At 38.9% G+C, this 143,584-nt stretch overlaps 4 protein-coding genes and 1 pseudogene across 4 annotated transcripts; 3 read left to right on the top strand and 2 right to left on the bottom strand.

Moving 5' to 3' along the window:
• The first annotated feature begins 70,319 nt into the window (after positions 1–70,319).
• Positions 70,320–90,505, top strand: fscn2b (fascin actin-bundling protein 2b, retinal). Its single transcript, XM_052103345.1, has 5 exons — positions 70,320–71,438; positions 80,634–80,790; positions 81,127–81,248; positions 87,753–87,920; positions 89,312–90,505. Exons 1-5 carry the CDS (start codon positions 70,619–70,621, stop codon positions 89,515–89,517), a joined length of 1,473 nt encoding a protein of 490 aa, XP_051959305.1. The 5' UTR covers positions 70,320–70,618; the 3' UTR covers positions 89,518–90,505.
• A 2,202-nt stretch (positions 90,506–92,707) lies between these two features.
• birc5a (baculoviral IAP repeat containing 5a) lies at positions 92,708–96,993 on the top strand. The gene is made up of 4 exons (XM_052103403.1): positions 92,708–92,893; positions 93,003–93,112; positions 93,274–93,391; positions 96,662–96,993. The coding sequence occupies exons 1-4, from the start codon at positions 92,786–92,788 to the stop codon at positions 96,752–96,754; spliced, it is 429 nt and encodes a 142-aa protein (XP_051959363.1). The 5' UTR covers positions 92,708–92,785; the 3' UTR covers positions 96,755–96,993.
• Positions 96,994–97,490: 497 nt separating this feature from the next.
• tmem235b (transmembrane protein 235b) lies at positions 97,491–106,775 on the top strand. Its single transcript, XM_052103578.1, has 4 exons — positions 97,491–97,662; positions 99,799–99,858; positions 100,079–100,216; positions 106,321–106,775. The coding sequence occupies exons 1-4, from the start codon at positions 97,491–97,493 to the stop codon at positions 106,554–106,556; spliced, it is 606 nt and encodes a 201-aa protein (XP_051959538.1). The 3' UTR covers positions 106,557–106,775.
• Positions 106,776–116,267: 9,492 nt separating this feature from the next.
• Positions 116,268–125,137, bottom strand: tha1 (threonine aldolase 1). The gene is given in 11 exon segments (XM_052102674.1): positions 116,268–116,368; positions 116,371–116,446; positions 116,448–116,605; positions 117,293–117,485; positions 119,424–119,476; positions 119,479–119,556; positions 120,951–121,137; positions 121,335–121,374; positions 121,376–121,421; positions 121,742–121,825; positions 125,047–125,137. Coding segments are annotated over 11 exon segments (1,107 nt in total).
• Positions 125,138–134,732: 9,595 nt separating this feature from the next.
• On the bottom strand, positions 134,733–138,755 carry LOC127626699 (uncharacterized protein K02A2.6-like; annotated as a pseudogene).
• Positions 138,756–143,584: the final 4,829 nt, after the last annotated feature.

Below are 143,584 nucleotides of genomic sequence, written 5' to 3'. Positions count from 1 at the left end.
GAATCAGCTCTTTTGTTCCATACAATGCAAGTGAATGGGTGCCAAAATATTTAAGCTCCAAAAATCATATAGGGCAGCATAAAAGTAATCCAGTGGATAAATCAATGTTGTCAGAAGCAATTTGATGAACAAATTCATATTTTTGTAAATTTGTACTATAAATTCTCCTCCCTGCTCAGTCAATCTCCACTTTAACTTTCACGTTCACATTCTTTTCCTTTTGTTTTTGGTGATTCACATTCTTCATGCATACACCCCCTTCTGGGTACTGTGGGTTTCTCACACACACCTATTACTTCTGAAGGTATAAATTTAAACACAGGAGTCATATGGATTACTTTTATGCTACCTTTACCTGCTTTTTTGAGCATCAAAAGTTTGGCACCATTCACTTGCATTCTATGGACCTACAGAGCTAAACTATTCTTCTTAAAATCTTAATTTCTGTTTTTCAGAAAAAAAGTAATTAATTCACATCTGGGAAAGTAAATGATGAGGGAATGTTCATGTTTGGGTGAACTATTCCTTTAAGTGAGTCATGTGTAAGGACTTTAAAAGGGATAGTTCACCTAAAAATGTAAATTACATTTTTCTTTTTTTTTTTTACATAAATCTCCACGTTCACTTTCAGAATGTGTAAAGTAAAAAGGACTTAAATATTTATCTATTTATCAACCACTCTTATCATATCGCTTCTAAAGACATAGAATTTATAGTTTACTTTAATGCTGCCTTTATGTGATTTTTGGAGCTGACCACCATTCACTTGCACTGTATGGACCTACAGGGCTGAAATATTCTTCAGCTGTTTATTCTGCTTGTTAAACCCAATACCCTATTGAGAAGAAAGAGATGAGGAGATAGAAGTAGATAGAGAAATAGAGGACATGGAGAAATAAAGTCTGCACACAGTGGTATATTACAGGTTATTTGACAGGATATAATGCAGGTAATATAACTGTTTAAATCCTACAGAATGGACATGGATGAAATCTAACCAAATCTGTCAATAACATGACCAGATCATATTTCAACCAAAAATACTACTAAAGAAATAGGAAATCATGTTTTTCATATAGAAGATTAATAGTACAGGATAACATGTCTTCATACAAACATAAATGACAGTAGGACAGTGTATGAAAATTCAGTAGGACAGTGTATGAAAGCTGTTTATATAGTTTGTTCCATTGACTGTCTCTTAATCTTTATTTCCTAGTCAATGTTTACCTGTTGGGTCTAAAAGATACAGGTCCTTCTCAAAAAATTAGCATATTGTGATAAAGGTCATTATTTTCCATAATGTAATGATAAAAATTAAACTTTCATATATTTTAGATTCATTGCACACCAACTGAAATATTTCAGGTCTTTTATTGTTTTAATACTGATGATTTTGGCATACAGCTCATGAAAACCCAAAATTCCTATCTCAAAAAATTAGCATATTTCATCCGACCAATAAAAGAAGTGTTTTTAATACCAAAAAAAAGTCAACCTTCAAATAATTATGTTCAGTTATGCACTCAATACTTGGTCGGGAATCCTTTTGCAGAAATGACTGCTTCAATGCAGCGTGGCATGGAGGCAATCAGCCTGTGGCACTGCTGAGGTGTTATGGAGGCCCAGGATGCTTCGATAGCGGCCTTAAGCTCATCCAGAGTGTTGGGTCTTGCATCTCTCAACTTTCTCTTCACAATATCCCACAGATTCTCTATGGGGTTCAGGTCAGGAGAGTTGGCAGGCCAATTGAGCACAGTAATACCATGGTCAGTAAACCATTTACCAGTGGTTTTGGCACTGTGAGCAGGTGCCAGGTCGTGCTGAAAAATGAAATCTTCATCTCTATAAAGCTTTTCAGCAGATGGAAGCATGAAGTGCTCCAAAATCTCCTGATAGCTAGCTGCATTGACCCTGCCCTTGATAAAACACAGTGGACCAACACCAGCAGATGACATGGCACCCCAGACCATCACTGACTGTGGGTACTTGACACTGGACTTCAGGCATTTTGGCATTTCCTTCTCCCCAGTCTTCCTCCAGACTCTGGCACCTTGATTTCCGAATGACATGCAAAATTTGCTTTCATCCGAAAAAAGTACTTTGGACCACTGAGCAACAGTCCAGTGCTGCATTTGGACTGTTGGAAGCAGTCTTCCTCTCTCTCCATCTCTATGTATGTCTCGCTCTCACACACAGGCATGGGAGCCTTCAGCAGTATGACACTGCATGATGGATGAGATCTTGGACCTTCAAACCACCCCACCATAGGAGGGGTCCTTGAGCGCTCTTCTTCTCACCAACAGCATCTCCCATCTACACATCTCACATGTGTATGACATTCTTTTTTCTGCTGAACACAAACAGAGATTTGTTTTAATATCTCAGCCCATGTCATTTCAAAGCAAGGGAATTTTGACCAGAACTTTGAAGCTCCAAAAAGCATATAAAGGCAGCACAAAAGTAATCCATAAGACTCCAGTGGTTAAATGTATATCTTCAGAAGTGATGTGATAAGTATGTGTGAGAAACAGATCAATATTTAAGTCCTTTTTACCATAAATCTCCACTTTAACTTTCAAAATGTGAAATTATGTGAAAGTGGAGATTCATAGTAAAAAAGGACTTAAATATTGATCTGTTTCTCCACTTATTATATCGCTTCTGAAGATATGGATTTAACCACTAGATTCTTATGGATTACTTTTGTGCTGCCTTTATATGCTTTTTGGAACTTCAAAGTTCTGGTCACCACTTGCATTTTAAAGACCAAAAGAGGATGGCATGAGGGTGAGTAAATGATCCAAATTTTTTTTTTTTTTTTTTTTGGTGTACTAACCCTTTAAACAGATTAGTGTGGACCTAGCCTAAGAAATATGTTGCCACATGGAATTCTAAATTCTATTTTGTATTTTGTATTTTTTTTTTTTTTGCTTCTTATATACAATTTGCATGGATGTATAAGTTGTTAGATATGTATGACAATCACTGATTGGATTAACTCATGTTGCTTATGTCAGATAATACATAAAAAATACATAAAATAACATAACATAAACCAATTATGGGTTATGGGGGGACAAAGAACATACAGGTCCTTCTCAAAAAATTAGCATATTGTGATAAAGGTCATTATTTTCCATAATGTAATGATAAAAATTAAACTTTCATATATTTTAGATTCATTGCACACCAACTGAAATATTTCAGGTCTTTTATTGTTTTAATACTGATGATTTTGGCATACAGCTCATGAAAACCCAAAATTCCTATCTAAAAAAATTAGCATATCATGAAAAGGGTCTCTAAACAAGCTATTAACCTAATCATCTGAATCAACTAATTAACTCTAAACACCTGCAAAAGATTCCTGAGGCTTTTAAAAACTCCCAGCCTGTTTCATTACTCAAAACCGCAATCATGGGTAAGACTGCCGACCTGACTGCTGTCCAGAAGGCCATCACTGACACCCTCAAGCAAGAGGGTAAGACACAGAAAGAAATTTCTGAATAAATAGGCTGTTCTCAGAGTGCTGTATCAAGGCACCTCAGTGGGAAGTCTGTGGGAAGGCAAAAGTGTGGCAAAAAACGCTGCACAACGAGAAGAGGTGACCGGACCCTGAGGAAGATTGTGGAGAAGGACCGATTCCAGACCTTGGGGGACCTGCGGAAGCAGTGGACTGAGTCTGGAGTAGAAACATCCCCGCATTCCCCAGGTCAAGCCACTTTTGAACCAGAAACAGCGGCAGAAGCGCCTGACCTGGGCTACAGAGCATGTAACCCGAGACATTTTCTTTGTTACCATTATATACAAATATTTTTTTTTTTAAAATGTCATTTGAATCCTCGTGTTGTTTCATGACTTTCTTTCTACTGTGGAACTCAAAGAATCTCCTGGCTTCAAACTGACAAAAAAGTACCATAAAAATACCATCAAACTAGTCCACATAGTCTTCTAAAGCAGTGTTTCTCAACTGGTCGGGTTGCAGGTCTATTTGGACTGGGTCGCTGATAGCAGGAAAAGAACTGTAGTTGTACTTGCAACTAGCAGTTGTTGGTAACATTTCTAAATTTGTTTAGGCTACTATTTTGTTCATTTATACTAAAATGAACGGGAGAAATTGGAAATTCCAACAGCAGCTAATGGTCAACTGATGTAGAAAGGAGTCCCGCCTTACAGGTAAAAGAGCCAATCACATTCTAGATACAGACATCGCCTGTCAATCAACTTGAGAATGGGCATGTGCATTAGCTACACAAGCCAGGAAAAATTGCAGAAAAATCGGAGGTAAAGAAGCACAATTGATTATACCATTGTTGTCAGATTGTATAGTTGATTTGCAATATTCTCTTTGATTATTATCTTGACCAACTATTTGGGAGATTTCTGCCTTTCCCCATACAAGTAGATAGGAGCTGCACTGTCATGACTGGAAATAGCTTACCGAGAGTGTTCCAAACATGGCCGACAGTGGACTGACTAGCTAGAAAGACATTGAATAAATGATAACCTAATTTCTCTTTTTGGGTAAACAATCCCTTTAAATATTGTGTCTTATTTCTGAACCAACTGAATGGACCATTCCAGCCCAACTGAGAGCATTGGTTGTGCTAATATCACATGACATTGCCTCAATTTACAGGACATACCTCTAGACTATGGTGACCTCAGTGAATCACTAAAACTGCGTTCATAAACACTAAAATTCACACATGTACAGAGTTTGTTTGAGAGGGAGAGAGAACAATGCTGTGTGCTGTGATTCCTCTTTTTCCTTACTGGATTCTCTCACTCTCTGCTTCAACATACTTTACAGGCATGACAAACAGTGTGTGTAACCCTTGTTCCCTGAAAAAAGCGGAACGAGATGTTGCGCTGCTAAGCGCTACGGGGAACAGCTTTAGCTGTGAGCCGAGCTGAATAATGTGTGGAACACGTCAATGAACATTGACCGGAATTTATAGCCTCGGCTGATGCAATCATTAGATGCACCTGAGGCCAGGCTATAAATGGATACGTCACCAGGTGTCATCAGATACTTCTTTTTGAAGAGCAGTCCTGGGACGTCCCAGTGCGGCAAAGCAGCGCAACATCTCGTTCCGCTTTTTTCAGGGAACAAGGGTTACACATGTAACCCGAGACGTTCCCTTTACAAAAAGCTTCACTACGATGTTGCGCTGCTAAGCTCTACGGGGAATGCAATACCCACGCCGCCGCACTTGGGGCTGTCCGGACCCCTACGGTTGTGCAGTGTACTCACAGAAACGCGAGAGGTCTCAGACATGAGCTTCAGATGTCGACTCAAGGGCATAAGAGCCCGGAGTAGCATAAACGTCTAAACCATTCAATTTTGATGAATGTGTGTGGAGAGGACCAGCCTGCCACATCACAAACTTGTTCAGGCATGAGCTGAGATGTCGACTCAAGGGCATAAGAGCCCAGAGTAGCAAAGCATCTAACCCATAAAGTTCGATGAATGTGTGCGAAGAGAACCCTATCGCACCACAAACTTGTCATAAAAACTGATGAATGTGAGCGGAGAGGACCAGCCTGCCGCATCACAAACTTGTTCAGGCATGAGCTGAGATGTTGACTCAAGGGCATAAGAGCCCGGAGTAGCAAAGCATCTAGCCCATAAAGTTCGATGAATGTGTGCGAAGAGAACCCTATCGCAACACAAACTTGTCATAAAAACTGATGATTGTGAGCGGAGAGGACAAGCCTGCCGCATCACAAACTTGTTCAGGCATGAGCTGAGATGTCGACTCAAGGGCATAAGAGCCCGGAGTAGCAAAGCATCTAACCCATAAAGCTCGATGAATGTGTGCGAAGAGAACCCTATCGCACCACAAACTTATCATAAAAACTGATGAATGTGAGCGGAGAGGACCAGCCTGCCGCATCACAAACTTGTTCAGGTATGAGCTGAGATGTCGACTCAAGGGCATAAGAGCCCGGAGTGCAGAACATCCAAACTAAAAAAGTCCAATGAATGTGTGTGGAGAGGACAACCTGCCTCATCAAAAACTTGTTTAGGCATGGGCTGAGATTTCGACTCAAGGACATAAGAATCCGGAGTAGCAAAGCATCTAGTCCATAAAGTTCAATGAATGTGTGTGAAGAGAACCCTATCGCAACACAAACTTGTCATAAACACTGATGAATGTGAGCGGAGAGGACCAGCCTGCCGCATCACAAACTTGTCCAGACATGAGCTTGAGATGTCGACTCAAGGGCATAAGAGCCCGGAGTGGCAAAACATCCAAACTATAAAAATCTAATGAATGTGTGCGGAGAGGACAACCTGCCGCATCACAAACTTGCTGCAGAGGGAGACCTCTAGTCAAGGTTTTAGAGGAGGAGAGCCCTCTGGTAGAGTGCGCCCTGAAACCTACTGGGGAAGCTTGACCGCGTGTCTCGTAGGCCCGGGCAATAATGAGGATGCATCTTTGAGGGCACACCGCCCACCAAGCCGTGGCAAACCGCAGTGGCCACATAGAACCTGGCAGTGGCGAGGCAAGTGCCCGCTGACAGTTCTTTCTAAAGAAAATCCAGAACTGAAGGAAACTGGCAGTTAGCTGGTTCTGTAATAAGAACTTTAGTAGAAGGAAACGCATGCAGGCAGATTTGCGTTACTACGTTCAGCCCCTCCCGAGGGGGGGGGGCTGGGCGACTCGGGGAGAAGTAGAGGAGACATTGCGCTATCAACAGAGGCGAAGAGGTCCTCTTCTGCCTTGTAAAATCTACCCAGATCAGTTCCAAGTGGAGGGAGCCCTAGCACTTGAAATGGTCTCGATAACCCCAAGAGAAAACCCTGTGAACCCCATTTGGTACTCTTAGGGGCCAGAATGAAAGGTTTCACAATTCGGGCCAAGGATGAGAAGGTCCTCCCTGTTCGGAATCGCCCAAGGTGAGCCGTCGAGGAGAGGAATTAGCTCCGAGAAACATATCCTGTTCGGCCAGCGCAGCGCCATTAATAGGAGGCAAGACCCTTGCTGGTGAACATCGCCAAGACTCCCAGGAGCAGAGAAACTGGGGATAGAAATGCATACAGACCCATTCTGGGTCATGTATGTGTCTTAACGTCCAGACCCAAGGGGGCTGGGTGATTTCAGGGAGAAGTAGAGGAGACATTGCGCTATTCATAGAGGCGAAGAGGTCTTCTTCTGCCCTAAGATCTCACCCAAACTTGTTCCAAGTGGAAAAAGCCTGGCATTTAAAAAGGTCTCGATAACCTCAGGAGAGAGCCCTGTGTCCTTCAGTTGGTACCCTTAGGGGCCAAACATGAAAGATTCCACAATTTGGGGCAGGGATGAAATATTGCCCTGTGCCTGAGATAGAAGATCCTTCCTCTTCGGAATCGCCCAAGGCGAGCCGTCGAGGGAAGAGATTAGCTCCGAGAACCAAGCCCTGTTCGGCCAGCGCGGTGCTATCAGTAAGAGGCAAAAACCCTTGCCGGCGAACTCTGGGCAACTACTACCTTAGGGTGGAGTTCTTAACTCCCCCGTTGGTATTTTCTGTCTGGACTGTAAATCTGCTCCCATATACGGGCATCCAGGGATATAACTGACCTGAGTGACAGGAGCTTGCCCTGGGCCCTAAGGAGAACCCAACGTGTCAGAAATACAGCTGACAAGAACGTGGGTCTCCTTGATGATTTATGTAAGAGGCTACCGCTGTATTGTCCACCCACACCAAGACATGGCAGCCTCAGGAGGAGGTATTTCAGGGCCAGAAATACAGCCATCAACCCGAGACAGTGACTGTGACAACCGAGCTGACGACCCTCCTATCCCCTTAAGCTGGACGACCACTTAAGGCCGCTACCCTGCCCATCAGACCGGGGTCTGAACCACATAGAAAGGGAACGAAGCCTGAGGCGCGTAATCCTATTTAGCCTAGGGGTTTTGGCCCTTGGAAGAAATCCCCTGGCTTTTGGCCACAACAAAAACGGTCTCATGAGCAGAAGGTCCAGAGGGATCACCGTGGACGCGTTCGCCCTGAGACCCGGAAATCGTTGATACTAATAACAGTGCAACCTTGACCTAGCCTGACTTTGCTCAGGGTGATCTGAATGGACTCAATACTAGCGGGAGACAATTGTGCCCGCATTGTGATTGAACTCCATACGATGCCCCGTCTGGACTGTAACCACCCACGGGTAGTTCAAGCTTTAAGATCTAAGCCAGACACCACCCCTCACCCTCCATGGGAAACGGGAAGTATTTAGTGTAATAACCTAACTCTCTCTCTGGAAGGGGAACACATACCATGGCCCCTTTAACCAGGAGATTGAGTTTTTTTTTTGTTTTTACAAAAAAAAGAAATCCGGTTTACGGTAGTGAGAACACGCCGTTGAAACACGGAAAAGCGGCGAGTGAATTAAATCCTGACTCCCTTATAAGACCCACAGAAAATAATATATCCGGCAGAAGTTTCCACGCTGCCAGGATCTCTGAGATGGGTATTATATTTGAACACTTCCTGTTGAGGGGTTGTCGGGTGTTTCGTGTCCTGAATAAAATGCAGGAACAGTGAAAACACGCAATTTTGACGGAAGCCTCTGCAACCCGAAACACCAAGAGGTGGCGGGAATGGAGGGGCTTCGAGGGGGTACCGGGAGGGGTGAAGTGAAGCACGCGCCCCGTCCCGAGGGGAGCTACCCCCTAATCTAGGGTTTTCTCTTACTAGAAATGATAGCCCTGAAGTCTTGCTTCGGGGGCTGGCGAGGGAGGCGAGACTGTCCCCAATCCCTGGGAGGAGGAGCACGACTCGCCACGCTTTGCTTTTGAGCCTCCATTCAGACAGGACTGAGGCAGGTCTGAGGCTTGCTCGTCAAGCGCAGAACCCACACTCAGGTCGTCCGGGAGGTCATTCTGGTACGCCTGTAAAACAGCATGGTGTGCAGAGCAGCACCAGCCTGACCTGCTGCTTGATAAGCCCTTCCCACTAAAGTGGAGGTTGTCCTACAAGGCTTTGAGGGGAGAGAGGGCTTCTTAAGTGACGATGCCGAGCCTGGCGAGAGATAGCCCGCAAGCGTCTCTTTGACCGGCGGCATCACTGAATACCCCCGTGCCTCAGCACCCACGATAGTCGAATATAATGACGTCGAGGGTATGTGAACACGGGAAGAATATATATATATATATATATATATATATATATATATATATTTTTATTTTTTTTTTTTTATTTTTTTTAGGGGTTCTCCATGAGCGAAAAAGCTCTTCATGGAGGTTTATCAAAGAAAGAGAAGGGACCCATGAGGCGTTCCTTTCTTAGACTGGAAGATAAAATCTATCCCCTAATTTGGAGCGTTTGGGGGTCTCTTTTTCGCGTGGCCAGTCCAATCTGGCAACCGCACGAGTAACAACATCGAGCAATTCCTCCGTAGATTTTTTATTACGGACGGAAAGCTCGGAGGCGGGAAGAGAGTCGCGATCCACCTCATGATCCGAAGAAGTGTCGGAACGCGCTTCGAGATCATGTGAAGGACCAGCTGGGTTTGGGGAGAGAGTGAGAGAAAGGGTTCAACCCGTCTCTTGCTCCTCAGCCGAATCCATGCACGAGCCCCACGAATGATCTTTTCGTGAGTGCTGACTCCCGGAAGCAAGCGAGGCGAGCACGACGCACTCTGCCTGTTAAAGCAAATCGCAGTGCTCGCACCCGCCCTGCTGCAACGCAAGAGCAGCGTGCTCTTACCCCCAAACAAACAGCAAAAACTGATGTGTGCCGTCTTCAGCTATAGGGCGAGAAGAGGGGAACACGCACCGTTTGCGGCTTTCAGTCATTCTCTTTTTTTTTTTTTTTTTTTTAGAAATATATATATATAATATTTTCTAAACAGAAGAGAAAAATAGAACAACGTTCACTGCACACTGCCTAACTGATTCTATCTCCTAACAGAGGAAAGAAAGTTTTGACAGGGTGTGTGAAACACACAGAAACAGAATCGCTCTGAAAAAAGAGTTTCTGATGACACCTGGTAACGTATCCATTTATAGCCTGGCCTCAGGTGCATCTAATGATTGCATCAGCCGAGGCTTTAAATTCCGGTCAATGTTCATTGACGTGTTCCACACATTATTCAGCTCGGCTCATAGCTAAAGCTGTTCCCCGTAGCGCTTAGCAGCGCAACATCGTAGTGAAGCTTTTTGTAAAGGGAACATGAGGCACTGAGACAGTAAATTATGGCCACATATATGGCCACCATGCGCCTGTAATCCGAGCATCTAGAATATTTAGGGATTAAGAGGTTGCACACATGCACAGGCATGAAAAAATAAACATATGTTGGACAGTTAAACTAGAAAAAAAATCCCAATCCTTATATCATCTGTCAACACCATTTATAAATGTTGCATTCTGCAACAGTGCCTTTCAATTTCTTTGTGCACTGCTATAGTACTCTATGTGCATATCCACACATCACATTGTCTCACTCCCTAAATCCACTATCCACCTGCCTCTTGTCACTTTTGACATTTACTGAATTTCTGATGGATTAGAGAATCCCCTTAACCTAGAATTACACTGGATTAGACTGTTTTCTGAACAGATATGATGTTTAGATGCTGGAATAGACATATTTTCTAGGGAGTAATATATTTATCTGGATTTCACATTACTGAACATTTTGATATGTGTGTGTGGAGATTCAGTTTTATTTCTTTGCCTTACAAATGAACAGATACTGCTGTAAATAAGTTTTACTGCCAATAGTTTATGTAATAATTTATTTACAGTAACAATCATTGCTGCAGGTCTATTTCATCTGTGTATTCTGTGTACACTGTTGTTGTGTACACAGAATAAAAAGTACTTTTAAGTATGTTCATCCACACTGACGTGCACAGTACGGGGGCTATTTGGATTATGTACAATTAACATTTATACAGGGCCTATACTGCTGCACACAAACCTTGTCACAAACACTTGTCCACAGCCAATGTTGGATAAATTACTCAAAAATAAATCCATTACATATTACACATTTTCCCATCTAAAATGTAATCTTATTACTTTACTGATTACTTAATTGAAAATGTAAACACATTACCAATTATTTTTACACTACTTTCTAATTCAGGTTTCAAATGTATTCTACATAAATAATATTTAGAAGTATGTGTAACCCAAGTAAATGTACTTGTGTAAATAAGATGCATGAAAGTGCTAGACATGTTGATCCAGACCAACCCTGTGGAGGTTGAGGAGGGGTATTACTGGCATGGAATCTGTCCAGCTCACCCCATCCATCCCTCTTATAGCCGGCAGCCCCTCTGGCCCCTCTGGTCCCTGTGCACACAACATATCCATCCACAGCACATTCAGGTCAATGTGCGAAACGATGTGCCAGTGAATATATTGCATGCTGCCCTTGCCCGTCACTATATTTAGTTGATGATTTTCTTGCAATTTCTCTATCTCCTTTTCACTTTCATTAGAACCTGTTATTCTATTTGTGTGATGCTCTTAGCTGTCACAAGTTTTTTTGGTGAGTTTTAAAGGTGAACAGATGATCAGCCATGAAGAGAAGTGAGCAGAGCAGTGGTTCTCAACAAGACCTAGATTTCACTTTTGACAAAGTGGCGCCAAAACACAGATTGTGCAGTTGTAGAAAAGAAGTGTTGGGTAAGTTACTCAAAATAAGTAATCCACAACAAATGAATAATTACTTAAAAAAAAAAAATGTCTTAATCTAAAAAGTAATCATATTACTAATTATTTTACTTTTAAGTTACTTTCTAAATCTCTTGACATTTTTTGGTTTTCCTATTCAAAATGTCTGTATTTCCTCATTCATTATCGCACACCCTTCAGTTGTCACAGAAACACTAACAAACGTACATATGAATGAATATTTGAAAAGTATTACAAATATTACTTTATAGCAAATAATGTACTTAAAAGTACATACTTTGAGTTTGTAATCTGATCACAATAATTTAAAATGTGATGTTACACCACTTTTTTGACTAACAAGTAGCAAATGACTTTGTAACACTGTAGAAAATATATCAAAATGCCCTTAAAAACAAACATGGAAGTTCGATAATAGTACCATTAACTGCATAGGCTCAACACAATGCGAAATTAACATTAATAGGCTTAATATTGGCATATTCCCTGTTGTCTTTTGTTTTTGTGCTTTTATGTTGGAATTCTTGTTTAGTTTCCTGTTTCCTGTGTTAGTTTTTTAGTCTTTGTAGTTTTATTCCTTGATTTATTCTCCCTGATTGTTTCTCATTCCCTGATTATTTCCCCAGGTGTTCCTTGTTTTCCCTTGTGTATTTAAGCCCTTGTTTCCCCTGGTTCCTTGGTCAGTTTTTGCATGTTTTGTCTGTGCTAGGTTCCTGTTCCTGTTCCTGTTCCTGTTCCTGTTCCTGTTCCTGTTCCTGTTCCTGTTCCTGTTCCTGTTCCTGTTCCTGTTCCTGTTATTCTGAGTTAGCGTGTTTATTTTTTTGTTTAATAAAGCTGCGTGTAGATCCTCATTCCTTGCCTGCCTCGTCACAAATAGGAACATTTGCAAATTTGTAAATGCATAAACAGTTGCAGAGTTGTGATTTCCACCCTGATACATGGAACAAACCCAAGATAAATATTGTATTATTGTATTTCACTTGGTCTTATTACTAATTGACAGATACATTTAAGCCAAAATAGAATTTGATTGGACGTGTGGCCAACAACAAAATAAATTACCGGTAAGTGTTTTCAACTCCCTTTTTAAAGTTGATAAACCTATTGATTTGATTATCCTAACTATGCATGATTATTGGGTTAGTTACATTTAACTAGAGGGACTATTGAGAGGGACTACTGAGGGCATCCTGAGCAGCTGCATCACTGCCTGGTTTGGGACTTGCACCGTTTCGGACCGCAAAGCCCTGCAGAGGATAGTGAGGACAGCTGAGAAGATCATCGGGGTCTCTCTATCCTCCATCAAAGACAATTACATAAAATGCTGCATCCGCAAAGCAACCAGCATTGTGGATGACCCCACACACCCCTCACACAAACTCTTCACCCTCCTGCCATCTGGCAAGAGGTACCAAAGCATTCGGGCCCTCATGGCCAGACTGTGTAACAGCTTCTTCCCCCAAGCCATCAGACTCCTCAATACTCAGAGACTGGACTGACACACACACACACACACACACACACACACACACACACATATGTCCTGAGTTGCACTTTAATTATTGTCACTTTATACCTGGCTGCTACCTCAATAACTGCTATGTGCATAGATCTCATAGTATGTTTTGTTTACATTTGGCATTTTTAGAAACTGTCATCTTTTTGCACTACTGTGTACTGGTCGGCGCTGCACTGTCTCTCACTGTGCGTATTGTCCTGTTGATTTTTAGTAATTTATTGTACTGTCCCGTACTTTTTGCACACGTTTGCACGTGCACTTTATATAGGTATGTTATTTAGTCTGTGTAGTCTCATGTGGTTGTGTTTGTCCTATGTTGTTTTATGTAGCACCATGGTCCTGGAGGAACGTTTTCTCGTTTCACTGTGTACTGTACTAACTGTATATGGTTGAACGAAAATAAAAACCACTTGACTTGACTTGATTTAATCAGGTTTGGGGTGTAACGGAATACATGTAACGGGATTACATGTTTAAAATACAAAATGTTTGTAACTGTATTCCACTACAGTTACAGTTTAAATTGTTGATAATCAGAATACAGATACATTCAAAAACTATTTTGATTACTGAAGAGATTCATTTGTATTTTATTGTAATTTGTTTCATTTAATATTTAGTCTATTCAGTTGGAAAACTTTTATCCATATAAATGATGCCATCCGAGGAATATTTGAACATCGGTGAAACTCTTTCTTATAATGTGTTACATTCATACGAGCAGACAGAGGTGCTTTTACACTGTTGACATATGACATCGAAGAAAAATATGTGGTTGAGTACACTTTGGGGGTGTACATTGTCATGCGAACATACAGTAGCTTTATGCTAAGATAAAATGCAATTTCTAGGCTTATAGATGCACATTTTACAATTATAAAAATTTTTTATCTAAAAGAAAGATACATTTAATTTTCATTAGATTTTTAAAATCTAGAAAAATTATTTTTTTGTATAAGTGTATTTTGTCACTGTACGGCAGGTGTTTTATGTCCCTTGTCATTAATTTGTTTATAGGCTAAACAAATGTAAACAATCTGCCAATGCTGAAGTTTCAGATTATGTTACTGACTATGAGTAATCTAACGGAATATGTTACAAATGACATTTTACAGTAAGTATTCTGTAATCTGTAGTGAAATACATTTTAAAAGTAACCCTCCCAACCCTGCATTTAATCGTGTGCCTTTTTTTCTTTCTTTTTTTTTTTTTTTTTTTGGCCCTGCTGTCCACGACCCTTTCAGACTAGTTTTTGGGTCACAGGAACACACCAGTTAAGATCCATTATGAGAGAGAATTTGATCATGTTTTGACCAGTTTCACTGATTGGCATTTTATGAGGGTATATTATTGAATTCACACTCTATAAATCTTGTTTAAGATGTAGCTGGTGAATGTGTCAGTGTGATGCAGACAGTTGTTGCGATCTGCATTTATAAATATGTATGTCACCTACTGTCTCCAAGGCAGAGTTGAACTCTTGGCAAGACCACTTCTCCAAACCCCCCACAAACTTTCTTATTTGTGTTTATGTGCCTCTACAAATCCATGGTGGGTTTTCACCTGCACAATATCCATCAGGAACTTGAGCCTCTGCCCCCTCAAAATGCCATCCTCAGTATCTTTTTCACCATAGCTCTTTACTTATGCCAACATCTCTGATAATAGTTTTTTAAAATAAATATATGCATCCACCTGCTGTAAACATCATTCAAACTGTATCTTTATTGCCACTCTATGTAAGCAGGTGCTTTACCCATACATTTGGAGCCTGGGCAGGCATGTGGGAATCAGGGTGGGTGTCAGGCAGCTGGGGCCCCCTGCAGGGTGCTGTAAATCAGGCGGGCGTCATGCAGACAGGGAGGAGCTGGAGCAGTTGGGCAGCAAGAGCGGAACCATGGCACAGAGCACCCGTTCTCACACATTCAACTCTTTCTGTCAAACCAGAATTTATTTTAGTTTTTAATTTTGTTTTTGTTTTTATTTATATTTTATGCTTTAGTTTGTCCTTTAAATTTAGTTTCTTTTACATACATTTTTACTATAATTGTTAGTTTTATTTCTGTGTGTTTTGTGTCAGTTTAGTTGCTTTTTTCAGTATATTTAGTTATTTAAATTTTTTTTTTTTTTTTGGACTGGCAATCTAGCTTGATAATTGAGATACTGTAAGTATGTTTATTGCCATTAAATGTATTTAAGACATGCATTCACCTAATTTTACAAATGTTTCTGTGTAGTTTCTGAAGTATTAATGCTTAATGAAGTGGTCTGGTAAGGGTTTTAAAATGTAAAAATATTGTAAATCAAAAACTGAAAGTTTAAAATAATTATTTTATATTGAAATGTTTACGTTTGTTTGTTTTGGAGTCTTGAATCATATGAGCCAATTAGTTTAAATGTTTTCAATATTAATTCATCATTGCGTTTTGTTTTTGTTTCCATTAGTGATAACATTAGGCTAAACAACACACATCTCCATCTGTGCACAAGCCAGCTATGCAGAATTACCCATGTCCCTCAGGCAGGAGGTCCGAGGCCCGTTGAGGCAGAAGAAGGTGCTGAGTATAACATCCTGTGAGGGGAGAGGAGGGTGAACGGGCTCTCTCTATGGGAACCAGGGTAGAAGCCAGGGGAGACATGCTAGCAGTATTGCAAAAGCAACTGGGATGTTTAGTTACCAAAAGACCAATGAAGTATATGTCATGGGCTTAAGTCATGCAGAGTGTTTATATTAATGCTCTAAATGCATAAGCTCATTACTCTTAAAGAAATAGTTCACCCAAAATTCTGTACCTCATTTACTCACCACATGTCGCTCTAAACGTTTATGATGTGATGTTCCACATTTTCTGAAGCCATAGGATAGCGTTGTGTGTGGAACAGACCGAACTGTAAGTCATTATTCTCTGAAAATCTTTCCCTTAGCTCTCAAATCCTATTCATGCATACCTGGTCTCTTAGAATCACAATACTATACCTAGATTTTTGATAAATTAGTTTTTCAAGGCTTGTTGTGCATATCGCAGTAGTTTCCAGATGCAATAAACACTAGAGGCACGTCAATAACAGTGACTTTCATTCCCTTTCATACAAATCATCAGTTCATAAACACTTTCTTTTTGCTTTGTTCCTCACACAATACTATCTTAAGGCATCAAAATACTTAACTGTAGCACATGACTTTCTTCATGAAAATGTTGCTTATTATGTGCATTGGTGTTGTTCCATTGTACTTACATTTAAAGTACCTGTATTTAATTACATCTGATGTTACATTTGTAGTAGTACAGCAGAGTGGACATGTGACCCGAAAGTTTATGGTAGCACCAGAAAATGTTGTGGTTGTTTCAGCAATTGAGTTTTTCACCTCATATTTGCTTTTATGACACCATCAGCTAGGTTTAAGGTAAGGAGACAGACTTTGTAGATTTAGAACTCAACAGAGCATAAACCTTAAAAACCTCATCTGTTTTGGAGACATTTAACTACATTGTAGCTCCACACAGTGGACATTTCCCTTCCGAATGTGCAATACATGAAATGAGCAACAAAATGTCAAAATGCAACAGTCAAGTAATTTTCACGAGATCAGGCTGTCGCATATGCATATTCAAACTTGTTGCATCGTGATCAGTTGCGAGGCATGCAAGAAAGGATGACATAAAACCTGGCATGGCATGTCTACACACCAAGTTGGAAAATGCACAAGCGGAAATGTGATTTTAGAGATAATGCGGAGGGTATGATTTCAGTGAAAGCAACTTTAATATCAGTCTCTTACTCAGACAAAGCTATCTTGTGGCTTAAGAAGACATTTCAGAATTTATTGCTTGAGTGGTATGGACAAATTTTATGATACTATTATAGTGCTTTTTTCATCTTGTTCGGAGCTTGACAGCCACAGGTCACTTTATGCTTTTATTTTTAGGAAAAGAGCAGACATGAGGGCTGGTAAATCATGAGTTTTCATTTTTGGCTATTTCTTTAAATAAATTAGGCTATGGAGACTTCATATACAAATCACACAGTCCCCAATGTGCAGTTCAGGGTTTATTTTCTCCGGTCCAGCTCAATCGCTTCATCTTGTTTCATCTCATCTCATCTTTCCATCACTCCACTGATGTGTTCGCTCACTCAAGCAGTAACTGGGGTCGTCAGATGGACCAGCATGGACTGGTTGTATTTTGTCTCTGTTATAATCTGATCGTGACCATGAAACCTCGTTTTGCTTACTCACTGCTTTGCGTTTAGGAGAGGCCTCTATCTGAGTGAGACTCAAATACAAAGCGATAAATCTCTCTCTATTTTTCTTTGTGTTTGTGAGTGTGAAAGGGACACAAAAGCAGTTTCCTACTTGCAGGTGGGAATTTCCTGTGTATGTGAGTACTGTATGATCTGCTGTTGTCTGTGTGTATTTATGTACGTGTGTGCACACGTGAGCAGGTGAATGCAGTGTGAGTAGGCTCTATAATAATGTGTGTGTGTCTTAGAGGCTGCTGTCTTTCTCATCAATCAGAGTCTTTGTCTGATATTCTCTAGTAGTAAACAGGCAATTTATCAGAAAGGTGAAACCTAACACATGTCTTTGCTTGGCTTTCACCATAATAGTGAGTCATTGTACATACAGTGGACACAAAGTGTTTGGACATTTAAGTCACACATAAAAATGAGACATATCCAACAAATCAATTGGTAATCTTTAACAACATTATGCTTAATCCTTTTCTCCGAACTTTTCTAGCCATTTTTGCAATTACATTTAACCAGCTGGTCTCAAGGTTATTTTAGTGATTTTATGAAGTAATATCCCTTAAAGTTCACATGTGTCCAAGCAGATTAACCACATGTGTAGTTAATCATATTAAAGAGTCTTGACAACCTATAGTTTGGGGACAAATGTGAGCTAAATCTGACAAAACCTCCCTTTGGGGACATTTGGAAATGTCTTTAATTTTTCAATATCTTCAATAGAACTTTTTCAAAAATGAATCATATAGTGATTTATTTATTTATTTTAGTAAAAAAAAAAAAATAATCGTTTAGGGCTGAGTTTTTGGTGTACTCGGTTTCTTCAGCCTATGGCAGTTTTATGTTTCAGGGGTTGATTATTAAAACATACATATTTATATTTATATATATATATATATATATAAACACTGACCTTAGACCTTACAGTCTAGCTGATCCCACAAAAGCTCAATGGGTTTAAGATCCATAACACTCTTTTCCAATTATCTGTTGTCCAATGTCTGTGTTTCTTTGCCCACTCTAATCTTTTCTTTTTGTTTTTCTGTTTAAAAAGTGGATTTTTCTTTGCAATTCTTCCCATAAAGCCTGCACCCCAGAGTCTTCTCTTTACTGTTGTAAATTAAACTGCTGTTGAGCAGGTAAAATTCAATGAAGCTGTCAGCTGAGGACATGTGAGACATCTATTTCTCAAACTAGAGACTCTGATGTACTTATCCTCTTGTTTAGTTGTACATCTGGTCTTCCACATCTCTTTCTGTCCTTGTTAGAGCCAGTTGTCCTTTGTCTTTGAAGATAGTAGTGTACACATTTTACGAAATCTTCAGTTTTTTTGGCACTTTCAAGCATTGAGTAGCCTTCATTCCTCAAAGCAATGATTGACTGATTAGTTTCTAGAGAAAGCTGTTTCTTTTTTGCCATTTCTGACTCAATGTTAACCTTAAGACATGCCAGTCTATTGCATACTGTGGCAACACAAAAACAAACACAAAGACAATGTTAAGCTTCATTTAACAAACCAAATATCTTTCAACTGTGTTTCATATAATGGCAAGTGATTTCCTAGAACCAAATTAGCAATTTAACATGATTACTCAAGGATATTGTGTTGGATGCTGGAAATGGGGCCTGTCTAGATTTGATAAAAAATTATGGAAAAAAAAATTAAAATAAATTCAAGTGATGGTGCTGCTTCTTACATCATTAATGTCCTGACTATACTTTGTGATCAGTTGAATACCACGTTTCCTTCAGAAATAGCAAAATCTGTACATTATTCCAAACTTTTGCCCGCTAGTTTATATGAAGGTCACATTAAAACTGACCAAGAAACTTTTTACCAGGCCACCATAATTTATTTCATGGTACTTTTCAAATGCATTTGATATACCATATAGCATATACCTTGACTCAAACCCAGACATTCAATATTAAATTATTAAAATCCGTTATAAATATAAAAATGATTACATATTTAAATCTATGATGATTTAAACAATAGTGAAAAACATAAACGTGTGTGTGTGTGTGTGTGTGTGTGTGTGTGTGTGTGTGTGTGTGTGTGTGTGTGTGTGTGTGTGTGCTTAATTAGCTATAGTTTAGAGACAAATCTGGGGACACATTTTGTGAGCTTAATTGGACAAAACCTTCCATTGAGGACATTTTTGAAAAAATAAATACATAATTATTTTTAAAATTCTAATTATGCAAAAAGTTTTTAAGGGTTAGGTTTAGGGTGTGGGTTAAGGTTAGACTATAGTATGCATTTATATTACTCAGAGCAGGGAAGAGCAAAAGAATCATGTAAGAAAGAAAGGTAGGTTGAGAGAGGAATACAAAACACAACAAGGACATGCCATAGTTACTATTTACCTCCTCACTCTTCCTTTTCATGCTCTTTCACCCTCTCTATGCTATCATTCTTCAGAATCCTAAAATGGAAGAGCAGGACTATATGGAGGGACAGGAAGGGAGGCTGGAACAGGGTTCATTCTCACACTGCTCAAGATTTTCTCACGCCCTCCTACGCTTGTCGGCTGACTGATATCACGTATAAGAAATTCAGACAGCTCCAAATTCTAAAATTGACATTACATCTCTCCTTACATTGCATACAGTATGTGTGCTGTATAAATGTTTGTGTGTGCGCACACATGTGCGTGCCTTATGACAGACGATTTTCATCCCACTTGGTTTGGCTGACAAAGTCCAGACGGAAGCTGATTTTAATGGGAGGAGGCTGCCGCCTCTGTGGAATTTTCATAAATGAATATTTGATCTCACACACACTCCTCATCCATGTAACTGTAACTCTGCATTTTGCCCAGGGGATGGCCAGGATTGCAGCTCCATCAACACACCTTGGCTCTCTGCTCCTCTCCCCTCCCTCTTCCCTGATATGCGAAACTAAAAATAAATTTAGCGTAAACTTAGACTGGAAATCCACTCCCCACAGGAAGCCACAAACAATGTGAATGACATCATGGAGATGAGCATATTTTATATATATATCTAGCTCCTTATTGTTACAGTTACATTAAAGGAATTGTTCATATGAAAATGAAAATTTGCTCATTTCTCTCATGTCATTTGCATGGATTTGTTTCTTGTAACACAAAAGGGAAATGTTTTGAAGAATGGCAATGCTGCTCTTGTCCATACATTGTAAGTGAAAAGGGATAGATGCTTTTTAGTTCAGAAAATGACAGAAAAGCACAATAAAAGTATAATAAAAGTAGCCTGTATGATTTGTGTGATGTGTATTTCAGGCCTTCTAATGCCATGCTAAAGCATTGTGTAAAGTACAGAGCGAAATGTGCTCAGTCAGCTCTTTCCTTGTGTTGTCCACAGAACAAAATCATAAAGGTTTGGAATGATATCAGGGTAAGTAAATGTTGACAGAATTGTAATTTTTTAATATTACAGTGCTACAACCCTGGCCTTCATTTCTCTGTCCTACAGTGGCAGTGTGGAACCGTTTCTGGTTGGCGGGGGAGTAATTATTTAATTGATTTGTTTAGGGGTGTGTTGTATAAAAGTAACCTTATTTTTGTTGTTTCTCTGCTCTCTCTTTGGGGTAGGTTCACCTCTCCAGAGGCATCACAACTCGGCTATACTCACCTGCAGTTACCAGCTCCTTATGATATTTGCCCTTCTGTTTAAAACTCTTAGACATTTTTACTTCATAATGTTCACTTGAATTCATTCACAATAAAATAATATTTTTAATTGCTTTTGTGTCTTACTCCGTTTATGTTGCATTCTTGAATGAGCTGGCCGTAACTACAACAGTTTCAAGTAGATAGCAGCATTGTAGTAAGCCTACAGTACATTTGTTTGTCTGTTGTTTGTGTATTTGTCTTGTCTGTCTTGACATATAATCAATAAATATCCAACTATATTTCTTGGACAACTGAAAATGAATTTGTTTGAGTATAAGAGAAAATCTGTCATCACTGGAGACAAACTGTGTTTGCTTGTACATAAGCTTTTGCCTCTGGCATCGATACTACCAATGCAAAGCTGGTCTGGTAGCTGACCTTTGTAATCACAAACATAGTACACTCTCTTTGAACGCACCTGATGCTCCCTCTGCAGTGCCATGCTGATGCTCTATGGGGGCACAAGCATCTTGCAACCGCAGTATCTCCATAACTGGCTCAGATAGGCTTTCCCAGACATCTGCCTCTCCAAATCAAGAAAAGCCTCTGCTGCCGATGCCCCAGATCACAGCACAATTCCTTTCAGCTTTCGTTGTATGCTAAAAGAGACCTGGAAACCATTCAAAATAAAACTAAAAAAGTACAGTTTCAAAAGACAAACTTTGATGCTGGCTAGTCTGAGAGTTAAAAATGTGTATAGGCCTTATGAACTTTGACTACTGTAGATCTACACTCACTGAGCACTTTATTAGAAACACTAATTATGGTCCTAATAAAGTCCCCAACGTGGTCCTCTGCTGTTGTAGCCCATCCGCCTCGACATGTTGTGCATTCTGAGATGTTATTATACTCACTACAATTGTACAGGTTATCTGAGTTACCGTAGCCTTTCTGTCTGCTTGAACCAATCTGGACATTCATTTTTAAAATGCATAACATTTTCAAATTAATTAATTTGTGCATACAGGTGAAACTCGAAAAATTAGAATATCGTGCAAAAGTTCATTAATTTCAGTAATTCAACTTAAAAGGTGAAACTAATATATTATATAGACTCATTACAAGCAAAGTAAGATATTTCAAGCCTTTATTTGATATAATTTTGATGATTATGGCTTACAGCTTATGAAAACCCCAAATTCAGAATCTCAGAAAATTAGAATATTACATGAAATCAATAAAAAAAGGATTTTAAATACAGAAATGTCGGCCCTCTGAAAAGTATAATCATGCATATGTACTCAGTACTTGGTTTGGGCCCCTTTTGCATTAATTACTGCCTCAATGCGGCGTGGCATGGATGCTATCAGCCTGTGGCACTGCTGAGGTGTTATGGAAGACCAAGATGCTTCAATAGCGGCCTTCAGCTCTTCTGCATTGTTTGGTCTCATGTCTCTCATCTTTCTCTTGGCAATGCCCCATGGATTCTCTATGGGGTTCAGGTCAGGCGAGTTTGCTGGCCAATCAAGCACAGTAATACCATGGTCATTGAACCTGGTTTTGGTACTTTTGGCAGTGTGGGCAGGTGCCAAGTCCTGCTGGAAAATGAAGTCATCATCTCCATAAAGCTTGTCTGCTGAAGGAAGCATGAAGTGCTCTAAAATGTCCCGGTAGACGGCTGCGTTGACTCTGGACTTAATAAAGCACAGTGGACCAACACCAGCCGATGACATGGCTCCCCAAACCAACACAGACTGTGGAAACTTCACACTGGACTTCAAGCATCTTGGATTGTGTGCCTCTCCATACTTCCTCCAGACTCTGGGACCTTGGTTTCCAAATGAGATGCAAAATTTGCTCTCATCAGAAAAGAGGACTTTGGACCACTGAGCAACAGACCAGTTTTTTTTCTTTAGCCCAGGTAAGACGTTTGACATTTGAAGCCCATGTCCAGGACCCGTCTGTGTGTGGTGGCTCTTGATGCAGTAACTCCAGCCTCAGTCCACTCCTTGTGAAGCTCCCCACACATTTGAATGGCCTTTTCCTGACAATCCTCTCCAGGCTACGGTCATCCCTGCTGCTTGTGCACCTTTTTCTTCCACACTTTTCCCTTCCACTTAACTTTCTATTAATGTGCTTTGATACAGTACTTTGAGAACATCCAACTTCTTTTGCAATTACCTTTTGAGGCTTTCCCTCCTTGTGGAGGGTGTCAATGATGGTTTTCTGCACAACTGTCAGGTCAGCAGTCTTCCCCATGATTGTGAATTCAACTGAACCAGACTGAGAGACCATTTAAAGGCTCAGGAACCCTTTGCAGGTGTTTAGCTGATTAGAGTGTGACACTTTGAGCCTACAATACTGAACCTTTTCACAATATTCTAATTTTCTGAGATTCTGAATTTGGGGTTTTCATAAGCTGTAAGCCATAATCATCAAAATTATATCAAATAAAGGCTTGAAATATCTTACTTTGCTTGTAATGAGTCTATATAATATATTAGTTTCACCTTTTAAGTTGAATTACTGAAATTAATGAACTTTTGCACGATATTCGAATTTTTCGAGTTTCACCTGTACAGTGTATGCACATGTGCATGTATTTATCCTGAATGCTTCACAGATTATCTTAAAATATAATCCAGCAAACAAACACGTTCGGTTTGACAAAGCCTGTCTGAATGTTTAGAAGGTTTTAGGTTATACAAGCCCTACAGTTGGACAAATCAGAAAGTCAGTCAGACACACAGATATGATAGTCCCAAAGCAGCCAAGTAACTAACTAGATAGTCAGACAGACCATCAATTACTAGATGGATGGATGGATGGATGGATGGATGGATGGATGGATGGGTGGGTAGGAAGGTAGGTAGGTAGGCTGGCTGGTTGGTTGGTTGGTTGATTGAAAGCTCTAGGTGTTACAGACAGACATGTTGGATTGATTGTTTTTGTCGAGCCCACATATTTTAGTTTAGCTGACTGAGTGATGATAATCACCATCAACTTTTTTTTCACCAGTCACAACAAAACAGACTAAAACCAGATCAGCAAACCTTTTTTTTTTTGTAAATAAGTACAGAGACTGATCAAAGTCTGGTTGTACTTAAAATTTCCACATTGTAGCTTAGGGTAATAATCCACAGTCATCTTGGCTTTGTTTACCGTCCCTGTTTTTGTAAGCCATAAAAGGATTTGTTTATTCTTTACTGTTCCACGTGTTTATCTGTCTCACTGTCTCTGTCCTGTGTATCCAGCTGTTGCTATTCTGTTCCACTTACTGCATTCTTCAGGACGGAGTGTGTGTGTGTGTGTATGTGTGTGTGTGTGTGTGTGTGTGTGTGTGTGTGTGTGTGTGTGTGTGTGTGTGTGTGTGTGTGTGTGATGGAGAGGAGAGGAGAGGAGAGGAGAGGAGAGGAGAGGAGAGGGAGAGGATGGACCTGCAAGCCCCCTCATGAGAGACAGATGGTTGGTGGTGATGCATGTGTAGACAAGAAAGAGAGAGAAATGTATGCAAACAGAGAACAAATACGTAGAACATCTGGACCAGACTAATGAGTAGGTGTTAAGAGAGTGTTGATTGAAAGTAATAAGCATCTCTTCAAAGTGATTCAACAATGACATACAGATCTTTTTTTCTACAAATAAAACTGATGTTATTTTCAACAAAAGAAACTAATTTAAATGAGCCTACATTTTAATAGTGATGTAGCAGCGCAGATTTCGGGGGGGTTCATGCATCAGATTTTTGGAGTGGGCACCAGTGGCTTGCAGTGATGTGATAAGACATGGGAAAAAAACACACAAAATCTTTTTTTGTAATGAATTAATTATGCTAAAACCCTAAAAATGGGGATGCGAGTGTTGGAACCCACAATCCCACAAACACTCAATGGGGTTAAGATCCATAACACTCTTTTCCAATTATCTGTTGTCCAATGTCTGTGTTTCTTTGACCATTCTAACATTTTCTTTTTGTTTTCGTTTTTGCAAGTTTTCTGTCTTTGTATGTATTTACAACTATGATATGGGGAAACATAGTATTTTTTGACCTTGCGTATGTGCGTAATACATCACAAACACATACTCTTGCCTTCTCGCAATGTGAAGAGAGCGCTTGGCTACACATGTTAAACTATTTTCCATCTGTGTGAAAATACCACCTATTTGTGTCTGAAACTGTTCCTATTGTGCTAGTGGCTGCTGAGAGAACACCATTTGCATTTGTGGATGTTGTCTGCACTCAGACGCTGTGATTTCAACAGAGGAATTCCATCTGCGTGGGATTTTTTTCCCTGCCTGTGAGGAAATGTTTCAAGGACGCTGAACTGAAAGGGAAGACTTTTCAAATATACATATGCATCCATATGAACTGAGCTGAATCATATGACCACACATACAATCGTTTAACAAGGAGAACATATCTCTTTTCTGGACAATTTGGGACTTTGAATCACACACCAGACTCCAAGCGTTTATCCTATATATTACAGAACATATAGACAGGAATATATATATATATATGTTTAAGCCCATACAGTTTTACTGGATTGATATATGTCAGTGCTTTCTGTTTGATTTCAGTGGTCAAACTTTTATACTTTGTGTGGAGTGCATTCATATCTAGCATATCATAGTTGCAAATACTTAGAGAACCAGAATCCAGATCTCCAAAGCTTTGGTTTTTTGCAGGGCGATATCAGACCCGTATAAAAAAAATAAATTCTGATTGTCAAGAGTACAAAATTCCTTGGTGTTCACCTGAGGGAGAACCTCACCTGGTCCCTCAACACCAGCTCCATAACCAAGAAAGCCCAGCAGCACTTTCTGTGAAGTCTGAGAAAAGATAATCTCCCTCCGCCAATCCTCACCACATTCTACAGAGGGACTATTGAGAGCATCCTGAGCAGCTGCATCACTGCCTGTTTGGAAATTGCACAGTTTCGGATCACAAGACCCTGCAGAGGGATTTTTCTGTACGCAAGACCCTGCAGAGGATAGTGAGGACAGCTGAGAAGATCATCTGGGTCTCTCTTCCATCCATCATGGACATTTCAACCACAGGCAGCACCCACAAAGCCACCAGCATTGTGGATGAACCCACGCACCCCTCACACAAACTCTATACCCTCCTGCTGTCTGGCAAAAGGTACCGAAGTATTCGGACCCTCTCGGCAAGACCTTGTAACTGTTTCTTCCCCCAAGCCATCAGAATCCTCATTACTCAGAGACTGGACTGACACACACACACAACTGAACACTATCCAACTCCCTTTGCAATTTGCACATTTAACAATTATGTACCGTCTTGCACTGTTTGCGCACATGCACTTTATGTATAGTAAAGTGTAGGTAGGCTTCCTGAAGAATAAAAGGTGATGCAAAGTGATAACTCAAGCTCACGTTCCCACCCCCCCCAAACCTCATAGTGAAAGTGAGACGCCCCTACCACAAGGTAAGTTCCACAAATGATTTTCAGCTGTATTACTTTTAACAATTAATCATTTATTTTCTCTTTTTTAGGAAACTATAAATTCTTCTGAAAATATTTTTCATAATTAACTGAAATAATGAAAAAATTTAATAAAACAGAGAACTCTCCTTCTGGCACACTTACAAGTGCACTAAAGAGATTTGCGGGAAAAACAACATATCACTATGACACGGTTCATAGATGACTCCAAAAACGCAGAATGATTCCAAAAAACTAAAATTCTGTATTGCGCCAGAAACAACAATGTTCTGAATGAAACTCACGGCTTTAGCAACTCTCTTTCTTGCTCTCGGCCAGTCTCTTAACACCGTTTTCCGTCAAAAGGCATAACCAACTGAACTTCCGCTTCAACTACATCTTCAGCTTCACACGATCACGTCAATGTACACTTAACTCACGTTAATTAAAACGACGGTGTGCCTCCGTCGTCCTTTACATCTTCAGCTAAGAAAATGTTGAGCTCTCGCACAGCTTTTACAGCGTTACTCTCTTCACGAGCACAGCGCGACTGTCTTCTTCAAAGCCTAACTGTGTGTTCAGACCAGAGGCGGTGAGAGCGTCAAATAGACCGGAAGTCATTCATTTTCTATGACAGCCAGCGTATCTCGGCGCGAGAAGCGGTGCGGCGAGTCTTGAGCGGTGTGGGCGTCAGAGGAAAGTTAAAGTGCAGCCAACATTATAGTAATGAGCTTTGACGTGGTTCGGTGGCGACATATTGGAGTATAGAAGTGCTCCGCTCTAGCGAAGTCTAGAGAACACAACAGTGTAAACTCTGGTTCCCACCAAACATTAGTTCCGAAGACAAAATGGAAGAGAAACTGATTATTGCCGTGGCGGGTTTTTCCCGTAATATTTGATTTGCTTACAGGGATATAAATAAAACAAAAAAACAATGCCTGGACAAAATTATGGTTTATATAATATTATATAATAATATATTAAAATATTTCATGAGGATATACGCTACTTGTGATATGTCGTCAAAAAGATCGGTCGACATGTCTGGATGTTTTGTGGCCCCTTTAAATATAGTTCACAAAACCAAGCATTCTCAATGAACGTTGCCACCTATTTCAAATACGTCAGAGCGTCCACGAATTTTTGATAGCGTTGTTGGCAGGGCAGCCAGAGCGAATTATGACGCTCTCGCCACCTATGGTCTGAACGCACGGTAAGGCGCGACTGTCTTCTTCCTCTTCTCTTTCGCACACACCATAGACAGCTCCACCCACCAAAATAAAAGTCCCTTAGTGAAAATACTGTATATCACCGTTACATATAGAAAAGAGCAGCTTGGACATTTTGCTAAATGACTCGTTTTGTGTCTTTCTTGAAAAGAATGTCTTATGAGTTTCGAGTGACACACGAGTAGGTAAATAATGACATATTTTTCAGTTTTTGGTGAACTATCCCTTTAAAGGCAATTATCTTCAAAACGTGTTTGATTTGACAAACCAAATAGACAGAACTAATGTTTAGCCAACAGCAAAACCAGTTTGGACATTTGGGAAGTGCTATTTGCTGATGCACCTTCATTTCTTTAAAAGTGTATAGAAAAGAAAAGAGGACAGAGCACGCTCCCTGGCACTTCAAAAAGGCTTTTATCAGCACAAGTGTATAATGAGCGCTCAACCAAATTAAGGCACGAACACACACATTTACTAGCACGGAAGAACAATATACTGTATATAGCTCATATGTCATGTACATTCACAGAGATGCACAAATACACAATGCATGCAAGTGTGACAATGATAATGAGACATAGAAGTCAAGTGGCTTTTATTGTCATTTCAACCATATACACCTGGTGCAGTACACAGTGAAATGAAACAACGTTCCACCAGCACCATGGCGCTATATAAAACAACATAAAAACTAAATAAAAACAAACACAGAACTACGTGAGACTACACAGAACTAAATAGAAGCCTTAGAAAAAGCCTTTATAGAAGCCTTTATAGAAGTGTGTGTGTGTGTGTGTGTGTGTGTGTGTGTGTGTGTGTGTGTGTGTGTGTGTGTGTGTGTGTGTGTGTGTGTGTGTGTATTGAGGATTCTGATGGCTTGGGGGAAGAAAGAGTTACAACGTCTGGCCGAGAGGGCCCGAATACTTCGGTACCTTTTGCCAGACAGCAGGAGGGTATAGAGTTTGTGTGAGGGGTGTGTGGGGTCCTCCACAATGCTGGTGGCTTTGTGGATGCAACCTGTGGTGGAAATGTCCATGATGGAGGGAAGAGAGACCCCGATAATCTTCTCAGCTGTCCTCACTATCCTCTGCAGGGTCTTGCATACAGAAAAATCCCTCTGCAGGGTCTTTCCAAACAGGCAGTGATGCAGCTGCTCAGGATGCTCTCAATAGTCCCTCTGTAAAATGTGGTGAGGATTGGCGGAGGGAGATGGGCTTTTCTCAGCCTTCACAGAAAGTGCTGCTGGGCTTTCTTGGTTATGGAGCTGGTGTTGAGGGACCAGGTGAGGTTCTCCCCCAGGTAAACACCAAGGAATTTTGTACTCTTGACAATCTCCAAAGAGGAGCCGTTGATGTTCAGCAGAGAGTGGTCACTCCGTGTTCTACTGTCAACAACCATTTCTTTTGTTTTGTCTATGTTCAGAGACAGGTTTTTGGCTATGCACCAGTCCGTTAGCTGCTACACCTCCTCTCTGTATGCTGACAGAGCATTGTCTGTGTGTGTGTGCGTGCGTGTGTGTGTATGTGTGTGTGTAGCCGACACTGAGCCAATGAAGAATGTCACAGCAGCATCAGCCATTGCAAGAAACCCTCCAGCCCTCCGCAGTCCGCTGTTCCCTCAGCTGACGGGGGGATGGGTTGTGTTTGTGTCTGCCTGAGTGTGTGTGTGTGTGTGTGTGTTTGTGTATGTGTGATGCTGTCTGCATGCTGAGTCAGTAGAGAGAGTAAAAAGCCCTGAACCATTCTACACCATTCTCATTCTTTGGTGTCGGCAGACCTACTCTCGGGCCATGCAATCATTCAATTTCAGTATGACAGGTGTGTATGAGTGTGTGTGCATTACCTGCTTTAAAACATTTGAGAACATTAAAGGGATAGTTCACCCACAAATTAAATTCTGAAATTCTTAAAATGCACTCACCTTCATGTTGTTCCAAACCCATATGACTTTCTTTATTCAGTGGAACACAAAATAAGCCGTTTAGTAGAATTTTAGCAGTGGTTACTATTCACATTTGTTCACATAAAAAATTGTAAATGATTGACAGCCCTAATATATATATATATGTATTATTTTTCACACAATGAAAGTGGAAAGGCACCAGGGACAATCATGGTCACCATTCACTTTCATTATATGGAAAAGAGCTGCTTTGCCGTTCTGCTAGATAACTTGTTTTGTGTTCTATGGAAGAAAGAAAGTCATATGGGTTTATAACAACTTGAAAGTATGTAAATGATAAAATAATTTTCATTTTTGGGCATTATCACTTTAATTCTAAATGTTAGATGTTGGAAGAAAGGTGATCTGAACTACATTTATTGCAAGGTGGGTCACTGGTCTGAAGCGTATCCGTCATCACGTTTGCGTGTGTGTGCTCCGTAGTGTGTGTGCATGTTTTTGCGTCCGTGTGGGGTTTCCATCCTTTCATCTCACTGAATCACTCACAGCTCCATCAATCACTTGTTCTGACACCTTCTCATCAACAATGGGTCCAGCTTTGAATGATAAGATCTGTCCACACACACTCGCACACAAGCCTCTGTCACATAAAGCACAAAGAAGAAGCCCATCTTAACAAGAGTCACCACCATAGACGCAGATGCATCCTTGAATGCACACACACACCACATACGAGCTCATGGTGGTGTCTCTGTGTTCTGCACTTACTATGATGCTTGCATTCTAATGTATGGGAGAAACCATTCCACCCCCTTCATTAAACTCCCACGCAAAAATGGCCATCACCAGAATAGTTTCTATGGCAACATACCAGCAAACACTGATGGCAGACAAAAAGATACCTCACAGGGCTTTGGCCATCTACTTTCCAAGGGAAACACACAAAGACTTTCACTTTTTTTCTCAAGTGGAGGTGTGACCAGATCAGAACTTTACATTTTATGGCCTTTCAATTTAATAAATAGTCATTATTTTTGTAGGGCCAAGGAAAGTATTGTATTTTTATTATGGTCCCAAAAATATTTGGATGCTTAAACAGCAAAAAATATGTATGAATTTTATTGCATTAAAAACGCAAATTGCAAGTTCTTTAAACAATCTGGCCCAAAGGTAATTTTTAGTCGATGTATGCATTCAGCTCCCCTCAAATTCACTTGAGGACATGTCCCACTTAAAGAAAAAGTTTACCCAAAAATGAAAATTCTCTCAACATTTGCTCACTGTCATGCCATCCCAGATGTGCATGTGCTCCAAAAGGACATCCATAAGACTCCAGTGGTTAATTCCATATCTTCAGAAGTGATATGATAGATGTGGGCAGGGCTGCAGTTAAGAATTATTGGGCCCGGGGTTGTCACATCGAAGTGCACTACCAGGACAAATTTTTGCGGTTGCATGCAATTTCTGTGTTTATACCCACGTCTCATGCTAAACACGTTTTGATGCGCTATAAAATATGGAATAACCTGTGGACACCAGTTGTACACCCATATCGGCGGCATGGGTAAGAAACATACATATTTAAGTTCTTTTTTACTATAAATCCCCACTTTCACATACAAATTGTTCTTCTTTTGATTTTTCCAATTTGCATTATTCATGCAAATCGCCACCTACTGGGCAGTAAGGAGAATTTATAGAAATAAAATAGAACTTAAATATTTATCAGTTTCTCACCCAAATCTATCATATCGCTTCTGAAGTTATAGATTTAACCACTGGAGTGGTAATGGATTTAATTTTGTGCAATAATTATTATTATTTTTAAATAAATGCCACTAGCTTTAATATTTTGTTTTCTAATACAATGGCATTCATACATTTTTAAGTGTTTGTAAATGTAATATATTGTGCTGTCACTAAATCCTTGATTAATGTATTAGATTAGATTGACTTATCACAAAGAATCTGTTAAAGGACACAACAAAGAATAAGTGATACTAATAATTATGACATTCTATCTACACAATTACTTCAGTGTAGGGACTACACCGAGATGGCATCTGTCCCAGTAATCTACTCCAGTTACATGTGTCTGCAGTCTGACTACAGTAAGAGCTTGACTCGAGTAAAACTAAACACCATAAGGTTGATTTGAGCCGTTGTCGCCCTTTAAACAAACAGTATCTCTTTCATCATCATAATCTGTGTAACCTTCTCGCGTATCACGGCTAGTTCTTTCATGATGAGAGAGTGTGAGACTGTTCTTGATGGAAGGCTGTAGTGTCACATCTCTCACACAAATAGTTTACCATCAACTCATTTCCCTTCTGCAGGTCAGGTTCAGTGGTGGATTCCAGAGATATCATGTAGGGAAGTAAATCTTAAGCTTTGTTGGACTTAAAAAACATAAATGTCTACTGCAGTTGTGTTTAGCTTGGTGTGTTCCTCATTGATATTATCAGTCTGCAGTTGAATCTAAGCCTCAAAAAGTTGCTTTTTTATATACAGTATATATAGCTAAGTCAATATATCATACAGGCTAATGTATTGAACTTAATGGAGACACTACAGGTGAATACAGTAAGATTTGTGTCTAATAATATCATCACAATCACCACATTGATATGCATACTTTAGTAGTATGACAATGTTACTCGTCCCTTTTTTGGAAAAAGTGTAATGCCAGTAATGCATAACATCTAATATATATATATATATATATATATATATATATATATATATATATATATATATATATATATATATATATATTAGGGCTGTCAATCGATTAAAATTTGTATTCAAATTAATTACATGTTGCCCGATTAATTAATCGTGATTAATCGCATATACAAATATTTACTGAGAAAGCCCCTCATATAACAATAATTCAATACATAATGATGAAACAATTATACATAGTTATCTTTAAATATTAAAAACATATATATATATATATATATATATATATATATATATATATATATATATATATATATCAAATACAAAAATATTCAGATAATTAAAATGCATTACATTCCTGTAGCAGAAGAGTTAATCATTGATAAAACAATATAAAAGTGGTTTTAGAATACAATGTATTGTTTATTACCATATTATTGATCATAAGTCAATCATTGGCATACAGTTCACAGCAATCCATTTCACAAGTGAATTTGTCAATCAGTTGGAGATTTATTATGAGAGCTTGTTTAAGAACCCATCAATGTACACCTGCGTCAGACATTTTGTATTTTTTTTTTTAGAAACAACCCAGGGGTATACATAGTGTGACCACCTGGCTATTGCTCTGTTGCAAGTCAGCAGACCTGATTTTGCGGTACAATGCGGGACATGTGGGAGAGATAACTTTTATTCAACTATTATTGTACTAGGTGAATAAATATTGATTTTATATTAGATGTATTTTTGCAGTGATGTTAAATGTTAATGACAGTGCTGTGAACGTCACTCAGTTTGGCATAAGGTCTACGATACAAACAAATTTTAACAGCTCTGACCTACTCAATGTAAATATAATGAAGTGAAAATAATAATCTAATCATTAAAAAGCACATTTCCAAATAAGCACATAGATTAAATGCGTTCTTACCAGATTTAGTGCATCTTGAATTAAAAAATTTTGTCTGAGCTGGCTGCTTCAAGTAGGGCCTTCTCATTCATTATGACTGTAGAACTCCTGGCAGGTGTAGGTGTTCACTTTCACCAGGAGTTCACTATTGACGAGGTCCACAGATGCTCAGTTCCTTGTCTCTGTCCGCGCAGCGGTCATCAGTGAAAACACACTCTCCACAAAGGCGTTGGTGACAGGAATGCTCAAAGCCAAAGATATCAGAGCTGTCATGTTTGGGGCAATGAAATGCTTCAGCAGAGCTGTCCGTAAAACTTCGGTGGCATTCCCTGCACTCTCCTTTTTTTGGGTCAACTGTAACTGGTTTTAACCATGTGTATATTTTCTCCAATTCTTTATTAAACGAACAAAAACACTTTTACTTCCCAGGAGCTCCGGATAGACCCATTTTTCTGTTGCAGGCTGCGCTGCACATGTTCAGTGTTTTCTTATTCACTTTTTTTTTATAGTGATTTTGAAATAAAAGGACGATAAAATAAAATTATGCCGAAATAATAATAAAGATAAAAAATTATACAGACAAAATTGATATGGGGACACTGCTTATGACTTGCGGGACAAAGCTTCCAAAATGCGGGACAGGGGGTCACCCTACCATACGACCTGCGTCAGACATGCTTGTGTTGCCTCTCGGGTGTGTTGCGTCATAAAAATAAAATGTTTAGGTCACTGTGTCAAGTTAAATATAGTTTAATACTCAATCTTTAAACACATATTGAGATCCCTTAGTTCGCATATGATGAAAGAAATATAAGCTCTCTACTATTATTCTGTCAGGAACTTTGAAAAACTGAGTTTAAATGTATTTGGCTAAGGTGTATATAAACTTCTGACTTCAACTATATATACTGTATATATACTGTTTATATACTAATATATATATATATATATATATATATATATATATATATATATATATATATATATATATACACACACATACACACACACACACACACACACACTACAGGTCAAAAGTTTTGAAACATTTACTCAGTTCTTTTTTTTTCACATTTTAGAATAATAGAAAAGTCATCAAAACTATGGAATAACATAAATGGAACTATGGAATTATGTTGTGACATACAAATCTGTGTTATATTTTAGCAACTTCAGAATATTCACCTTTGGTCGTTTGGTAGTTTGGAGTTCCATTAGCATGGTTTAGGTCCTATTTAGAATACCGCTACCACATTGTCGATGTAAATGAGGAATTGTCAAAACAAACAAAAGTAAGGTATGGAGTGCCACAGGGATCAGTTTTAGGGCCTCTGTTTTTCTCCTAGTATATGCTTCCCCTGGGAGATATTATCAGGAATCGTGGAATAAGTTTCCACTGCTATGCCGACAATACCCAACTTTATATTTCTTCAAAACCTCATGAGATTTCACAATTCTCCAAATTAGCAGAGTGTATCAATGAAATTAAAGATTGGATGGCGAGAAATTTCCTTCTACTCAATTCCGACAAAACAGAGGTACTAATTATTGGAACAAAAAACTCTAAAAATAAGCCACTACAATATAATTTGACTCTCGATGGATGTACTGTTACATCGTCTTCAACAGCGAAGAACTTAGGTGTTATATTTGATACCAATCTGTCCTTTGAAAATCAAATTGCCAATGTTTGTAGAACAGCATTCTTCCACCTAAGAAATATTTCTAAATTACGACACATGCTCTGTTGCTGATGCTGAAAAACTAATTCATGCATTCATGACCTCAAGACTACATTATTGTAATGCATTACTGGGAGGATGTCCAGCAAGATCAATAAATAAACTTCAACTGGTTCAAAATGCAGCAGCCAAAGTGCTGACGAGAACCAAGATATATGATCATATTAGCCCCATTTTATCATCGTTACATTGGCTACCTGTTAAATTTCATATTCATTTTAAAATTCTTTTAACTATGTACAAAGCTTTGAATGGTCTAGCTCCACAGTACGTAAGTGACCTTCTACCATACTATATTCCATCACGTTCATTACGATTGCAAAATTCTGGCCTGTTAATAGTTCCTAGAATATCAAAATCCACAAAAGGAGGTAGATCCTTTTCCTATTTGGCTCATAAACTATGGAATAGTCTCTCAAATGCTGTTCGAGATGCAGACACACTCACTCAGTTTAAGTCTAGACTCATCTATTTAGCCACCTAATTTATCCTTCAACTCACAATTAGGCTGCTTTAGTTAGGTTTGCCAGAACCAGAAACAGAGATCAAGATATATAACTCCATTCAATAATAAATTGAATGGCATCTATGCTAATATTAGTTTATTTGTTTCCTTGTCTCATCCCCGGGACTCCTATCTTGAGGTCACCAGAACCGGCTGGATCCAGCTCCATTCCTGCTTCATGTTGGACTCCACGTGTTTCTGAGTGATGATGCCTAATAGCAGCCGGTGCCAGCCAAACATCACTTTAGTCTATTACGATAGGACTTCAGAGGATGAACTTACGGCAACTCTAACCATAAGACATGGGACACTTCATATGGCATTGCCTGAGCCTTGGATTTAGGATAGACCTCACTGAAATTACTGGCTGAACTGCGATGCACCTCACTGATCCCTGCTGTATTTAACCCTGTCTGTTTGTTCAGTCTCTGTCGGTCGTTGTTTGTGAATGGATGTATCTGTTAGCTCCCTGTTTCCAGCCCGAGTTCCCTGTGACTAATCTCCCGTTCGTGGTTCCTGTTCCCCTTGTTGATGTCTCCGTGTCCTTCCAAGATCGTGACAGAACAAACAGACAGGGTTAAATACATGAACAAGGGAAAAAGGGGCCAATGAACAAACAGAACTCAAACAAGGTAACAAGGTGATGAACAGAATCCAATGGCAAATTAACGAGGGCAGGTGAAAACAATGAACGGAGAACACGAACGCTAACAAGAAAACTATGGAAGTACAAGGGTGACAAAAGTGCAAAACTAAGGAATTACAAAAGTGACAAAAATGACAAACAAAGGGCAACAGTGAAACAAGACAAGGTAATAGAAGAAACTACAAAGGACTACAAACACCAAAACAGGAAACAGGAACTAAACTAAGCTTCAACATAAAAGCACAAAACAAAAGACAACAGTGAACATGACACCTGCCTGCATCACCTCGGTCTAATGATGGACTACACTCTTGAAATGGAATACATCAACTATCAATTAATTGCCAACAAAACCCTTCATCAGCCAACTAACAATTAGAATTGCATCTATGTGAACTTCTGCAGTTAATCCAGGATGGACTTCAAAGACGTTAGTCATTAATCTTACAGTTCATACAAAATCTTTTTTTAAACACTGGCCCTTAACACTTACATAGTTTAATAATTTTAAACCATGACCTGCACTATACATAAGTAATATTGGCATTATATTCATGATGTTAGCCAGAGGGGAACTGGCCCCCACAGTGAGTCTGGTTTCTCCCAAGGTTATTTTTCTCCATTAACCAACATTTTATGTAGTTTTGTGTTATGCAAATAAAAATTCAAATAGTGATGGTGCTGTTTTTTTAGGTACCAATTTCCTTCCAAAACAGTTAAATCTGTATATTATTCCAAACATTTGGCCCCCAGTGTGTGTATGTGTATGTGTATATGTATATATATATATATATATATATATATATATATATATATATATATATATATATATATATATATATATATAATTTGAAAAGGTTACTGCTGAATTTCAGGACAGCTAAATTGAAAAGAATGAGAAATGACAACAAATGTTTATAGGGGCTCTGGGAATAATTGCGTTACACTAAAAGCGTCCCTCTTCAGAGAGCTGCAAAACATAAATGAGTAACAGTGTGTTGTGTTTTTGAGCTCATCTTTCAAAATGTTAGCAATATTAATGTCTATGTTTCAAATAAAGGGTAGACTTTCCAAACATCTGAGGTTATAATGGTCATATTTCTTATTTACTGAACTTTATACAAGATTACTGCATACTGCAAAAAATAGAATCTTTTTTTTTTTTTTTTCTGAACACAGTCAGCTTTTTCATGTATTGGGTACTGGAGATAGATTTAATTGTGACTACTGCTGATTTGGACTTGTGAGGGCTTTCTCAGTCAAAACTGACTTTTTCTCTACAACATATCCCTTACTCTGTTTTTTTTTACTATATGGCCATTCCTAGGTTTCAGTTCTCCTTCCACTTGCAAACTCTGCTTTCCCCCCACCCCCTCCACAGCAAGCATATGGAACATGTCACATAGCTTTTTTTAATGGGAGTATGTTAAGCTGTCAATCACTCGCTCCCAGTTGGGTGTAACCAAGACCCCCCACCACCTGCTGGTCTCCTGTACCATCTCGGTACTGTCCAAACCCAGCGTAGCCCATCTCAGCATGCCCCTCTGCCCTAGACATGTCTAAATTAAACTGCTGCATGTATTGCTCTTACATTTATATGGGAGTTTTTAAAATATCACTTCTGCTCAGATACAGGGTCGTAAAACGAATGCACAATATCACGTCAATGTCACTCTTCACTGCAATCTGATTGGGTCATCCAACAGTGGTAGCTTAGGGCTATACACTTGATGACACACCTGTTGTGAAATGACACCTAGAAAGGTGTGACACATTGGAATGTATGGTATTTTTAATGATATTGCGAAACAGGCTCTATCTATGTGTACTGAAGCAGTAGCTTTGCAACAATAATGGTCCATCTGCATATTATATGTTTTATTTTTATTCCTTCACACAGTTTTGATTGATTCAAAGGACATTCATTGTTAGATAGACAATCAATTTTGTTATCAATAAAACATTCAAGACTACGTGAAATTGCTTGACAAGCACAAAGTTGACATATTTCCTGTTGAAACTTTTAGTCTGGGTGGACATATTAAAAGGCTTATTCATTTTTTTTAATTGCTAACAGGCTTTAATTACATCACAGTCACAAGCATACTAGCTAGTTGATTGCAGGTGGAACTAGGGGGAGGGACATTCTCATTCTAGAGTGCAATTAATTGGACAAAAGTCTGTAGTGCAGGATGAGTCATCAGCATTTTTAGTCCCTATTCCTGGAATAATAAGACTGTAAATTTGAATTGCATATATCTGTTAAATGTTAATTTCATCAACTTTTAGGTGTGCACTACCATATAGATGGCTTCAAAGCTAATAGACATGAATTAAATCCAAAAAACTCATGGGGTTCTCTATGTATAAATGTATGAAAATGTATGACTTGCCTTGCCTACGGTATATTGCATGTGTGTGTGTGTGTGTGTGTGTGTGTGTGTTGGTGTCAAGGTGGCAGTGACCCCTTTTACGTGCACTTTAGAAAAAGTTTTTTTCAGTGTTTTTGCAAAAAGCACTGTTCTGAAACGGCATGTAAACGAGAATGTGGGTTTCCTTACGCCACTTAAGGTATTAAGAGAAAGCGGTTTAACACACCTGGGTTTCTCCCAGAGAACGTGGCTTATCTGCAAATGTGAACACATAAGCGGCATTCTCACAGGTTTTTGAAGAGTGTGCCTGTGAACAGACCAGGGTAACACGTCATCGGATGGAGCCGAAAAAGAAGTAAACAACGCAGAAAGACTTCAACATTTCTGGGAGTACAGTAGGGAAAGCACATTCACAATAAACTATACTCATTTATAAACACAAGTGTAAATTATCGACTGTCCCTTACCTCCGTGTATAAGCGCTCGTAGATTGGGGGAATACCAGTATTTTACGTAAGAGAGAAAACCCCACTATTGCTGTGCAATCCCGCTGCAGGTCATAACAGAAAGTAATGGAAACAAACACAGCAAAAACTGTGGAATATATGTAAATAAAGTGTAGCAACAGAGAGTAAAATAGCAAAGTGTTTCTCCGATGCCATGTTTGTTATTTACACAAGCATCATGTGGATATTACTTTGCTATGGATCATGCTGCTTTCTCACCAAGCCACATGTTTACATGAGTTAAGTGTACGCCGCTTATACAGTACATGTAAACAGGAACGCAGCTTTCTCTCAATAAGCCTTGTTCTCACAATATGTTGCTTTCTGGTGTCCACGTAAACGCAATCAGTGTGGGAGCCGAGGGCGCAAAGGTGTTGCTGACATGGGGAGAGGAATGGGGAGAGAGACTATAGATACGGAGGGAGTGAGATGGTGAGAACAACAGACCTGCGGGAGGGAGGGGTCACACAGAGAGAGAGGGAGCTCGATGAACAAGAGAAAAATAGGGAGGAGTGAGACAGGACCCTGGTGAGAGTTGCAGGGGGAGTGGTGGAAAATGGAGAGAGGGAGAGGGAGATAGTGGAGAAGATCACCTGAGGGAGGCACAAGCCGAGAGGAGGTGCTGGGTAAGTGTAAACGCTCTTTGTCTGTGTCCTCCTCAGGCACTACAATAAGCACTCTCACAGTGTGTGTGTGTGTGAGAGAGAGAGAGGGGGGGGATACTATTATTATTATTATCCAATGGGTGTCTAAGGCGCCCGATAAACCATTAATAGGAAAATACAGAAATTGGCACACTGAAAGGGGTGGGTATGAATAGCCTTCAGACAAAATTTGGGGCCTCTAGGCCAAACTCTATAGCGCAGTTCAAATATTCACTTTTCTTTTGCAGATATCTTTTTAAACCATTTGTCCATGAAATAAATTTTTTTTTTTTGGTCTGTTCACTCTTCTCCTGATGATTCAAATGGAAGACTTTTGCTTTAAAAGTTTGAAAAGAGGTTGACATGAGACATGAAGTGAGGCTGGCAATGCTTTGTCTTATAGAAAGAAAACAAAATATGCTTCATCAGGACCATGATCTGAGGATACATGCTATGTTTTATGACAGCGCCACCTATGGGTCAAGGATTTTGCCCATAAATTTTGAATCATATATCCGAAAACCATGAGGATTCCAATATTTATTTATTTATTTACAACTTTCTAATGCTTCATCAGATTTAAAAGAAAATTCCAGATAATTTCTGCTTGCAGGTATTCTTATTGTTGTTCTTCCTTTTTCTCCCCAATGGGAGTTTAAGGCAGCACTATGAAGTGTACTAAGGAACATTATAATATTTGGCACACTGATAGGGGTTGTTATGAATACCAATACCAAGTTTGGGGTCTCTAGGCTAAAATCTATAGTGCCAGAATTTTCCTCTTAACATGATTTTGGCATTGTCAGGCTCTCATACAATTTGTCTTTTTCAACTTGTCCTTTTAAGTTTTAATTTTTTCAACTAAATTTTCAATTTAGTTTTTCAGCACACAGGGCTCAACAGTAAAGATGGCTCGCTGACCCCGGGACCCTGGGGAAACATGTGAGAGTGTTTCAGGCCAGTTGACCGAACTATTACTTGTCCTATTGGGACAATGTTGCATTTTCACCAAATCATATATATATATATATATATATATATATATATATATATATATATATATATATATATATATATATTAATTGATCTTGTAAATGTCTTTTTATTCCTTACAAATATAACATTTAGATTTCTGTGATGTATTGTTCATAGTTGTTGTTAAACCTTCTAATTTAATCGTATCATTTAGGTAACACTATCTAGCTGACTAACACAGATTTTGTAGAAATTGCAAGAATGACTTGTGATGACTTGTATAAGATGGTTTGAGAATTACAAAATTAATCAGTAATATTTTGCATTGTATGCCATCATTTTTCAGCAACTCGAGTATTAAATTCTATTGTAAAGAAAACATGATAATTAAAGAATATATATATATATATAACTTAAAACTTCTGGTGCAAATGCATACAAAAATACATTGATAATAAGGGCTGGGTTTCGATACAGATTACGGATTTCTATCAAAAACTACAATTCCTTTGGGGGTTAATTTTGTATATTAGTTCATTTCAAAATCAATATTCTCATTTCAATTGTCGTGGGTTTAAAGAAACATAGATAGCGAAAGGTGGAGAAAGAGTGCAAAAAGACTGAGTGAACTGCTGAGAAAAATGCGCAGTGAGTTTGTTTTGTCACTGAAAGCTTCCACCTGCCACTTCAGCAGTTCCCACTCAACCGACCCACCAACCCCCTTAAGCAAACCTCCTCACCCCCCCTCCGAAAACAGGCTTTGCGTTTAACCATAACACAGGTGTGTCAGGGGGCCTGAGGCAGCATTGTCTGACTGACAGACACTAAACCAGTTTGCCGCTGTGCTGTCATTATCCCCTGTATAACCAACACTCTATGTTCCACTGTCTGACTTCTGTACAGGTTTATACTGTAAAGGCCTATAGTATGTCTGCTTTAGGAGATCAGTGGCAGAGATGGACAGAAGCAACACCTTGTGAACGTGAACACAGCTTATTTGTTTTTCTGCCTTTTGTTCAGTGCTGGTAATTTAAAGAAAATAGACAGCTAGATTTTTTGAATTTTCTGAAGAAAAGTGATTGGTGCTTGATTTTGAAAAGGTCGGCACCATTATGTGTTTGGGTTGTAGCCAGGTAGTTCCTGTATGTTCACTTAGGGGTTCTGAGTGTATTTTGGGTGGTTACCAGGTTCCCATAGCTCAACTGGAAGTGCATCATGCTAGCAACGCCAAGATCATGGGTTAGATTCCCAGGGAACACACAAAATGATAAAATGTATGCACTGTAAGTTGCCTTGGATGAAAGTGTCTGCCAAATGCGTAAATGTAAATGCAAGCAAGGGCAAAATGACAAAGTTTAATGCTTAAGGTCAGGGGTTTGTTCAGAGCACCACTAATACACATAATGAGAAAAACTGTGTGTACATTTGTGTGAAAAAGAGAGAGAATGGATTTCACAGAGAATATGACATGCCTGATTCAGAAGTGGCACCATTAAATGTTATCACATATCACATACGGAGCAATGAATCTTGCGCAAGAGGTTTTATGACAGGGTAATCACAACATTTTCTTGAACTGACGGTGAAGATGGAATAATGTAGATCATACCCAAGTCCATCAAATGAAATTCAAATTAAACAATCATAACCTTTGCAGAATGGAAATGTAACCATGTGGGAACGTTGCTGTTTTAATAACACTATAACAATTGTGGAATCTCCTGTGGATTCTCTGTGTGTCTCCATGGAAACGCTTCCCTCCAAAGCTAAAGGGACTGTTCGGGTTAAAGGGCTTGGTTGATGTAAATACATTTTTAACCCCCATTCTCCAGAAGAAAATAGGAAACAAATCTTCTCTGCATGTAAAGATTGAACTGTTTTCATGATTTAATTCACAAGAAAAAGTCAAGATTTTAGATATTTAATATGTTCCAGATTATTGCATTCCTTATTTGCAGACTTTATGTGAAAACCAAATGTATAATAAAATAATCATACAATTAAAAGTTTTTAGAGATTTCTTTTTGTCAACAATTATTTTGTAGGCTATTATAGCAACACTTTTCAATGAGGTTCTGTTTGTTAGCTTTAGGTATATGAACTAACAATAAACAATATAACTTTACAGCATTTATTAATCTTTGTAAATGATACATTGTATAAAATACAATTGTTCATTGTTAGTTTATGATAGTTCATTCTGCATTAACTATTGTTACCATATATAACTTTTAATGTTAAAAGTGTACTAGAATATGTTGAAATTAACATTAACCAAGATTAAAAAAAAGAAAACTTTAACCAAGATTAATAAGTGCGGTAAAAGTGCTGTTCATTGTTAGTTCATGTTAACTAATGTTGTTAACTTATGTAAATTAATACAATCGTATTGTAAAGTTTTTGTTTGTTTTTTGGCTGATTAGTTTGCTGACAGAGGAAATGTAGTCTAGATGTTTTGAGCAGACAATACTTATTCTGTTTGCTTTTAGATTGGAAACCGTGCTGCATTGTAAGTCTGAATCAATGACAGTTATCTCTTGGCATTAATCGAATGGCAAATTTGATTCAAATGAGGAACAATTAAAGATCCAGATGTAGGCTCCCTTGTGGACGTCTTTGCATGTGAGCTTTGCCTTTATCTCTTCATTTAGTGATGGCTATAAATCTTTAGGGGGGCAGTTAGGACTGCGGTGGCTTTAATGGCGTGTGGCATCCTCTAAAATGGACATCTGTTTATTTAGAAACGACGGAGGGGATTGTGTAGGTTACTTTTTGCCCAATGTAAGCTAACCTTTCTTACTGTGTGATCCATTATTTTATAGAGTATTTTCATTTCTGGGTCAGTTCACACAAAAATCACAATTCTGCTGTAATTTAGTCACCCTTGATTTGCTCCAAACCCAAATGACTTACTTTCTTCGTGGAACAACAAATGAGATGTAAGGCAGATTTTTAGCTTCAGTCATCATTCACTTGGTTACTGAAGCTTACATTATTCAAGACATCTTCTTTTGTGTTTTATGAAAGAAAGACAAATGGGTTTGTAACAACATGAGTGTGACTAATTTATGACAAAATGTTCATTTTGAGGTGAACATTTCTTAGATTTTCTAGAATCTCTTTTGTGTTTTAGCTCTATTTTCTTGAAAACACACTGAATGAATTCACAATTAATTTGAACAACAGAGTGTGCTAATCATTCTGAGCCATTTTCAGCGGGTCCATCACAGGTGTGATCTCAGAACGCGTTGACCTTCCGCTAACGACCCATTCGTGATGTAATTATAACACCAACTGTCCACGCCACCACTTGTTACTGTCATTTTGAGCTTTTGTTTCCCAGTCGGTTGCTGCTTGTCTTTTCATTTTCACTTTGTTTTGAGCAGTTCTGATTCTGTTCTACACACCAGCAGAGAGGGAGGTACTGGATCATTACACATGTTTAGAACAAGTGTGTGATGTGGACTGAATGACCAGATAGTCTATCTCTATGGTCTTTTTTCGAAGTAATGTTATCTCAATGGGGGGTTTCTTCTTTTTTATTCACACAACACAAAGATCCAGCATTGGGCAGGTGACTTCAAAGGAAAATTACATCTTGATAGCCCTACTTGGTGGTCTGTCTTTCGGTAGCAGACACCAACAGGTATGCACACAAGAGAACTGACCAGACACACCTATTTATAAGAGTGTTATCAACTGAGAACAAACCCCTGGAGATAAATGCACACACTGCAGAGTATGGGGGCTTTAGTGTGAAATGGCAACGGACCACTGACAGTAGAGACCCCACATGTTTGTTCCCAAGAGAAGAAACAGTATGAGGTTAGTTTTGCAAGGACCAAATCAAGAAAGAATCAGGAATCGCAAGCAGACTAGTGCTTTGTTCTGAAACCTAGTGAGCTACCTTGTTGCCTCCCAAGGCAGAATTCCAACCATAATGAAATCTCATCGAGGAATTGCTCACCCAAAAATGAAAATGTTGTAATTATTTACTCACCCTCCTGTCGTTTCAAACCCACATTACTTTCTTCTGCTGACCATAAATGGAGATATTATAAAGAATGTTGTAATTGCTGATTTCCATGTAATAGCAGCTTAAAAAAGCATCCAAAAGGATCATAAAACTTGTCCATGTGACTTCTAAGTCATATTTCAAGTTTTATGAAGTCAAAAGGTGAGTAAATAATGACAGAATAAACATTTTTGGATGAACTCTCCATTTATGTAACTGAGTTGGAGTGCTGTACTTAAGCAGCAACTCTGCGTATCACCCAACAATGCACTCAACATGCAATTGATGTCTATAGAGAAACAATACTCTAATAAGCATGAAAATACATAGCACAAATGATTCAGCTCACACATTAGACACATTTTTTAGAAGAACTGACTCAAAAGAGTGATTTTTTCTTCACTCATCGGGCACTGCTCCGATTCATGAGCTCCGCACTCGTGAGTCTATGGCCGTGTTCACAATGGTATACTATCCTTTCTACTCTCAATGTTTTTGCTAAACACAGATATAGCAAACAGCAGTATAGTAGTAAGTACACAGTCTATATGTTCCATAGATGGCGCCACAAATCATTATTGCAAGAGGGCAAATTTTGTTTGATACAGATTGGACATGTGCTGAAACTAGCTCGGTAGATCCGCCTCCAAAGCGATGGCGCCCTAGCCGGTCACCTATTTTGCCTAAAGGGTTGACCAGCCATGACTAGTGCCATGCATTCATTCTCAAGTGTGCAGCGCATGTAGACTATATGTTAATTTAATTAAATGAACACCTTTCGTGGTTTAATAATCACACTTGGCTATATGCCATTTCAATTGTCAAATTATAATGTATTTAATCCCAAATTTTTCAAATTCCCTGAAAATTCGACATTTTACACTTAAAATTTTTATGACTCAAATAAGCATTTTTCGCGTCGTGAAAATAATAGCGCCCTAGGTTTTGAACCGAGCAAAAGTGTTGCATGCACAAAGTTGCATAATTTTGGTTCTACATTTTAAATGATGATTCAGGCTTCTTAGAGTATTACTGCTTTGATTTACAGCTGCTTTTGAAAAATGTCTGATGACAGTGGAGCCAGACGGTTGTAAACTCTCTGAAGTTCTGAAGAAATGCTAACCCTCCACCCCTACCCCTCTCGACAATCAGTCAAAACAGCGGGTATACTGAAGGAGACGGGCAGCGAAGCTTCAAGCAGCAGTATTATGCATTCAAAACTCGTATGATAGGCCCCTCCACCCCCTCCTTGAATTTCAGCCAAAACCATTCTGGCATGGAGCAAACCTTCAGTTATTGACCTTTGCCATGGTTTGTTGAATATGTACATATACACCCACCTCACACAAATTTCCATGGAAGTTATAAGTTTTCATAAAATAAGCACTGAGGGTGAACCCTGAACCTATGCAAATAGCCATGTAAAATGTACAAATTGAACTTATCTCTGTGCAAGTTAGGTATCAGAGGAAAATGGCTATTACAAACTTAGAATTCTTTTACAATGCTGTTGCTTCAGTATTTTGGCCCTGAGCGCAATGCGAGACCACAGGAGGCCATGAAAGGTTTCTGTGCACTCCGGTTGTGCAGGGTGTGATGTGCTCATAACAATTGATTTGCAGTTTGTTTTGGGTTTCTAAATCTGCAACATGGTGTGTTTTATAACCCAGGGAATGAGTTGTGAGGCTGTTCTGAACTGAGGCACTTACTGTATTAGGAAAAATTGCTGAAACTCAAAATTTAATATGGAAATGTGCCAACTTTGCTGATTGATTTCTTTATAGATCTATCAGAGGTGATGATTTATGACCGTCTCTGAAGATATCACAAATTAAAAAAATCAGCCATGGACAACTGATAAATTGATATACAAACAACATCAAATAACATTTATTTAATATTGACAACTGCTGGAATCAAATAACAAGTGTCAAGGTTGTTCTAAACACTCAAGGGACTACGGCATACCATCCTAGGTAAAGTGAACTCACATTAGCACTCAGTGCTGGGCTCTTGCCCAAGGCAACTGCTCTCCTTCAAGTAGCACTCTGGATGACAAACAGAAGTGAAATAACAGGAGCAGACTCTCATCAATGCAATGAAGCCATGACACTGCCTCCAATAAAGGCAGGAGGAAGAGACACAAAGTCATACTTAGCATAGATGGATTTGCTGTATTCTTGCAAATCCTGCTGCAGCACAGTGTAATTGAAAACAGGGGTGAATAATCAGTGAAACAACTCTGTTGAAAAGCTAACTGATCTGATATGCAAACAGAATTAGGTTTAAAGCTGTTGGACTGTGTCTGGTGCTCTGTTATAGTCAAGGCGGAGCCTGCACCATCACACTCTTCCAGAGAGAGAGGAAAGGATATGTTCAATGCTTTGAAGAGGCAAAGGAGAAATAATTGACAATACACAAAAAAATACAAAACAAATGTTACAAACTTTTTGATCGTAAATCAAATTGATCGTAAATCAAACATGATCATAGATTGTATTCCCTCTTTAAAAAAAAAAAAATATTACGGTCCAACCAGACAGATCACACTCTGAATTTGGCAACAGTCGGTCGAAAGTTTTGCTGCTGAAATCTGATTGAAAATGTATGGGCATGTGTTAGCTCCAATTTCCAAATGCAATTTCCATTTTCGTAAAAGATGTAACTCTACACTTTAACACAAACCCCAGCCCTAAACCTAACCATCAGTGAAGTAAAAATTAAATTTTAATGCAAAAATGCAACCTCTGATTGCAATCAACTTTGCTTATGTGACCGCGATTACATCCTGGTTCCCACAGGACCCGTGCCTCGGTGCCGTGTGATTCGTTTGAATGGGGCTGATTTCAGGGTATGTGAACTTTTGGAAGCAACATGTCGATTTCCCATGTGATCCTGTTCGTCTAACAGTTCGATGAAGTTTCATTGGGACCCATTGTCTCTTTGGCATTCTTTCAGTTAATTACATTCTCATAGAGGTGCTAAAATGAGGCATGAATGAGGCAGGTAACCACAAAATACAGACGAAAAGTCATGTGAGAGAAGGCAGAAAAGAAAGGGACGATTAATAATAACAGTGAAACAACATTTTGAAGTCACAAGCTACATGAAATATGCTTTAACCAAATTTTTTTTTAAAGCTTTTAAAATGTTTACTTGAGACTTTGATGTGACTACAGTTAATAGTATGTTAATATAAGCACACAAAATACAGTATTGGTTGCTTGATTTTGCCTCCTCTTTTCGGAAGTCCACAACTTGCCACTCATTCAAGGCCTAGACGAGGGCCTGAACGGGCAGAGAGAAAACGAAAGAAACAGAGAGAAGGGGAAAGACTGGAGCGACAGAAATAGAGAAAGTGGAAAAACACCCCAAATTATACATTTATACTATTTAAGATTACACACAGCTTGAAAAAATGGGTTGTCTCATAATAGAATCACTTCATCAGGAACTTAAGTGCTTGAACTAAAGATCCATCTGTTCATTGTATTTTCTGATTCTTCCCCTTAGCACCAACCCTCTCTCTCTTTTTCCCTTCCCAATTGCATCACACAGGCTTGATTTATCAAGAATGGACTTTCAGGTGTGTGTGTGTTGTTGTTTTTTTGTGAACAGATCTGAGGCAGTTGTTTCATTGCCTCTCTAAGAGACGTTAAGATAATCATTCAAATCGCTAAGAGTCAAACCCCACCCGGCTGCTAATTCAATCTGCCCACAGCAAAACACGCCAAATAACATCCATTATGGTCACACAGTTAATTGGCAGAGGGTGGGGGCTTAGGAGTTGGGGGAAGAGCATTGCAATGGACAAAAGCAATCTTGTCTTCTCACCGGTTTGAGATGGCAGAGCACGGCGATTCTCTTGCAATGCTTTGTATTGTCATTTGGCAATTGACAATACAAAGGCTCATAGGACAATAATATAAACGGATGGTGAGATGATGTTAAGCAGAAATATGTTGCTGCAGTTCATTAGGCTGTTTCTCTTCTCTAGCAGAGGTCTTTAGAAAGCAATCATGCAACATGATATCTTTCAGGGTATGGTTATACTCTACGTGCCTTCTATCTGCTCATGTTCTAGTAAAATCAGTGTGACAGATCTCTGCCTTCCCTATGAAGAAGGAAGCGGGAGCCAGGTGAACAGTTCATGGAAGACTTTAAACAGTTTCACTTGGACACAACATAAAAATGCTTTTCAGCACACACTCGCCAGCACGCACACGCACAGCTCCATGTATTGCTCACACTGTTGGCCTTCCTGGCCCAACGCAGAATGGGCCAATGCATCTCTCTCTCTCGCTCTCTCTAACTGGCATCTCTGGCTCCTCTTTATCCCTCACCCGGCTGATTGGGGTAATTCAGCGCCAGGCATCCATCCTTACGGCCCGGCCATGCCCTCCTCATCACAGTCAGTGTCTTATGGAAGTACATTATCACATTTGGAGAGAAACTGCACATATGTGGCAAACCCATGAACACTGCAAATAGGCAGATGAGAACCTTAAGCAGGTATGCAACATGATGATAGACAGTGCCAGAGCCAGCTCGCCATTACATTCTTCTGGAAAGAAATGTATTCCTATGGAAAAGATCTCTCTCTATTCGTCAATCCAGAAACCTAATGCCCTCTCAGATTTTTTTAGCCATTTAAAATTTATTTAAAAATATAAAAAAAAATATATATATATATATATATATATATATATATATATATATATATATATATATATATATATATATATATATTATTTTTTTATATTTTTAAATAAATTTTAAAAATATAAATTATAATTAAATTACACTATGGCTAGGGCTTATTTTATTAATCATAATAAGATTGGAGTAAATTTTTCTTCGATTTGATGATTTGATTCTCAAATCCCAATGGCTGCGATTTAATTAAATAAACACATAGTCTGCACCCAACGTTTGCTCTGTTCTCACATACTCTCACATACCGTGTGTGAGGATAAAGAGCTGAGCGTGTTATATTTACAGCGCTCTAGGTTCACTAATTGCACACTTGTTTAATTGCAAATATGCTTGGCTGCTAAAAGTTACTATCCAAATCTAAAGTACTCTAACCTCATAACACTGGGTTTTTGTAAACAGAAGACTGGATAAGAGCATTTCTCTGCATTATAATGCCATTGCCAACTCAAACACAAACAGAAATGTTCAACCAAAATAAAAGCTTCAGACAGTATCAAACAGATACAATGGAAAGGTGATATGAATCTGTTTGTTTGTTTTTCCTCTCTGTGTTTCACTGTATTTTTTATTTTATTGTATTTATTTAGTCTAATTCTTTTTAAGAGGACCCAAGCATGAACACCCTTTCTTGAACCATGTTTCTATTGGTAGTAGATAATGTTTGTCCATGCCTTAATTTTGGTCAAAAAGGAAACACTTACTAGTTTATTTTTTAATGTTAATAATCATATCACAGTTCAAATTGTAAGGTAGGTTTTCACGACAGTTGTTTGGCTTTAGGAATACCAATGTGACTAATGATATGTTAACAGCATGATGTTGCCACCTTCTGCCACTTACACCAACAACGTAAATAACCGCAGCTAGATAAATATGAGGAAGAGCATTTTTTTAAAACTGCTCTTTGACCATATTGTAATGCAATATATAACACTAAAAAAAAATTATTTTAATATATGCAGTGAAATTAAACGACACATGGATTAAAGAGAAAATGTTTAATTACAGTCAATGTCTTAAAAGGTTACATCAGATGGTTACAATTTAGATTAAATAGTTACAAATTAAATGTATGACATTTTTATGATGAAATAAGTATGCATACTACCTGAGTGAAAGATACAAACACAATCCTCTTTTATCCTATTTTTTGACCATGTGACCAGAACCATCCCTCAAACATTTAAACTGACCAATCAACAGACCACCTTTAACCCTCACTGTACTCATGTTGCGATCATTTTCAGACTTCCAATATACAAACACCTGTATATAAACTATATATACTATAAATATATAAACTATATATACTATATATATATATATATATATACAGTGTATACTATGACTATGTAAATGTACTGTATACTGTATATACACTCACTGAGCACTTTATTGGTAACACCTGTACACCTACATATTTATGCGATTATCTAATCAGTCAATCGTCTGGCAGGAGTGCAATGCATAAAATAATCCAGAAACGGGTCAGGGGTGTCAGTTAATGTTCACATCAACCATCAGAATGGGGAACAAAATGTGATCTCAGTGATTTCGACTGTGGCATGTTTGTTGGTGCCAGACGGGCTGGTTTGAGTATTTCTGTAACTGCTGATCTCCTGGGATTTTCATACACAACAGTCGCTAGAGCAGTAGTTCTCAACCTTTTTGACTCCAAGGCCCCCCATTGTCTGAGAAAATATTCAAAAGCCCAATGTCTATTAGATATTCATATTATAAGATATATCTATTATAAGATATTTCCTTTGATACTTATACTGTAATGATGATAAAGCTTGTTTTTCAAAGTTTTTTAATGTAAGAAACTACTAGAGTAAATAGATTCAAACAATTATTCATGATAAATTGTGTGATTCCAGAAATGTCTAGAACTGTACGTTCTTCATAAAAATTAAGCTGTTAAAGGGAGTTATTTTAAAATTGAATTATAAAAATGATATAAACATTATAATAATCTACATACCTTATTTGAAATAACTTTAACAACATAAAAAAAAAACATGGAATGGAAATGCCTTTTTAATGAGAGAGCTTAACGGAGAATGCACAACACAGAATTGCCACTGGTGCCCCCATAAAATAATTTTTTTTGAAATGTAAAAAAGTTTTTTTCTGTAAAAAAGACTCCCTTCCATTCGAAATGACACATTGTAAGGCACTTAATTCCATCTTGTTAGAAGTGACTACACAGGATAGTCAGCAAGACCTCCTGAGCAGTGTTTGTAGCACACAAAACATGCTGCTGGATTTCCATCTCTATTTGATCCCGGGCACATGGCCAGCTCTCTCTCAGGTCCACAGCAAAAAACAAACAAACAAAAAGTGTGCCATACACCACTACAAGTGCCCGCCACCACAACCTGTTCCGCTTCCCCAACAGGTAGTTGAGTGTCCTACGGCCCTGTCATAATTTATTTTTAAAGGATAGTTCACCCCAAAATGAAGATTCTATCATTTACTCACCCTCATGTTGTTCCAAACTCCATGGAACACAAAAGGAGATGATAAGCAGAATGTTAATGCTTCAGTCACCATTAACTTTTAACATTAACATTCAACTTTCTTCATACAATTAAAGTGAATGGTGACCAGGGATGTAGTGGAGGCTAAACGCACGTAAACACCGTTTACGCACCTCCCAAAATTCGGAAATAGCGTTTACCCACCTCCAAAGTGGGTTTATCCACCTCTAAATTGCGTTTATCCACCTCTAAATAGATAGTTCCTAAGCCATTTTAAATTAAGCTTATGTCGTTTTAGTTTCATATTGTTCATTATTAGTTTCATAGGTTGTTAAACCTAAGACGAAGTCTTTCATAATGCGCTGCTGCCAGTGTTTCCCATGTGCGTGCATCGATATTGACTACTACCAGCTATATACAGCGTGCTGACCTCAAAAATCCAGCTGTATTCGAACAATAACTTAGCTCTCCTTATTAGCTAGGCTCCTTGCATGCTGGCTAATAAGTAATAACTGACAGTGCTGTGTTGGACAGATTTATGCAGCGGTGTTCCATGACGGAGAGAGAGCGCGAGAGGTACAGGTGAGACAGAGAGAGAGAGAGAGAGAGAGAGGGACGAGCGAGAGGTAGCCTAGTGCTGCGCGAATGCGCTACGGCTCTCTGCAATCAAATACGATTTTAAATAGGCTTAGTAAAAAATACAAAATAAATCGAAAATCAATGTGTGGCGGTCAGCGTTGATATTGTGGCGGGCAAAAATTCTTTGATTCCAGCTTGTTAAATGTGAATATGTTCTAGTGTCTTCTCTCCTCTGTGACAGTAAACTGAATATCTTTGAGTTGTGGACAAAACGAGACATTTGAGGACGTCATCCTCCTGGGCTTTTGGGAAACACTGATCCACATTGTTCTGACATATTATAGACCAAACAACTAATTGATTAATCGAGAAAATATTCAACAGATTAATCAACTATGAAAATAATCCCAAATCCCTAATCATTATGTACAAGTGCACTGCATTGGAAGCCCTGGATATAAGCCTCCCTCTCTATCTCTCTTAAATATTTTTGTTCTCTGTTTTGTCATTTAGTAAACTTTATAGATTTCAACCATATTATTCCTTCTTGGGTCTCTTTAACAAGAACTTAGATTAATGTATGAATTGAATAGTGATTGTGTGACCTATGATGAGGGAACAACCAGTGATACCCTTGGTAGTACCATCAAATGATAGCCTATAGCGATGTCATCAGGATACACATACACCGGTAGGCAGTGGCCCACCTTACCAGGTGACCACGTCGTGGTCCACCAGAATTTACAGTTTACCCACCTCTTTTTCTACCACTACACCTCTGATGGTGAGTGAGGCTAAAATTATGCCAAACATCTCATTTTGTTATCCATAGTAGAAAGAAAGAATTTGGAACAACTTGAGGGTCAGTAAATGACACAGATCATTTTTGGGTGAACTAATGCTTTCTATTCCTTGTTATGATTTTCTTCTAAAGTACACCACATTGTCTTGGATGGCCCACATAGTGTGTCGAAGTGTCCAAGGTCTTTGAGCATGCTTCTTAAATGTGAAACACTCTGTCATACAATGCCAAGGAGGATGAGCTAGTATAATGCAGGGATGGCCTTAACGAGTGGACAGGCAGTGACAATTAAGACCAAACAAAAATAAAAATAGCGTCACTACTGTCATGGTATTAAAAACGGTGACATTTACAGACCTCTATTTAATTACCAGCTCATGCTGTTCACCAGGTACACCATTACCCCATGTAATAAATCTTTTATAGCAAGAAGCATGTGTGTGTGTTGGGCTGGGTGTTGTTCTACACTGATGAATGTACATAGGCATTGATCTGCAAAATAAATACATGTATGCAGAAGAAAGAAAGACAAATATTTGTCCAAGGAGCAGGGAGTCTCTTGAAAGCCTGCACTAAGGTGCATGAATGCCGTGTGTGTGTAAGAGGGTTTGTTTTTACATGGTGGTGTTGCATATTGAGGGACTGTAGCTGGCGGCCATTCGCTGTCAGAGGGCTCACTGTAGACGCTGCTTTTCAGCACTGTAGTTCTGTTTTCAATAGAAGTGGAGTGGATCTCGTCTGTGCTGTTTTTTTGTGCGTGGGCCAAAAGCATAGAGAACATTTTAAACATGTTCATAGGCTATCATCACCCATATGCTTGTGGTTTTGAATGGCATGAGTATGTCAGCTGCGGCAAGTGTTGGAATTCAGTCAAGCTTCTCTGCATTACTGTATCTTGTTCAGGATGACAGATGGAAAAAGTATAAATGCAGAAATCACATGCCTACAATTCCCTCTTATTTGCCTTAATGGTGGCGCTAAATTCTTTTCAAACAAATAGTTTCGTTGTTTCTAATAAAATATCATATGTTTGATTTTTACACCGAGCACCTGAGATACTCCTCCGATGAGCAGATGTTTTAAAATTCAGGCTATTTAGTGAGCTAAATGTGAGTTTAACTGGATGATATGTTATAATCATATACCAATAAAGCCTTTCTACTGATGCGAAAAACTCATGTTATGCATATGAAAAAACAATGACTGCGTTATTTCTTCTTTATCACATCCTTTCTCATCATTATCTGCTAAATTCTTAGGCAGCGTCCCTCCTGCTGTATCCACCTGCCCCCCTGCATATGCCGGGAAAATGAGACTAGATTGGCCCATCCGTGGATGGTGCCAGGTGGCATTTAGACCCCCGAGAAGACACAAGTGCAGTCTATCTACCTCACAGTGACAGACATCAGGCCTGGAGGGAGAGAGAAAAAGAGAAAATAATACAGAGTTGAAAAAAGCCCTAGTAGGTCCAGGCAAATGTGTTGTCCTGCTGAAGGTATGCTTGTTTGCTTCTCTTTATCTCAAGCTGCTGTTGAACACCAAGCCAGCTGTATATGTGGGAGTAAATAAATGGACTAGTAACAATAGGAATGTGCTTTTTTTCCCCAGAATGGAATGTAATCTTCACCTTTTCCTTGTTGTGAATCTGCATTTAAGGTGTAACAACTGGATTAAAAATCCTGTTATATGGATTAGTCAATACAGACACATTCAGACAGAAAAAAAAAATCCAGCCTGATCTCATGAAAATTACATGACTGCGGCAACAATTTTGACAAATATTACGTGGTTTATTATACGTATCACAACACTTCCGGTGTAAAATGTCCACTGTGTGGTGCTAAAAGCAAGTTACATGTCCTCCCAAACAGATTAGGTTTGTAAAGTTGATACTCTATCGAGTTTTAAATCTACAAAACCTACCGCCCTACCCTAAACCTTAAACCTAACCATTAGTGTCATAAAAGCATGTAAGTTAAGGAAATGCAATTGCCGAAGCAATTACGTCACTTTTTTGGTGCTTCAATTACCACCAACGACCGCACGCTGCTTTATATGTCCCCCCCAACACATCGATGAGATGTGAATGTGCTGATCACTAGACTAGACATGCCCCCTTACCTTCAGAACCCAAAGAAAGGGCAATATTGAAGCATGCTCTTCAGGACTCGTACCATTTTCTTTGCCATCGCAATTGCAAGTCTTTATCAGTTGAGCTACCATACAAATTGATTACACTAGAATAAGCTTGTAAATGGGATATACTGTAAAAAATTTACTGTATAAGTAGGCAAACATGTAGGCATTGTAACATTATTCAATGATTCCAGGCTGCAGCGAGCACTGATAAGATTTTCAACATACTTTAATTTTTAAAGAGGACTAATTCTCCTTTCAGTCCCTGCACTGGAAGCCCTGCTAAATTCTGAGCAAGTCAACTCTTGCAATGTGTGTTGCACAAGGATATTAATCATCCAGAAAGGATGGTGAAAGAGTGTCATGTCATTGTTTTCATTGTTGGGAAATACCTGTTTTTCATGTTCTGCAAACCGTTTTCCTCATTCAGAGCAAAAGCCATGACTTCCTGCCATCTGGGTAAGCAGTTTTTATTGTTTGAGCATGAAAACAAGAACTCTAATTATAGTGTTTGGATTATGCTACAGTATGCCAGTGATCATGATACACCTGGCACAGAAATAGAACCATTTCTACAGGCCTAGAATGACCCTCTAGTGGCAAATGTTTTATGATGGGGCTTTTTCAGGGTGATTAATGAAAAGGATGGGGAGGACAAGAAATGGGGGGATGTGGGGGAGGGGTGATCAAGACAAATCGTTTAGGGGAGGTCAAAACATCACAGGGAGATAGATGATGGCATTGTGTGTCTTTCATTATCAGTGATCCCTGTTCAATCAACACCGGAAAAAGACAGCCACAGTCCAGAACACAGGGCTATAGGACATAGTATCATGCCATCATCACTCAAAAGCCCCCACTTATAACACATACACACTCAATATCTCTCTCAAACACTCACCTCTTCCCCACCAATGACTGCACGCTGCTTTATATGTCCCCCCAACACATCGATGAGATGTGAATGTGCTGATCACTAGACTAGACATGCCGCCTTACCCTCAGAACCCAAAGAAAGGGCAATATTGAAGCAGGTGCTATGGCAACACACTGCCATGTCTAAGTCTCATTGCTAGAGGATGGCATTGATGATGTCATCAAACCAGAGGGAGGAGCGTCGCACCATTTTCCCATAATCACCAGCTGCCCATTTCTATCTATCTTAGGAAGGCCAATGTAATGTTATCCTACAGACATGGTTTAGGGTTTTTCCAAAATCCCTAAACAAAAACCGAAATGATCTACTCAACCATTGGTGGCGCTAGGGCTAGGCTACCATGTTTTAAGTCACAAATGTTTTCATTGATGTCAGAAGTACCAGTGCTTCAGTATCTAGATGATACTAAAACATATTATATTTTAACAATAATAATAAGTAATATACATATATATGAATGATATCTACCTTTCTACATTATCAATTACACCAAATACAGACTCAATTGAGTACATGCTCGCTGTCTTGTTGGCAGCTGCATTCTAGCAGCACTCATGCATATCTGTGTGCAGGCAAGAGCGCTTGTGTGTGAGAACGTTCAAAATACCTGTCTTAGTGAGATATTGAAATCTTTATTAAGTTGGTCCAACCAGATGCAGTAAGTACCAAATATTTAGATAGATATAACCCTGAAAACAAAAAGTACAGACATGTTTGAGGAATTTGCTAACTTTAAGTCATTGGCCAGATATTTGCATTTTTTGCAAAACTATTTTAAGACAAAATGCCATAAACTCGCAAACATCGGCAAGTACCTATTTTACCTTATTTACAGCATGCTATATTCTAAACTAACTTAGATGTACTTAGATTCTAAATGTACTTTGAACTACGGAAAGCCAAAAGGGACAATATAGTGTTTTTAAACTCAAGTTTTAAAGTACAAAGTGTTAAAAGCACGCAATTTCTGATCTTCAAGCACATCTGAAGCTGAAACCAAAGTGGGACATTTTTGTTTTAGTTTCAGTAACACTTAAATATTTACTATATAAATTACATCTCACAGAAGTAACATTTACATTTTAATATAGTATACTGTATTCTGATATTTCATTAAAGTTTGGTCCCATATGTATGCACATTTACATAGGTCTGGGCAAAGCCCTGAATATCCACTGACCATAGAACTGCCCCTGACTGTAACTCCTAGAGTTCTTAAGCTACATCCACCAAACTTGGCACAGACCTTCAAATTGTTCTGACTTAAGGCCGATTTACACTACAGCGTTAAACCTACAACATAGCCTAAAGTGTAGCCTGATGTGCACCTCTCCAATAATGTAAGGTTTTGCATCAACGGAGATCTCAACAGCTGTGATTGGTCTGCTTTATAATCAGAGACCATACCCCAGGATGACAAAAAAAGATGTCTGAGGTAGCATCACAATATCTCCAAGATAATTTTTTTTTTATTAACACTTTTTATTAACTCCAACAAATGAAACAGAAAAACAAAACATGTATGTACAGAATCAACTGTTAACCTCCATTATTCCCTTTCCTCCTCCTGATCACCAACCCCACCCTGACCCCAACAAACATCCCTATGGTCAAAGCTAAAATACATACACAAAGAAACAATATATATATATATATATATATATATATATATATATATATATATATATATATATATATATATATATATATATATATATCACACACATTTAAAACTATGAATCCCTCTCCACTGCCCCTCCCCGAGAGCCTGCCAAAAAGGTCAAAAAAGGCCCCACTTCCTATAAAATACCCTCAGGTTGCGTAGCCTTCTTTCTGACATTTCTTTAAACGCTGCCACCCAGCCCATCTCTGTGCACCACTCCCAAAATGAGGGCGCTCCAGCCAACTTCCATACCCTAAGGATAGTCTGTCCGCCGATCATAACACTGGCTACAACCCAATTTCGTATGTATTTATCCCCTATATTAATGACCGCCCCATCACCTAAAATACAGAGTATGGGGCAAAATGAAATTTGAGTGCCCAATACGTCACATTTAAAGCTCGTCAACCAAAATTCTTAGATCTTAACACACCACCAAAAAACATGGGGTGTGTCCCATGATTGGCATCGCCAGCAGGTGGGTGTGTCTTTATGACCAACCTTTACAATCAAAAGGGGGTCCAATAGAATCAATATAAAAATCTTAAATTGCATAAGGCACACCCTTGCATCTCTAGATACAGACTTAATGTTTTTTAGAATCCTAGCCCACACTCCCTCATCCAATATCAAGATTAAATCTTTCTCCCATAATCTCTTTAGAGAAGTTGAAGCTCCATCCCCCAGATGCTGAATTAGAAGGGAGTAATACACTGATGCCTCATGACTTTTCCAAAGGCATTAATCACCACTCCCAGAGTGTCGGCAGCTTTAGGGGGGTGTATGCTACTCCTAAAAATAGTACAGAGCAGGTGGTGCAGTAAATATCTAAAGAACTGAGACCTGCGAATCCCAAAATGTTGAACCATCTTTTCAAACTATCTCAACACTCCATCCTCATATAGGTCACCGAGCATATTAATCTCACTCACAATCCACTCAGTCCAGCACAAAGGGGACTTACCAATACATAATTTTGGCTTCAGCCATATGATCGAAGCAGCATTTAAATAAATGTCTGAATTAAACATTCTGGACACTTTTGTCCATACCGCATGCAAATGCAAGATAACTGGGTGTAACTTAACTTCTCTGGTTAGTTTGTTAGAAAGGCTTTGCAATAGCTAGATTGGGGCAAGATCTTCCTGTTCAATACAAAACCAGAGAGGGGCTCTCTCAAGTGGAAGTGACCAATGAGCCAAATATCTGAGACCAGGTGCATAATAATAAAACAAAATCCTGGGTAGTCCTAACCTACCTTTGTCAATCTGCCTTTGTAATTTACTGAAGTGTAATCTGCATGGGACGTTTACCATTCCAAATGAAGGACTTCGCCATGCTGTCAAAGCCCCAAGATTATTTTAAGATCTATGCATCATATCACTTTGTAGTTGGACTCAGGATCATGGTTTTTATATTCTGTTTATGTTTCATCACATTACAAGCGAAAATGCCACAAAAAGACACATCTGTTTGCAACTGTAAAATAATTATATTTCACAAGTTATGAAAACAGAACACTTCTAGTTTGTCTACAAATGAAAACGCTCCTGTTTAAAGTTGGTTATATTGCATCTATGCATTGTAAAGTCCAGCTTTTTAGCTTTAAAATGACACTCATTATGTGTTAGACAACAGAGTAGTTATTAAATAATTTTAATTAAAAAATATGTATTATTATTCAAGTGACTCAAGATCAAGCATATAGTAAATGCCTGTTATCATTTTCACAGATAACATATAATAAATAATAGTCTGTATCTAAATCTCATCATGTTTACATACATTGATGAACTTGTTTTTAATGCTACAGTAATTTAAGAAATACTTCTCTATCCACGAATTCCATCGCTTTTGTTTATTTATTAAATGTAGCCTATAATTATTTCAGAAATAAATGCATTTTCTCAATATACTACCACTTGTCTGTGTACTCACAGAAAAACACAGAAACACCAATGCAGAACTATAAATGCAAACCACCACGTTGGAAACTACGTGAAGCCTGTGGAGTAGGTTCGACACAGAAGTATAATTTGGCCTTTAGTGTGCTATATCTTTTCTACCTGATCATAATAAAAATTTTCGCACAGTAGACAATACAACAATCTGAAAAATCTCATAGACTTGTAGTGACAGAATGTTCAAACAAGCTATTCAAGCATCAACTGTCAAACTGGTCTGAAAAAACATGAGGGTAAACAAATGGTGGCAAAATTTTTGGATTGATTCATAATGCCTTTGTGAACCATTATCTGTTATATGTTTAAGATCATATTTAGATAAAGTGTATTTTGCCTCTATGTAATTCTATGGATAGAAGATGAAAAGAAGAGGGAGCTGAAAGAATGAATATTGATAAAAGAGCGTTGGAAAAAGGGGGAAGTGTAGAGGGCCAGAAACCTTCTCAGATGTCATCCTAAGCCTTAAGCAAGCATCACATAGAAGCTAATTGGATGGTTGATTTGACAGTCAGATTTTTATTGTAAACTTTTTGATTGGATAAATATAAATTAATATTAACAGAACTTACACTCACTAAGCACTTTATAAGTAACACTATGGTCCTAAATAAGTTCCTGACATGGTCTTCTGCTGTTGTAGCCCATATGTTTCAAGGTTCAATATGTTGTGCTTTCTGAGATGCTATTCTGCTCCCTACAATTGTACAGAGTGGTTATCAGAGTTACCGTAGCCTTTCTGTCAGCTCAAGTCTGTCTGGCCATTCTCTGTAGACCTCTCTCCTCAACAAGGCATTTCCATCTGCAGAACTGCTGATTAATGGATGTTTCTTTTGTTTTTGAAACCATTCTGATTAAACTCTAGACAATGTTATGAGTGAAAAATCCCAGGAGATCAGCAGTTACAGAAATACTCAAACCAGCAATCATGCCACGGTTGAAATCACTGAGCTCACATTTTTCCCCATTCTGATGGTTGATGTGAAAATTAACTGAAGCTCCTGACCCATATCTGCTTGATTTTATGCACTGCACTGCTGCCACATGATTGGGCAATTAGATAATCACATGAATAAGTAGGTGTACAGGTATTCCTAATAAAGTGTTCAGTGAGTTTATATTAGCAATGTACTGTAAGTAGAGCCAGGCCCGCATACTGTAAATGGTTTGAGGCGGAAAAACAAACACAAATGAAAAAACACAAACATGGGAGAAGGAGAACATTAGTGGTCTAGCGCAGACTAGATAGGGTGATAGATTAAGCACCGTGCCACCCTCTGAGGCAGGTATCATCATTCAGAGTGGCAGCCATTCGGTGAGCACTATAGGACTACTTGCTAAGGATCCAGCATTAATACAGCAGCTCCACATAATCATAATCCATAGCTATAACAAGCAAAAATAAAAAATAAAAAACAAAGCAAAAGTTTGTAAGACATAATGCAATGCTGTATTAATTGTGCTACACATTCTGTAACAAACAATGAAATTGCATTGATTAGCTTAATTAGATTGTAGATTGCACGTGCAAAGCATTGGAGAAAAAAACGGACAAGAAAAGAAAGATGGCCTGCTCTTTCTCTCAATCTTTTAATGAAGCTGTGAAACAGATGCTAGCAAGAAGCATTAACAAATGAGAGGAGCTTCTGACCGAGAGCCCCTGTGCTTGGCAAGTCCTAAAGGTAATAATGTTTAGCAACCTGAAAAATGTTCTTATCTGAAAAAAGCCCCAGACAGTAATAAATGAAATAATTGTACTAAACACATTAATCCATGTCGGCCGCCCCTGAGGGTGGGTCTGTGAGTGTTAGAGGTAGTGAATGGCACTAACCTGTCAACAAAAAGAGTCTCTCTCTCTTTCCCTCTCTACTTCTCGACCCTCTACAAACAGTGTATGTAGGGGTCGTTATTAATCTTGCTGGCTTGCTTAGCTTCAGGCTTCACAGCAGGGCAGCATCTGTGTGTGTGTGTGTGTGGTGTGTGTGTGGTGTGCGTGTGTGTTGAAAGTGTCTAAGCCAGGATATGTATAATGCATGTGCAAACTGTGTGTGAATGTTTGTGTGCACTAGAATGATTCAGAATGAGGCAGACCAAGCATCTTAAGTCGTGTGTACCTTTGAATGGATGTGTTTAAATGTAAATTACACCAATGTGCATGCGAGTATGCATTCTCGTCAATGTTATATAGTAAGTCACAGGATATACTGGGCTGTGCATGACACGTCAATGAAAAAGAATACGGTTGAAGACATTTGTCTGTGATGGATCATAAAAACCAACCCATATTTTGTGCATGCATATTTTGAGAAAAAAAGAGTGCAAAAAATTCAAATGAACAAACAAAACAGAATGTGACAGAGAGGGAAGAGTTGTTTAAAGTGTTACATGCCTGGTCCAAGATCCATTTCCACTGGGCGTACATGATGCCAAACCTGGTGCCCAGTGGACAACTGGTAAGAAAAGAACACAATCACCATGGTAACCATCACAGAAAACATCACCATGCAGAGTGGACCCACACCTTGGGCTATGAATGACATTGTCATGATATGGGTCCTGGGGTGCACCCTAAATGAATAGACTTGTAAGGTAGAGCTTCATCATCATTTACTAAACTGAGTCTGGACACCTGATCGGGGTTACTGACCACAAGCCCCGTCCAATAGGGTTTCTTGTTCTGCTCAGTTGAATTGTTGGATGCATGATTAGATGGAGGATTTTAGATTAATTTGGTCAAGGCGCCATTTCATGTGTACAATAACGCATTCTTTGATGACCGATCTAATTTGTATGTTGCAAGCAAAATATAACCTGTAACTGGCCGAGGATGAAAGGGGTGAGTGAGAGAAACATTGCGGCGCGCGCGAGAGAGAGACGCCAGTAATTCACTGCAGCACGAGCTATATGAAATAAAACACCCCTAGCTACGCGTGCGGTTAATACACAGGCAAAGGCGGGAAAGATACAGAGTTAAATATCATATCTAATAATCATGTTTTTCAAAGGAAATCATATTAAGGTTGTTAAGAGGTGCGGTACCAAATGTCAGAACCGTGTTACTTTCACGCGCTCTCTGATAGATGCGAGGCGACGAGCCGAAGGCGCTCGCTCTGACTCCCAACTCGCGCGGGGGTATTTCCGTAGACAGAACAAGAGAGGGAGAGAAGTACGAAGCAGGCAGATTCGACCAATCATGTCGCGGGGGAGGGGTTTGCGAAGTCGTCTTAGCCAATGGGAGCCCAGCAACGGTCTCACGACCCACGTGGACCAAGAATCTTGTACTTATCAACGAACATGCATTGAATCCTCTCTAACCAATCATCCGGCTTCGAAGTGTTAATCTCGATACGGATTGGCTGGCAGTTTCATACAATTCTTTACTCGTCCCTGATATTCTCCCAAGTTAACTCATTCCTGCCACGCATTTTGTGCTCTAACGGCCTCATGAAACATTCCTAACCCAGGTTCCTTTTTGGGAGGCATTTTCTTGTCAGCAAAATAAATGGGCCTGAAGTTTAGGTGCAAATTGTATATAAAACATCCATCCTCTCTTTTATGATCAGCAGCCATTAGGCCATAAAACATTATCTTGATTGCATTGGGAAGAAATGTACAAGCGAGTCCTGTTGATATGGATGTGTCAATTAACCCACGCACAAAATGAAATATTCTTAAATAAACTGTCTGATTGAATTGACGGATGTTGGATCTAAAAATACCCCGCTTTTGAGGGGAAGCACAGGTTTATTTTAGGTTGTAATAATAACGCAACAGAACCAAATTGTTGAGGGTAATGTTTAGCGCCAGGCCTCCCAAGCGTTTTGACTATAAATTCAAGAGTCGTGGGAGAATGACCGTTGATTCTAAAAGCGGCTCGAGTCATTTAGCAGCCTACATGGAGGACTTTAGGTGTAACAACCACTTACGGAAACCTTGCTTCTCCCGTTTCGCACCTTTCTTTGACTGGAAGGTCCCGTTTGCGTAGAGGACTATAAAACACAGATTAAAAATAGTCAAGAGAGTATATTCCCCTCATACTCACAGTCACAGAGGCACCACGTCTGACAAACCGCGCATTAATCTCTTATTTTCTTTAAAAGGGACGCTGGTTGGCCTGACAAGTCAACGCGCGAAGCAATAGTGACACCTAAAGGTCAGATAGAGTACTGGGATTGATGGATGGCGCTCTTTCCCGTTTACCCCCTATGAATTATGCAGCAGACGTACAATTTAGCTGCTCCCGTGGTGGACGAGGAGGTCACCGCTTCCACAGCTGGTGACATCTTCAGCCATCAACACTCTGCTCTCCTGGCTTCCTCAGTCTTTGTTCAAATCGCTCATGCTAAAAGAGAGAAACATTCAATTACATGTAAGTTTAGCAGACGCTCTTATCCAAAGCTACTTACAAATGAGAATCACGATGATTCCAAGAGGGAAAACAATACATGTAGGGTGAATATTTGTAAAGTGGGACAAAGGGGATAAAATGGGACAGTTAAGTTTGATGACTAAACTAATCTTTGGGAAGTAAACAATTAACTGTTGGGGTTCCTAAATTGATGACGGTGTAAAAACCAATGGTAAGGAAAATGACAGAAATCTGAGGTAAATCTTGTTAAAGGAATGTTCCGGGTTTAATACAATTTAAGCTCAGTTGACAGCATTTGTGGCATTGCATTGATTAAAACAAAAATGAATTCTGATTTGCCCCTCCTTTTCTTATTTTTTTTTTATAAATTAAGAAGCAAAAATCTGGTTGACAGTGAGGCACGTACAATGGAAGTGAATGGGGCCAATCCGTAAATGTTAAAAGACTCACTATTTCAAAAGTATAGCGCACAAGACATAAACAATATGCATGTTAAAAGATTTTAGTGTGATAAAATCTCTTACTAACCTTTTCTGTGTAAATTTATACCTAGTTTATACTTCGTTGTCATTAGAAACCCTAAAATGGCTGTAAAAATATAAATTTAAACTGCTTTACAGCTCAAATAATACATGAGTTTAAACATAGGAATTAGTGTAAGTGCATTTTTTTTAATTATATGCTTCATATTTCTGCCTTTAAACCCTCAAAAATTGGCCCGAGTCAGAATGATGTTTTTATGGTAATCAACATTATGCCACAAATGCTGTCGATTGAGATTAATTTGTATTAAGAATATTCCTTTAAGGTTATAAAAAAGTAGCTTACACTTTCATACATTTTACATATAATGATTTATGATGTGAAAGTGTATCAGACAATGTAGAATGTAATTCCAGATAATTTGTAGATATTTTATATTAATAATTTATCCTTTGTCCCACTTTACCAGAGGCATATTGCAAAAACAGGACTGGTACATTTTGACAGCATATCAATTCATTTAAAGAGGAGTTAAGAGTTTATTATTAACTTATCTTTGAGCGTATACACAGTTACAAGCAAAATTATGATCAAATATTGAACTGTTTATCTTTTTCATATATAATTTCTTCCTGTGTTTGCAAAAGGTTTTACACGAATGTTAAAAACATTATAAATAATTAACAACCGAAGTAACAACTTGATTTGTTCATTTTAATTTATTTAATGAATAGAAATTTTAATCTTTATGTAAGCCTGTTTTGCAAGCAAGATAAATGCTCAATACATTTAACTATAATCAAATACAGGCCCCTGTCTAGCTTGCTTAAGAGGGGAAAAAAGAAGTGTCCCACTTTACCAGTATTTCCTGAAAAAGTCAGGGATTCTTCAAAGGTTCTTATTTCCAGTTAAATCCTAAGATTTATATAAAATGGCATTTTCATCATAATTTAAAGTGCTAGTGAAATAAAAATTTCCAAAATTGTTTGACTTGACCTAATTCAACCTAGTACTACCATACCCAATTTAAGAAAGTTCTAGATTAAGAAAGAAAGAAAAAATGGTAACACTTTACAATAAGGTTTTTATTTGTCAACATAACTTAACAACATTAGTTAACATGAACTAACAATGAACAATACTTATTAAGCATTTATTAATCTTGGTTAATGTTCATTTCAACATATACTAATATATATATATATATATATATATATATATATATACTGTGTATATATATGTGTGTGTGTGTGTGTGTGTGTGTGTGTGTGTATATATATACATAAACTAACAATGAACAGCTGTATTTGTATTAACTAACATTAACAAAGACTAATAAATGCTGTAAAATATATATATTGCCTATTGTAAATTCATGATACCTGATGCATTAACTAATGTTCACAAATGGAACCTTATTGTTTAGTGTTACCAAAAAAATAATGAGAGGGTAAAGAAATGGATGGAAATAGAGAGGAAACAAATAAAACAGAGCAACGCAAATCATTAGGTATCTTCTGTGTGTTCAGCTGCAAGCATGTGGATGTTTTGCTCAAATATACATGTTAGAGCATGGAGTCGCAGAGTCAAGTGTACATTAGGGCAAACTGACCCCTCAACCTTGCCACATCATACATTGTGTTATTGTGTTAATGACAGGATATGGTTGCAGAACTGAAGGAGACCAAGGGAATTCAGTGAGTTGAGGAGATTGTGCATGGGGGTGAGATGAAGGAGAGGAACTTTGAGAAAGAAGAAAAGGAAAAGATCACAGGTTGAATGCAACGTGGGAGACATAATACAAATGAAAGAGATGATGAAGAGTCAGAGTAGAGTGAGAGACTGAGGAATAAGGAGAGATAGAGAAGGGTGGTTGTACATATGTTGGTGGGATTGGGGGTGGCAGGGTTGCTCCCGACAGAGTGGGGGAATAGCAGCATTGCAGTTAATAGGGTAGAAAAAGCTGGGGGGCTGTTAACTCTGAAATGTTCATTTTTAAACTCAAGCTTTTTCCCCCCTCTACTCCCTCCCCTCTTTTCTCTCCCTCTCTGTGTCCCTCTCTCCCTGACAATCGCGCTCCCTCCCCAGGCTGCGTAGTAATGATAGCTATTTGACTGCCATCAGAGGAGCTGGGTAATGGTCTCTAAAGAACCATTTCAGACTCAACCTGGCAGCACTGGCCTCCCCAAAACATCTGCTTGCCTATCAAGAGGTGCCACCGCACCAGACACACTACACACACATAAGCACACTCATGCACACACTCATACATGGACACGCACAATGCTGTGTTGCATAGAGTCATGCCTGACTTAGGTAATGGACCATGGGAATGCACTTGTGTGCTGAATATCTACAAAATAAAAAAGATGGTAATAATATTGTTGTGGATAGGGTAGTTGTTTTGAACAGTAAATGATAATGGGGACTGGTGACTGAAAAAATGCTATTATCAGACAATCATGGTGGTAACTGAATTAACAAATTAAACTAAGGAGTCCAGAAATTAAATCAGTAATAGTAGCTGCCAGAAAGGTTACTTGCATGTATAGTGTATGTTATATTTGTTGTTTATACCTTGTTTTGCTTTCTAAAATGCAAACTAGAACACACAAAAACTAGTTTTTATCCCTGTTGTTGTTAACATTTGATCTATTGTGGGTTTCATGTTTTAAAAGGATAGTTCCCCCCAAAATAAAAATTCTGTCATCACTTTCTCACAGTTATGTTGTTCAAAACGTGTTTGACTTATATACTTCCATGAAACACAGAAGGAGACATCAGAACGAAAAGCCTCACCGTTAACTTTAATTGTATGGGGGAAATGATGCAAAGAATGAGATTTGTGGCCAAGTGTAACATTCTGCCTTGCTCCTTCTTTTGTGATCCATGGAAGGAAAGAAAGTCATATGGGTTTGGAATAGCATAAGAGTGAGTAAATGATGACCGAATTTTCATTTTTGGGTGAACTGTCCCTTTATGTCGTTTCTGAAAAAAGATAATAGCCTTCCAAATAGATAGATCCCTGTGACTTAAAAATATCAAGCTTTGATGGCTACAGTTGATATTGTGTGGTGTAAAATAAAATACTATGTTAAAAAACGTTACAATGTTAAACTTTCCTCATGATATTTTGCAAGTCTATTTTGGGTTAATTTGTGTTCCTGTGCTTCCCTCTGGTGGAAGACCTTAGTACATTCTCTTCATTCAGATTTTTTTTTTAAAGGGTGGGCTCTGTGGAACACATGCGTTTATGTATCTGGCATATTGCTTACAGTTCATTTTTATTGCACATTCTTTGGACCCTTCACCTCCACAGAAATGACAAAGTTCTTATATGTGCAGATATCCCATCCCCTCAGTCATAATTAAAGCTGTAGTTGTGTGGTAACTATATGGTCACTTATATAATAGCAGTTTCTACTTGCAGAAGAATTAACCTAGCTCACAGGTCACGATAGCTTTTCTCTTTGAAAGAACAAAGCTCCAAACTGTCACTTAAGCTGCTATGGGATTATGTGCTATTGACAAGCTCTTACACCATTCAAGAAAGCCTAAGTGTAGGGAGATTTGATTAGGGTGACAAGGTCAAAGATTCTCCCCACCTTAACGCTGGCATTACTGAATTTTGGTAATATTGAAACATTTTGTTTTGTGTGGAAAAAACTCTGAAAATGTTTGTTACTCTAATTCTAAACATAATTGGACATCTGTTTGTGTTCTTGTTTTTATTTTTCTCAAATGTGTTATACAAGAGTAGCACATCAGTCGAGTTGAATTACTATGTTCTGCTTAGCTAGGTTTAGCATCTTTGTGTTAAAGGGATAGTTCTCCCAAAAATGAAAATTATATCATCATTAACACACTCTTTATGTTGATCCTAACCTGTATGACGTTCTTTCTTCCACCGATCTTTCTTTGAAATGCTATGAAAGTGAATGATGACTGAGATAAACATACTGCCTAACATATACCTCATGTGTTCCACAGAAGAAAAAAAATCATACAGGGTTGGGAACAACATAATGGTGAGTAAATGATGGCAACATTTTCCATTTTTGGTCAACTATACCTTTAAGAGCTCCACTTACGGTATGCATAATATATGCATTTTCTTGTAAGTTGCTTTATTATGAAAGCAACTGCCAAGAAAATAAAAGTGTAAATATAAACATAAGGGTCATAGCTATGTCTAAGGTTAACATCTCTATACTTAGAGGATCTTGGACAAAGGTAAGCAAAGGATAGTTCTGCCAAAACCAATAACACTTGATGAATGTCTTATTGTTCCAATGGTTAGAAGAAATGTGTGTATGTGTGGTTCAAGCTTACCCTTCCCACATACGGTCATTCTCTGACAGATGGAAGGTTCCGTGTCCAAGACACACCCAAAGAGAGAAGGAGGGGTTTTGGGACTTCTGCTGTGGATTAGATTGGTCTAATAAAAGAGCTGGATAATTGAAAGGCAGATTAGAGGCCGGTGGAGAAGACAGTTTTTCTAACAGAGGTGCTTGGGATTTGAAATATATTGATAGTAGATGTACATGTGGCAACACGGCCAGTGAAATACTAAGCAAACAACTTATGTGACTAGGAAAGAGCTAGACAGAGAAATTCTCATTACAGTGTTCGGTGAGAGTGAATTGGTCTTCGGTGGTTACAGTACATGTCAGGCATCTTTGAATAAGCATCTGTTTGTGTGCATTACCTCCAAATACACTCGCACCCAAATGCACACATTAGCGTAATAAAGCAGACCCACTGAGCTTGGAATCAGAGAAGTCATGTAACTGTATCCTGAGTGAGCAATGGAAATCGGATCCCCCTCTCAGGCCACTACCACTGGTGCTTGGGGAGGGTTCTGGTTACCCAGCTTTGTGTCGAACTGCCATCAGCAAAGAGTTAGTAACTGGGGTGGTGGACAAAGACAGGAGCACTATAGAATGGGTGGATTACTGGGCTTCTAGAAAGGGTTTCTAGTGTAAGAGTACATCCACTATAGAGAAACCTATAAAAAGAAACATAATAGGGTAGGACGAGAGGTAGCAAAAGTGTCGAAGTACGTCTGGAAATCTGTAGGAGGCATTTGTTGACATATCACAAGCTGGCCTGGCATCTTAGCAGGCACCTTAGTCACTGACATGCTGCTACTTCTTGAGATCTCAGAAGAGAGCCATTTAAACTGATGAGGTGACTGTTTGAAGGGCACACAAAACTGGACATCACATCTGACAAAAAATGTGATTGAAGTAATATGACAAAAGAGGACAAGAAGGAGCCAAATTAATCAAACGTCAAACAGGGGGACTGCTTCGAGAAGAAGTAAAGCAGCGTCTCTTTAAGGGATCAGCAGTCCCATAATCCCAACAGCAGACACTGGAGAGAAAAAGGGACCGAAAAACTATGGTAAATTGAGAAGGAGGGGAAAGAGACAGAGGAAGGGGGTGAAAGGAACCATTGCACAAAGGGAAAGGAACCATTGGGATCAGGATGACATCATCGGCTCTCTGGATTGAGGTGTTGAGTCCTCCTGATTATACTCTGAGCTGATTAGCAGACAGAGGAAAAAAATCTCCAGAGCCTCTGCAAACTCTCCGGGGAGCAAGACGTTGTTTTTACGAAGAGGAGAGGCCAAGGACCAGGAGCAAAACCAAGAGAAGACCAGAGTTACTTAGAAAGTTATGACCTATATCTAAAAAGAGTAGGCGACATTACAGATAACAATCAAGGCGTTTTAGTGAAGTGGATTTCAGTTTACTTTCTAGGAGCTGTCCCCACTAGGAGGCAAATTAATCAGGACACATAGGACAGCTAACTGTGTAAGTCTGCAGGCTATTGATATTCAGCTTGTTCTCTAGGCATTTAACACTGTCTGACCTTTGTCTGGATTGTAAGCCAGGATGCCCTCCAATGGCAGTAAAGCCCTCAAGCTACAGTTTGGGCTTATTAACCATGAAAACCGCTATCTAACTGCGGAGGCCTTTGGTTTCAAGGTAAATGCTTCAGCTCCGAGTCTCAAGAAGAAGCAGATCTGGACTTTAGAGCAAGACGAGCAAGATGGTCAGGTGGTTTACCTTCGAAGTCACCTAGGTCGCTACCTGGCTTCCGAAAAATATGGCAAAGTGAGCTGTGAGGCTGAGACGAAAAATAATGACTGTCGGTTTCTGATTGTGGCACAGTCAGATGGTCGTTGGGCCCTGCAGTCCGAGACACATCTCCGTTTCTTTGGAGGTTCGGATGACTACATCTCCTGCTTTGCTCAGACCATTGGTGAGGCAGAACTTTGGGCCATGCATCTGGCCCTGCACCCACAGGCCAATCTGCTCAGTGTGGCCCGCAAACGCTATGCCCACCTGGCATCCCCTGAGGGAGAGATTGCTGTGGACAGCAACATCCCATGGGGTGTGGATGCTCTTTTAACTCTTGTATACATGGATGGAAAATATTGTCTTAAGACCAGTGACAGTCGTTTCTTGAGCAATGATGGGAAGCTGTCCTCTGAGAATGGCCGTGGCACAGGTTACACCTTGGAACTAAAGTCAGGCAAGTTGGCCTTCAAGGACTGTGAGGGGAAGTATTTGACCCCAATGGGGCCCTCTGGAACCTTGCGTTCTGGACGCTGCTCCAAACCCGGCAAGGATGAGCTGTTTGATCTTGAGGAGAGCCATCCACAAGTGGTGTTTCAGGCTGCCAACAACAGATTTGTCTCCATCCGACAGGGTAAGTAGTACCAGCAGAAACTCTTTGAAATTTCCCTATGGGAGGACCACGTGCTTCTGACATAAGAGACACTAGAGCCAGCCTTGTGTTCTTGTTGTACAATCAGATGACACAACTTTACTATACATATTTAAAGTTATAGTTCACCCAAAAATTTATATTTAGTTTTATTTATTTGCCCTCATGTTGTTTTAAACCCATTTGACTTACTTTCTTCTCTTGAGATGTTAGACAGAATGTTACCATCAGATGTTTTTCTCCACTGAAATCAAAGACTTGTCTCCCTAACAGCATACTTTGAGAAACAATGATGTTAGGAAACTGAAAATGGAGGTTTCAAACTTAAATGGATTATTGTGGATGTGGCCTCAGTCACCATTCATTGTATGGAAAAAAGGATGCAATGAAAGTGAATGGTGAATTACAACATTCTGCCTAGCATCTCCTTTTGAGGTCCATGTAAGAAAGAAACCATATAGGAACAGTTGCAATTTATCAGGGCAGGCAAAGCCTTCTCTGCTGGCATAACATGCCTAATAAATAAATATTTTTTCATCCTTTCATTTTCATTGACCTTTTCACCTATGTATTTGCAATCCCTTTCCACTCTTAATTAATCTATAAATTAATAGCAAAAAAACAAAAAAAATGTATCCAATCAGAATTTATTCCTCGATGCTTACAAGCAAAGTGTGAAGACTGTTTCACAAATTGCATGCCTGAAGCCATGCTACTTAGCCGAAACCGGGCATGAGTCTGAGCTCCACCCTGTCAGGCCTTCAAAATTTCCACAGAATTCCTCAACAGTATAAATGAATAGGCATCTAAAGTCAGATTGTCAGATTCATCAGCCAATCAGATTTATTTGTTCTTGTGGTTGTGGTCTTTAGGATATGTCCCAGTCCAGGCCTTCTAGCTGGCCTTGAGTGACGCAATCTCGTTTTAAGTGACGTATGTAATTTGAAAGCATAACTGCAGGTATTGCTGTTGTGAAAGAGATCCTTTTGAATTTAAAAACCTAAGATGTACTGCATGATCGTGTGATTGATTAATTAAACAGGAAAGGAGGACTGATTTTCACTTCAAGCATATTGGTAAGTGCTTTTTGCATTGTTATAGCAACATCAGGAGTTTTCTAAGTGTAAATTAGGCTGCTTGAGCATTCAGTCTCTGATCAAGTTTTGACAAGAATCCGTGTACCCTGACGAAACAAAATTTATTGCAAGCAAAATTTTAATCGCAAATATTATAAATATGTTCTTGGTATTAGAACTCATTGGTTCTGGCTTTCGTGCATGGATGTGTTTTTAAAATGATTAATAATAACTGACATTAATAGTTGACTGCCACGTAATGTAGGATGGTTATACGGCATCTTATTCATTGTGAAACTGTGTTTTCATAATGGCATGAATCGCACTGAAGGCCTAGACCACAGGCTGTGGCTGTGGCTGTATAGGAACAACATGAGGATGAGTAAATGTTGACAGAATTGACATTTTTGTAAATATCTATCCCTTTAAGAAAATGTATAAATATATTGAGGATGTCCATCCACACTCCTATGGCATCTTGTGTGACAGATATTAATGAGATCTCTTTACAACTTGTAAGTACCTCTGATACCTATTGAGTAACCACATCTAGAATTCTGAAGTATTCTGTGCAAGCAAATAGAATATATGTTTTCTGTTTTGGCATTGCTTCATTTCCAGGAAAAATTTTTGAAAATATGAAAATATCTTGCATGCAGAATTGCAGCTGCATGATGGCCAACTATGCACACATAGTCAGATCTATGGAAACTAGTCTGGAGAGCAGGTGAACACAGAGTCTCGCCCATGAGCATGACCTCACAGAAATAATATATGGCAGCTGTCTTTTTAGCCAAGTAGGCCCATATTAATCTGCCATGCATAGACAATATTTATTCGCTGGCTATGTGCTCTGCTAACAAACATGCTGCATAAATGTAGTTTCCTGTCTTGACTGGGCAACTAAGTTCCGTAATGTAAATCTTGCATGGTGTAAGGTTATCTATTATCTCCAGCACAGATCTCTTGGCAGAGCATTTTCAGCCACCTGCAATAGATAAATTACTGGAGAAACTGAATGGCTTTGAATATCCAACATAGGGAAGGGTAGCCAGGTCAGTTACAGATCCTGTCCTCTATAGTACACTCAACTCTCTCTCTCTCTCTCTCTCTCTCTCTCTCTCTCTCTCTCTCTCTCTCTCTCTCTCTGTTCTATTTCTCTTTCTCTGTGTATCACACACACACTTGCAGATGCACACTTGTGCATAATTTGTCACAGACCAAAACCTCGGCCTTAATAGGAAGAACGCACTCACAGCAAACACTTTGATATACACACACAAACACCCACACACACTAGTGGAAAGTTGTGATAAATAATTGAGTGGGCAGGGTCATTGCAATGATGGTGGAGTGTGCTTTCAGAAACACTAGCCTTCCAACTTATTTCTTTATCTAGGGACCACGCAATATGCAGGTCCACAGTGGGGACGCTAATCGGAGAGTCCTTCGGGAGCAGTTGGGTTCTGGGCCAACAGGCAAAAACCCAATAGGGGGAAAGAGACAATGGAGAGTGTGAAAGTGAACCAGAGAAAGGAGAACAAGACAGTCAGGTAAAGAATGATTTGGCACAAAATCACAATGAATGGGGACATAATGCATTATGGGTGTGGACAGGTGGATGGTATAGCTTTTTTTTTGTCATTGTCACTGTTATAAGATCGTAAATCAAAGACTTTACCTGCAGCTCCCATGAGGAAGACATGATGTTGTATTGTCAGGTTATCCCCAAGGGGATAGAGGCAGTTAACACCATCCAAAAAGTTAGTTTGTAATACTAAAGCATGTGGGCCAGGGACAGTTGCCAGGAGTCAATTTACATTTACATTTAGTCATTTAGCAGATGCTTTTATCCAAAGTGACTTACAAATTAGACACATAGCAAGCAATTTGTGAAACAAAGTTTAACAACATCTGCAGTATAGGACTGCCAAGTTCTCACAGTGGCTGGAGTAGTAGAGATGCTGGCACAGAAGAGACAGACAATATTATAATAATAATGATTATTATTATTATTGTACGTTAAGTGCAACTTATAGCACAAATAATATGATTTAATTTTAGCAGCTAAATATCTTGAAGACTACAAAAGCAGCTATTGTGCAAATGCTACACTAAATTGTGAGTCCAAAATATTAGCAGCTGAAGCCATAGTCTTATTAATTTCCCAAATTGTTGTCAATTGAACCCAAATTACCCAAATTATCTTTTTGAAGAACCCACCGAGAACCAAAAGCATTTGTGGCAAAATGTTGATTACCACAAAAATACTTTTCACTTGTACATCCTTTTCTTTAAATTTATAATTGCTAAAATACTCACTGTTTCGAAAGTATAGCCGCAAGATGTAAATAATATGCATATTAAAATAGTTTACTAGCCTTTTCTGTGTAAATTCATATCCAATTTTACTACTCCAATGCCATGAATATATGATGACAAATAACTAGAAAATAATTTGCTTAGAACAATGGTCCGTGACATTTGGCATGGCTTTACAGCTCAATATTGAATAAATGAATATAAATTAAATGTAAATAAAAATATATATATATATATTATTTAATTCTGCATTTGTATTTCTAATACAGTCTTTAGGAATCCTTGAATAAAAACATCTCTTATTTTTAGATCCAGGATTCTAATGAAAACAATCCAGATCTTGAGGCCCATATTATCACAGTGAATCTTACTGTATGTTTTATGCTTACATTGCTTCCAAAAAAATCAAATGTTCAATGTCAGTTCACCATAATGAAATGTGAATTATCAAAATCTAGACATTTCATTATGGGTGAAAAAAGACACAGACCAGATGGAACAGTTGTTCTTAATGAGCGAGAGGCGTCTCCCCATCTATTGCACATTCATTTTGTGCAAAAAGCAATTAAGTAAAGTAATTCTGCTAATGGATGAAGCAGTTCATTTCTTTTGGAATCTCTACATGATGAAGGGAACCAGAGATGACTTTAGACAGGTCTGCCAATCAGCTCTGCAGGTCTGGGGTTCATTAAGCCCTGGGCTTCTCGCCCTGGGACGCAACACAAACTCACAGATGATATTTTAATCAATAATGAGTACTGACATTGGATGGTAGTTTTTCAGAAATGTCACTATTTTCTATTATGGTGATTTTGGCTGGGGTATTATGTTTTTTTTATTTTTGTTTGTTGTGTAACACTTGTCTGCAGCAGGATTAGAGTAGGTTGTGTGCATGGCTGCCACTTAATTTGGAAAGATGGCATGCACTCAGGTGGGTGGATTTGTTCCGATTTTTTTTTTTTCTTTTTTTTTTTTTGAAGATTTGTTTCTTCATCACCTCCACAATTTTCCCTGTAGCACTGTGATCTGCCCCAGAGAGTGAAAAAGAGCTGATCATAAATAAAGAGAGAGAGAGAGAAAGAGAAAGAGTAGAAAAGAGTAAGAAGCTAACAAAATGAAAGCTAAGAACTGGCAAGAGTGAACCACAGATAGTGGATTGTGGTATCACTTTACCATTAAAAATTTATCTCAGAGTAATTGTCTTGGTATATTTGGTGATCACTGCTTTAGTTTGGGGCCGACCTATAATATAAACAAGACATTAATGGTGAAGATGTATTTGACCAGCTTAGATCTAAACCTTAACTTGAATCTTGTAACTTGTATAAATAAGTACAGATTGAACCAAATGTATGAATAGTAATCTTTTAGAGTGTGTATTTGATCAGGTCCACATGCAATGATCTACTTGGCCCAATTTTGAGAAGGCCCTCTCGCTGTCTCTGGGTACTGTTACATTCCACAGAAATGGGTTGGTAAATTGAGAGGGAGCATTTTGTGATGGGAGTGAGGTAATTCTCAGGAGTTCAGGATTGAGCTAGGTAATCACAATACCGTGGATGAGGAATGATCAGCAGAGGAGATAGAGTGTCCTGCCCCAGCTGGCCTCTCTTCTTATATCTTTGGTGCAAAACTAAAGCAGAGTCAGACGTGAAATTGGAAAATATAGTGTAACGGGCCACAGAAATGAAAAGCACTGCAGCAGAGTGATATGTGTTCTGAGAAATGAAACATCTGAAGCTGATTCATTTTTTAACCTCTGATTTTGTCTTGTTTAGAAACGTGACTCTGTTGTTTTTTTTTTTGTTGTTTTTTTTGGTGTCTTTGACTGGTACTTATGCTTGCCCTGCTGAAAAAGACTACCTTAGACCACCTTGAATTTCAATGGCTGGTTTATGATCTTTAGTGACTGGTCTAGCTGGTGGACCAGCATAAACACAGCCATTACGTTTTCATGGACAGTAATAATTGACCTACAGTGTATTTTTGCATTGTCAAGCTACAAAGACTTCATGTGTCTGTCTATGAGCACAATGCAGAGGCCAACTGTGGTATGATTAACATGTTGTAAATGCATTATATAGTTCTGTTTGTCTGACATCACAAAACATATAATTACAGTCAGACTAAAGCATTTTAATGACATTTTATTCTGACTGAAATCAAACTGCAATAGTGCATGTAAATCTACTAATTGTTCACCATCAATCAAGGAATTCTTTCTGGTTATTCTTTCTAGTTAAAGCCTGGTGGGGAAACAAGCATACCAGCATCCTGTGTCGGGGACAAGCATCCAAAACACAACATATGTTGGTCACCTGCTAAGCTGGTCTTTTCAGCAGGGTTGGGTTCCAACACAAACATTGTGCTGACACTGTGTGTTCTCATTATTGTCTTAATCTAGCATACCAGATGTTTCTATCATTTTAAGTCATTAGGAATCAGATTATAGAATCCAATTCCAAAGTATAACCGCATACTGTCTTTTGATAGTCCATGATGATTTGTGAAAATCAACCATGCTCTGTTAGAGAAAGAGAGAGGCAGAAAGAGATAAACAAGCGCACAAATACTCTGAATAAAATTGCAAAAAAGGCATTCCACGGTGGAGTGATCGATGCCCACAGATTCTGCTGATTGGTCTGGTTTTGTTTCCACCATGTCTGAAGCACCCTGTGGCGTCCCGTCGAAACAAAGGTATTACTTCAGCCTCCCCACTGGTTTTCCTCTGCCTTCTCAGGGTCCTGGGTAGCAGAGCTGGAGGATTGTACATACACTACTCAAAAAAGCTGCTTACGGGACCCTACGGTGCAGCTTTGTATCTCTTTGTGTGTAGATAATTAGAAGAGGTCACAGCTTGGAAGGGGAGGGGCTGGGAGGATGACAGGGTGAAGAGGGAAGGGGGTAAGGTGCAGGATCTGGCCTGTTAAAGGATTAAGAAAATGATCAAGGGATATTTTCGGATACATCCACTTTGGGCCTTAGCCACTACAATCTGTCTGATGCATTTTGCACGATGCCACAGTTTTGTGTAAAATGCTTAAGATTATGACATTATGTAATTACGTTATATATATTTGTTTGCAACTTATATATAAATATTATATATTCAATTTCACCTTGATCGATTTAATAAAATTGCCACATACCAGATAAAAATATAGATATTTTTATTTAATTCAAAATATAACAATTGTGAAAAACAAGACAGTCAGAGAGACAAAAGCCTTGAAATTTGTATATGCCTTGTGTATTTTTAAATACTTTGAAAAACTTTAAGATCTATACAATCGATAGACAGACAGACAGACAGACAGACAGACAGACAGACAGACAGACAGACAGACAGACAGACAGACAGACAGACAGACAGATAGATAGATAGATAGATAGATAGATAGATAGATAGATAGATAGATAGATAGATAGATAGATAGATAGATAGATAGATAGATAGATAGATAGACAGACACATGAAAAACTCAGACTTAAAGGAATATAAATACAGATAAATATGGGTTCAATACAAGTTAAGCTCAATCAACAGCATTTGTGAGATAAATTGTTTACCACAAAAAATCTATTTTGACTCATCCCTCCTTTTCTCTAAAAAAAGGAAAAATCTGAGTTCCAGTGAGGCACTAACAATGGAAGTGAATTGGGCTAATCCGTAAACATTAAAATACTCATTGTTTCACAATTATAGCCACAAGGCATAAACAATATGCATGTTCACTTGATTTTAGTATGATAAAATCACTTACTTACCTTTTTATGTAAAGTTATAGCTAATTTTACAACTTTGTAAATGATGTAATGTCAACAAACCCTAAAATGACTGTAAAAATGGCAATTTAAAACAGATCAAATAACACATGAGTTTAACATAATAATTAATGTAAGTTCTTTTGTAAAATTTTAAGCTTACATTTTTTTAACCCTTCAAAAATTGGCCCCCATTCACTTCCATTTTAAGTGCCTCGCTGTAAATTGGGGGATGAGTCTAAATTGTATTTTGTGGTAATCAATATTAATGCCACAAATGCTGCTGATTCAGCTTAACCTGTATTGAAACCATAATTCTTTTAAAAACTATCAACATTTTCTTGAAGTGATAGTACGCCCTAAAAATCGAAAGAAAGTCATACAGGTTAACAACAACGCAAGGTGGTAAATTATGCGAAGTTTTCTTTTTGGCTGAATTATACCTTTAACACAAGCACTTCTTCACTTACACAAGAATATGCACTATCATGTATTACATGGTTTTTCTACACCCTGTTTTCAAGAGGCTTCTTGGACATACTGTAGCCATTAAATGTTAGTCCATGGAACTGCCATGACATAATCCCAGAACTAATTGGCATGGAAACACAGCGGGGAGCAACAAGGCGTCTGTCTCTGCCAAGGTCGCAGTTTTCATGCCAAGGTTTTACGGGTGCAATGGGAAAGATTCAATCACAAGTAGCTTTGCCCTACTGCACTGAATAGTAGTGCAGAACTGCCCTAGTCAAAACCGAGATATGTGTTGTTTGCCAAAATTAATGCATGAATGTATTTTAGGTACATAGACAAAAATGCACAATGTTCAATTGTGGGATGCCTGCAATCTACACAGTATAGAGCTTACGTTTGTTATACAATTAAACAGCTAAATCAAGATTAATGGTTTAAATAAAAAAAATAATTAGACCTCAATTTGTTGTGGTCTTATTGTGTAATTGCTGTTAATGCTACAAATAATCCTGTGTTTTGGTAGGAATCTGTCAGCATGGTTATTGAGTAAACCTCCCCATTTCAAACCAACAATGAACTTGCATTGTAATAAGGGATGATTATGGACAAAGGAGTGACATGTTTGGGCTCCATTAACGATAAATGTGAGTCTTAAATAAACAAGGTTTGCTGGAGACGTTGCAATAAAACAGGGCTCAGAGTCAGGTTGATACCTGTTGTGCATGGCAGGGAAGTTAATCATGTTGCATTGTCTCCCATCAGGATTCTGGGGGAAAGTTCAGGACATACACGTTGTTTAAACTGCTACTTTTGAAAGGCCCTTAGAAATGCATTTAAAGTGAGAGTGACAGTATTGTTGTGTGTGTTTGACTATTTTTCTAATGTAAATGCATATGTTAAAGATGCACTCAACCTTAAAGGGATAGTTCACCCAAAAATGAAGGTTCTGAGGCAAAATGTTAGCCTCAGTCACCATTCACTTTCATTTGTATGGGGTAAAAAAGTTGCAATGAAAGTGAGTGGTGACTGAGGCTAACATTCTGCCAAATATTTCCTTTTCCGTTCCACACATATACAGGTTTGGTACAACATGAGTGGGAGATAATTTGTAATATGTTTTTTCTTAGATGAAGGGTATGACGAATAAATTTTTAGGTAAACTATCCCTTTAAAGAACTGAATAGTGCTTCAAAAAATAAATCATGTACATAAGCGGAAGTCTCCAGTCATATCAGTAGACTAATCAAAGCTGTAAATGGGTTGCCTCGTGGGGGCTCCCATGTTGAGATCATATGACTAGACAAACATTGCTTATTTTACCCCAATTACCCCCTAATTATTGGACACTTTGACTCACAGAATAAATTAATCATGAATAGTACATTTCTATGATGGCATCAGAAACCAAAAGCTATTGCTTATTGCCAAGTTGTCAGTTTATGTCCTAAATGACTGCCATATTGGAAAAACTACTCATTGCATCTTTAAAACAAAACAAGGACTAACTATTTCATCATGTTTGTTTCTTTATGTGCTTCCACAGGTGTGAGTGTCTCAGCCAATCAGGATGATGAGACAGACTTGGAGACGTTTCAAATGGAAATTGATAAAGACGTGAGAAAGTTCAAATTTCGAACTAATGAAGGGAATTACTGGACGCTTGTTGCTCATGGAGGCATCCAGTCAACAGCCACAGAAGCGTAAGAATCACCTTTCTTTTAGTCCCTGTGCTCTAAAAAAATTACAACACATGTTAAAAGCCTGACAAACTGATAATCTGTACAGGCTCAATATGATTTGGGCCTTGTCAGGCACAAGATCAGGGCACCTTCAAGCAATGGCCGCAATTACATTAGAGCAAGTAGCAATTTATTTGAATATCCCAAATATGTATCTATGAGTAAATGCATTCATAACATTAACCATTTTATGTCCTCCCTAATTTTAGACATAAAAATAGCATTGAATTGATCAAATATGGGTTTGATTGTCAATGTTTTATTCACAATGTTTATCTCCCTGTCTCCTGTGTGCAGCGGTGCCAACACCATGTTTGACATAGTGTGGCTTGGTCGACGGGTGGCACTGCGAGCCAGCAATGGAAAATACGTATGCACAAAGAAAAATGGCCAGCTTGCTGCAGTCAGTGACAGTGTGGGTGAGTGCATAAATGGTAGTACCTACAAACAAAATCTAAATCAAATGTAATTTATAAAATGCACAACAATACAGTATGCAGCAGTAACTGCAAATGAAAATGGTATTCCTGCGTGCTTGAAAGAAGTAAAAATCGTATAATTTAGAAATGTAAGTTGAAATCCACTTAAAATGTTTTCATGAACATGTCATAAACAGCTCTCCTAGTATAGTAAGAGGATGCTCATTTTCATCTGCCTTCCAGTAGCAAAGTAAATAACAAAGGAGTTCTGTCTAGACAGCAATGAGATTAAATCTGGACAGCAATGAGATTAAATGGAGAGCAAATGAAGACTTTTGTTTAAGTCTACAGCTTCTCAGAGAAACAGACTCTAGTAGTGTCTCTAGTCTTAAAAGCGATCTCAACAATGTCTCACTCTCTCCTCAAATTTGCCAAGATAAAGTCTCCAATCAAAAGTCAAACATTTCTATATGAACTCCAACATTCCTCATCAGATTCTACCAAAACCAAATTATCAGTACTATGCTATCCATATTAAAGGGATAGTTCACACAAAAACGTCTAGGTTACGTATGTAACCTCCGTTCCCCGATGGAGGGAACGAGACGTTGTGTCAGAGAAGCGACACTAGGGGTCTCTCTTGAGCGCCTATATTCACCTCTGAACTATGAAAAAAGGCCAATGAGAGTTGGCAACCATTATTTGCATGTCCCACCCCCGGACATACGGGTATTTAAGCGGCGCAAATACGGGAGTTCATTCAGGATTTTTCTGAGGAGCCGGAAATGGTCCGGCCACAACAGGGGCTCGGCTCAGCGACGTGGCAGGGGAGACACAACGTCTCGTTCCCTCTATCAGGGAACGGAGGTTACATACGTAACCTAGACGTTCCCCTTCTGTCGCTCTCTCCACGTTGTGTCAGAGAAGCGACACTAGGGGTCCACTTAAAAAGAGCCGTGCGCTGAGCCATGTACGTGATCCGCTGATACAGGAGCGAGCAGGTATTCCTACGTGCAGAACGACCAACTGTATCAGGCTGCACGTACCCTTCCCCAATGCCCCATTTAAGCCATCAGGATTCCTTATCGTTACCCTGGAGGGGGGAACACTGGTTGACTCCTCACTGTTTTACACACAGGGGGAGTCCGAACAGGAGGCCTTACCTGTGGGGCACCTATACCAGTACAGGGTAGCTTGCGGTACCCGCAGTGGTTTGGTTCGGCGAGTTCCTCCGCAGAACTGCGACCCACGAGGGCTAGGGAGGAGTCAACCAGTGTCCCAAACCTGGAATCTCCTGGGAATGAAGGCGCACTGTTTCCCCTGGTTAGGGGGAAGGGCGCTGGGTGCAAGCGATTCACCCGGTCAGATCGTGGACGTGCCACCGAGTTCTACGGGCTCGGTACCTGAGAGAACACGGGACGATACTGACTCAACTCGGAGATTGTAGAATCTCGCAAAAGTGTTAGGTGTTGCCCAGCCCGCTGCTCTACAAATGTCTGCTAGGGCAGTGCCCCTAGCCAGTGCCCACGAGGACGCAACACTCCTGGTGGAGTGGGCTCGGACCCGCAAAGGGGGGGCACGGCCTGGGTGTGATAAGCCAGGGAAATGGCATCGACAACCCAGTGGGCGAGTCTCTGCTTGGAGACAGCATTCCCTTTCTGCTGTCCCCCAAAGCAGATGAAGAGCTGCTCAGAGCGTCTGGTGCTCTGTGTGCGGTCCAGGTAAATACGTAAGGCACGTACTGGACACAACAGTGAAAGGGCTGGGTCTGCCTCCTCCCGGGGCAGCGCTTGCAGGTTCACCAACTGATCCCTGAAGGGTGCGGTAGGAACCTTGGGCACGTAGCCCGGTCGCGGTCTTAGGATCACGAAAGTATCCGCCGGACCGAACTCCAGGCAAGTGTCGCTAACAGAGAACGCATGCAGGTCCCCGACCCTCTTGATGGAAGCGAGCGCGATCAGCAGGGCGGTCTTGAGAGAGAGGGCCCTGAGTCCAACTGAGTCAAGCGGCTCGAAGGGGGGTCTCCGGAGTCCCATAAGGACGACCGAGAGATCCCAGGAGGGAAACAGGTTAGGCCGGGAGGGAGTCATCCTCCGGGCACCTTTTAGGAACCTGACGATTAAGTCGTGCTTACCAAGAGACTTGCCGTCTACCGTGTCGTGGTGGGCCGCGATAGCAGCAACATACACCTTGAGGGTGGAGGGGGACAGCCTCCTATCCAGCATCTCCTGAAGAAACACGAGCACTGACCTAACTGCGCACTTCTGTGGGTCTTCGGCTCGGGAAGAACACCAGTCCGCGAACAGACGCCACTTCAGGGCGTAAAGATGCCTGGTCGAAGGGGCTCTGGCTTGGTTAATAGTGTCTATGACGGCCGAAGGTAGGCTGGCTAGATCCTCCGCGTCCCGTCCAGGGACCAGACGTGGAGATTCCAGAGGTCTGGATGCGGATGCCAGAGCGTGCCCCGTCCTGAGAAAGAAGGTCCTTCCTCAGGGGAGTTCGCCAGGGAGGGGCTGTCATGAGGAGCGTGAGATCCGAAAACCACGTCCGGTTGGGCCAGTAGGGGGCCACCAGAGTGACTTGCTCCTTGTCCTCCCTGACCTTGCATAGCACCTGTGCAAGAAGGCTCACTGGGGGAAAAGCGTACTTGCGCAGCCCCGCGGGCCAGCTGTGCGCCAGAGCATCTGTCCCAAGGGGAGCCTCTGTGAGGGCATACCAGAGCGGACAGTGGGAGGTTTCCTGGGAGGCAAGCAGGTCTACCTGGGCCTTGCCGAACCTGTCCCAAATCAGCTGGACCGATTGGGGGTGGAGCCTCCACTCTCCGCCGGGCAAGTTTTGCCTTAACAGCGAGTCCGCTATCACATTGAGGTTGCCGGGGATGTGAGTGGCATGCAGTGACTCCAGTCGCTGCTGACTCCAAAGGAGGAGACGACGGGCGAGCTGTGACATGTGGAGGGAGCGTACTCTGCCTTGGCGGTTTATGTAGGCCACCACTGTGGTGCTGTCTGTCCTGACTAGGACATGCTTGCCACGAATCAACGTAAGAAATTTCTTCAGGGCAAGAAAAACGGCCAGCAGCTCTAGGCAATTGATGTGCCAGCGCAGCGGGCCTCGGTTCCACCGGCCTGCGGCTGCGCGCCCGTTGCACACGGCACCCCAACCCAATTTGGAGGCGTCGGTTGTAACCAGAACGCGACGGGACACCTGCTGCAAGGGTACTCCTGCCCGTAGAAAGCAGAGGTCTGTCCAGGGTTTGAAGGTTTGGCGGCAGGTGGGGGTAACTTCCACGCCGTGCGTGCCGTGGCGCCATGCTCGTCTCGGGACTCGAGTCTGGAGCCAATGCTGAAGTGGTCTAATATACATCAACCCCAGTGGTGCGGCCGCCGCGGAGGATGCCATATGCCCCAGGAGCCGTTGGAAACGTTTCAAAGGGACCACGGTGCCTGGTTCGAAAGAAGCGAGGCATTCCAGCACTGACTGAGCGCGCTCGTTGGAGAGACGTGCTGTCATTGAGACTGAGTCTAACTCCAAACCGAGAAAAGAGATGCTCTGGACCGGGGTGAGCTTGCTCTTTTCCCAGTTGACCTGAAACCCTAAACGGCCGAGGTGCTCGAGCACCTGGTCTCTGTGTGCGCATAGTAATTCCTGCGAGGAGGCCAAAATGAGCCAATCGTCGAGGTAATTGAGTATACGTATGCCCGCTCCTCGTAGCGGGGCAAGAGCCGCCTCTGCGACCTTCGTGAAGACGCGAGGGGACAGAGACAGGCCGAAGGGGAGGACCTTGTACTGATACGCCTGGCCGTCGAACGCGAACCGTAGAAAGGGTCGATGTCGAGGGCGAATTGAGACGTGGAAGTACGCGTCCTTCAGGTCTACCGCTGTGAACCAATCTAGATGCCGGACGCCAGATAGAATTTGTTTCTGGGTAAGCATTTTGAACGGGAGTTTGGACAAGGTCCGATTGAAAACTCGCAGGTCCAAGATCGGTCGTATGCCGCCGCCTTTCTTGGGTACAACGAAGTAAGGGCTGTAGAAACCCTTCTTCGTTTCGGTCGGAGGGACAAGCTCTATCGCGTCCTTGATTAGAAGGGAGGTGATTTCCTCGCGCAGGGAGTGGGCATGTTCGCCGTGCACTGTGGAGGAACGAATGCCCACGAAGGGGGCGGAGACCTGGCAAACTGAATTGCGTAACCGAGTCGGATGGTCCGGTGCAGCCACCGTGACAAGCTGGGCAGTGAAAGCCATGCCTCTAAGCTCTGTGCTAGGGGCACCAAGAGGACGAGTATTTTGGACGTACCCGGCGGGGCTTCGCAGCGGTGCGGAACAGGTAACGCGGCGTCGGGAGGTGCTGTGGCGTCCCGAGGCTCTGGTGCTGAGAATAAACTCAAAGCACTTACCTTGTTCCGCGCACCCGGCAGGGGGCGGGTTCATGACTGAGGAGGAGGTCTGATGCTGGCGTCCTCTGGACTCATCTGAACCGGCCGGCCGGGGAACAGTCGTGGGGCTGAGGGCGGAAGCACCGCATCCTGGGCGCCGAGACTGTTGAGGCCTGAAAGCAAAGTGCCGTGAGAACGGTATTTGCGGGCCATGTGACCCAGAGGTAAAGGAAATAGCTCTTTTATTGAGAATTTGGGTACCGCAGCCCCCGTCAGGGGGTGCGGCAAATGAAAAAACAAAAGATTCTCCTCCCGGCCCTCCACCGGGGGACGGAGTGGTCTTACCACCTCCGGAGCTAACTTCTCATCCTCTGGGTCCGCTGTCTCAGGGACGCTTGGGAGCCTTCTGGGTCCTCGAAGGGGTCCGTGAGGCAGGGGGCGTACGCTTCCTGCGGTTTGCTCGACGCCGGGGCTGACAGCTGGGCCCAGGTTGGGGCGGAGCAGAAGGTCTTCTGGCCGCGGGAGGAAGCCCTCGGCGAGCAGGTGGGGCCTGGGCCGTGGCGGCAAGCTTGCGGCGCGGCATGATGTAAGCGTTGATTCGACGGTTGTAAGCAAGCCGTGACCGCAACGTTGTCATGGTCATGTTCTCGCAATGAGAACATGAACCATCCACAAACGCAGCCTCAGTGTGATCACTGCCCAGACACACGAGACAACGCCTGTGGCCGTCGGAAGCGGAGAGTACTCTACCATCCAGGAACAACACAGGGGCGGAAAGGCATCTTTATAAAGACGCGTCCTTAAAAGGACGTTCAACGGCGCTCTGTTTTTTGCTCTTTTAGAGGAAATTACTCTTTTAAATAAAATCACTCATTTATGAATGAAAGAACTCGTGAGAGATCTTTCTTATCTGCAACTGTTGATGCGCTCAGGGGCAGGAAGTGCACAGCCGTGCAAACAGGAGAAAGCCGCTGTTGTGCGCCGTAGAATCCAACAGCATGCAGCAGAGGATAGCAGGAACTTCGGTGTGTAAAACGCAGCAGTCTGCAAACACGACCATCGGCTCGAAGAAATTTTCTGAATGAACTCCCGTATTTGCGCCACTTAAATACCCGTATGTCCGGGGGCGGGACATGCAAATACTGGTTGCCAACTCTCATTGGCCTTTTTTCATAGTTCAGAGGTGAATATCGGCGCTCAAGAGAGACCCCTAGTGTCGCTTCTCTGTCACAACGTGGAGAGAGCGACAGAAGGGGAACTAAAATGCTCTTATCATTTACTCACTCTCATGTCATCCCAGATGTTATGACTTTCTTTCTTCTGCAGAATGCAAACAAAATTTTTTATTTGAATATCTCAGCTCTGTAGGTACATACAATGCAAGTGAATGGTGGCCAAAACTTTGAAGGTCCAAAAAGCAAATAAAGGCACTATAAAAGTAATCCAAACAACTCCAGTTGTTAAATCCATGTCTCCAGAAGTTATATGATTGGTGTGGGTGGAAAAACAGAAAACAAAATGTAAGTCCTTTTTTACCATCAATCTCCACTTTTCTTCTTTTGTTTTTTGGCGATTCTCATTCTTTGTGCATATCGCCACCTACTGGGCAGGGAGAATTTATAGTTAAAAAGGACTTAAATATTTATCTTTTTCTCACCCACATATCACCTATCATATCACTTCAGAAGACATATACTCATCCACTGGACTCATGAATGGGAAAAGTATGGATTAATTTTATCCTGCATTTATGTCCTTTTTGGAACTTCAAAGTTCTGGTCATCATTCACTTGCATTGAATGGGCCAACACAGCTGAGATATTCTTTTAGCAATCTTTGTTTGTGGTATGAAGAAGAAAGTCATACACATCTGGTATGGCATGAGGGTGAGTAAATGATGAGAGAATTTTCATTTTTGGGTGAACTATCCCTTTAAATGTATAGCTCTCCTCTTACAGTATGTCAATATGATGTCTGAATTTATTTGTCCTAAGGACCGTTTGAGAGACTAAGCTTATACTAAATGAAACATAACTGATAACTCCTTTATGTCTCCTAAACAATAAAAGCGCACCCTTTGAGTAATAATATCTTCCTCTGGTATATCATCAACCTGTTCTTTCTCCAGGTGAGGATGAGCAGCTGGTTCTGAAACTGATCAATCGACCCATATTGATCCTGAGAGGAGAGAATGGCTATGTATGTCACCACAAGAGCTCAAATACACTGGATGCCAACCGTTCAGTTTATGACATATTTACGCTGTATTTCAATGATGGTGCATACCACATTAAAGGTAAGATTTACTCCTACCACATTAGACCGAGCATTACATTTAACCCTCCAATTTATTTCAGGTAATTTTTGACCCGAGAGTGGTAGATCATAATTTTTAAATACCACATCGTTTTTAGTACGGGAACCAAATTTGTGACTTTGTCAAGATTATCAAAATATATATTTTTTTTAATAAAAGTGTTTAAGAGATATAACCATCAAAAATAATTGTTACATCTTTTGTGTTTGTGGGTCAATTTTGACCCAGGCATTAATTTTGACTTTACACATCAGAATCAGAATGAGCTTTATTGCCTAGTGTTCTCACGTACACAAGGAATTTTCTTTGGGGAAACAAGTGCACTCAGAGCATTACAGTGAGACAGACACGTGATATCATGTAGATTTTTTCTTATAAACACTTCACTTACATATAGCCTCTTTCTCATATTCTCTCACACACTTTTTTTGTCCATCAATGGGACTGCAGCTTGCACACACACACATACACATAGTCTCACACACAGACACACAAACACACATTCCTGTACAAAACAGATGTAGCAAATATAACAAGTAAACTAAATCAAAGGTACTACAGCCAAACAGACGTAATTGCCACATTTTACTCTGCATACTCATGGCAGTTCGGCATGAACAACATTCGGCAGTTCATGCAAGTAAATATAATAGTTTTTGCTTCAAAACATAGTTAAGAAGTATTAATGTTGTATACTTGAGTTGTTCAGTTGTTTTGATAATGTTTAGTTGAAAAAGAATACATTGGCTTGTATTAAACAACTTGGCCACCAGATATGAGAGTAATAAGAAATGTATTGAAATTACTTGTAATTAGATGTTAATATAAAATGTGTATTATGTTATATTTAGATAAATGTAACAGAAATTTTGATTAAAAAAAGGTGTCTTCACATGTATCACACTGGTTTTGCTGTATGTATATTTAGAATTTCTACATTTCATTATTTCTAAACAAAATGGCATATTAATTAATAACTTTTATATTTGTCAGTTAACATGTCAAAATATAAATCTTTTACATGTATGAACAGTTTAGAACTTATAAATGAATTAAAAATAACTTTAGATTAAAACCATGGGATTATGAATGATTCCTAAGGTTGAATTCCACCGGTCAAAATTGACTCTTGAATGCAAAAGGTTTATGCAGATTCTGAACGCAATAGGTTTAAATCTATATTTGGCAAGATTTTGTTGTCCTGCTAAAAATCCCAATGCAATAGCATAAAATATATTGCCATATTTGTGCAATTCTATTAAGGCTATTATGACATGGAAACATGTTTAAGGACAAAACCAGCTTTGGCCAATAAGTTTTGTTAATCTTTTTAAAGGTGTTACAAATCTGATCTCAGTGTGATTCTACAGGTGCTGGTGGAAAGTTCTGGTATGTGTCCAACAGTGGATTGGTGTGCTCTGATGGCGACACACCTGAAGATTTCAGCTTTGAATTCCTGGAGCATGGACGGATAGCTATAAGGGCCAAAAATGGCAAATATCTACGCGGAGACCAAGGCGGCAACCTGAAAGGAGATGGAGAAAATGCAGACAGCTCTTCCCTCTGGGAATACTGACACCTTGTGGACATTTAAAGAACTGCTAATCGCCCGGGTTAAACTCTTGGATTTACAATTGTCAGGCAACAAATTGGTACAATTGAGTTCTAACGTTTGGAAATCTTTGTTTTTCATCAGTATTTTGATTTAGTCACTATTCAGCATTACACATGTATTCTTACCATTTCTGGATTATATACTTCTACAAAATGAGCTTGTAGGAAATAAAATGCACACACATGACAAGAAATGAATCTTTACCATATCAGCTCACTGTTACTCACTATAAACTGCAGCTGTGCTGCAAAACAAGTCTCTGGCATTGCTATGGACCTTTTTCCCCCCACAAAATTTGATGACACATTTCTGCTTTAATTGAGCATTGTAAATCTTGCAACCTTGTTTCCTCTCTCTCTTAATATATATACATATAACTGTACTTAGTTATATTACCTTGGCATTTATTAAACAGGTAGTGACAGTAAATTTGGCATCTTTCCTCACGTCTGAAAAAGGGAACACTGCAAAAACATTTTATTTGGTCTCCTATTTACCTGCCATTTACGCTTCTATATTTGTACATCCGTATTCCAAACCCGAAAATGTGAAAAGGGTCCATAATCTAGAGTAACATTAGCAAATCAAAAACATCTCATCATTAATTTTTACTTATTTTTTTTATCCCTCAATAACCCTTTACTTCATTTTTTATTTTTTTTTTTGTCTTTCATATATGTTGTTACTTAATACACTCCTCAATGTCTTGTCAGCTCCAGTGAATCTTATTTTATGCTTTCTAGAAATGAACTGACAGAGAAGTCAAACAATGACTGAAATGCCAGGAGACAACAGGATACACCATAATTACTTTTCAGTCCCTCGCAATGAAATTAATCAGAACTAAATCCATTTTATTCCCAATTGTGATTTATTTTAGTTCTCTTTCTTTTGACCATCTGGAAAGATTTTACAATTATTACAAATAAAATCCTGTCTCTAATTTCTGATGGAATTAATCTCATTTACTGTAACCTGGGTTTAAGTACTAAAAATTTTATTGTTTCCATTTTGAACTTAATTGGCAGCAAAAGCATCAGAATTGTGTCCCAGCAGTGATTGCGGTTGCCATGTGCTCTCCACCGGCAGCAATGTTTAGTAACAAAGTACTTATTGCTACCAGCAGAGAGAGCTTTGTCTGAAAAATGAACTGCTGGTGGCTGCAGTCAATAAGATACAAATACAATAATATTACTGAATATACTGGATATAGGCTATATTAACAAGTTTCACAATCTAGGAGCATTAAAGAAAAATACCATGGTAACTATACAGTATTTTCCAGTAACATACTAAATACATTTTGGCTATTGTAAGTGCTACAAACTGTGGTAATTTGGTTATATCAAGGATTCTGAATGTTTAACAATTATGCCGTAGGAGACTCCATATTAATTTATTTTGTTTTTAAAGTTGTAACAACTTTACATTTATCATGGTAAAGTATGATTATTTCCTGTTATACCACCTGAGAGCCAGCCAAAAAATTATTATTTTTTTGCAACATTAAAACCACCTGCCTAATATTGTGAAGGTCCCCCTTGTGCCACCAAAACAGCACCAACCCGTATCTCAGAATAGCATTCTGAGATTATATTCTTCTCAACACAATTGTACAGAGTGGTTATCTGAGTTACCATAGACTTTGTCAGTTCAAACCAGTCTGGCCATTCTCTGTTGACTTCTCTCATCAACAATGCATTTCCATCCACAGAACTGCCGCTCACTTGATGCCTTTTGTTTTTGGCACCATTCTGAGTAAACTCTAGTGACTTTTGTGTGTGAAAATCCCAGGAGATCAGCAGTTACAGAAATACTCAAACCAGCACATCTGGCACCATCTGGTGGTTTTAATGTTGTTGCTGATCGGTGTATGTCAGATGCATAAAACGTAACAATCATTGTTTTTTGATAATAAATCATTTATTCATATTTTATTAGGACTCAATTAGGCCTACTACAAAATGAAAGAAAGTTTTTCCATTAATTCCATTAATTAATAATGATTTTGAGCTCATTTCTTTCTTTAACATATTCTCTGCAGCACTGATTTTATGAAAATGTAGAATTTTTCAATGCACTCTTAAAGGTTACATATGAAGCAACACTGCCTGCATGAACCCGTGTTGAATCATATGAGTCTTTGTCAGCACTTTGGCACAGAAATCTTGTTTCATAGAAATAATAGTTTCAACCAATACAGGAGACACTTGTACCAAGTCCTGATGTCCCATACACGGACATAAATCAAACAAATACAAATAAGAATTATAAAATAATACTCCTAATGTTCTTCTTTCCACACTGTAAATCCTAATAGTTATCTCAAACAAAAAAAAAGCTCAACTTAAGCTTAATCATTTAATATTCTTACTCATTTTAATAAAGTTACTGTTACTCTCTAAACCCTAAAGCTGGGTTCTTTAAACTTTGGTTTCGAGTACTTTAACTCAAAATGATAAAGAACAAATTTGCAACTGTGTGGAGTACCCATAAGCCCTTGCGCTTGAATAAAATTAAGTAATTGTGGTCAAAATAAGGGAACTGATGTCTTTTCTTTTGTTTCAGTTTATTAGAAAAAAATATGAAGGCCAATTTCCATAAAAAAATATCAACTAATTAGATGTCATAGAGCATAAAATGTACCCAGTTGTAAGGACCAAGTTGTCATGTCCAAACCCCCAATTATTTGGTATCTCTGAAAAGCCCAGTGTGTCCAAGATGCATGAGGCATATTTCTCCATAAGATCCGTTCTGTCAAAACAATGAACATCCATCAAAACAGATTTTGCCACACAACAACACAAAATGTCTATCACTTTTTCTTTTTTTTAGCTTTATAAAAACAAATAATGACATCAAAATGTGAAACTATTGATTACAACACGTATTTTGAGTAGAAAGCATTTTTCTTCCACCTTTCATAAAATGAAAGTTCGTTATGAATAAAATATCCTACAAATATCTATAGGTTGCTGTTTAAACATTGGTTATTAATAGCATGTGTTTTGGGGGAAACCCACATGTTATCGAACCCCGGTTTAAAAACGGGGGAAACTACTTCTCTATCTGCGCATGCGTGTAAATGACGCTCCACGGCCAATCAAAAAAGGCGCTCAAATTTTTAAAACGTTAACCGGAAGAAACGCCAAAAACAAGAAAGACAGCAGTGTTGCTCAGTTTCATGTAGCTTCGCTGTACTTTAATACCACTCTCGATATTCAAGAAAATGAATCCTGGTAATGACGATCAGAACAAAATGTACTTTTATGAGAACAGACTTCAAACATTCGTTGGCTGGCCGTTTGAAGAGGGTTGCGTTTGCACTCCAGAAAATGTGGGTGAATCCTGTAATTTAGTTATACCAGCTCCTCTGGATCTACTTCTGTTTTATATATGCTTAAATACAATGTTTTCCGCTTCTCAAATATCATTTTGGTCTATAGATGGCCAAAGCTGGATTTATTCACACCCCGTCGGAGAACAGTCCAGATATAGCTCAGTGCTTCTTCTGTTTGAAAGAGCTGGAAGGATGGGAGCCTGAGGATGATCCCGAGTGAGTTCACATTTCAGAGGCAATACCTCTTTCAGATCTGTCATATGATTGAATAAGGCTTGGATTTCAAGTCAAGGTTATTTGATTTAGAAAATGGCATCATGTCAGATATTTTGCATTCGTTTCTGATGTGTTGTCCTGTTGTTTGTTTGTGTTTTCAGGAAAGAACATAAAGCACATTCTCCCACATGTGATTTTATCTTGCTGAAGAAGACAATGGACAGCCTGACAGTGGAGGAATTTCTGAAACTTCAGAAAGAGAGACAAAAGTGTATCATTGTAAGTGTTCACTGACAGAAAAAGGGCACTGTTTATGTATATATGCACTCCAGTACACAGGGTTCCCCGTGATCATTTTACAGTTGTGATTTATAGGACTGGAGAAGTCATTGAAATTAAAAAGAAAATTCTGAAAGGTCATGGATTTTCAGTCACATTTTGCAATAAAATTTTAACACTAGTTAATTACATAGTTATCATGAACTTGCATTGGACAATTTGTTACGCATTTATTAATCTTGTTTAATGTGAATTTCAACATGTGCAAATACATTTTTAAAATGCAAAGCTGTGCATGTTTATATTTTTTAATGCATGGGTTTTCAAACTTTTTGATACCAAGGACCCCAAATATGACGATCCCCTTGCGAGGTACCCCCTATTTGAGAAAAATAGTAAACATAATATTAAATAGATATTGTTTGCAAAATTAAATAATTGGCTTTTGTTAGTGCCATTGTACTAAAGCAAAAGGTATTAATACAAATTTATATGGAAAACATTACTTTTCATTAAGTGTGTATTTTTTTCTATTATAGTAATGTAAGAAGTAATGTTTAAACACGAAGAGAGCATTTTCAATTCAAATCAAAGGTATTTGTATAGGATTATTCACAGTCAATATTGTGAAAAGCAGATTTAAAGCAAATAATGAAGTTCAGAAATGTTTTTTTTTTTTTTTCATAATATATGACATTTTTGCAGTTTTGTTTTTATTTCTTACGGTTTAAAATAATGGCTGTTAATCCCATGGTTTTAGAATGAAACAGAAATAATGTTGTAATTTCTTTTTTTTTTTTTTATGTATTTAATTTATTTTAATTTTCCATGGTCCCCCGAGCATCCTCATTGCGGACCTTAGTTTGAGTTAATTAATTATGAACTAACATCAGTTAACAATGTTTTTGTATTGGTATTTTCCTAAATTAACTTAACCATAACCCAGTTTACAAAAATGCTGTTAAAAATATTGTTAATTGTTCGTTCATGACACCTAATGTACGTATATTAACAAATATTATTATTTATTTTTTTTAAGTGTTATCAAACTTTCTAAAGTAAAATATAGGCTACGCTTTCTTGTTCTCAACACTGAAATATTCGATTTGCTCTTTGTGAGTGCAATCTCTATAATCAGGGCCGGCGCTACCTATTGGCGAACTAGGCAGTTGCCTAGGGCCTCGGCCTTGGAGGCAGGGCCTCCAAAACATACACATGCTTATCCACCAATCAAGAGCAGCAAAATACTATGCTGTTTGTCCATTGGATATAACAATTGTCATTCACCTGTAGTTAAACCAAGTAATATCACCGTTTACATGCGAGTCACTCCCAACCTCTGAATTTATGAATGAAGAGATTGTAGATGAATAAAATCCAACTTTTCTGCAAATTTATCTGATGGCGCTGAAGCGAACTCATCCTTCAGGGGCTGTTAAGCGTAAAGCTGAGCAGGCACGCAAAGAAAGTGCAGCTCGTGATTCAGGTATCATCTATTTTTGAGTGATTGTAATGTATTGTAAAAAATAAACTGATTCTAACGATCAGCGTCATTTTGAGATAGATCATTTGACGGTTATTTCCAGTTCAAAAGAGCGCGAGCACCGTTGATGGACTGAATTCGCTTCTGACACTTTGAATCCGGCGTATGTAGCTACAATCGATTTCCAGCCCTAGTCAGGAGCTGACTCGCAAAATACTACAGAAAAAGTAAAGTTTGTCAGTCAAAGAGCAAACGCACTATACTAAAGCATTGTTTATTATGTTTTAAAACAGTCTGTATATCTTCTAAAAGCGCAAATGTTTAGCCTACATTAACTGCTCTAGTCTATCATAATAGACTATAGACCATAATAGACTTCATTTTTTCGTTTTCCAATCATAAATACTTTTGCAATATTTATTGAAAATAAGTATGCAATCTTAAGCATATGAATAAGCACACAATTACAGTTGACGAAATTAACTTGTCTTTTCACTTCCACTAGCAGCTGATTTGTGTATCTTAAGGTATTTCTCTACAATACATACCTAATATGACTATATTTAGTCTATCAAAAACAAAACTGTTCATTATCCCAAATAGTGGGTTAGTGTGTTACCATAAATAAATTACTGAACAAATTACTGCAAAAAACTTCCTGACTGCTAAAAAAAAAAAGATGACTTTTCAGATGATTTTTTTTGTTTACCTTAATTAAAGTTACATTAATATGCACATTTAAGTAAAAATATAAAAATACTGATAACAGGTTTTGTATAAATAAAATGGTTAGGAATCATATTTGTTTTCAAGTCTTTTTTATTAAATTATGTTTTATTAACAAAGTTCGGGAGGAGCACATTCAGATAATCAATGAGATAAGAGGTATATATACTGCAGACTTACCTCTGTTCATTGACCGTTTATCAGCATCCCTCCACCGCCCCCATCTCCTCACTTTGATTTTTAATAATCTCTTATTGGATGTAAACAACACAATCCAAAATACAATGCAATCCAATGTAATACTGATGTAAATCTGGCCAAAATTCAGAGCCTGGAGCCCTCCCTGGACAGCATGCCAAATACGCATAATCTTTACTCTATTTAATTTGATGTAAGTGTGAACTCGTGAATTCTGAAAGGTGGAGGGGAGGAGGGCATGGTGGGGGCCTCCAACATACATTTTGCCTAGGGCCTCCAAATGTCTAGAACCGGCCCTGTCTATAATATAATTTTTTTTAATTATTACAACTACAAACGTCTTGGAAATTCTTTGGTCAAAGTCAAGTGAAATTTTATTTATAAAGCACATTTAAAAAAAACAAAAACAAAAAAACAGAAGTTGATCAAAAGTGCTATACAGTCTGATAAAACAGGATTATTATTATTATCATTATAATATAGTTTCAAAAAGGTACAGCCTCAATGAAACTGTATCAAAAGCTAAAGAGTAAAAATAAGATTTAAGGGAATATTTAGAAATAGCTAGAGAATGAGCAGACCTCATGTATCACCCTTTGACTTAGAATGACAGTGGGGGACCGATACAAGATCTGAGCATTCTGGCAGGAGAGTAAGGATGAAGGTCACTAATGTACTGTAGACCAAGTCCAAAGATGGCCTTATACAAGTAGATAAGTGTTGTCAAATTAATTCTAATCTTACGGTGTGGGAACCCTAAATGCATATCTGGAGAATCTGTGTCATATTAGTAATATATAAATACCAGTATGTTACTTTGCTTTTGTCATGTGGAAGAAATTAAATGCTTTGTAATATTTCAGAAAAAAACATGTGGCCAGGCAATTGATAAATTTGAAGAGGCTGTGAAGCACAAGAGATCCAAGATCATCCAGACTGCCATGGGGGAGGAATAAAGAGGTTCCTTGATGGAGTGACCTCTACAGCCTTATTCATTTTCCATGTTACATAAGGATCCCACTTTCTTCCATTTTCAATCTTGCACTTGTCTATCATTTTTGTCCTTGTTCTTTTTAAATGTGTTTCATACTGTCATCTGTATATGATTTTACCTGCAAATGTATCTGCTTTTTATACACATTCTTCATTCTTTAAAACATTTATTTCAAAACAATGCGCTTAATAAAATGACTCTACCATGGCTTATGCGTCTTGCTGGTCTGTTCATAAAATGATTAAGTGCCATAAATGGTGCCTAGTTCATAAGCACATTTAGAACAACTTGTGCCTTTTTGTTTCTAAGCGTTGCTTTAAAATTACTTTGGAAAATTATAAATGGTTGGATAGATGTAATCAGTGGTGTTGGTTATGCACTGTACGTCACTCATGTTTCCTCTACCAGTCATGAGTAAGAGCACTCAGTGTTAGTTTGGCACGCACTGCTCACACTGATGATGTATACCCAAGGAACCCTTCTTATTTCTTTCAATTGACTAGCATCACGCAGCCTGTCTTTCCTAGTAATAACGCATCGCATGTTGTCAGCACCTTGGATGGACAATCAACATTTGAAAAAAGTGTGCGCGCTTCATGCCATTCAGCTCATCGTCTGATCGCGTCGCACAGGCAATGCCTTTCGAGAAGAAGTTTTTTAGGTTGTCCTGAACCTGAATCGCATATTTCCTGTCCGGCATGAAAATTGCATTCGGCTCCGTGGTTGTTGGCGGGGGGTTGACGGGTGTTCTCAGTTTCAGCTGTTTGGCGCTCGCCATTGGAAGTGAATACTGGTACATCATTGAAGACAAACGCATGAACCACACCGATCCGGAGCACACGCACTCTGGACTTTTGGGAGTTACCGATGGTATGACAGATTTTCATTCTTAAATCTTTGCCCATGAGGATCTTGAGTTTATTCATTGTCTGACAGTCAGTGTAATGAAATAGTTTATTTTCAGTACATAATTCCCACACCATAACTTTCGCAGTCATTGGTAATAATTTGCTACTGGATAAAAAACGGATTAAAAAAAAAACATTTTATTTACAGAGATTGCATTCAAATATATATAAAATGTTAGCTAATTAAATATGTTAAAACTGAGCATAACTAGAAGAAACTAAATATAATCTATCCAATATATCCCTTTAAGCTATGATGGGCGGACCCGGCGAGAGAATTAATATATATATATATATATATTTATAACTACAATCTTGACCAACACAAACAAGGTATAGATTTAAAGCTTAAAAGCTGTACTTTAATATTCGTGTTAGGAATTTTGACCAAAACTGAACAAGAGCTTTGAAATTTTCAGAGAAATTTGAAGTGTTCTGTTTTGATAATTTATTAATAATTTTGCATTGCACATATTATTGTAATTGATAAAAATATCAAACTAATCAAATAGTCATGTGCCATATGTTGCTGGAAAACTCTAGAATAATAGAATACAACCATCCTATTTGTATTACTTATAGGCAAACATATAATAAGTAATCGCAAAGTATATGTCTTTGACATACATGCTACATGTAAACAGGTGTTGATAATATGCTGCTTATAACCAGGGGCGTGTTAACGTTTTCTGAGGCCCCGAGCAATCGACCGCCAGGGGTCCTAATTTCGAAATGTTTTGCTTAAAAAATTGCTTAATTAATTTTAAATTATAATTTTAAATGAATCCTATCAGCCATTGTAGACAAGTTCAAAATGTTTAATGAAATAAAAATCTAGTTAAAGATAATGAGTGCATCTTGTTCAGAACGTAAAATTGCATCTATTATGGTTTTTAAATGTGCCTAATTTTGTTTTAAAGGTCTCATATGATCGACATGCATCCAAGGTCAAAAAACACTTTAATTTGCTCATAATTTAAATAGCATCATTACCTTTTTTCCCAGTATCAAAAACGACTCGTTCAATGATCGGTTCTAAAGGATTAATTCTAAACTCCTTTCAGAGAGCCTACTCTGCTCTGATTGGTCAGATGTCCCCATCTGTTGTGATTGGTCTTCCACTTACTGTTCACGAGCAGCTAATGAAGACCAGAGGCAGGGTTTTTTGTTACCAAATAACGTAAGTTAGTACAGGAAGTAAGTATGGAATTACTAACGACTCGTTTCAGGTGTTCAGAATCGGTTCTTTCTTTTGGGAGTCAGTAACACCATTTGTCATGCACTTTGATTTTGAAACTTTGCAGACTTATTTTTATATTCACAAACAGCTATATAACACACAACATGAAAGGTAATATTTTAAAAGCCATAATAGATGCTCTAGGTGCTTTGTGACACCTGCGCTACAAACAATCAAGTTGCAGCACAACAAATGTAACAGAGCGCAGGTGTCTCAACATGCGTTTTTGAGACCTGATGCTCTTTTTAACTTGACACGGTGTCTAAAATTGTGCCGGTCCTGCGTGAGACACTGAAGAAATAGCGAGACGTGATGTAGCAGGTATGGAAGTTTGTCCAGTGTGTGATTACAAAGGAAAACAATGGAAAAACTGACGCACGCAAGAACATGTTCGGTGTGAACGGCCCCTAACACATCCGTTCGTGCTTATGTGTGTGAGAGCGCGTTGGTGAAACAAGTTCGGAAGGACTGTATCATTTTTCATATATTACAAACCGGAACACAAAATCCTACTTTGAAAAACTGACTTTAAAACCCAGCATACCTCTAATGTGAACCTCTCTGTTAGCGCTGACAACAGTGTATTTGTGCCGTACGTGTTCCCAAAACAAGACGTCACCCCTCAAGTGGTTTTTGCTGCAAATGCGTGGCTTGCTTGGTGGTTAAATTAACCATAAAAAAAATTATAATAATAAAAATAGAATTCAAATTAAAATCTGAATTTTTAAATTCTCTGATATTTTCATTTTTTTCATGACTGTGGAAACCCCAATTGACACATTTGGCAGTTGAAGACACCCTGACAGCTATTGTATGTACATGGGAAATTATAGTGATTTTCTGCTTTTTTCACTATAGATGTCCAAAGTCATACAGAAGACAATTCAAGATATTCAGAATCAGAGAGGCAAATGGAGAGTGAGTGTAATTAAATATTTTTATAAACACAATGAAATTAACTCTGTCTAAATTACTGCTCATTGTACTGCAATGAATGTTCCATCATGACATATCAGGCTATATTGGTAAGCCATAGGTTTGTACATAAGAAAGGTATGCCTGTTAGTGAGTTAGCATTTTTATATTTATCTTTAACAGCATTTAACATAACAGCTGTGATTTACTCTGATTCACCCAGTCATGCATAGTGTGATTGCCATCTTACTGCCCCTGAGTTTGGTGATGCTGGTGTTTGGAGGTATCAGTGGCCTCATCAGTTCTCTAGCCAGAAGCCAGACACTCCTGCTCGGATCTGCTTCATATTTTCTCTTGTGCAGTAAGTATTACCCACTAAATGTATCAATGCCAGAATAGTTCATTCTAGACCCTATTTAGGGGGGCTTCATCCACAGCCCATGTAAAAATCTGTAACTGTTGTCAGCAATCTTAAAGCTGCAACCAATTACGCAACCATTACTGATACATGTCAACTGAAAACCAGATGCAAATTCAAATGGTTCCTTTCCAAAATGTCAATTGAACAAGATTCATCTCACAAGCTCTATTTCTCAGACGTAAAGTAGGAAAGCATTCCTCTGAGCCATAACTTTTCATATTGAAAGAAGGGACTAGAATTGGGCCTTCTCTTATATACCTCAAGCCAATATACTTCAAATGAAACCGATGACCGAACGGGGTGTGACGTAATTTCAAACAAAATCTGGACAAAGAAAAGAGTTTTTGGGTACGTTGCAGTGGTTCAAAACAGCCTTGCCAGAAAAACTTTGTACCGGCTGTTAAACTCCTTACCGACATTTGTCTATGATGTCATCATCGGTGGGTGTGACATGGTGCTTCACCCTCTTTGACAGCAGCATCTTTTTTCGGCTGAGTTGCTGTGCTGATGCAAACTTAACAACATCTATACAATCATTTGCACACGATATTTTCCAAGACCATTTCATGTGATTTTTTTTGTCTAAAAAAGTCTATATAATATACTAACATATGGTATCCGGTGCATATTATGGCCACATACAGTATATCTTGAATGCAGAATGTAAACATGACAACTTAAAAAAACAGCTAATTTTACTGATAGTGTATTTTCAGATGTATTCTGTTCATAGAATAAGACATGTAGTAAATGATTACACATTTTATTGCCACATTAGTTCATGTTTTACATGTAGTCTGTTGATAGTACAGCATGCATCTCATATTTAAATGCTCCTCTTAATGCTGCCTCTAGTGGCATGGCTGGTTTCTGAATGTTCGCAAATAGTTGATCAGTTGTTTCGACCTTCTTTCTTGCTCTCAGCAAAGAATGAATAAGACCTTAGCTGTGAGTGTAATTTAGCCTTTAGTGCAAGTATTCTGATTAATGCTGGAACTGTGTGGGATATTTAGGAAACCTGAAAAGCATGGATGTAGGATCAATTTGAAAATCTTGGGGGGCAGGGTAGTGATCTTTGAAAATAGATGATAATCTTAGGGATGAATGTTGACATTTCTAAAAGACTGCAATGCACCTTGAAAGGTTTGCACTGAATTTAAAATTTTATTTTGTGGTGAAGTGAACAGAAAAAATTAAGTACTTTTTACATTGAATAAGTTAGTTTCAGCACTTGAAAATCTTAAGTAAATTTTACATTTGTACTCAGTTTAAACATGTAAAAAAAATGCAAATAAATATGACAATTTATAACTAATTTGAGTACATTTTACTTAACATTTCGAAACTGGTGTTCCCAGCATGCACCAGACTTGAATGATTAAGGAGCTTGCATGGTTTCACTGTTTGATTTTACAGTTTTTTTATTATTATGTATTTTTATTTATTTATTTTGTTACGTTTAGGAAATCCTTTGAAGTCAGAAGTTCATTTTCTACTCAAAATTAACCATTCATGATCAAAAATATGATCTGTTGATTGTTACCGTCACGGTGTTTTGTGCACCAAGTTTTGAGGCCTGCGTGCACAGCTCTGGAACTTGATTATTTCGCTAAGGTGCAAGGTGATGTCTAATAGACTACATAGCATGCAGTAAGGTTCCCTGTGGAAGGCTTCTAGATGTCATGACATGTGGTAAATGATTAAGTATGTAAAGAAAATGCAATGAAGTGCTACACTTTAAAAAGTGGCTTAATTCAGTGCTTTATTGTTTAAGTAAAATGTGCAAACAAAAGTGAGTAAAATGAACTTGAAAATTGACTTTCTAAATAAAGCCACAAACAATTGTGTGTAGTCTTTACTTGAAAATATGGTCTGTTAAATTAACTAGCAGTTTCCTAGGTTTTTTAAATAAACCCCACTCAAAAACAATTTCAGTCAGATTCAAGAAAAATTTATTAAATAAAGATTTATGCATTTTGCAGGAGTTTTTATCCAAAATGACTACAAGACAGTCAATTTAAGGTGTACTTTTTATCAGTACATGTTCCCTGTGAATGAAATACACAACCTTGGCATTGCAAGCACCCTGCTCCACCAGCTGAGCTTCATAAACGTTGGCCTTCATTTACTAAAGTTGTGATTGAACTCAAAACTTTTGGTTGTGCAGTTCTCTAGATGAAGGACGCAAGAGCAAAAACGAAGGCTGAAATCATAACTCACCTAGAGTAATTTGTATGTCAGCGGCTTATGAGATGGAAGTTATTGCGGTTCATAGTTTTCCCCTCTTAAAATTGATAGGATAACAGAGAACACCCCTCTAGCTATTTCAGTGATTGAAATAGGCAATCTAAAGGGGAAAGGGAAAGGTGAATTCATGATCAAATTCACCTTACATGAGGGATAATACAGCCCCCAGCAATTCTGACCTAGTAAAAATGTTATCATTCATCAGCCTCTTATTTAAATGTGATATTATTGCTTTAACTCCTGTAGGCCTATGCGCAGAAGAAAATAAAATACAATAATAATTATTATTACTGAGTACAACCAGAACAAATTTTCTGAGACCCTTATCCCCATAAGAATTCCCAAAGCAACATAAGTATCCCAGTCAGGAGACATTTGCTTTGATCCTTATGCGTACACACATACGGTATGTTGTTTTCTCGTGAACTGATTTGCTCTTTACATCGACAACAAACAGCACCTCAAAGCCTGCAGCTAAGTGTCCTCTCACTAAGTAGCCTGAAGGCATGTGACATGAATAAAAGCATCCTTACATTGAATAGAAAAGAGCCAGAAAATAATCCCCAGCATTTATCTCCGTGGTAATAAGGAGCACATGGCAAGTGTTTAACATCGTGAAGCTTGGAATGTAAATGAGCGAGTAAAGTCTTTGATAAATCATATGTAATTTTTTTCCAAAACCATGGTATGAATGTTAGAGCTCCAGTCACCATTCACTTTCATTATATGAAAATGTCTCCTCTTGAAAGTCATACCGGTTTGGAACTTATGAGGGTGAGTAAATGATGATTTATTGGGTGAACTAACTCTTTAAATATATTTTGTTACTTGCCATGTCCTTTAATATGCTGTTTCTTTTACTTTGTTAATATAGTGTTTCTATTCAACTGTGGCATATGTAGTTCTGATGGTAGAATAATCAGTTGTTCCTGCATAGGACAAACTGTTTACTCTAAATGAACTGGAAAATGTAAGATCAAAAAACATCTCAGTCTTTTCCCATCTAGACCCTTGGCCATGCTAATTACAAACTGTGTTCCTTTCTCTCTCTCTCTCTCTGTTTATTGCCTCTTAATTTTATGTGCATATTATGGCTGATGTGAAAATCCATTCTCATTTTGTCAGTGTTTAATTAGATGTGATTTCTGCCACTGCAGACACACATTAGCACATTCCATTTTAATGAAGATTTGGTAAAAATGCCCCACGTCTTGGAATCATCAGGCACACTAGGGTGCTGCAGTGATTAGCTACTTTGACTTCCACTGTGCATCAGGGATGCTGATGCGTCTCTTAATTCTGAGACAGCGGATGTCAGAGACTAGCACTGTCTTCAAAATACTAGCAAGCTGATATCACAAAACCTCATAAGTAACTGATTTGTAACACTCTAAACAGGCAGCAGCTTTGCATGCCACAAAAATATCACTCCTCACACAAAGTGCATAGGTGACTGGACTCGTAAATTGATCTCAATATAGTTTGACATTAGCATGTTGCTAAGATAATAGGGCAAAACAAAAAACAAACTAAAATACACAGCATATACAAATATTGGGTAAAATAGTTTAATTTTCAATTGTATTTTATTAATACTTTTCAGTACTTAACATTTCTCTCACTTTTGTCCATCATCTTGGAATAATGTTTTTGCAATGCATTTTTTTATGCCTTTCCCACAAAGGATACAAACTATGCTGCCTTAGAATTTGCCTATAAAATATGGTATCTTTAAAGAGGTCGGTATCTTCAAAACATACTGTTAATTTCAGAACTCAAATCTTTCTCCTTGCTGCAAAAAAACAAAAACAACAACACATGGCTGCCAAAATGACTCATTCTCTAATTCCTCCACATTGTGGTGTGCCACTATAGTAGACATTTGCGTCTGACGGTCCACAACAAAACATCAACCACTGCTATTACCTTATCACTTCCATAGCCCGCCCAGTAGTGGTGAGCAGTGAGAGGGCAAGGAGCGAGCAGGTCAGTCAAGAGCAGAGAGCCAGTCATAACAGTGGGTGTTTACTTTCAAATCTTAAAGGAGAAGCAGCACCAAAACCCAGTGTTTCTGACAAAGGCCCAGAATGGATATGGAAATTTATGCTTTGCAAATATATGACTGTTTTAAAAAACTTTACTTGAACCTCAAAACTTTATTATGAACCTCAATGAACATCTTAAAAATAATACAAAAAAGGCATGCCATGACCCCCTTACATGCAGTATAAACAAGTTTTCTACCTTTAGGAACACCTTTCACCTCGGGAGCTCACCAAAGATGCCTTAAAAAAGTTTTTGGGAAAAAGTTTTGGAACAGAGCATAGGTCATGTGGGTGTAGAACATTGTCAGAGGAACATGCTCCTTGGGTCAGCTGACCTCTGTTGTAAATCACACAGATTAAGGAGAATCTCATTTTGGCACTTTAAATATTGTCTTATTGAGCTCTAAATCACTTTGCTTATGCAAACCTCCAGTTGTAATCTTTGGTAATAAAATATAACATTTTTGGAATAAGATAACGGTATACAGACAATTTAGCAGAGTTTCACTAATTGAGTTACAGCTATTAAAAGCAGATTCTGACAAAGCAGAGGCTTAACACTATAAAAAATCTGAATCAGTACAGGATACTTTTAGATACTTTCACATGTTTAAAAAATAATTTAGTCAAGATGCTAGTTTCAATCAGTCTGTAACTGGCCTATATTGAAAATAATTTTGTTGGTATATGATGTTGGTGTTGTTTACAAAAAGGTCACAAGTATACAGGCATATAGGTTGTCCCTTTGCGCTTTTGGCTGTGATTTTGCAAACAAGTCTCACGTTTGAGAATTCAAAGTTTTTCGACCGGGATAAACCCAGCGATAAAAAGACTCATTCTGGTTGAGTACCTACTGTACTGTATATACAAAATACCATTACAGACTTGTTATGCAATGGAAAATGCTGCCTGTATTAGGCTTTATTATTCATGACTGAATATGGATATGAAGAATGGTGGATTTTAGAGGTACAAGAAGACCACACAGCCTCCACACAAAAACATTTCTGTGTCAACTATGTTTTATTAATTAAAGAAAAGGTGCCAAGCAGCGCAATAACTGGATTCTCAAGTAAGTGCTGTCATGTCAGATCTGTTAAATTAAGCCTCATTGTTGTCGAATCAATTTTATTGTTAGCAGTCATCAGCAATATTTGTCTAAGGTTAATTGTTAACCGTCTTTTTTTCTCTCAATTCATCTACCCTGTTAAAAACACAAGTAATGTTGGTCTCCAGCATGGGATACTGGTGTCACCTCCAAGCCCATATCTAGCTTAACCAGCAAAAATTCCTTGGTCAACCAGTATGCTGGTGAAAAGTATGGTTATGCTGGTACACCAGCTAGACTAGCACCAAACAAGCATAAACCAGCTTGAACCAGTATGGAAATTCTTGCTGGTGTAAGACGCCATTCACACAGGATGCTTTTTATTTAAGCTGATCGTGCCAGGACCGCTGCGTTTTTAAGTTGCCGTTAAAAGAATTTACATTTTTAAAAGCATGTCTCGAGACATTTGCATTCAGTTCCTTTCCATTGCACTCTTGTCTGTTTTTAATACAAGAAAGTGTCCTGTGAGAATGGTTCCTATGCTGTTTTTTTAGAAGGGTATGCACAGTGTACCACTAAACTAAGAACATTTTGTTGCCAAATTTTAAGTAGTCTCTGTCAAAACATGATGCTGTCTAAATTATGCTTAATTTGGTTTGTTTGTGTGGGTGCATTCATGCGTGCTTGTGCATGTGTATCCTCAGGTCTTCTCACTCTCTCTGGGGTGAGTCTGTACATCAGGTACTCTCAAAAGGCTCTGGAAGAGACTGAAAGGCGGATGGGGCATGAACAGATGTCTCAGGTGCACACATCATTTGGCTGGTCAATGGGCCTGGCCTGGCTCTCCTTTCTTCTGGAGGTGATAACTGGGCTTCTCCTACTGCTGGCTGCCAGGTTGGCTCCTATAGCCCAGTATGAAGAGTCTGTTGCTCCCATATAGAGCAGCTTCTCCACCTTTTTTGAACCATACGTGTTAATTTTAGGCAAGGTAAAAAGGATTTGCCAAGGTAAGGTTAGTCCTCTCTGTCTTTGAGAGTTTGAGCATTAATTGGAGCAAAATCAAGAAGCTACACATGTAGATCTGGTTTACACTGAAAAACAAACAAAAAATATATATTTTTTAATATTTAAACATCCTTAAAACAAGATAAATTTACTTCAAAAGCAAAATTGTGCTGTATAATATGAATTTTAGAGTTTATGGGTGTTTCTTTACCTTCAGGCACTTTTAGCACTGTGTACTTTAAGGTAAAGTCACATAAAAATTTGTCTGTTAACAATGTCCAAGGGAATATGTTAATGAATCACGTGAGATTTGTCCTTTTTTTCTGAAAGTCGTCAAATTCCCACCACAGTTTCATTTCCACCATATTTAAAATTATTTTTTGTGTTTAATAGAATTTGATGGTGGAAATCACATTTTGAAATAAAATAGCTGACTCCTTTGTCTTTCTCGAGCTATTTTCAAAGCTAATTTATGTTTCCTAAATACACACCATTAAACAATATTTTCAAACTTTTTGCATAATTTTGCAAAATTACAGCTTGATTGGAAATTATGCCCAATGAAGATATTTTTCTTACAATTGATATTTAACTTGAATTTTCTTTTTCTTTAAACATCACTAGTCTCATACCTTGTCATATTTAAATTTTTTTACACTAACAAGTACACTAACTTTTGGGGGAAAATTGTTTGGTGTGGTGGAAATTATGCCACAACTGTGGGACAGTTGTAAAATGTATTTAAAAAAAATTATCACACAGTAAATAATGAAGTCATTTGTTTATTTCACTCTTTGTTTAGATTTTCATAGCTTTAAACATGTAATAGTTTGTATTTTTATAATGGTTTTTCATAGATTAATATTGAATCTCCAGGACAAGGCTAAAACAGTAGAATCAAGTACACAAAACGCATTTGAAAAGTATCCAAATTAAATTATGAAGACCTGGTTAAATGTTTCCAAGTCAGTTTTAATCTGGCATAAAATGTTTAAATCCATTGGAACATGAAATTGCCCAAAGTTGGAGAAACACCCATACATAATTTTTTCAGAGAAAATTAAATGTAAAATGTTGTTGTTATAAGCATAAACCTAAATTAATTATGTTAGATGTCTCCTTGAAACAAGCAAAAATATTTGATAATATATATATATATATTTTTTTTTTTTTTATTTTTTTTTTTATTTTATTAAATTTTTCTCTGAAAAGCAAGTCTTTATATACACTTCTCAAGTACATCTGTCTTGTTTTAAATATGTTAGATATTTTTACTAGCAAACAAGGCAGAAGAAAATGCAGTGTAATTGAAGTGTACGTATATTTAAGGTGGAACACAGTGGCGTGCACAGAAGTGGTCTGCAGAGGCGCGTCACATATCGAAAGGTTCCGATCACCCAGAGAAAGGGGAGACAATTTAATCATAAGAATAAAATAATTAGATGAAACCAAATTAAAATCTCTTACTAATCTCTCAATAACAGTGCCTTTATCAGAGCGTGCTCTAGAAATTGTGGGCGGATTCCAATAGGAAGCAATCCTCCCTTTGCCCTACTCACTCTGAGCCATTAAAGTGGGTACTCTGAAGGGAACATGGCATTACTGTATGAATGTACCCTTCACTAACAGTGTTGTGGAAGGGCCCTTTGAGAAAAGACACATTTTCTGACTTTCATTAGAACAAGCTTTCGAGTGGCGGCCCCTTCCTCCAGTGCCCATCAAGGTAGCAAAAAATGCAGTTTGGAATTTGCCCTGGTTCATCAATGTGGCTTGGCCTCAAATGAGTAACAGGTCAGATAAAAAGTACACTCTATGTATTGTATTGTAAGTTCATCAAAAGGATAATACATTATTGCTATCGCATTTCTGACATGGCCGCTCGTGGAGTAGAGAGATTTATTATTTATAATGGCAGCATGTAATACATTGTTGGTAGAAAACGGTCATAAACTGAAGGAGCTGTCTGATTGAGCCAAAACCAGTTTACTTTTTGTTTAAACTAATAAGCCATTAGACTAATAACTTTCAAAAAATTGGAGACAAAAATAAAGACACAAAATCTTTTTTGGTCTATTAATATTTAGAAAAATATAATTGTTTATAATAAAAATGATTGCCATGATTTTAAAAACACTGTACAACCTCAGACAGTACTAAAAGCTAAGTAATAAAAATTTAACTTTGGGCTGGATTTAAACTTCTGGAGGGGCAATACCTGATGTGGGTGGGAAGAGACAAGCTTGTTCCACAGCTTGGGAGCAGAAAGGAGGTGTTGATTACTCAATCAGACAGACCTGGGGGCAGAATATGGATAGAGAAGTTTCATGCAGTGCAAAATCTTAAAATCAATCCTAAATCTAATAGGAAGCCAGTGCAGAGAGAACAGAACAGGAGAAATATGATCTCTTTTCTTAGTTAATGAAAGTCTGTTTGCCCCATTTTGTACCATCTGCAAATGAGACAATGCTAACAAAAAAAGCACTTTGGCGTTACCAAGGTAATACCATAATACTGAATGATTACTGTATTCATGATTCTGTCAAGGTACTACAAGGCACTTCAAAAATACCATGGTTTAACTATGGCACATGTCAAAAGCATAGTATGCACGGACCATGTATAAAAAAAATATTTTACAGTACCTAGGTCCTTTTTGTGAGATATATAACAGAATAGGCAGACTATTTGTGATAATGGAAACAATAGGACCATAGTGTTCCCAGTAAAGTACTCAGTGAGTGTATAAGTACTATTCATTAATATCAGTACCCTTTTTTACCCTTCCGCCCCTGCCACTGCTGAGGTCTGTGCACGTCACTGGTGAAACCAAACAGCACTTTGGCTTTTTAAAAGCTTACATATACTGAACTCTGTTCCACAGAAGTTGTTTAAATGCTATTTCTATTAGAGGTGATTCTATTTGTTCTTGTGAACTGAAGCATCCTAGACCAATTCAATCCCCAATTGCTACTGTCATTGCTTACTGTAAATCTCATGTGTTTGGGATATTTTCAATACTGGGCCTAACTGTATATGTTTATGTTTTACATCAGCCTGTTTGTACATAATATATGGGTGGTTTATGAAAAGGCCTATCTGAAAGAAATTCATTTGAATTTCACAATTTGCATAGCTTTATTTTGAGTTTTGTATCTTCTATGATGTTTTCCTATAGTCACGGTTCTAAAACATGTGCTCTGCATTAAGCTTTTTTCAACTCAGTGACTGCCAGATATCATTTATCAGACTTTCGCTTTTTGAATAAATGTGCTAAATCTATCTTATTGTGTTTGTACAGAAATTCGATGTTGAATATGTCTTGTAAATGTTGTTGCCCTTGGAAATACTGTTCTTGAAATACGATTCTGCTTTTAACACAATTTTCTCATTCCTGTCCAAATTATTTGTGATTTTTGTTGTATATTGAGTGCCTTGCTCTTAACATATTTATTATGCATTGTTGATTGGCATGATTAGTTGTTACAGCTTTCATTCTCGAAGAGATGGTATTTTATGGAAATTAAGTATTTGCATATTATTCTGATTTTGGTTTATGGAAACAGCATGGACTATTGTGTTTTCAGATCAAGATTAAAGATTTATTTAATGTCTGTACTAAATGGCTAATTACACAATATTCATTCTAAATATGACATTTAAATTAGGGTTTACGAAAGAAAAGTCAGTATAGAGTTTATGTGCATCAAAGTTTGGTACAAAATTTCTCTTGACTAACAGACAAATAACATAATCAGGAAAACGTCATGGTTACTAATGTAACCTCCGTTCCCTGATGGAGGGAACGAGACATTGTGTCGATGTAGTGACACTAGAGGTCGCACCTGGGAGCCACAAACATCTCTGATCTTTGAGAAAAGGCCAATGAAAATTGGTGAATGGAAATTGCATACCACTCCCGGACATACGGGTATATAAGGAGCTGGAATGCAACCACTCAGACAGGTTTCGCACTGAGGAGCCGAGACAAGGTCCCGGCCATTTCAGCGGGTAGTTCAGTGCTGTGGCAGGAGGGACACAACGTCTTCTTAGAGTGAGACTACACCACATGGTCTTACCGAGTCCGGTCGGAAGCACGTCACATGGAAGGTCCCCATGGTAGATCCTACCTGAAGGGGGAGGAGTTACTACAAACACTGTGAATGGGGACAGAGAGGTCTCTACCCAAGGAAGACATGGTTTACCAACAGGGAAACCCTTTTGCAGAAAATACATCACACAGGGTTATCAACGGGATAACGCATGTGGAGCACCTACCCTAGTACAGAGCCTAATTGACACACATACTGGGCCGGTGGTGAGTTTCTCCAAAAACTCACCAGCCACAGGGCTAAGGAGGAAGGACATCCAGGGTCCACACTTTTGTGAACGCAACTGGGAGAAGGAGCCTCAAGCTTCTTTGGCGCGATCGCAGAGTAACGTGAATAAGCGCTACTCAGAGCCCGCGTGGAGCAGCAGTATTACCACTTCAGGTCATATAGGTGCCTCGTCAAGGGAGCCCTGCCCTGAGTGAATGTGTCTACCACTGCCGGAGGTAGGCCTCTTAAGTCTTCCATGTCCCGTTCAAGGGCCAGACGTGGAGATTCTAGAGCAGAGGTTTTTAATTGGTGAGGCACGCCTGGTGTCTGGCGCAGCTCGTACGGTCATGAAAATCCTGGAAATGCCATTTACATTTATAAAGGCTAAAAAATTTAGTTCTCAGAGTTTGACACATTATATTATTTAACAGTCATACTGGTGTGTCAGTGAGCATTATTTAAATAAATGTTTATTTTGTAGTAAACCACATAGCTTGTCAGTTTCAATTCATTTTAGTTAAGATATGCTGTGGTAAATTTTGACATGAATTTTTCTTATTTGACATGTGTACATAGATGTTTTAGGAAATGTGTGGTCATGAAAATTTGCCTCAAAGTCATGGAAAATTATTGGTAAAATGTGTATGAACCCTGATAACGGTTCACGTTTGTACACATCTATCCGGCTAGCTTGCGTGTTTAAGTGCGTGTTATGCATATGCGTGTTGCAAAATGGATCACTTTGTATTGAATGAGTTTCTCAGGGACGGGCCAGATGGTGCCCCGTCCCTGAGAAAGAAGGTCCTTCCTCAGTTGAATTTGCCAGGGCGGCTGTTGCGAGAAGAGTGAGGTCCGAGAACCCAGTCCGGGTGGGCCAATAAGGTGCCACTAAGATGACCTGCTCCTGGTCCTCCCTGACCTTGCACAACGTCTGTGCATGTAGGCTCACTGGGGGAAAAACATACTTGCAGAGCAACAGGGGTCAGCTGTGTGCCATCGCGTCTGTGCTGAGGGGATCCTCGGTTAGAGAATACCAGAGCGGGCAGTGGGAGGATTCCCAGGAAGTGAATAGGTCCACCTGAGGTTGACCGAGAGTGGAGTCTCCACTCTCCCCTGAGCATGACCTGCTGCGACAGTGTGTCCCTTGTGTGCAGTTTTTTGCACACCTCGGCGTGGTGCACGTGCAGGAGAGCCGTGGTGTGCAGGGCAGAGGTGGCCTGTCATGCGGCACTGCCGGTCTTAGTCGTCAGTGACGACATAAACCTACAGGCTACTAATTCTTGGATGGCTCCACAAGGTGGCGGCGCTCGGTGGGTACAGGTGCACCGCGATCAACTTAACCACCTGAGGAGTAACCGAGCACCCTCTGGCAGCCCCACCGTCAAGGGTAGTGAGAGGTGATGAGCCCAGGCAGTAAAAGGTGCACGCTGCGATCGCGTGAGCTCATCATGCACTTCCGGGAAGAAAGGTACGGGGGGGTTACAAGTGGCCAGGGACTGGGCTCGGGGCTCAATTTTCATTGGCCTTTTCTCAAAGATCAGAGATGTCTGGGGCTCCCAGGAGCGACACCAAATGTCTTAGTCCCAGACCTTAATCCCATAGAAAATCTGTGGAAGGAGCTGAAGGTTCAAGTTGTCAAACGTCAGCCTCGAAACCGTAATGACTTAGAAAAGATCTGCAAAGAGGAGTGGGACAAAATCCCTCCTGAGATGTGTGCAAACCTGGTGGCCAACTACAAGAAACGTCTGACCACTGTGATTGCCAACAAGGGTTTTGCCACCAAGTACAAAGTCTTGTTTTGGAGAGGGGTCGAATACTGATTTTATTGTTGTTATTCTGTCTCTCACTGTTCAAATTAACCTACCATTAAAATTATAGACTGATCATTTGTTTGTCAGTGGGCAAACATACAATATCAGCAGGGGATCAAATACTTTTTTACCTCACTGTATATCTAATTTTTTTATGTTCCTTTCTGAACTGAAATTGGTGATTCTTTATTTGCCCTAATATTATTTGTGTAAATTAAAGCTATTTCATTTGAAAATAAAGTTGGACCCGAAAGCAAAGCTTTCAAGCTACTGCCTCCCAAACATATGTAAATGTTTTATGATGTTGAATTATTCACAGACCATAAATTGTGTATTTTGCTATGCCTATTTTTGGCATCAAATGAATACATTGAGTCCAGTCATAACCCTCAAGCCCTCGCCACATAATTGTAGATTTCTGTTGAAGCTATTCTGTTGTTGTGGCCTCATCCATAAGAGGTTGATTAGTTCACCCCATCAGGTCCTTAACTGACCAAACAAGCCTGAAATGAATGTTTCTTTGTGACACTCCTTATAGGCACATATCCATATTTTTTTATTTTATGCAATGTTTTACACACCTGCTGTATGCAGTATAGTGATGTGCCTGTCAATTCTGTGTCTATTAACTTTCATTTACCAGGTGAAGTGTAATATCTAACATCTAACTGAAGACTGTCAGCTATTTTTTTCACATCAAACATTTTTTCTGTCAAAAATCATAGATTGTTAGGGATTTCCTGTGCACATATTATTGACTTCAAATAGTCCTTAAAATATCACACTTCTTGTTGTAGGGTTTACTCTGTGAATAGTTCAAGAGTTATATCATCTTTATAAAGAAATGAACACATCTATAGATGTTGTTTTGTCAGACTTCACTTTGTTTCATTTGCAATTTAACTTAAGGCAGTCTTATTAGTACATATCCATGTACAGTATATTGAACTGTAAAGATCCAGGAAATAAGGAAAACATTTCAATGCTACATCATTAAAAAGAGATGGTGTAGAACTAGTCATTGCATTTATCCTACATGCTATTAGATTAAACTGCAAAAAAAAAAAAAAAAACACAAGACTAGACAGTGGCCCTGAGCCCCTTGTAAAACATCCACTGCTGCAAATGCAATCTCTTCTTTGTCGTCATGACGATCTGTCTCTACACTTACTGTGTCCTATCCTGATGGGTAACTCTTTTATTACACTTATCTAATGGTAAAAATTAATAAAACTAGCAATAACATACACTCTGGACTCCTAAATTTGCTGGTGCTCAATGTATTAAATTTAACAAGATTTTGATGTAAAATAAGTAGTCTATAAACAATATGTATATACTGCATTCACAACAAGTGGGCATAGTGTAAGTCTCACTACTATATAAGGGTAGTGTAAGTGGGCGAGTCTTGGTTAGGCTGTCAAATCGGAGTGTAAAAGGTGTATATAACATTGCTTCTATTTGCATTTTTAGTCCAGTTGGAGCTTTGGAAGACCCCATAAAATTGTTGTCTGATTTGTTACTCGTCTTCACTAGTCAAAGACAGGTGTTATTAGTGGGAGGGACATTGTCATTCTTGAGAGCACATAATTGGACAACAATATGTATACACCCATAAGCACAAGATGCTTAATACTTTTGGCCCATTCACTAAAATGCAGGCGTGTCACTAGGTCAAAACGTTTTTGTTGCTAAGATTTTGTTAGATTACTAACAAAATCCCAATCACTGGAGTTAAGTAGGTGTTGGCTATTGCTGCAGTTTTCCTGCAAATTGAATAATATCCATCTGCCGTTTGGCACTTTATACGCGCTAAATATGCTTCCTCATCAAATGCACAATTCAAGCCTGGTTTTCGCACGAGGCATCACAAAACCACTTGCGTGAAGCTGCAGTTATACTTTCGCCTGGCACTGAAGCGCATCTTGCACACTCAGCTCTTGGTGGCCTGAGGCATTTATAGTTGACGTGCATCGCACTTGTACTCTTCTCCAAACGAAAACCAGGCTTAATGCCAAGAGCGCAGATTCCAGGGGGGAAGGAATCCCATTGGAATCCCCAAATCGCCCCCAGTGCTAACCGATGCAGCCTCATACCCGTAGGTAGAAGGAAAGAGGTGGGGAGCTGATGGGGTGGCTTTCCCTCTGATGACCGCAACATTGCCATGGTCATGTTCTTACAGTGAGAACATGACACGTCCATGATTGCTGTCTCTGCGTGGGCAGTGGCCAAGCATGTGAGGCAGCGACAGTGGCCATCGGATGCGAAGAGGTAACGACTGCAACCAGGAATTATACACAGATGGAAAGGCATCTTTAAAAAGACACTATTCATCAGTGCTACTCTTTTAGAAAAGGAAATGTATTTTTTTATGGGGAAGAATATACTCTTTTAGTCTGCTGAAGCACCCAGATGTATTCTCTGCACTCCACCGGTGCATGAGGGGGAGAAGCCACTGTAATGCACCACAATCCAACAGTTTTGTAGAGGTGAATGGATCGGCGGAGGAATTAATCTCGCTGAAACACAACCACTCTGCTCCAAAGAGAAAATCTGAATGAGTGGTTGCGTGCCAGCTCCTTTTATACCTTTATGTCTGGGGTAGTGGCATGCAAATTCCCATTGGCCTTTTCTCAAAGATCAGAGGTGTTTGGGGCTCCCAAGGAGGGGTCACCCTTCTACATCAACACAACATTGAGTGAGTGACAGATAGGGAACAATATTTGTTATGGAGAAGGAAAAAACATTTTCACTAGCACAGTCCCAACTCAAAGTGTTCTACTCATGGGTACAGTCAGAAAATTATTCTAGAAAGAAAATAACTTAAAGAGTACTAAAATACTTCATATACCATAGATTATCATTTAAATACAATTTTAAATTTAAATACTATGGTATTACCATCACTTTAGCATGGTACTGTCACTGCAAGCTACTTTTAATTTTTTTTAAATAAAAGGCCATTATGAGACCTTTAGCTAGTGAGGTAATGTAAAAACTTTAAATACTAAGTCTGGAGTTGAATTTTTTCCCATATTTACATTCAAGCTACACAAGAAAATGTAGAAATTGTGCTCCCAAACTCCTTAAAATCACATGTTGTTGCTGTTCTTTTAAAAAATATATCACGGTGGCATGCCCCCAAACTCTGCTAAAAAAACAAAAGAACACTATTTTACTTCATAGGTGAATCATGAAAGGGTAGAAGGCCAGAAACACCCCTCCTATGTGGAAAACAAAATATAATGAATGTAGTTTTTTATGTCTATGCATTCATAACTTATGGTTGGATAATCTTAGCCCCTAATGTTTTGGCCCCACCAGCCCCTGATTTTTTTTAAATCCTTGAAATCCTCTGCCAAAAATACTAAAATGTAAATGCGTGTATCAGGTAAAAGTTAGTTTTGTCAAATTCGGAGTGCACTTATACAGTACATAGATGGCATCAGAGCTAACCGACAAAAAGCCACAAAACTCCAATTCTGATTTCATGGGCTCTTCAAATGGTCCCTGAGTTGACTACAAAACCACTGTGGTCAAATATGGTTGTTCTAATGTTGCCTTGACAGACTTTACCCTGTGCTGTTGGGCCACAAACTGAGCCTTCTGTATAGCCAGCAGTCTTCCTCACTGATGCCCAAATGCCATACAGCCCTGATGGTGCCCCCACCATATGGGCACATTAGCATCCATACCCCCCTGTCCCAGGGCCTTCACCTCCTCCTCATCCACACCTGCCATCCACTCACAGAACTCTGTTGGGCTCATCTTGTGGTCCAGCAGGTGGAACCTCAGAATGTTGGTTTCTACAGTGACAAGTTCCACCTGGTACAGAGGTGGTTCACACTGTAGCAGTGCTACAAGAAGGTGAGAAACATTTAATTAGACTCTAGGATGCTTAAAAACTTTGCTTGGTTTATGTTCCTAATAAAGTGCTCAGTGAGTGTATATATCTTTTTTACTTAACCTGTTATTTATGTCTTAATTGTTCAGTGTATGCTTGAACAAATCTTCCAATTCTGCCAAATTATGTCTGGAAATAGTATTGAATCTTTTTCTCAAAACAAGGTTTTATGACAGTGATCATTTAAATGATTTGGGATAAAAACATAAAAATACCAGTAGAAAGCTCAGCTGAGACCTTCCTTTTTATTTTAGTGCCTAAAACTCAAAATTGTATTCTGGGTCAATGCGACTCAAAATGATGGAGTAGGTCACATATGGTTTTGAAAGATATGAGGGTAGTGGCATGTCACAGCCAACCTCTTTTCTTTATGTCCTTGTGGTTTCTGATTTGTGAAATGACTGCTGCTTTACAACTTGCAGGCATTTTATATATAGATAATTAGATTACTAACAAAATACCAATGGTAGGGCTAATTAAATCAGTTTGCAATAAGAGTATTTCAAATGCCAAAAATATTTAATCTGATTCATTAATCATTTTATCAGTCTAAGAACTAGTGTTTTAATATATTATATATATACTGTGCTTGAGCCGTGTTGATCTGAGTGTTCAAGAAACTCTATGGGGTTTCTGTCACCTTGAGCAAAGTGTTTGGCCTTCTTGTGGTCCTCTTCCAGTCTGCCAATCATGTCTGACAGGGAAATCTTATGAGCTGCTGCCAAGATGACTGGCTGGCACATTCCTCCGCCAAGCACCTTGTGGGCACGAGCTGCTCTTTGTATGAAATCTTTTGACCAAACAAGCATGGTTCCCATAGGTTCCGCCAGTCCCTGCCAAAGAGCAATTCAGATCAAATGAGCCTTTTAGTTTCTGTATTTTGTGTGAGCGGTTTTCCTGCTTTTACATGGAATCTGAAAGTGGTAATAGAGCATACAGAACATTTCTAAAAAGGAAATAAACAATACAGTTCACATAAACCCAGCAAAAAAAGAAACGTTTTGTAAAAATCCAAATAACTTTACAGATCTTAACGGTAAAGGGTTTAAACAATGTTTTCCATGCTTGATGAACCATAAACAATTAATGAACATGCACCTGTTGAACGGTCATTAAGACAATAACAGCTTACAGACTGTAGGCAATTATGGTCACAGTTATAAAAACTTAAGACACTAAAATACCTTTCTACTGACTCTGAAAAACACCAAAAGAAAGATGCCCAGGGTCCCTGCATCAGCGTGAACATGCCTTAGGCATGCTGCATGGAAGTGTGAGGACTGCAGATGTGGCCAGGGCAATAAATTGCAATGTCTGTACTGTGAGACGCCTAAGACAGTGCTAAAGGGAGACAGGAAGGACAGCTGATCACCCTCGCAGCGGCAGACTACGTGTAACAACACCTGCACAGGAATAGATTTATTGAGTAGAAATCGTTGAAAATAGTTTTATGGCGTAGGCCTATGTCCATATAATTTTGTAAATATGACATTTAATGACTTTTAAACCATAAGTTGCATATAATAGTATATAACTGATATTATAGATTGTGAAATTAAAGATGTGACGTGGTTTTTGTTTTTCAGTTAGCCTAGACTTCAATGATATGCTATCACGATAGCATGGTTTTTGACTGACAGATATTTGCGCTGCTCTTTACATGCGTGTGCTTGCGATAAATCGCATACACGCCTATAGTCTAATACACTTCGTAATTCTGATTTGATATTCACTCAGGTGCAAAAACCTCAATTATATTTAATGTCTTTCAGTGAGAAGAAAAGAGGAAAATTCAATGACAGAAAGACGCTTGTTTTCAATGAGATGCAAACAAGTTCTGTAATTAAAATGCAAATAAGCTTGTTGACATCTACATTGAGGATTTGTGGAGAATGATTAGGTTTTTCTTCAGATTTTCTTCAGTGTGGAACGATCATAGTTGTGATTTGAGTTCACTCCATGGGGAATAATGAGGGAGGACATTTCAAATCCTTCATGATAAGAGATGATTACAGGTGAGTTATCAGAATAAGAGATTACACTATTGATGACATGAATAAAATAAGGCTTGATTATAGGGGTGTATAAAAGACCTTCAGTTTTCAAGTTATATAATATTTGAGCACTGACTGAACAAGGATTCAACAAGGTCATTTTTCAATGCTTTTCAATCATTTATATTCATATTCTCCTGTTTCAGTGGAAAACTCAACAGACAATCTCTCACAACCAATGTTTGTATTGGAACTGAGATGTGTTTGTTTATTCCCCTTAAATTTGTTCTTAGGAAGCAACTTGTTAGAAAAATCATGTTGTTTATGCATGTTTGTTTTTGGGGTGGATTTTGGAAAAACTATGTCCAATTTCACCACTGTTTTTATAAAGTATACAAGCCTAAATAAGCTTTGACTTTCTTGGGAGGTTTTTCCAGCAAACTAAACAGCTGAAATTTGGATATGTATCTCAGAGCATTACCCTGCTATTATCTAAAGTTGATCCTGTAATACAAGAAGTTGTTGAGGTATGTATATGAATGTATAACTAGATCACAATAAAGAGGAGAAACCGGGGCTAGATGTCACAGGGAAGTTGTCACAAGGGTTATATCTTAGTACAGATGATATTTAGAGTCAAAGGTCAAATTGCGCAAATGTGTTTTTTTTCTAGCAGAGTTTTATGTTTAAACACCTAGTTCAAAACCCATAATGCCTGCATGCACTATTAAAATAAAGGTCCTAAAGAATGCAAGGCCAGTGAATGCAACCACTTACCTTGGACAGACACACACTCACAGATTGGCAGTGCTGCATTATAACAGAGGGACACCCTGAGACACAGCTGCATTCATCACCCTTGCTCCATCCATATGCAAATTCAGACCATACTGATCAGCCACAGGGCGAAGTTTTGAGGGGTGAGAAACATACACATATACTGTATACAGGTAATTGCATGTCTGAGGCATTTCAATAGTGAATAGTCACTTTCATGTCAGAAATGTCAATGTCAAAACATGTGGGCATTAATTGGTAATTGGTCCCCCCGAATGGTTTCCACTTTTCATGGAAGAATTTCATCTAGACTGGATGCTGAACATGGCTACAGGGATTTGCTCCTATTCAGAAACAAGCGCACAGTTGGGAGATGAGCCTGGCTCACAGGTGACAGCCGGAGTTCTAATTCATTTCAAAGGTGATCAATGGAGTTGAAGTGTGGGCTTTGTGCAGTCTATTAAGCTCTTCCATACCAGACTCAGTGAATAATTCTTTCATGGACCTCATTTTGGGCAAAGGGGCTGGGACAGAAAAAACCCTCTCCAAACTGTTGCCACAAAGTTGGCGAGGCACAACATTTCTAAAATGTCATTATGTGTGGTAACATTAAAACTTCTCTTCACTGGAATTACTGGAATAGCCAAACCTGTTGTCCACATAATTTTGGCCATCTATTGTATTTTAAAATTGAATAATAGGATCTTTTTAGGTCATGTCCATACTCAAACATTTAATTTGGAAAGCGCATTGATTGCACTACATTCACAGCTCTCATCCACAGTAAAACAGCGGCTTCCTCCACCGAACCCCCCAAGCTTTTTCGAAAAAGCTCTCCATAACTGCATACTTTGGAAAAATATGATGTTAGGAAACTGAGTTTTCAAACTTAAATGGATTAGTGTGGACGTGGCCTTAGGTTATTTTTAGGGTCTGTTTTATTTATTTTTTGAAGTGTAGGACTTTTTGAAAGACAGTTTACAAATAATTGTCTTGCATGTGTAAGATGTTGTAGTGCCACCTTTGTCAAAATTTGCTTGGAAACTCAGGACTGTGGCAAGCCATTAAACCTGTTTGTGCTGAAGTGCTGAATAAAACAGTCTTTGTTTATACACTCATTTACTAAACATTAGCATCACCAGACGTGGTGTAAATGGATGAATTGTGTCACACGGTTCAGAGTTTAGTTCAAGGTGTCTGGCTGCCTCAACACATTCTCACTCCCAAAAATTTCATTTAATAATGTTTTATCAAGGAAAAGTGTGTAATTTCTGAACATCACCAAACAGAATTGCAAAAATATTAACTGTTATAAACAGATTTCTCAAACAGCCTCCTAGTCTTCCATTGGTCAGCCAAATGATAGTCCAGCTACAAAATTGAGCCAATCTTCTGTGTCAGGCTGGTTGGGATGCTCAAACAAACAGAGAAATGTTTTGATTGTGTTTACACTTTTCAGGGCAATACACCTACAAATGTATACTTACTTATAGTATAATCATGTAGATTTAACATTGAAAAAATTAACCTCCTGCAGGAACGAAAGTGGGAGGACTCGCCCTCCCTGAATATTGTGCGTTTTTTCCACACACACCAGGCAAGAGCGTGGGTAGTGGTGGTCAGGGCAACCCTGATGGATCTTGGAGATCAGCTGGTCTAGGTCGAAGGTGCTGTCAGCAAGTGTAGTTACTGTTGCAGAATGGATGCCTGCAAGCTAGAAACAAAGACAAGACTGCATTAATTTCAGTATACAGATAATGTGGTATTTGTGCTACATAAATCATGCAGTAGTTGCTTCGTGATAAGTCAAATAGATCAAATATTACAAGAACAATTATTAAAATAACATCATCTGGGCACAAAATATATGAGCTGAAGTTAGAGAGAAATACATCACACCGTTGTACGTACCTGCGCACTTCCTCCCTGTTTGTAGATATGAGTATGTGAGATCACCTACTATCATTTAATCTCCACGCTCTCTGCACTGCACCATAACTGAGAAAGAGAGATGTAGAGAAAGAGAGAGGGATAGTGGAATGTGTGTTAGACAGAACAGTGCTGATACACATTACTGGTCACTAACGAGAATAAAGTTGCAAGAATAGTGAGCTATTTCTGAGAATAAAAGCACAAATCAATTTAATTATTGACACATGTGATTTTAATACCAGATTAAGGGTTTTGGCAGAGACAAAAACCACAAAGAGAAAATGGAGGAATATACCACTCTATGTGTCCATTTTAAATCTAAGCTTTTACCAAGTAACATTTGAAAACCAGCGGTAACAGCCCTGGGCAGTATCCTGCAATCTCACCTGCCACCAGATTACTTATCATTCCTGTGGGGACAAATAATGCCGCCTCCATAGGAAACATATCAGCAGCTATTTTTTGCAATTCTATAGAAAGACAGGAACAAATAGTTTCACATATGCAATGTACAATGTTGACAGCATGTTGAACTACACTTCCTAATGCAAGAAACTGGGTAAACAGCCCTTTTGCATTACACATGTATACACACAGTGGAGTACAATATTATTGTTGTTTGTACATTACCTGTAAAACTTGCATCCTATGCACCTTCTGTCTTTGCATTTAACTGTTTACATCTGATCCATGCCATTTGCACTACCATGGTATTTATACCTCATCATCTTCCCTTTTTACACTATTTATACATTATGATATTTGTACTCTAATGGTCACCAGCTATTTAAACATTTCTGTACAATGAACCATATCTATTTATTTTCCTTGTCATTTGCACTGAGCTGGTCTCTACTACAGTACCACATAACTTCTGCACTATTATTTATATATATACATATATATTGCTACTTGCACTTCTGGTTAGATTTAATTGACTCTATACTGTCCTCTGCACAATGACAATAGTCTAACTAGTAATCTAATCTAGTTTAATTAGAGTTAGTAATTATTTTGTTATATAATAAATTTTGGCAGGGCGTAGGGTGGGGCCGGGTCGTGATGCTACACACCCACACCCGGACATGTCCGTCATGTGTGTATGTTTGTGTCTTTTTAAGTTTATCATTAAGACTATTATTTATATTGCCAAGCCGGTTCTCGCCGCCTCCTTTCCATTGAACTATGTTACAAGTGTTTCTTCAAGCGCGTGTCTGTGTGCCGTGGGGCAAATTATTTGTAATATTAATTTGGTAATAATAATAGCCTAATAATAATAAAAATAATCATTTAATATATTAATGAGAAAAAGAGCCAAATATTGTCTTGACATCGTGAAAGGCATCAGCAATTGGCGATCACTTGATCCCATCACCTAGAATCATTATCACTTTTGTCGATGTCGCTGCGGTTCGCTTCTTGCATGCGCTTGTAAAATTTATATTTTAAAGGCTCATTATTACGGTGTACAGTGTTAGCAATGTTACTTATAACATTCTTTCTCTGCCCAGGAGCTCAAACCATTTTCTGATACCCCGGCCCCAAAAAATATATTTAAGTAAGTAAATTAATATCATAAACATGCAACAACTAGTCGACCAATGGCTTAATCGAATGACCACTAGTCCTCTAGGAAAATCTTTGGTCTGGGGCAGCCCTACTTTTTTGTGACTTGGATGAGTCGTCGCTGTGCTCTTAGAGGAATTTTGGAAGCTCAGCCACTTCTGGAAAGGTTCACTACTGTGCCAATTTTCTCCATTTGGAAATAATGACTCTTACTGTAGTTCTTTGGAGTCCCAAAGCTTTTGAAATAGCTTTGCAACCCTTCCCAGACTGATGTATTTCAATCCCCTTTTTCCTTATCATTTCTGAAAAATTTTCAATTTAGGTGTTGATTTGATTGAACACGGCTGGCAGTAATCAGGCCTGGGTGTGTCTACTCCAGCTGAACCCCATTATGAATGCAGTTTCATAGATTTGGGGATTTAGTAACTAAGGGGCAAATACTTTTTCATAAAGGCCCAGATGGTATTGGATAACTTTTTGCTTCAATAAATAACAATATCGTTTAAAAACTGTACTTTTGTAAGTTGTGACTTTTGTGTCTCACAAACTCAGATTGCCTTTGTTTTATGTTAGATTTAGTTCGAATTTTTTTAAACAATTTTGTATGAGATATACACAAAAACAGAAGAAATCAGGATGGGGGCAAATACTTATTCACTGCGCTGTAGAATGAAGAGAAATATTTAAGATTCTGCACTATTTCTAGGCCACTAATCAAATAAGCACATTTGTGCTTGGGGAGGCATACCAAATACTGAGAAATTTTGAAATTAATCTAAAAGTTCCAATTACTGTTTTCGCTCAAATTGCTATGCTTATAATGTATAATAATATATAATGTATAATAAATATAATTTGTCATTCAAAATATTGAATTAAATTAGAACAGACAGCAAAATAATTAATTTGACAGACCCTCCCCACTGTGTGTGTTTGAGTATATACGGGTCAATGGAAAACAAGGTTGATTGAGCTTATAACAATTTGAAATGTTTTCAAAAATGTGTCTCGTTTTTAGAAATGTAATCTTTGTTTATATTGGTTTCACCAATATTTTAAAAACATTTTATAGCATTTTCTGCAAATAATTATTTATTTACACTGAAAACCTTAATAAGCTGACTTTACTCAATTGATTGGGTAAACTTGTTCCTTCAAGTTCACTTAACTTGATGATCATAGGCTATATAGACTTAACATAAATATTTAAGTTAACTATAGATGCAAGCAGATGTAACTCAGATTTGCTATTTAAATGTTGTTAATTTTACTAAATTTTAATTGAATGGTCAAAATGTAATGAAATTTAAACATTTGTTGAATAAACATATAGGTATTCCCCATAGCCTCAATTTTATACTCAATAGTTATTTTGAGTTACATTATTACATTTCAAGTAATGTTAAATTAAGACAACTTGATTTTCCAATAATGACAACATTAGGGTTTACGGTGTATTATAAAAAATGTCATATGGTGTAACCATCAAGAAAAGATATTAAAATACATTTTCAAACATAAATTTCAAGGTATTTTTTATTTGATTCAGTTTTTTACTTCGTAAACACAGTCATGAGGGGCTGAAGGGGTCCTCATTTGTTTTATTGTTTTTTTGTCACATGACAACAAAATGGTAACCCACAGTTCATGTTGGTTACACCGCATGATTTGATTTGGTGGGGGAAAAAAATCTTTAAATATGAATCATATTTTAAAACAAAATTGTTTTACTGCTTAGTTTCTTTAATAAGAAATGTTATAAACTACACATCTTAACATTTTTGTTACGGACCCCATGTGTGTGTGCACGCGAGTGTGTGTGTGTGTGTGTGTGTGTGTGTGTGTGTGAGAGAGAGAGAGAGAGAGAAACATACTTTATTACATAAGAAATAGAAACTGAAAATACTTCATAAATGAAATAAAAGCAATAGAAATAGATGTTTCATGTGTATTTTGTGTACCAAATTCAGAGTTAACACCATGTAGTATTGAGTAATAACCGATTATTAGGTGTGAAGCAATGAGATTGTCTAAAATCAAACCATTTATTTTAGTAATTGCACATAACGATGTAGTTGATAGGTCTATGCAAAGTATCTTACGAAGTACACTAGGTACACGTTACTGACTGACAATTTCTCCGATGGGGTCAGACGCGGCCTCTCGTGGCCATTGCTGGAACAACAGGTGTGGTAAAGACTAGAAGTGTAGGACATCACTGTTTGTTTTTTAGAAATGGATCAGACTGCATGCAGCCTCTTAAATGACTTTTTCTTAAAACTGCATTCGTACACCATTCCAGTATAGTTTGACCTTTGATCAAAGGAAATTAAGAAGAAAATCTATTTTACTTAAAGAAGGCAAGCACTATAATCTGGGGTTTTACCAGAATTGTATTAGATTTAGCTCAAATAATAATAATTAATAAAAAAATATATATATATATATATATAGAGAGAGAGAGAGAGAGAGAGAGTTTTTATAACTTGTCATGTTGACAGCGATAGTACTTAGTAAAAAAATTAAAATAATTCCAGATGAGGACATTAGGGGCCCAGAGACAGCTAGTGGGGTCTGAGAGATCTTTTCTACCAAAATATTAAAATATTTAATCAAGAATTCATCAGTCAAGGGCACTTGGATGTGAATATTAAAAGATCAACAGTCTGTTTTGAAGCGGAATGATAGCAGTACAGTTTTGTTGAAATATTTTTACATTCAGAATGTATAGGCCTACAGGTATGGGTCATGTGCAGCCTTTTGACAGATAAAATACTCTGGGTTCAGGGTTGTCCCCTGAGAGAAAATTTATAAATATGTAAATGCCTGAATTAACCATTTTTATATTTTTCTTAAAGTGAGAATCTAATAACAACAAACAAACAATTTACAATGAAGCATTAAATCTGTTTGATTAATTTAAGGATGAATAGGCTTTTGGTGCCATGATTACATCTCAGCTTAATTTTCACAAAATTAGAACAAAAATCTGTTTATTATGAAATGCTTGTAACATGCTGATTAATGAAGCTAAATTTAGATGGAAAAAATGTTAAATGTTAAAAATGTCTTAAGGTGGCACATTAACTTGTTCTGAAACAAACCTGGCTTAGCTGAACCGGCTGAATCACATATCAGATAGATTAAGATTGAAGATTCTACATACAAATGAATCTCCATTGTGATTGGATCAGCCAGTGTGAGCCCACTTTGATTTTTTTTTATAGCAAATCTATCTGCCCCACTTAAGAAAAACATGTTTTATATGGGCATTTAGCCCCTGCAACAGGGTTTTTTTTACCCCAAATACCATCCTTTTACTTATTGGACAGTTGTTAAAAACGCTTTCATTTAATTATATTAAAAAAACTGAAAATGACATGTGTTTTTTGTCTCAAAATAAATGTGATGGTTTCAGGGATTCTCATTATCTACATACATTTGCAACATTATAAACATTACTAAATTATTGATCGAATTTATAAGATCTCATGGATCAGGAATATTTAGCAGTGTATAGTGACTAGCAGTTGTTTAGGAAACCACTTTGTTGCTGTTTAGTGATTTTGAAAAAAACAAATGTAAATGTTCTTTTCCCCGTTACTACCCTACATAGAAATCCTTGACGTATTGTGAGTGCCTCCTGTTTTACTGGAACTAATCACCATTCAAAACAGCTTTTATTTTCTTTGACAGCCAGTAAATGGAATATTAAGGTTTGGCATATAAACAGGGTTGTTATAGGCTCTGGTAATACTCAAATTTTCCACATAAGGGCGCCGACGTTCAATATTTGTGAAGACGAATCAGTTGTGGTTTAAATTTTAGCCTGTGGTTCTAAATGTGGCTCAAATGCAGAATAGAGAAATGTCTTTTATTTAATTTAATTTAACTGATTGTGACCCCCAAAATTATTTTTAAGTGTGGCAAAGTGTCCAAATATGTCTGGGCCATATACTCTGATACTGCACAATTATTCCCAAAGATTTAAAAGAACATGCTTTAATAAATCACTTAATATATAGATGTGTTATGATTTAGTAAATTTGACTTTCTACATAATTCATACTTACCTATAGATTTGTAACAATGTCATTAAATGTTTGCAGAGTTACTCTTTGCATCTTTCTGATCTACTATAGTAGTCTCTAAAATAGCTGTGTCCCATTAATAGCTCCTAATTGTGAATTAAAAATAACATCACAACTGTTAAGTATGTGAACATTGCTTCTAATTCCACTTGATACTTGAGTGTCACGCTCGCATGCTCAGTACTGTAATATGATCTTATTTACACTCACTCCACTCAAACCTGTAAGGCTGATCCACCCACTACAGTGATGTCATATGGTCAGGACTGGAGGATTCCTGGCCTTTACTGGCTGTTTCCAGCATCTGAGCTTTGCCAGGTGGACTGTAATAAACCCTGCAGGAGGTGTCAGGAGAGGCAGTGAAAGTGAGTCGAGCAGCCGTCTTGGTTTCCAGTAAGAGGCATGAGGGTGGGGGGATGTGAGGGAGAGTGCCAGTTGGCACCCGATTCGTATATTATAATCAAATGAGAGCATTTGTCATCCATCTCAGTGCTATGCCTGACTCCTCTGGCTCTGGCTGTAGGGCATGTCTGTCCATGTCAATATTTGTTAAACTATTGTCCTTATGTTTGAATTACTTCTCGGTTTTGAGTTAAAATCACTTTGGAGGTCATGTTAAAAACATAGAGTCTGTTTTTTAGATATGATGGTATTGATATAGAGAGATTGTTTGGAGAGTTCAAATCCAGTAAATGCTCCATGTGCGTATCAATTGTTGTTTTATAGTTGTAAAGGGGAAACTTAATATATCAAAGAACCATTGTTCTCCTGTGGTTACACCTCAGTACCCAGGTGACATTGGACATCAAGTAGTGACCCAAACACAGCAAAAGTTATTATCCTACAAAAGTAAACTAAAATTTTCCCTAAATTTAAACAATGATTTGCCCAACATTGTTCAAAATGAACATGACACAAGGTGAAGAGGAAAAATGCCTATTTTGTAAATGCATAAACAACAGAAGAAGCGTGATTTATAAGCCTAACACATGGAACAAATTCTGGGCCAAATATATATATATATATATATATATATATATATATATATATATATATATATATATATATACACAGATCAGCCACAACATTAAAACCACCTGCCTAATATTGTGTACTGTAGGTCCCCCTCGTGCCGCCAAAACAGCACCAATCCACCTCTCAGAATAGCATTCTGAGAATATATTTTTCTCACCACAATTGTAAACAGTGGTTATCTGAGTTACCGTAAACTTTGTCAGTTCGAACCAGTCTGGCCATTCTCTGTTGTCCTCTCTCATCAACAAGGCATTTCCATCCGCAGAACTGCCACTCACTGGATGTTTTTGGAGTAAATATTAGAGACTATTGTGCGTGAAAATCCCAGGAGATTCAGCAATTACAGAAATACTCAAACCAGCCCGTCTGGCACCAACAATCATCCATGCGGTTATCTGATCAGCCAATCATGTGGCAGTAGTGCAGTGCATAAAATCATGCAGAAACATGTTAGGAGCTTCTGTTAATGTTCACATCAACCAGCAGAATGGGGAAAAATATTTGATCTCAGTGATTTGGACTGTGGAATGATTGTTAGTGCCAGACAGGCTGGTTTGAGTATTTCTGTAACTGATGATCTCCAAGTATTTTCACACACAAAAGTCTCTAGAATTTACTCAGAATGGTGCCAAAAACAAAAAACATCCAGTGAGCTGCAGTTCTGTGGATGGAAAGGTCTTGTTGATGAGAGAGGTCAACAGAGAATGGCCAGACTGGTTCGAACTGACAAAGTCTATGGTAACTCAGATAACCACTCTGTACAATTGTGGTGAGAAGACAGCATCTCAGAATGCAAAACACGTCGAACCTTGAGGTGAATGGGCTACTAGAGAAGACCACATTGGTAACTTTATAAGGACCATAATCTAGAGGCTAGATTACGTGATTAGATTAAAAAAAATTAAGTGCTTGTAATTAAATAAATTTTTTAAATATGTGTACAGTTACTTTTTTGGATTATATGATTACATATTAATTATATTACCAATCATTCTTGATTTAAAAAAAAATCTATGTTTCCTAAAGTTTAATAAAAGTGTAAATGGGTACTTATACACGGAAAATTCGATTTTCCTAAAATCCCTAGTAATCTAAAGGTAATCCAAAAATAGTCAGATTAGAATATTTTAAAGTGTAATTTAAAATATTATGTTAGTGACTACAATTTTTGTTGTGTAATTTGTAATCAGTAACAGATTACTTTTCAAAAGAAATCTGCAAAACACAGTGTTGTTTGTTTGGTCACAGAATCTTTATAGGAATATTCTGGGTTCAATATAATTTAAGATCAATTGACTGCATTTGTGGCATAATGTTGATTACCAAAAAAATTACTTTCAAATTGTCCCTCTTTTTCTTTAAAAAAAAACAACAATCGAGGTTACAGTGAGGTACTTAATATGAACTTTCAAATGTTGATAAGCCTGTTTATTTTAATTTGCAAAGAATATTAGCAATTATTATTGTTTTTTCCTGCTTTTTGCAACCATATCAGAACAAACCTGTGACTTATTTTTGCGTGGTGACTCACCGTTGAATACCACTGTGATTGAGTGTCTGGTCAAGAATTCTATGCATGCAAAATTAGAACAGAGTCCCAGATTGATTTTGGGCACTGCACATTCCCCTTAATGTATCAGTATGTGTCTCTATATATTTGTCTTTTACTGCAGCAGCTGGCTCAGTGCCTGAAAAATGTGCTACATAAGATTTTTTTCCCAGCCCTTATATAAAATTACTTTTTTTGTAACTGAAGAAACAGCTCCCTGTTGTGAGAGAACTCATTGCTGTAAGAGGAGGGTTTACTGGAAGTCAGTTTGAAAGAGTTCCCTTCATTCTTCATTTATTTTTTTCCGCCTAAGATTCTCCTGCTGATTGCATTGCATATTTTCCCTGACCAAAGCTATGCACGCACAGACTGTATGTTATTGTAAATGCAGCATTATTTACTCTAGTGGAGTGGCTTGGGAAGACATTTTCTCAGTTAAACTCAGAAAGTGTTTAAATCAGCAGTTTGCGAACTTCATACTTTTTTGTAAATGTTGTAAAAACAATGTTATTCCAATTTACAGATCAGATCTGATAAGCCCTGCATGCTTGCGTTGGCTTTTATGTAAATATTGAAATGGTTTCTTATTTGGAGCAAAGGCTTTGCACTGAGGTTACTTAGTTTTTCTGAATCCTTAATATTAATGACTGTCAGGAACCCATTTGACTAATATGTATATGGTAAATGCAGCTAATATGGTTAGTGCAATATAGTATTCAGCCCTCTAGCCTGAAGAGCCGTCACAGAAAGCTGTCATCATGTGCATCGCAAGACCCAAAATGGACAAAGGCCAATACAGCCAAGGATTCATAATTCATAAAGTCTCAAATGAATGCACTACCTAAACATAGAGTGCAGGATTTAGCACAATCCTCACAGAGAACTGTGACATCACAGAGCCTGGAATATGTAGATCTATTTTTGTTGTGTTTACAGCAACAGTATAGACACAACACTAACTGGATGTACTGTGCTCAGTTGATAAGGCCAAAACACCAAACCAGAAGTTCTGGTTCTGATTCCAGTCTGGATCAAAAACTTGGCCCTCTTTTAATGTTTATATAGAGTGCCTTGTCCAGGTAAATGCAGGATCCAAAATAAAGCAATAAGCCACGAGAGGCCATATGTCAGTGATTTTACCAAGGGATTGTTGTAGTGCCAATGTTCAATAAAGATTTACATTTAGTATTGATTCGTTTTAGAATTAACATTTCTTCTGCCAAGTAAATAGTTAATTATCCTAATGGCAGACTGTTAAAGGAATATTTCGGAATACTTACTGGCCATGAATATGTATTCTGCTTTATTTTTATTAAAATAATTAAGAAAATAAAATACATAAATAATATAGAATAAAATAATGTATTATATATATATATATATATACAATATATTATACATTATTTTATTCATATATAATTATATTTATTTTATTTATATATATATACACTGTGTGTGTGTGTGTGTGTGTGTGTGTGTGTGTGTGTGTGTGTGTGTGTGTGTGTGTGTGTGTGTGTGTGTGTGTGTGTGTGTGTATTTATAATGAAAAATATATTTGGCCTCATGACAAATGATCTATTTAGCCCTTATATTATTTAGTGCAGGTCATTGTGTTACTCTAAGCATAATATACAAGTTATATACAGTCTAGTCTCTGTCTCTCAATAAAACTGCACCAGTCACAAAATGTGCACATATTGTGATTTTGCTCCTAAAGTATAGTATTAGTTTTGGTGGCTTAATGCCAGGAATTTTCTGTATACCCTTCCCTTGAGTATACATATAAGTACAGGATGTATGTGGACTCTACTGTATAAAAGGTAAAAGGATTGTAAAATAAAGCATTCCTATGTTTTTTTTTTTCTTTGGTTATTTAATCTATGTCACACTAGTAAAACCAGAATTCTCACATGCTCATTTTAAATGCTAATAATGTTTTTACAAACTCCTTGTTATGGTTTAAATGTTTTTTATTTTTTTTATACATTTGCTTCCTTCCTGGTATAGTGTGGAATCCTACAACAGGCATTCCAGTAAAAGGCAGGCTCGCATGTCACATGGTCTGTTTTTCTGTGATTGCATTGAAAGTCTCGTGTGAACAGGTGACTGTAATTCAGTCATACTACAATCCTTGTTAATCTTGTTATTATTCCCAGAACAATCAGAGAGGAAATGCGGCGCTTTCTAATTTTACTGGAATGACAGTGTGAATGTGTGTGTGTGTGCAGGTGTGTTTGTACAAGCAGAGAAAAAGATAAAGAGTGAAATCAAGCCTGTCATTTGATCTGGTGTGGTTCATGGTAAGGAAGCCCGGCATTACAGATGCACATGAGTTTTCTATTTCCTCCCAGATCTTTCAGTCTGGTCTGTGCATTACAGTGATGCAATATGACACAAAGCCTGTCACAGACACTCTTGCTGCTGCTGAATCCTGCTTTTGAGCACATGAACTCGAAATAACAAAACTGCAGTGACACACAATAGAACAGACATTCAAGAAAAATTGCCTGTCATGCTGCATTTGCTGTCAGCTGTGAAGGTGCAGCTGCTGTGTGTGTGTGTGTGTGTGTGTGTGTGTGTGTGTGTGTGTGTGTGTGTGTGTGTGTGTGTGTGTGTGTCCGTATAGTTTGTGTATACATTCCCTGCCCTATGTGTCTTAGAAATATGCCATTCCACTCTCAGCTGGGCAGTTTTTCTGACATTAAATTAGATTAGCTGTGAATGGAGGGAGAGACAGATAAATATTGACTCCTTCTCGGAAAGGAGAGAGAGGGCAACGCCTTTCCAATAACCATAAACCCTTGGGCTGAAAATAGACCATACAAATGTGTATATCGCAAATGAGCTGCTGTTGTTTGTGGACGGAGGGTGGTGTTCTTCCATGTTCTCTTTCAAGGGTGCAATCTGTCTCTCTTAAGTCAACACACTCTTAGTAATGATCTCAATCAAAAGAGAATACGGTAAATGAGGTGTTACTCACCTGGCATGGAACCAGCGCACTGTTTGCAGCATGCATATACAATAAAGTTTACTCTTGTCTTTGAAATGTCTTAGGAATTGCTATAAATTAACCTGAGGTCTAGGTTGAGATCTGTGAATGGTGTTGAGTAAATTGTAAGCAATTCATATATTTCCTAATTAGTTGGAAGACGCTGCATAATGATGCACGTATTTGAAAAGGTCAGGCCTTTCCTGTTAAAATCTACTGTATATAAGGATAATGTACTGTTACTTTGTTGCATGTTAAGGCAAAGTGTTAAAGCCTGCTACCGATTCCTTAATCTCTTGAGCAATAGAGCTGTTCAACTTGTTGTCCAAAAACCTGGAAGAGAATTTGCCATGGGTTCCCTCTGGATTTTCCTATTGGTTTTTATAATGCAGATTTTGAACTTATGATTAAAATAAGATCTGTGGTAAACATTACTTGAAGAAACATGGACATTTTGTTCAAAAACATAAATTACATATCGTCATATAGTCATACCTCCAACATGAATTTTGAAGCACCCTGCTTTTTTTTTTTAAGAATATTATTCAATATGGCTTCAAAATTCACATTTGAGGTATGACTATATGACGATATGTAATTTATGTTTTAGAACAAAATGTCCATGTTTCGTCAAGTAATGTTTACCACAGACCTTATTTTACTCACAAGAAGCCCTTATAAAAAACCCATAGGAAAATACAGAGGGAACCCATAGTGAATTAGACTTCCAGGTTCACCTACAAATTGACTTCATGGCTGAACAGCTCTATGTGTAACAGCTCATTCCTTCTATATGTTTTAGACATATTTTTATTTATTTTTGTCTTTAAAAGACATTTAAATCAAATATACAGTATATATATATATATATATATATATATATATATATATATATATATATATAAATTTGTAGGTGAACCTGGAAGTATATATATATATATACTGTATGTTTGATTGACAAATTGACATTGGCAATGACAAGGTCCTGGGTTTGATTCCCAGGAAACACTCAAACTGACCAAATGTATGTTTTGCATGCACTGTTCATCTCTTCAGATTAAAGCACCTGCTAAATGTATATATTTAAATTAATCCAAATAAAATTCTAAATAAAATTACTCTTTTTGTATTCTTAAATATTGAAAGGACACCTGCATTCCTGAATGTTTGCATGAAATATTAAGGTATCTTGGTTTATTCTGTAAACAAAGTGTGTGTTTCACACCTGATAGCACTTAAATAAAGAATTGCCTAGTAAAAAACCCAATATTAACTTTGTAAGGAGATATTATATCTGTCAGAAGTGTCCTGACACTTATTTAGTCGTTTTGTCCTTGTTCCCGAAAGGGAAGTCCAATCTCAAGGACTGTGGCAATGGCAAAAATGCCTTTGATTTGCTCACAATTTTATGGTTAGGACATTGAGTCGAGAAACTGTGACTATGGCATGCCTACAGTCATGTGACTTCTTGGCTAATAAATGTTTGCACACAAGCACAATTTTATGCAACAGACAGGAGACTGTGGTGTAAATCTTCTCCATATTACCATAGTGACTGTATACATTAAAGTCCAAAACACAATTCTTATGAATAATCTGTGAGGGTCATTTTGCGATTGTCTTGGTGTTGATAGAACAGAGTGCAAACTCAAGAGCAAGCTCACTGAAATATGAAGGTTTGTGTAGTATCTTCAGAAATGTAGGAACTGAATTACACACGATAACTGGAATAGCACTTTATTGTCTTCCAGGCTTACAGAGCCTACATGTGACAGGAACGCTTTTCTCATAACAACGTCTTACTCTCCCCTAAGACCCCACATGATCCGGAAGGTCCACTGCACCTCTTGTGGTGTGGTGAGGAACTGCTGTTAACTATAACCTAAATCTCAGGATACCACATCCCTCCCACCTTAAGAGGAAAAAAAAAACTTAGTATTAAGTATGGTAAGGGAAATTGAACATAATACTGTTAACACAGACATACACGTCTAGTATTTCACATGTATTTCTTTGTTTTTGTTTTTGTTTTTTTACAATGGAAATCACTGCATGAACAGAGAAAAAAAACTAGGAAGGTGGGTAGACTGCCATCCTTCCAGTGAGTCCCAGAGCTCATTCTTGCTCTGACTTGAGGGATCTCACTACTATTTCACAAAGTCTTTCAGATAAGCAGGAGTCTGCCTTGTGCGCTCGGAACAGCGCAGCCCAGGAAGTGAATCTACTCCTGCTTTTGTCTGTTCAACCACGGAGGAGTGTGCTTGGTCTGTTTCAGAAGCAGTCATTCTCTCTCTCTGCACTATGGTGACGGCAGAGTCTGCAGGCAAGGCCTCCAGTCCTGTCTCTGAAACCTGAAGACTGATAGGCTCCTCCATCCTTTCATGTGTGGGCGTATCACCACTCACTATTACATGGCGTTTTCTGATTTGATCGACATGGCGCCTGATGACTCTTCCATCTCCTGTCTGTACGGTATAGGATACAGGTCCGGTGTTCTCTTCAACGACCGCAGGTATCCAACGAGGTCCATGACTGTAGTTCCGGGTGTACACATCCTCCCCAGGTGAAAAACTCCTCCACTTACTGTGTGTGTCATGTTGTTCCTTCTGCTTGAGTTGTTTCTTTCGTATCTTTGACTTCACATCCGGCAGCAGAAGATCCAGTGTTGAGCGCAACCTTCTGGACATAAGCATTTCAGCTGGTGACAATCCCGTCATGGTTTGCGGGGTGATTCTGTAATTAAACAAAAATCTAGCGACTCTTGTTTCCAAGGTGTCCCCCTTTATTTTCTTTATTCCTTGTTTGAACGACTGTACAGCTCTTTCCGCTAGACCGTTCGACGCCGGGTGGAATGGTGCAGATGTTATGTGCTGTATGCCATTCTGTTTTAGGAATGCTTGAAACTCTTGGCTTGTGAAGCAAGTTCCATTATCCGATACTAAGGTCTGGGGCAGACCATGTACACTAAAGCACTGTCTGAGCTTTTCAATGGTAACTTGACTGGTTGCTGTACTTGCTGGGTACACGTCAATCCATTTGGAGTGTGCATCTACAATGACAAGGAACATTTTCCCTAGAAAAGGGCCGGCGTAATCCACATGCAGTCTGCTCCAGGGTGTCTCCGGCCACTCCCATGGATGTAGCGGTGCTCCTGCTGGAGGATTTCTGTTTTCCTGGCATGTATGGCAGGACTGCACTTCTTTTTCAATTTCGGAGTCCATTCCTGGACACCAAATGTATGAACGTGCTAAACCCTTCATTCTACATATTCCTGGGTGTGTGTGGTGTAGCTGTTTTAATATGGCTTTCCTACCCCTCTGTGGAACGACCACTCTCGCCCCCCAGAGCACACACCCATCTTTCACACTCAGCTCCAGTTTTCTCTGACTGTAGGGTTTGTACAGTGTATCCACCTCCCTTGGCCATCCTTTCAGACACCAGCCTAGCACCTGGGAGAGTGTTTCATCCTTAGCAGTCCACTGTCTAACCTGTTTTGTCATGATTGGTGGGTCCTCCATGACCTCCAACATGAAGACCTGGTCAGACTCGTCCTCTTCTCCTGTTTGTGGCAATGGTAACCTGCTCAGCGCGTCTGCATTTGCGTGTCCCTGCCCAGGTTTGTATATGATTTTGTACTCATACGCTCTGAGGAGAGTTGCCCACCTCTGCACTCTCGGTGACCCCATCTGAGGCACTGGCTTTTTCTCATGAAAGAGTGATATCAGTGGTTTGTGGTCAGTGCTGATTGTGAATGTTCGTCCGTAGATGTACTTATGAAACCTCTTGATCCCGAAAATGATAGCTAACCCCTCCTTATCGAGCTGTGAGTAGCGCTTCTCTGCTGGTGTTAGCGTGCGCGACATGAAGCCTAAAGGTTTTTCACTACCGTCTTCCATGACATGTGACAGTACGGCGCCTAGCCCGTATGGCGAGGCGTCACAGGCGAGCAGTAAATCTTTGTCCGCTGAATAGTGACCCAGGACTTTCGCTGACTTCAGCAACTGTTTTGAGTTCTGAAAAGCTTCTTCCTGCTCTTTGTTCCAGACCCACAAAACGTCTTTCCTCAGCAGCTTATGTAACGGGGCTAAGCTTGTAGCTAGACTAGGGAGAAACTTGTTATAGTAATTCAAGAGACCTAAATAGGCCTTTAGCTCAGTCACTGTGGTTGGTGGTGGAGCTTCCTCTATGGCCCTCACCTTGCTCTGCACTGGATGTAAGCCTTCAGCATTCACCACATGCCCTAGGTATTCTACCTCATTTTGCTGGAACGCACATTTGCTTCTGTGAAGTCGCAGGCCAACGTCTTTCAATCGACTAAGTACCTCCTCCAGCATACTCAGGTGTTCAGCTTCGTCTCTCCCTGTCAAAATAATGTCGTCTAAGTACACAGCTACTCTTGGAAGGCCTTTTAACAGGTTTTCCATCGTTCGCTGGAAGATGGCGGGAGCTGACGAAACTCCGAAAGGTAGCCTATTGTAGGTGAACAATCCTCGGTGTGTGTTTATTGTGAGGTACTTCTTTGAGGCATCATCCATTACAATCTGTTGATAGGCGTGGCTTAAATCGAGCTTGGTGAACTGTTTCCCTCCTGACAGAGTACTGAACAGGTCTTCCACACGGGGAATAGGGTATTGCTCTAGTGAGGAGGCACTGTTAATGGTTAGCTTGTAATCTCCGCATATTCTGACCGACCCATCTGGCTTTAAAACAGGAACTATGGGCGCGGCCCATTCGGCGTATTTAACGGGAGCTATAATGTCCTCCCTAAGCAGCCGATCTATCTCCGCTTCTACTTTTGCCCTCATGGCATACGGAACTGAGCGGGGCCGATAGAATTTAGGCTGTGCTTCAGCAGACACACGAATGGTTGCTTTCATACCTTTCAACATGCCTAACTCCTGCTTGAAAACATCCTCGTTTCTCATAAGTACTTGCGGTAGACTCTGTGCCTCTGTTCTCACATTTTTTATTTCTTCCCACTTCACTTTTAGAGCCTCTAGCCATCCTCTTCCTAACAAGCTAGGTCCTGTACCTTTAACCACCACTAGGGGCAATGTCTTTACTTGCCGCTCATAGATTACTTTCACTTTGGCCACCCCCACTACTTTGATTTTCTCCCCTGTATATGACTTAAGTACAAGTTTAGTTTGCCTTATTTGCGGTCGTTGCTCTTCGTTCCACATCTCATTGAACTTCAGCTCATTCATTATGCTTACGCTGCATCCTGTATCAATTTCAAAATGTACCGTCTTCTTATTCACTGCCATCGTCACTTCAAACGGTTTTATCCTCTGAATTGATGTCTCTGTTTCCATGCAGTTTAATGTAAACACTTCCTCTTCAGATCTATTACCATCCTGCTGTTCACACTCTACATTATATGATCGATGTGGACGTGGACGCCGTTCTGCTCGGTATGTTTTCTTCTCATTGTAGCTGGCACTTTCTTTATTTCTATTACGGCAAGCCTTGGCTATGTGCCCTACTTTCCCGCAACAGTGACACTTTGCCTCCTTAAATTTACACGCGGCCGCGTTGTGTTGCTTCCCATGACATCGGTAGCATTCTTTATCTTTTTTTTTCCCTTCACCCTCCTTTTTCAGTGCACCCTCTGCCCTTACGCTGTTGCATGCTAACGGTGCTGTATGGAGATCTTGAACATTTTTACTAGCGGCCTCCGCAGCTACTGCAATTTGGAACGCTCTCTCAAACGTCAAGTCTGTTTCGGATAGCAAGCGTCTTTGAATCCTGTCATCATTAATACCGCATACCAGTCGGTCTCTCAACATCTGTTCCAGTGTTGTACCATAGTTACAATCATGTGCTAATCGTCTCAATTCAGCTACGTACACACTGACGGTCTCCGTCGGCTGGCGGGAGCGCGAGTCAAATTTGTATCTCTGAACTATTTCACTCGGTTTTGGGTCGAAGTGCTCTTTCATTAAAGTTTTCAACTGACCGTAAGTTTTTGAACTGGGCTTATCTGGACTCACCAGGTTCCTTATGAGCTTGTATGTGGCTGGTCCCACCACACTGATGAGGATAGCTCTCTGCTTATCTCCGTCAACAATTCCGTTAGCTTCAGAAAACTGTTCTAGTATCTCACAATACTATTCCCATGTCTGCTCCTTCACGTCAAAAGCCTACAGAGTGCCTATCATCGTAGTCATCTTTGCTTTTGTCTCCGTGAATCCTCCGGTCCAATGCTAGCCCCTCGCTCTCCCGTCAGCTCGCCCAGTATCTTCCGTCTTCAGGCCGACATTTATTTCATTCTTCCAATATCCTCGTCGCCAATATGTAGTATCTTCAGAAATGTAGGAACTGAATTACACACGATAACTGGAATAGCACTTTATTGTCTTCCAGGCTTACAGAGCCTACATGTGACAGGAATGCTTTTCTCATAACAACGTCTTACTCTCCCCTAGGACCCCACATGATCCGGAAGGTCCACTGCACCTCTTGTGGTGTGGTGAGGAACTGCTGTTAACTATAACCTAAATCTCAGGATACCACAGTTTGTTAAAACTTATACGCATACATGTGGTCTTTAGTGACCCGGGACGTCATTCCACCCCCTGAGTTGTGCCCACAAAAACAATACAAATAATAATAAAAAAAATATAATGGTTTAAGCAACAGTGTTTAGAGTCATTAGAGACCCTATGTAAGAGTGTTTTTTTTTTTTTTTTGCACTTCCATAAATAATACTATTATTTCATATCTACATAAGTTTACTATCACATGATTATCATTATTCCATATTTGGTGCACATACATTATAATGTTATTTCTTACTCAAGTTGGCACTGTTGTTTCGGTGACTGAATTTATTCACATTTGGCATTGCTATTTGTTGAAGCCACAACAAATGGAGTGGTTCAAACAGAAGAAAGTGGAAGTGCTTCAACCAAATGGACGCTATCTATGGAAATAGACTGGCGAGCAATGGGAGGGAGAGTGTTGTTGGAGTCCACGATGTTAATGTTATGTAACTCTTTAATGTTACTGATGTAAATGTTACGTTAATGTATGTTAATTCTATATTCTGCTTGAAAGCTTCACTTTAATTTGTTGACCAGCAACTGGAAGCTTGCTACTAAAACAACCAGGTCAATTTAACTGTTAAACTTGTGTAAAATTACCATGTAACAACTGCTTTATGCAGCACAATGAAGTCGTGTTATTGTATATGGTCAGTAATGTTTGTGTCACATTTAAGATGATGTCACGACAGTAGAGGAAGTGAAACTATGGCGATCAACCTATAATCGCACACCCGTTGAGACGGCATAAACAGCAGTGGAAAAGCAAGCTCAGAAAAAGTAAATCGAGCAGAGTCGAGTCGAACCGTAACGTGCATTGGAAAAGTGCTAAAAGTTGTGCATCTATTTAGACTCTATTTAGAAAGTTCCTGAGAAAATACTTATGTGTAACGTATATGTGTAGCTTACGTGTATCTGTCAGGAATCAGTCAAGCTCGTTCCAATCCACCACTCAAAGATCACTCTCAAGTTACCACCTCATCGATCCTGGGATTGTGCCATCAATCTGATTCCCAGAGAATCCATCCCCAAGGGGCGAATCTACTCTCTAGCTGTCCCTGAACAAGAAGCCATGCAACAGTACATTGGAGAGGCGTTAAAACAAGGTTATATTCGGCCCTCTACCTCACCCGCTGCTGCCAGTTTTTTCTTTGTCCCGAACAAGGATGGAGGTCTACGCCCATGTATAGACTATAGAGCTTTAAACAAGATAACCGTCAAGTTCAGTTATCCGCTTCCATTGGTTCCCTCTTCTCTTGAACAACTTCGAGAAGCCAAGTTATTCACCAAGCTGGATTTGAGAAGTGCATACAATCTCATTAGAATCCGAGAGGGCGACGAGTGGAAGACCGCTTTCATTACCCCAGCAGGACATTACGAATATCTCGTCATGCCATATGGTCTGGTAAACGCCCCTTCAGTCTTCCAAAGTTTCATGGATGAGGTTTTCCGAGACTACCTGAATCAATTTGTAATAATATACATAGATGATATCTTAATCTACTCCAGAAACTTGGTGGAACATCAGCGACATGTCTCTCAGGTACTCCAACGGCTGCATGAATTCTCCCTGTTCCTGAAAGCAGAGAAGTGCTTCTTTCATCAAACCTCAGTCGAGTTCCTCGGTTACCACCTCAGTGAAAAAGGGGTAGAGATGGATGATCACAAAACCAAGGCCATAACCTCCTGGACCGCTCCGCAGTCTGTTAAAGAATTACAACGATTTCTCGGATTTGCGAATTTCTATCGGAGGTTCATTCACCAATACAGCCTGCTTACTGCTCCTCTGACCTCTCTACTCAAGGGAAAGCCAAAGACACTACTCTGGACCACTGAGGCGGAACAGGCTTTTCAATCTCTCAAGACTGCGTTCACCACAGCCTCCAACATCCAAACCCTGAAAAAATGTTCATTGTTGAAGTTGATGCTTCCACTACAGGAGTAGGAGCTGTGTTGCCACAATACTCTGCCTCTTCAGTCAAACCCATGCCTTTGCGTTCTTCTCTCACAAATTATCTCCTGCAGAGGTTAACTATGATATTGGCAATCGAGAACTCCTGGCAGTTAAACTTGCTCTAGAAGAGTGGAGACACTGGCTAGAAGGAGCCAAACATCCATTCCTGGTTCTCACAGACCACAAAAATCTTCAGTACTTGAAAGAGGCAAGGAGACTTAACCCACGCCAGGCCAGATGGGCACTCTTCTTTACTCGTTCAATTTTCGGATCTCCTATCGCCCTGGTTCGAAGAACGTCCGAGCCGATGCCTTGTCCCATCTCCATGCCCCCAAAACTTCCCACGAAGAACCTGAAAATATCCTACCCGAAAAGATGTTTGTCAATCCCATTCAGTGGGACTTAAATGAACAGCTGCTAGAACTATCCCAACACCAACCCAGCCCTCCAGAGTGTCCAGCCGGAAAGATTTACGTACCCGAAGAATTTCGTACCTCACTAATCTCCTCAGCACATTCATCCGTCGGCACAGGTCACCCTGGAATTAACAAAACCTATTCCACTCTCCAGACGCGCTACTGGTGGCCCAACATGATCCAAGACATCAAGACTTTCATCCAAGGATGCATCCTCTGTGCCATGAACAAAAACCCCCGTCACCTACCCACTGGAAAACTCATGCCTTTACCAGTTCCACAACGACCTTGGTCGCACATTGGAGTCGACTTTGTAACAGACCTTCCTCCCTCAGATGAGAATACATGTATCTTGGTAACCATTGATCGCTTTTCTAAAGCCTGCAAATTAATTCCCCTAAAGAACTTACCCACAGCCTTTGTAACCGCCGAACTACTTATGGAGCACGTCTTCCGGAATTTCAGCATTCCAGAGGATATTGTATCAGACAGAGGACCGCAGTTTATCTCAAAGGTGTGGCGAGCGTTTTTTGCATTAATGAATGTTACGGTGAGTCTAACTTCAGGGTATCACCCACAAGCAAATGGTCAGGCGGAACGGAAGATCCAGGATGTCAGTCGTTTCCTCCGTACCTTCTGCCATTCTAATCAACACTTCTGGAGCTGATATCTCGTATGGGCAGAGTATGCTCAAAACTCCCTTCGACAAACCTCCACTAATCTAACACCGTTTCAATGCGTACTAGGTTACCAACCACCATTATTCCCTTGGTCCGGTGAGCCATCAGAAGTCCCTGCAGTTAACACCTGGTTCCAAGACAGTGAGAGGGTATGGAACCAAGCCCATCATCATCTCCAACAAGCCCTGAACCGTCAACAACGCTTTGCAGACGTTCATCGTCGTGACGCTCCCGAATATCAGCCTGGACAACTGGTTTGGCTCTCGACCAGAGATATTTGTTTAAGGCTACCATGTCGCAAACTAAGTCCAAGATATATTGGTCCATTTACCATCGTAAGACAACTTAACCCAGTCACCTACCAACTCTGTCTGCCGGCCCAGTATCGCATCCACCCCTCATTCCACGTCTCACTTCTGAAACCCCATCACCCACTTGTTTCTGTTCCCTCTACAGACCTAGTTCAGGATGATAATCCCCCAGTACCCCCCGATGAAACCGACTCCATCTATACGGTTAGAGAAATCCTGGACTCCCGACGTCGAGGTGATCAACTTGAATATCTGGTAGACTGGGAGGATTATGGACCAGAGGAGAGGTGTTGGGTACTTCGAAGGGACATCCTCGACCCCATGTTACTCACGGAATTCCACGAACAACATCCTGAAAGGCCTGCTCCACGACCTCGAGGTCGACCCCCACGACGTCAAGGTACTAGGTCCGCTGGCGCGGACCCTGGAGGGGGGGTAATGTCAGGAATCAGTCAAGCTCGTTCCAATCCATCACTCAAAGATCACTCTCCCCAGAATACTAATCACACACACCTGGTCATCATCTATCACATCATTAATCAGCTCATAAGAACACTCACCACGATTCCAGTCTTTGTCAAGCCTCCAACAGGAACAGACTGTTTCTTCCCGCATCCTGAAATCTCCGTCAACTCTGAATTCCTGAGTATCCTATTTTCCTTACCTGATTCATGCTAACCCTATGCACTGTTGTTCTGCCATCTCCAGATCTCCCACCCGATTCCTGAGCCCATGTCCGAGATCTGATCAAATGGCCCCGATCACCCCTAGAAAAGAAGAGGGGTTAACGAACTGATACTGAGTGATATTACTACGTTGGAAGTTATCTGGCTTACCTGTTGTTCTCTGTACATCCAACGATCTTCACCTGCACCCGAAGATTCACCATATACTTACCTTACACGATTATCACCTGAAATAAACCGCATTTGAATCACTTACCTCCGATCTCCTGGTCTCTACCCTGACAGTATCTTGTGTACATGTAGCTCTATATGTTATTCACAATCAGTTGCATCTCATGAAATTTCAGTGTAAAGTGATTAATCCTTTTCTAGATTTGATATATAAAAATCATATGTCTAGAAAATGT

This window comes from Xyrauchen texanus, chromosome 33 (genome assembly GCF_025860055.1).
Source record: "Xyrauchen texanus isolate HMW12.3.18 chromosome 33, RBS_HiC_50CHRs, whole genome shotgun sequence".
NCBI classification, from domain to species: Eukaryota; Metazoa; Chordata; class Actinopteri; order Cypriniformes; family Catostomidae; genus Xyrauchen; species Xyrauchen texanus.
Note: the sequence above shows the minus strand (reverse complement) of the source record. Positions and strands in the feature narration are given on the sequence as shown.

Excerpts from the sequence above, each read along its gene's own strand:
- birc5a (XM_052103403.1), top strand. The coding sequence starts at position 92,786 with ATGAATCCTGGTAATGACGATCAGAACAAAATGTACTTTTATGAGAAC. Across the intron at positions 93,113-93,273 it reads GAGCCTGAGGATGATCCCGA|GAAAGAACATAAAGCACATT; the intron begins GTGAGTTCACAT and ends TTGTGTTTTCAG. Across the intron at positions 93,392-96,661 it reads AGAGACAAAAGTGTATCATT|AAAAAAACATGTGGCCAGGC; the intron begins GTAAGTGTTCAC and ends GTAATATTTCAG.
- fscn2b (XM_052103345.1), top strand. The coding sequence starts at position 70,619 with ATGCCCTCCAATGGCAGTAAAGCCCTCAAGCTACAGTTTGGGCTTATT. Across the intron at positions 80,791-81,126 it reads CAGTCAACAGCCACAGAAGC|CGGTGCCAACACCATGTTTG; the intron begins GTAAGAATCACC and ends TCCTGTGTGCAG. Across the intron at positions 87,921-89,311 it reads TGGTGCATACCACATTAAAG|GTGCTGGTGGAAAGTTCTGG; the intron begins GTAAGATTTACT and ends GTGATTCTACAG.
- tmem235b (XM_052103578.1), top strand. The coding sequence starts at position 97,491 with ATGAAAATTGCATTCGGCTCCGTGGTTGTTGGCGGGGGGTTGACGGGT. Across the intron at positions 99,859-100,078 it reads ATCAGAGAGGCAAATGGAGA|TCATGCATAGTGTGATTGCC; the intron begins GTGAGTGTAATT and ends TGATTCACCCAG. Across the intron at positions 100,217-106,320 it reads TTCATATTTTCTCTTGTGCA|GTCTTCTCACTCTCTCTGGG; the intron begins GTAAGTATTACC and ends GTGTATCCTCAG.